This window comes from Lissotriton vulgaris, chromosome 1_1 (genome assembly GCF_964263255.1).
Source record: "Lissotriton vulgaris chromosome 1_1, aLisVul1.2, whole genome shotgun sequence".
NCBI lineage: Eukaryota > Metazoa > Chordata > Amphibia > Caudata > Salamandridae > Lissotriton > Lissotriton vulgaris.
Window position 1 is genome coordinate 194,476,439 of NC_141685.1, and position 144,179 is coordinate 194,620,617.

The 144,179-nt window shown below is 42.4% G+C and overlaps 1 protein-coding gene across 1 annotated transcript; it reads right to left on the bottom strand.

The window, feature by feature from the left end:
- Nucleotides 1-9,214: 9,214 nt before the first annotated feature.
- Nucleotides 9,215-103,829, bottom strand: LOC147738159 (vomeronasal type-2 receptor 26-like). The gene is made up of 3 exons (XM_086935894.1): nt 103,614-103,829; nt 95,456-95,579; nt 9,215-10,122 (listed from the first exon to the last, which is right to left on the bottom strand). The coding sequence occupies exons 1-3, from the start codon at nt 103,827-103,829 to the stop codon at nt 9,215-9,217; spliced, it is 1,248 nt and encodes a 415-aa protein (XP_086792020.1).
- Nucleotides 103,830-144,179: the final 40,350 nt, after the last annotated feature.

The window sequence follows — 144,179 nt, forward strand, 5'->3', positions numbered from 1 at the left end:
TTCTGTTACTCACAAGAACGTATTGACCTTTTTAAATTCACTAGAAAACTAAGACTACACAAGTGGAATAAGCTTAAAGTAAAGAACACTGCCTCCACCCCACCCAGTACTAAACCAGCCAGTGAAAGTATAATTGAAGTAGAGGCATTGATCACCTTGAAAAGCTTAGAAATGGGTACACCCACTAGTGAATTGTCTGATGCCAAATCTTTGGGTTTTAAAACGAATTTAAACTGTCCCAACTCTTTTAGACCGAAATCTACATTTAATCCCTCCCTGCCAACATGTGGTATTGACACTTTTGAATCCCTTATGATTGCTGACTTTAAACAATTGGCAAAACAAAAACATTGGTCAGGAGACAATCTGACCAAATGTGAACGTATTGCCATAAAAGCATTGCGTGATGATTCTTCTATTGTGGTAAGACAATCCGATAAGGGGGGTAATGTGGTGGTTTTGGATGTTAATGATTATGTTGCTGAAGGTATGCGACAATTGAACTGTGCAGATTGCTATGAGGTCTCATCTTTGGAAAAGATTGAAGAAACTAACACTATATACTCTGCAATGTTGAAGGGTTGGAAAGATGAAGGGCTGATTGAATGGAATGAGTATTCATTTCTCCTGAATCGCAATCCCAAGATAGCAGTGTTATACCTGCTACCCAAACTGCACAAAGATACCAAACATCCTCCAGGGAGACCAATTGTCTCTTCAATTGGTTCCCTTTTGGAGAATACATCCAGGTATATCGACCACTTCCTGCGCCCCTTTGTGGAAGAAACCCCATCTTACCTCAAAGACAGCAGGGACTTTATAACTAAACTAAAAGATTTTGTCTGGAATGAGAACTATCTGTTCATTACATTAGACGTGTGTAGTTTATACACGTCTATAAAACACAGCAATGGTGTTGAGACCTGCCGTATGTTCCTTAAAAGAAGATCGATCTCTTATCTGGAACATACAAACATGATTATCACAATGATGGAGTTCTGTCTGGAACACAATTATTTTGTGTTCAATGACAGGTACTATCGTCAGTGCCAAGGGACGGCGATGGGAACTTGTTTTGCTCCCAGTTTTGCTAATCTTTTCATGGCGAACTGGGAGCAGCAAGTTGCCAGGACCAACCATCTGTATCGCAGCCATGTGAAACTATGGCTGCGATACATAGATGACCTATTTATCATCTGGGAAGGTCCAAAGAACATCGCCGAATCATTTATTGAGGAACTCAACAGAATTGATCTCAATCTGACCTTGGAGGGCAACATCAGCATATCTGGGGCAGTCTTTTTAGATCTTAATGTGGAGGTTGTTGCAGGGAAACTTGCTATGAAACTATTCCGCAAAAAGACCGCAGGAAACACCCTACTCCACGCAGAAAGCAGCCACCCAAGGGCCTTGATTGAAAGCATACCATATGGAGAATTCCTCCGGGCTCGGAGGAATTGCAGTAGGGACTCTGACTTTGAAATAGAAGGGGAGTGCATGAAAAAACGTTTCATGGAAAGAGGCTACAAACAAGACACCATAGAGTGTGCGTATGAAAAGGCTAGGAAAGTTAGTCATCTATCCCTCTTGACACCAGAACAGGATAGGAAGAACCGGGAAAATGAAACTATCAGGTTCATTTCCACGTTTCACTCCAAGTCATGGAGGGTACAAAAGAGCTTGCAAAAACATTGGAAAGTCCTTAGGACCGAACCCACCCTCAATGATATCCTCAAAGAGAGACCCAGTAGCACCTACCGCAGAGCAGATACACTCAGAAGCAAGGTGAGCTGTAATGAGGTGAGTATGATGAAACCTAATACCTCCAAGATCCAGGGTTTCTATACTTGCATGAAATGCAAAGCCTGCAAGTATAGTACAAATGTGAAGAAAGTATATTTCCCAGTAGAGGACAAAGAAAGATCGATTGAGAAACATCTAACCTGCATGTCAGAATATTGTGTCTATGTCCTCATGTGCCCCTGCCCGAAAAAGTACGTAGGCAGTACCATGTTTCCCGCAAAGACTCGGATCTTGCAACATATGAGGGCAATCCAAAACAAAGAACAGAATTCCCCGGTTGCTCTACATTTCGAGGAATTTCATGGAGGAAACCGTAACCTTCTAAAATTCTTTGTGGTGGACAAATTACCACAAATGAAAAGAGGGGGAGACAAGATTCGAAAGCTACGACAGCTGGAGAACAGGTACATCATTGACCTAGATAGCCTGATTCCGGGGGGTCTGAATTCGGAGGAAGAGATGGTCTGGCATTTGGGAGAATAATCAAATAGACTACAAGCATGTGGTTTCCCCCCAGGGGTTCCCCAGGCCTTGGTTCTCGTGTTCCTTTAGAAATACTGTAATCTGTAAATAACATGTAAATTTTCAAAATGTGTCCCTAGAATCCTGCCAAACAACAACATTTTAACTGTTTATCACTTTGACATCATTACAGCACTAGTATTTTATAAGAAAATTTTGAACATAACCTGAACAACAAGATGCATAACCTGAGATTTCCTATAAGCTGACAGGCTGTATATCTGTTCTTTTTCCCGCTATCATACAGGATCAAGAGGACTTGTCACCTGAACTGAATAGGTGGTGAATTTCCCACTGGGGATGAAGTGATGGGAACACTAAGATGAGCGTAGCCAGGTTCACCCTTACCCATCAGCAATTTTCTTTTCTTTTCTTTATTTGATTTACTTATGTGTGATTTGACCAGTTGAGGCAATATCTGGCCACTTGGCACTGTACCGAATAGCTATTTATTTCAACATTATGCAATGTATGTTATTATTACATCATATAGGTAGATTATTAATCTAAGGTCCACTTGGACCATGTATCAAGTTTCAGCCTCTCAATTTTCAATTTGTAGTGTACCGCACCAAGTTGGTTATGCAATAATCTGATCAAGGGGACAATGCGATCGGCACGTTTGCCATCTGAATTTAGCCACTGGGCATATATTTGATTTGTATATATTACGCATGAAGGTGCTCAGTTTACCATAGCAATGTACTGTAAGATATACAACGTTCAAAACTATGAACAAGTTTAGATATTGAGCATACTGTTACCAGCACCAGTTTAAGATGTCTGCCAAAGTGACCGCTACCTGTGTCCTTTGTTTATGTTCATTACCTTATCACTGACCACATGAGCACTTTTTTTGTAAAACTTTAACTTTATTTAATTGGTTGTTTTTCACAATTGAGCTACCCGTGAGCAAGGCTAGAGGCTTACTCGCCGAAACGCGTTGGGTTTTGTTCCGTTATTGCCGTGATTACATGCTGGAACGCTATGGATAAATAAATCGATTTGAAGCACACGCACTGTTTTTGTGGATTTCTAATAACGCTGGATGGGAGTGCATATACACAGCTGCCGCTGTGTTTTTGTGGAAAAAAATTAAGACAGGGCGACCTCCGCCCCTGGAATGCACCACAGTCGGAAGGTCCCGGTGTAAAGGGAGGAAGTGGACTGTTATTTGTGGAAATACAACATTAATGCCCACTGGGGCAAGGACCTTGAACTGTCACTGAAATGGCGCGATCTATGATCACTCACTGCGCATTTGGACTCTATATCGTAACATCATTGTATATATTATAAATGTTGCAATCTAATACTATTATTCATTTGCCCACTTGGGCAATGCTTGAATTGCTATTTAACTGCTACATGTCCTTTTCGTGACAAACTGTTGTTTCCCTCGTTACCTAGCGACGATATCCAATCACATGGGGTTTGTCTTCAGACATATTCATAGCAGCCAATGAGCGCGGGGATATTGTTTCCTAGTAAACCACGTGATCGCGACATCTCGCTATCACAAGATCTTTAGTATATCAGCTTATAATGATTGAAGGATACTCGATAACAATCTGTACTGGACTATGTGGTTTTACCAGCGCATGAGGGGATAGCAACCCAATATCTTATCTGTGGCTGAAATTTACTTAGCATACATTATGCAAGAATTATGTTTAACCCCCTACGCACACGATGCTTTGTTTTGTATGAATTACACTGTATGATAATTCTTTCAATGTATTTTATATATTATAAGATGGCGACTTTGTGTTAACGTCTGAGTACACTGTAGTACACTGGGGGTGTGTTTTTCAGCATTTAAAAATGGCTGACTATGTGTTGTTGACGAGCGTGAGCAAGCCTTATCGGCGAAACGCGTCGCACCGTATTCTACTGCCATTAAAATATTCTGCAACGAACTCTGAGCGTCCTGGCTTCCTTCAGAATTTGGAGGGGATTGGTATATATTTGAGGCCTGTCGGTGGCCTAACCAGGACCGCGCCGGGACAACCCCACGCATCTACCGGCACTGGAGGAGATATATATATATATATATATATATATATATATATACATATAAATATATGTATATTATCTACTCCCGGTCGCCAGTAGGTAGTTTTAGTTAGGAACTAGTTTTCCATAGGAAAATCATTTTTTGATTAGGTGATAACTTTGCCGCCGTTGGCCGCATCTTCACAAAATATTCAAAACAAGTTACCACTCACTTCAGCTGCTGTTTGTAAAGTTTCAGGGTGATTCATCAAGCAGGGGCCAAGAAAAAGTCAAAGTCACAAAACATGTTTTCCTCAAGAAATTTCCCAAATGGATTATAGACAAGACTACATTCCAAACCACTGGATTGAAATACACCAAATTTGCCAGAAAGCTAGATCTTGGTCAAGAAAGATCTCTTTTTTGTAATTTGGTATAAATCAGTTCAGTACATTTGGAGTTATTTAAGAAAAAATCTCATCACGCAGAGGGTCTCTGGATCTGACAGATCTAATGATGAGATCTGATTGAAGTGATGGTGGACATCTTGGGACTCGGACTCAGCTGAGTTCCAAGAAAACACATTTAAACAACGTAAGGGGGCAGGGTAGGAATACCCTCACCATCTAGGCCTGGTGGTGGCGTCTAACAGGGACCCCTCCTGGGGCTAAAACATTTTTTATGCTCCCTCTGGTGGGCCAGGTCTTGAGGTGAGGAAATGCACTTGCTTGGGGGGCAAGGAACACGTGTGGCCCTGCTCCCTGGGCTGATTTTGGCCCGCAGACCCTATCCTCCGGCCTTACAGGCTGAGTATGACTCTTTGAACCCCAACCCCAGGGCCCATTTCTGCCCACTTCCCAGGCTGATTTATGCCTGAGGACCCCATCCCCCAGCCCTACCTACTATTAGACTCACAGTCCCCCTCCTGGGATCATTAAATGTCCTGTGGACCCCATGCACCAGTGCAAGCTCATGCAAGCTCATGCTATGTACCGGGGTACCCACCTCCAGGACATAGAGATTTCCATTCCTGTACTAGTGCGGGAAGGGAAACCTGTGTATCACTAGGCAGGAGCAATTTTAAAGCTCCTGCCAAGTAACTGCAAAAACAAAGTCTGCTCCCAGCTGGTGTGAGCTTTAAAAATGCTCCTGCCAGTTGTGAGGTGACTTAAGATCTGTTTTACCTGCAGTTATGTGACAGGGAAACAGATCTGAATATTGCTACCTCCCGCAGGGAGCATCATTTTCAGCTGCTCCCTGCAGCGGGGGCAATACTGGCTCCCTCTGGACATGGGTAGCGAGCTGGGTCTGCAGGGGTCTTGGGGCTCCCTCTGCGGCCTTCATTGAAAATGCAGTGGGTGCCCTCGGTGAGCTCCACGGACCTACCCTTTCTTGGCCAGGCCCAGGGGGATGAGTACTCCAGGCCCTACATTGGCCCAGAAAGGGAGGCCACAAGGCCCCCCTCCCCCTTGAGTAAATGACCAGGGATGGGGTCCCGGGGACTAAACCCACCAGGGGAGAGGGTGGTGGCTGCACAGGATTTCCACATTTCTCGTACTTGGCCAGGCCCTAGTGGGTGCAGTACCCAAGGCTAAATTAGCCTGGGGAGGTGGGCTGTGTGCCCCTCTCCCCATGTAAAGTGGTGGAGGGCCCCAGAGAATGTACTTGATAGACAATGTTGTACCTGAGCACCCCACTCCCCAGAGCCTGGCATTTTTTTAATGGAAAAGAGTGCATACGGCCCCCCTCTTTGGACCTAATTCGGCCTCGGAGACCCCATCCCTAGGGCCACTTGCAATAAAAGGCTGGTGCCCTGGTACCCAACCAGGGCACCTACCATAGTGTCCTGGGGGTCAAGCCCCCAGTCAGCTCACTATATGCAGTGGAAGCTGGCATTGCTCCTGTCCATAGGGAGCAACTTCCAATGGATGCAGGCAGGATCAATATTTAGACCTGTTTCCCTGCCTGCATGACTGTGGGCAGAGAAAAAAATCTAAAGTTCGCTTCCAGGAGGGGGAAGCATTTTTAAACCTCCCACCCACTTGGAACGGACTTGGTGTTTGCTCCTGCATGGCATGAGATTTAAAAATGATCCCACCAAGCGAGATCAAACAAAGGCTTCCCTGCACATGCTTCTGCTGGCAGGGAAACCGATAAGTCCTAGGGGTGGGCCCCGGGAATTAACTTGCGAGTTGACACCAGGGGATGGGGTGCATTGGCCTTTTTAGGCTCGGGAGGAGGCTCGTTCTTCCCATTTTATTATACTTTGTGCCCAAGAGCGGGCTTCTCTGAGCCTCTGGAGGATCGGGGATGGGGACAGTATGGCTCCCATTTCCCATTTTGGTACGTTTTTGCTCCCCTGGGCCTCTCCAGGACACGCATCCCCTCTCCATATAAACAGCTTTTGGCCTCAGGAATGGGCTTCCCGGGGCCAATGGAGGCGTGGGAGTAGAGGGTCACACAGCACCCCCTCCCGCATATGAAATAAGCCTTGAGAGTAAGCTTCCCAGGGCATTAGGGATTTAAATCCGGCCTGGATGTAATTTTGTGTTTCTGATTTCCCGAGACTCTTGTTGAATTGAGGCATTTTTTGCCATTTCTTTTTTGTTTTTTTGTCATCCGTTCGGGTCCCTCTGGGTTTGCCCATGGGGCCTAGGAAGTAAGGGTAACCATACCCTGCCACCATATATCTTTATTTTTTTACAACTTCAGGTCAGGGGACTAAGGGGCATATTACCAAGGGCTTTATCTCTGCTTTTTTGGCTTAAAAAAAAAGAAGCGGAAATAAAAATATTGCCCTATCAACAACAAGGTGCTAACATGCAAACTCGCATGTTAGCACCCTTTTTCACTACGCTTCCCTTTGCATCTCTAATGAGATGCAAAGTAGGCGTTCCAGAGCAAATTAATAGGCAAAATGTCACAAAGCGACATTTCTCCTATTATCAAGCTTCATGCTAACCTTGTTAGAGACAAAAAAAGCAGCGCTAACCACGGTTAACGCTGCTTTTTTACGTCTGCTAATTTTCAGACTTAGCCATGTAATCCAATGGGAGGTGGATTACATGGCTAAGTCCACCATGGGCTATCAACAAGAATATCGCTATCCTTGTAGTTTTATCGCTGCATTACCAGCGATAACCTCCCAAATGCCGCTATCGCTGGATTTTTTTTATCGCCTAGGCGGTTAGCGTTGTTAATAACGCGATAACCAGGTGATATTATCCAGCTATACCAGGCATTAAAAAAATGAACTCTAAGCGCCATTAGCGTTAATTTTCCCTGTTCCTTGGTAATGTGCCTCTAAGTCCCTAAATCCTGTAATGGCTGCCAGCAAATTTTTTCTAATTTTGCTTGCAGCCAATCAGTGTGCTCGCTCTCGCTGGAGCCTGACACCTGCGGGAGCGAGGTGACCCAAGGGAAAGAAAGCTCCTTGGGTCAATTTGAACCCTCTATATTTAAATTGCTGCTTCAGCAAGAGTCTCTGAGGCTCTTGCAAGCCCAACCATCCAAATATCTATAATTTCTTGTCCATTAGTATCTCAAAATCTACTGAAGGTTTTTAAACCAAATCACATAAAGCACAGTCTATGGACTAAGGTCTAGTTTCCTGCCGAATTTGGTGTAATTTCATTTAGGAGGTTTTGCTATAGCCCGTTTTAAAGAAGTCTGTGATAAATGCATAGGAATTTTACGCTTTGGGTCCCCCCTTCTTCCTCGGGCTCTGCTTGATGACTCACCCTGAAGCTTGCCATTCACAAACTAGTCAAAAGTAGCACCTTTTTAGAACGCTTCTTGGAGATTTATCAAATGGCGCTAAAGTAATTAGCAACACAAAAATACTTTCCTATGGAAAAACAATCCTAACTATAACTATATATATATATATATATATATATATATATATATATATATATATATATATATATATATATGTATCTATCTATTGCTCTCTCTCTATATATGTATATTACATAAATACGGTCCAATAATCCTGTTGACAGGTTCTGGTGACATCATAAGCCTCTGGGCTGAAGGCTGATTGGTTTGTAAATGTCACTAAAACCCAGAACCTGCATTTCAAAGCCGAATGCTACATTTTCAAAGTCATACTAATAAAAGCGTTATACTATTTCTAGTTGGACAGTTTGAATACCTGTGAGAAATATGAAAATGGGACAGTGATTTAACATGAAAAGACATTTATATAATTCTCATTGATATTTTTGTACTTCCGGTTAGAGAACACATCCCATCACATACAGAAACATGAGGAGCTTAACATGGATATATTTGTAGTTGAAGTATCCATTGAGGATTAGAGACAGTGGACCCGATTCACAAAAGTAAACGTAGACTAGAAGTCTAAAGTTAGACTTCAGATCTAAGCTTATACTTCCGATCTAAACTGAGGCCTAATTCACAAAGGTAAACATAGACCTTGGTGTCAGTTCACAATTGTTTGCTAGTCACAAAGGGATTTATGAGTAGTATTTTTAACGGTGCAGAGTCTCTGCACATAAAAAGACCTATCTTTTTATATGTGGACACTCCCACTTGTAAAGATACTACTCATAAATCCCTTTGTGAATAACAAACAGGCAACTTACTCAAACTTACTCAAAAGTGTAACTTTACTTTTGTAAATCAAGCCCTTCGACTTCAGATCTAAACTTAGAAATCAGTCTAAAGTTAGACTTCAGATCTAAATTTATCTTTGTGAATTCGTTCAATGAGATGAGCAGTTTGCCTTCTCTGAACACACGTTTTCACAGAAGTTTAGAATATTAAAATGGTCTAGTGAATTTGGTGTCTGTAAGAATGATGAATCATTTTGGTTAAGCTGGTTGATCATTTAATAGTCAGATCACATCAGGATTAGTTGGGGTAAGTTTCAGGTGGTGACGTGTTTACCCATTAGATACTCCCTATTGTTCCACTGAGGCCTACAGAGAATGATGTAGACTTTGGGGATGAAGATACAGCATAGTAATCCAGAGCTGGATGTCAGAATGGCAAAGATCTCGACGGCCACCATGTACCTGCCCTTGGTGCTCAGGTACGCTGGGATGAAGGAGACCCAGACACTGCAGAATACCAGCATGCTGAAGGTGATCAGCTTGGCTTCGTTGAAAGTATCTGGTAACTTCCTAGCCATGGAAGCAACAACAAAGCTCAAAAGAGCCAAAAATCCCATATATCCAACCACAGCATAAAATGCAAAGACAGAGCCCTCATTACACTGCAAGATCATCTTACCAGTTTCTGATCTGGTATCAATGTCTGGGAATGGAGCAGAAAGAATGAGCCAGACTGTACAGATCACCGCCTCTCCCAGTGAGCAGAGAAGCACCAGGCAGCTGGGTATTCGAGGGCCAACCCACTTTCTCAGCTTACTTTCCGGCTTTGTGCCGTAAAAAGCGATAATAACTGTAATGGTTTTTGCTAGTACAGAAGCGACAGCAGTTGTGAAAATTATCCCAAAGGCAGCTTGTTGAAAGAGGCAGGACACCTTTGAAGGACGTCCAATAAAGAGGAAGGAGCAGAGGAAGGACAGCAGGAGGGCGAGGAGGAGGGTGTAGCTGAGATTTTGGTTATTGGCTTTCACTAGTGGTGTGTTTCGGTACTTAATAAAGATTCCCAGCACTCCCAAACTGACAACGGAGAAGAAACTTGCAATGCAGGATAGGACCAAACCCAAAGCATCCTCAAAGGACAGAAACTCTACAGTGCGAGGAAGGCAGGCATCTCTCTGCTCATTGGACCACTGGTCTTCAGAGCACTTTATACAGCTTTCCATATCTGCATGAAAAGAAAATAATATAAAATCAGATGATGATTGTGATGTGCAGGTGCTTATTGTCTCATTCAAATCTCCATATCCACTGACTATCATCTTGGTATGTGTGGTTGAACCATCAAGTCAGTTCAGGTTCTTACAAAGTTCCTCTTACTACATCTACCATATTAATTTTAAGTGTACCTTAAATGCAAATATGAATATTGTGATTGAGTACCTGATTCTAATCAATTATTAATTGTGCCCAACACTTTCACATTTTAAATTTGCCTGACCCAATTTTAGTTGAAACTAGGAGAGTGCTAGCGTCCCCCTTTAGATGAGGCACCATCTCCACAATTCTGCCCTGTCTCTTACTTCTAGAGTGTGTGGAAGGCGCTGTGTCCCCAAAGCCTAATTTGTAAAACCAATAAGTGCCAGGGCCCTTGCCAGGAGGCCACTTCAGCTTGCACCACCCATTGGTCCAGACAGTGCTGCCAATGACAGCACAAACACTACTAACCATCACACTTCTACAAGTGCGACACTTCAGAATATTCCAGGCCCTCAAAGCCATGAGAATGGCTTGGGTGGAACGTATTAGTTATTTTTAACGTATATTATACTAATAAACAACTGCTATTATACTCATCTCTACATAAAACAAAGAGTGCAACCATGTGACAGAATGTCATAAGGGCCGCTGTTAGCAACTAAGTGCCGGTGCCAAGCACCAGAAACCACTGGCTCAATTGAAGCACTGAGTGTCCCTCTTTATTGCCACCACCATCTGACCCGGTCCCTCTTTTGTTCCTCCCCTAAAGAAGGTAAAAGTTTAGAATTCTTCACCTAACTGAGCATGATGGTTCAGTGTAAAAGAGAATTCCAGGCATTTACTGGCTGTTGGGAACATTCGCATGAGACCATCACAAGTGGTGGTTTACCTTTAGCTCTACTACTCAAGGGAGCCCCAGATTGTCCTAGCCAAGGAATTACTGCCAGGCAGATCTGTGTGTCTGGGTGAGTTTGGTTGGCCCACCATCTAAAGGAGGTGACCTTCATCAGGCTCTCAGTTAGCCCTTGTGTTTGGCACATGTCAAAAGAAAACATGGGTGATATTCCGTTATCTAAATATTAACTTACTGAGACATCAATATCGAGAAAAACACTACACATCTAAAAATAAAGTCCATAAAAAAAATATTGATTTTATTGTAACATATGATTAAATTAATAAATCTCATTCACAATAAAGTGCACCATCAAAGGCTGATATGATTGTTCAGTGACTTAGAGGTTTACTTTTGATTAACACAAGTTGGAATCTTTGCAGGGTCAGATTTCTGTCCTTCCAATGTTTATAAATTGAGTGTCATTAAATGCATTTTGTAAAAACAACGTTATTGATTTCTAATACACTACAGCAGATCAAAAGACATCAACTTGTTGTCAAAAACACTATTAGATACCTGTAGCAAAATAGGTTGCACAACAGTCAGACAGAGCCAACATTATTGGCAAATATTCAGTGCTGTGTAAGAGTTAATAAATCAGATCTCCTCCGGAATCTCCTCCCCATTTGTTCCATATCTTGCTGTATTTAGCGGGGAAGCTCCTGGCTTTGTATATCGGCTTCTCCTACTGGGCATAGTGCCACAGAGCGATGGTAGGAGGTCAGAAGATTCCCAGGAGATTTTGTATCTCTTTTTGCCACCATGGTGGCCGTGCCTAGCAGGGCCCAGTTTTCCCTCGTACCACCGCACCCTCCAGCCCTCCCATTATCATCAACAGCAGGATGAGGCCCGCCACCCAACCCAATACGGTTGAGAGTTCTGCACCCATGGCCTCCCAGTAACTTTGTATGATGGGACATGACCAGACCATGTGATAAAAATCTGCATTAGCCTAGGAGCTGTGGAAGTACTTGAACATGTAAGTAGACCAGCCTTGCACAGAGCATCTGGAGTAAGATATGCGCAAGGGAGATAGAATGTTTGTATTTATATAAGTTCAGAGGATATCATAATGAGTCTGGGAGCCATCATCGCATCTCTCCAGTCTTCTTCTACCAAGGGGCCTAGCCTGCCTTCCCATCGGCTTTGAGGTGAGTCAATGTAAAAGGGGAATTAATGATAAATGTACAGTAGATCTGGGAGACGCTGCCCTTCCCAAGTTCATCTATGAAGAGCTTTGCTATAAAGGACTGAATTACAAGAGGGAACTGCCTTGTGTGATGTGTGTATGTAGAGTGTGGCACAATTGTAGGTACTTATGGAATTGAATCGTGGACAGTGCATATGTGGGCTGGAGCACTTGGAAGGAATACTTATGTGTACTGGACCAAACATCTCCTAGTCGTGTAAGCCTACTTGCGTCCCAGCGTCTAAATCCCCCTAATTCAGCCACCTCTCCCAACCACATGCCCTGCCACAGCAGAGTGTGCTGGGTGAGTGTGGCACTCCTGCCCGTATGATGCAGTGCCACTCGCCATTCAAGAAACACCATTCGGGTCACCACAGATAGTGTAGTTTAGACCGGATCACCATAGAGCATCGCCATTAATCTGAGAAAGGTAATCGAGTTAAGTTCGACTCTATAGGCCGGGTCGGACCGTCCTCCAATGAGCCAACCATTTATCAATAGGAGCTGCAATGCCAGATAGCAAATACATAAGTTGGCCATGCCAATACCACCTTCATATGGGGCACATTGACACTTGGTGTAGGCCAAGCGTGGTCTTGAATTTTGCCACAAAAGGTTTATGGCCAAGGAATCAATCTCTCAAAACCAGTGGCAGGGTAGCATCTGTGGGAAGTTCTGAAAATAAAGTAGAGAAACCTTGGCAGCATTGTCATTTTATAGAGGGCTATTCTGCCCGTTACATTCGATGGGAGAGACTGCTTAAGACCCGCTTTGATTTTGCGGACAAAAGGAGTGATATTTAGTGACCATGTCAATACGTGGTGAAGCTGTTTATGGCAAAGGTAGATACCCAGGTGTTGGAACTGGGGTCACCAGTTCCCTTAGGGTAGCATGGCACTAGCGGGTAGGCATCCGAAAGCTTATGTGTAAAGCGACCATACAGCACACGCAACCACTGAGTCAGAAACATGGGCACGCAATTAGGGACACCACTCCAGTGAGCTTGTGTAAAAACTCAAATCAACTTTATTAAGATAGAGCAGGATCAGGGTATTAGAAATTCATCATAAAATTAGCTTCTTAGCTCTCTTTTCAGATACCTGTGTGTCAACACTTGGCATTAGACTTCCGTTGAATAAATATTAGATATTCCATAAATATTAAATATTGGATAAATACATTTTTAGCAAAACACAGGCCTGACCTATGCCTTGCCCCTGGTCAGCACCTGCATCAATTACATTAAGGAGACAATCAAACTGATAGGTCATCTTATTAGCCCTGTGGGCTTTTTACCCACCTCTCACCAAGCAAGGGTGAGTGTTTTACAACAGAAACATGTAACTAAATCACTGTAGGCTTCTAATAAATATAGCACTACGTGGAAGTAAACATTTCATTAGGAATAAACAACCTCGTGGGTAGGTAAAACCATTTTAGGAATCACTCCTAGTAGGAATGAGCATTACGCAGGTAAACAGTTGAAGGAAAACCTCTCACTAGTTATGCATCAACCTTTCCAATCAATATGCATTTCACCATATTATGCATCAACACATTTCATTAGCGGCCAAGCATTTTCTTAGCAGTAACCTCTTTACCCTACAGATTAATTTATCATCTAAGAGGGCATCAGCAGACCCATAACTAGGGTAGAATAACCATCCTACTAGGTACGAACTAACATCTCACCACCCCCCTGACTAAACAGGCCATTAACACTCAGGCCGGAAGAACCATCCCCTAAGCGTAGGTAAAACATTTCCTTAGTCAGGAATAAACATTTCAGGGAATAGGAGTAACCCTTCCTCTGGAACAAAAATTGAGCTTTCGTTGACATTCAACAACTTCCCTATTTCATTAGGTATACTCTTATTTGCAGGTGAGAATCAACATTCCATAAAGCCCACCTCTGCAAGAATTTCATGGGATTCATTTAGGCATGTTTCATGTAGAGCTACACCTAATTACCTGTAGGCATTCTGGGTGTGTAACATTGAACAGGAGCCACCCTATTTCATTAAAGGTAGAACATTCAATGCTCTCTTATGCACATTTCATTAGTGTATTACGCACATTTCTTTTAAATACAAAGCATTTCATTAAGCTACAAATACACTATGCGAAAGGGCCTACCTTTCAATCATCCCAAACAAGCCATGCATAAGGTTTCAGTAATTGGCATTTAACAGTACCCCAGGCAGGGGTTAATTCTCACCAAATAATGCCCTCACGGTGTTTAGGGGTCCTGGCCCAGGTCAGGAGACTCTCCTGGGCTAATTAGGGCCAACATGGACCAGTCACCAGTTTTCCCCAGGGAGAGGCGAACTCGGGGCCTCCCGGGGCGTTCCGCCCTCCTCCCCGGGGGTTTGCTGACTCTTCGCCGTTAATCGGGGCCAACGGGGCCCAACAACAATCTTCCCCAGGGGAGGGGCGAACTCGAGGTCTCATGCGACCTTCCGCCCTCCTCGCCGGGGGTTACCTGCCTTCTTCGGCCCTTCCCTGGCCCTTGCGTAGGCTTCTGGTGGGTTTGAGGGCTCTGGCTTCTCTTGGAGCCCTGGCGGCGCTGTCCGGGAAAGCGGGGTAGGGGGGGGCTCTCACTCCTCCGTGAGCCCCTCCGATATGCCCCGCGCTTCAATGGAACCGGTCCCGGCTCCTCAGGCCTCGGGACCGATCAGGGACACCGCAATCAACAGCGGAAGCAGGATGGCCCCGGCCTCTCTCTCGGCCTTACTCGGGCCTCAGAACGCACCACTGGAGGCGGGGCGCGGCCTCTGATGCGGCGCTCCCCCCTCGTCACGTGAGTAGGGTGGGCGGTGGCTTCAGGGCCTATGCGGCCTTCGGATGGGATGCGGCGGCCCTCTCCTGGCTCCGAGGGCCGCCGAGGACACTCCTCACTCTTCGGCTGGGCTGCGGCGGTGAGAGCGGCTCCAGGGTGAGCCGGGGAAAGACATCTTCTCCGCCCACTCCTCCGGACGTGGCACGGCCCACATCACATGGCGGCGGCCCTCTCCTCACACCGGGGGCCACCGAGGGGGTCAGATGACAGCACAAAGGCTCCCGCGATGTAGCGGTAGGTCAAGCAGCGCTTTTGGTCCCAGCGCTGAGGGGAGCAAGTACAGCACTCGGGGGCACAGCGCGCAGAGGCTTCGGCGCTTGGCAATCACGGCGCTAGGAAGGCCACCTCAATTCATAGCACCTGAGGGATGTAGCGCTCCTCAGGGCTCAGCCATTCTGGTAGTTCACAGCGCTGGGCAGTTTCAGCAATAGCGCTTAGGGCAGTGAGCTGGATACAGCGCTTCACAGCAGGTTCCACAGCAGGCATTCACCACAGCGCTGAGCAGGCACAAAAGTCTCCAGGACCACAGCGCTTCGCAAGGAGGCTAATCACAGCAGTCCAGGCACAGGTCACAGTGCTTTATAGGCACAGGCAGTCTTTAGCGCTTTGTAAGGGTTCTGGCTAGGAATGCAGCAGGACAGCAGTCCCAATAATAATTCAGTTCAGCGCCTGGCAGTGCAGGTAGTTTAGTCAGGGAGAGCTAAACACAGCTCAGGCAGAACATGTAGTTCAGTAGAACCAACAGGACATACCACACGTCCGTGGCAGACCAGACAGAGGAATCCCAGATGGCGTCAGGGGGCACAGGGAGCAACACCGCGCCAATACCTGGGTGGTTCTTCAAATGTCCTGTGGTGATTCAGTCTTCTCTTGGCGCTTTATGTTCCTTGCGCCTGGTTTCTTCTTAGCGCTTTATGTTTCTTGCGCCCATGTAAGTTTCAGTTGGTTTCTTGTTTCCTTGAAGGGGGTTAAGTTGGTGGCTGGTGTTAGATCTCCTCAGCCAGTTCCCTTCAAGCAGACTGGGGGTTCCCCTTCCGCCGGGCCAGGTCAGAGGGGCAAATCCAGGATACCTCAACACTTGATAGGCAGCACCTAGGCCCTGTCTCTACCAGTGTCATAGGCCCCTGTCTAGGCCCCACTGCCTAAACTCCTGCGTAGGTTCTCCCCCAGGTCTGCGCTCCCTCAGTCTCCTCAGAAAGGTTCCCTCCCTTTCCTTTTATAGTGCCAGTTGACAGTTGGTAATGGCAGTTGGTGTCACCTCACCTGTTCCAGAAGGTTCCAGGAGGTTCTAGGTGGATCTACCATTCTACCTATGGGCAGGCTGGCAGGCTAAGATGGATACATTGCCTGAGGGTTCCAGCCAGCCCCTGGCTACTAGAATGCGCCAACGTAGACCACGCTGCAGCAGCAGAGGTCAGTGGCGGCCATGTTAGGGGTAGGAAGTACCTGTACTTTAACACTAGTTTTACACTACACAGGCCCTTCTCCACTACACAAGGCCTACACACTGTTTTTTCAATAGGGGCATTCTAAATTAACAGGGGATAAAAAGCGAAAAATTTCTGGGGAAAGGGCCAAGTCTCACACCAGGCAAAAACAACACGGTAACCCTGAAAATCTACAAGATTGACTAACTAACGTAGAATGTACGACTTGCCCCCTTAAGAGAGGGTGTTGGAATTTTTGCTCACCAATTAGAAAACCGTTTATATAAAGAGGTTGGGTTTACCTTTTCAAACCTTTCCATTTCGGACGCTACTCCAGACGCCATTCACAACGCCCGTTGAGAGCTGCGAAAAAAGGTATGCGAACTACGCTAATACCCTTTAAACCTTCCGCCCTCCTTTTTTTCGTAAAAATATTAGACTTAGCCCTTCTTTATTCCCTTTTGGGATGTTTGATAACAAATGTGGGCGTAATGTTCCGGGAGTCCGTAAGACATCGCTACTTCGTAAAACTTTATCTTAGAAAGCCGCTACATTGTAAAGCCGTTTTCTTTGGTTAAATCTCCTATTAGGTGCGCATATTAGAAAAAGACTAATGTCTATCCATGACAGTATAAAGGCAGAACAGTTTACTTAAACAATTCCATCAGGAAATAATTAGTAATATCCATGCACTATTTTTTGGCAGCTTCCGCTCACCGGGAACAAACATTAGCTAATTCAAGTGGAATGTCTGTGCCGCTGTGATCCAATTGAACAGCTACACGCAATTTGAAAACGCGTCCAGATATTTTTGCCTTGATTACCAGGTAAAAGATCACAGGGATATGTGTCAAAAACTAGAATATCGTAATGTAATACCACGTTACTAAATAATCGTTTTTACTATTGTCAGCGGAATCGGAAATCAATGAACATTACCGCCTGCTCTGCTCTGCGCCCACGTGATTGGTTTAACCGAAATTGTTCCAACCTTAACTGGATCATATCGTCCTTTGATTAGTTTATTTCTTTTAAAGATAAGATCACTGAGTCCGAGGGTGGTTATGTTTGAATCGTTATTTACTTTTATGGATACCTACACACAATATCCCTCTATATATATCTTATCCTAGATTGTTTTTAACAAAATGGATGTCCGCCACTCATAAAGCTCCGTGTACCCGAAATCTAGACACACGGCGACAAAAAATTAAAGGTATTTTTCAAATTTGTTACTCTTGGTAGGAATAAAATGAAATGATGAATCAGTAACTCAATCACTACTACTACCCTCATAACAGGTGTCAAAATAGGAAACCTGCCCATATTTAAGAACACCGCGTTTGACCTTTTTACAGTCTGAAAAACGAATGATATGTGAAGCACTCTAAAGGTGAGAGTTAATATACACCCATGTTAAAGATCCTATAGGGATTTGTTTCAATTAAGGAGCTCTATAGGAAATAGAAGCTTTTAAATCTAAGACTTCCCAGAAGACTTCCCCGATGTTTAGCATAATTCTACAAAAATGAGCAGATGTTTGCTGAATGTAATAGATGCAATCGAAGTTGAATCTTAGCATATAAATAGGTCTTTTTTATAAAAAGGTTTAGGTTAACTACAATTTCAGAATAAGATTCAAACTAAAAAATCCTTATATTGAATCTTAACTAATGGGTGTAGAGACATATAAATTACTCCTGTCTCCCCTCCCAATAAACCCCCCCCCCTTTTAATTCTAAAATGTATTAGGGTATTGGCACCAGGATTTACCTGTCTCTATTATCTTTGTTTGTGATAAAATGTTAAGTATGGGTTTCCTTATTTCATATTCCTTATCTGATTTGTAATATCCTTAATATACTTTTCTACTGCACCTAATATGTTTCCTTTTGTATAAATTATTGTCAATATTGTTGTGGTTTGTAAATCTTTGTTAGATGTCCTTATTCAGCGGTATATCATACTGTTGTATTATTTATCTGGTAAGAAGCCATGTAGAATGATTATAATCTATTACAAATGATTGAAACACAAGTATCATTATAACACAAGAATGAGTAACCTTATAGAATATATTCTTGAATTTTAGAATCATGCTGAAATTGTCCTGATGAAGACACAGTGTATGTGTCGAAACACGTCGACAGACAACAGCCCCCTGAATAAGTTCTGGGAATCATCAATGTTTTGAGAAAACTCTTTTTCTTCCCGGACATCATATACTGTTATTATCGAATAATTGTTTCACTTTTATCTCATTTTAAACATAATTCTTTGTATGATTGAACATGTCCATATCAATTTGTATCATTATAATTACATTTTCTATGTTATCATAGTATGTGGTTGCTCTAATTTTTTCTTGTGTATGCTTTATTGTATGATATCACGCTTTTTTGCCAGATATTTATGTTGTTTTTGCCTGGGTATCTACCTTTGCTATAAACTGCTTTGCCCTGATCCAGGAAATTTATTCTATTCAGGGGGTCCCTGTTCAACTGCATAAAATACGCGGTGAAGCGCCACTTGGATTCCCATATACTCAGGTGGAGGAAACGTAAGCAGCGTATTCGGATAGTGATCTGCCATGATACGCAGCTCTGTGATGGTGAAAGCGGACTAAGATTGGTTTACTGTTAAATATCCAAACCGCAAAGATCATGGGACATAAATAGTGAGTCAAAAATCTCAATCACAAAAATGTTGTTATCCTATACTTCTTAAGTAAATAACAAAAATATCTAAAAAAACATTGCTATATACTAATATCGAAAAAAAATACAGTTTTCTATTAACATAGTTAAACATAGTAAATATTAAATATATTATCATTAAACAGAAATATAATATAAATTAAATATATTTAAATGATTTAAAATTATATTAATACATTTTAACCTTATTTTTTTAATAAAACCTCATATAAATGTGCAGGTTTATTTACATAATTGAAAACTATTATTAAATTAAGTAACACAAATGTATGTAATAATTAAATAAAAATGTAAACTTTATAAAAAATATGTATAGCCAATGTACATATAATATTGACATCCAAGAATGTTTGTATGGGTTGTTTTATATTTATATATTTATATTAACAACAAATTGTAAAAGGCGGTTAGATTGAAGGTACCCTAGAACAATAATGCTTTTATGCTGTAACATGAGGGTAGTTAACTCAAAACAGACTCAATATGGTAGGATTTCATACAGGCAAATGATGCTGATTATCAGAATACCACCTTTTAAATTCTTGCATTTGTAATTTTTTTTACAATAACCGGAATTTAATTTAAAGACATTCTTTAGCAAGGAATAATCAATGAAAGATACAACTATTGCCCTTGCATATCAAATGAAAATCTTTCACTTGCGTTTATTGTACATATAATATAGACGTCCAGGAATTTTTGTATGGGTTGTTTTATGTTTATATTAACAACAGATTGTATTAAGATGGTGAGTTTAAAGGTAGCCTGAAAGAACAATGTATTTCTGCTATAATATGAGGATAGTAAACCCAAAATAAAATGAATTTATTACGACTTTATACATACAAATGCTGCTGATGATTAGGACACCACCTTTTAAATTCTTGTGCTTGTCATTTTATTTACAATAACCTGAATTTAATTTAAGGAGAGCGAGGTATTGGTGGTTCAGTGTGTAGTAAATTTTCTAAGAAATAATATTAGGATGTTGCTAAATTTCCCTTTATCAGCACTTTTTGCAGATTTTGTGCACTTAGTTGAGCACACTGCACTTTACGGAGGCTGGCAACATTAGACATGTGCAACTTTTAAGGTTTGAAGATTGAGATGTATTGCCTATTTGTTTTGTATATAACATGTAAATACAAGTTGATAATGATATAGTCGTTTAAAGGGAATTCCATGCATCTTGGAAGAATGTTAATTTCATACAAGAAGAAGTACATGGTTGCAATGTCAGCATTTATTATTGAAGTATGTTGTCTATTTTTACTATTGAGGAGCACACGTGATACAAGAGATTAAAATAATGTAAGTATCTGCAGTGCGATCATGTGATCAAGACCTTATGGTTACGGTCGAAATACGTCATGGACAAAGCATTTAGCTTGTATTTATGGAATAATTTAATAAAAGCACTTTGAAGGAGTCGGTGCCTACTTCGTTGGAGAAGTGTTTGGAATTAAGGATCCGAGTTTGAATATATATTACCTACTGGCGGTCGCCAGTCGGTAGTTATAGTTAGGACCTATTTTCCATAGGAAATTCGCAACATTCTATTTGGAATAACTTTGACACCGGTCGACGAATCTTCGCAAAATTTTGAAAACTGGTGGGGCGCTCGAGTCCGCTCCTATCCTGAAAGTCTCGGGGTGATTCGTCAAGTGGGGGCCGAGAAAAAGGTGGGGTCCCAAAACATGTTTTCCCCATGCAATTTCCCATAGGTACATTTAATCGCAGCTACAGCCCGAACTGCTGAATGGAATTACACCAAATTTGGCAAAGAGGTAGTCCTTGGTTCACACTCGTGCCTTTTGGTTAAATGGTGTAAATCTGTTCAGTAGATTTTTAGATATTAACGGAAAAAAATACATATATATCTGGGCGGAGTCTAACGACACATCTCATCGTGAGATCTGATTGGCTGTCAGCACTTCATCTAAGAAGTGTTGGCAGCCATCTTGGGACCAATATACATGATAACACCCCATTAAAACACATTGCAGTTAATAGAAGGTTTTAAGACTTTAATTACATTATAAATCATTTGTTGATGGTACCATACTCATTTTAGGAATTGTGGTGTGTTCTAAGGTGATTTTACCATGTGAAAAAGCCTTCTGCTGGGATATAATGAATCATGTTTGAGAGAAACCTATTTTCTCATGCTTTGCCCACAGAAGTTTGGAAGGTGATCTATAAGCTAAACTGAGGAGCATATTTTCAGTAAATTCACATTATCTTTCTCAGTCATGTGAGAATGAAGTCTGATATTCTCAGTAAAACATGTACATCCAACAAGGGGAAAACCTTTGAAATTCACGGAAAAAAAACATAAGTTTCAGAGAAGTTATAGTTAGGAATTAGCATTTAAAAAAAACTTTGAAATTCAGTAAAACAAAATAGGTTTTATGAGTGTTATAGTTAGCTGGACATTCCTCTCATACAAAACCATAGAAATTCCTCTGTTATAATTAGTTGTGCTAACTATTACTAGCGCGCCCGCAATGCACTGCTGATGATGTCACATATTACATCATTCCTGACATGGTCAGTTACATCACTGATGACATCTCTGATGACATCTCTGATGACATCTTAAATGACATCACTGATGACATCATCCATGTGACAATCTGATGCACCTCATCACACATTAGTATAACCTTTGATCACTCACTGTAAAATACAGAGTACCATATTTGAAAGCATTGACACACATACCAGTTACTACATATGCACTCACTGATTTCTAAGTCTACACACACAACTGTCCATTCACCCACAGAATCACTTATACATGCAGTACCTGATCAATGGTAACACTATCAAATGTACTCCTACACCTATATAGACATGGACACATCAGCAGTCATCCTAGTCGGTTATGCAGTGATGCTACTCACTCATGAAAAGAATCAATCACATTTACATTTACTCACCTACACATTTATACACACAACACCTAATTTATAAATACACATAGTAAATCATAGTTACTATGTTAAAAAACCACTATTACAATTATACACTCATTAATACAGTTACTCTCACAATCACTTACTCTTACGTATACTTATTTATATACACCAACTCTCACATACAATGCCTTTTATTTTCCTACTTTATCAGATATGTACCACTGACACATATATTCACTTACCAACACACAAATAAACGCACTCAGACACCCAACCAACTGTTTCCGTAATCACTCCTAAACCCATATGCCTAGACAATCAATCACTCACACATCTATGCATAGAGTTACAACTTCCCCCCAACCACAGATACACTCAGTCTCCCTTACAAATACTCAGCCAACTAATCAATAACTAATATAGACACTCATGTAGTTAGTGACCAATTGATGCAGCAGGTTATACAACAACACACATTTACATAGTTTGGTTACTAACCCATACATTTAGTGAGACACATTTAATTACTCACTTAAACCAATAGTCAGCCAACTACTAAATCCTCCATCCAGACAGTTATATATCCACTCAATCTTCAATGCAGATTGGTATATATATAATAGATATTTAAATTTCAAACAAAAACACAGTCACTGGATGATGTCATCAGTGATGTCATCAGTGATTTCACTGACCATGTCATGAGTGATGTAATATGTGACATCATCAGCAGTGCATTGCGGGCGCGCAAGTTATAGTTAGCACAACTAACTATAAAGGAGGAATTTCATGGTATTGTACGAGTGAAATGTCCAGCTAACTATAACACTCAAGGTCAAAGTCAAAGTCAAAGATGCTTTATTCGGTATGTAAAAATACAACCATATAGCAACAGACATAATAAACAAAACAACATACATATATATCAGGTTTTTGGAGCATGTTTCCGCTAAAATATGTACAAAATGTATGAAGGTAAAACGCAGAGTATTATAAAATCATTTCTGTGTACAATATAATATAGCAGCATTCGTCCGATATTAATATATGTGCAAATTAGCCTGATAAAGTGCAAAGTATCAATTCCATCCTTCCTAAAGTGCAATATGCATTTAGCAGCACAAAACCGAATACTTAAAAAGTCTAAGCTACGTCAAAGTAAAGTGCAAGCGCTATACCATTCTTTCAGTGCACAATATAAAATAGCAGCAATTATACAACGTTCATATGTGCAAATTAGCATGATAAAGGGCAAAATGTCAGTATCATCCTACCAAAGGCACAGAATGCATTTAGCAGCACAAATCCGAATACTTGAAAAAGAAAAAGCATCATTGAATGAATTCATATAATAATTGATTTTCTTACAGAAATACATTTTAAAATATAAGTGGCCACATGAAAACATACATGTGGGGTCTCTAAATTAAACATCAGTTGCATCGCTGTTTGTATACCACACGTGTTATATTTTAAAAAGATGGGTTTCAAATAAAATTTTCTAAAAAAGGTATAAAAGTTACAGGATAGCATAAAATGACAGATGTTCTGTTTGGATTTACCATCACAGGGACACAAACAGGTGGCGGGTTTCTTAACCACGGGAAAGGCCACTAAGTGATGCACAATTCCCAAACGGAGACGGGTCAATACAAAAGGATGGGAATTGATACTAACAACAGTAAGATAAGTTTGGAAGCCTTCATTAATGTTATATTCCAGGTAGAGATTGAACGTACTTTGTTTTACATATTTTCCCGTTCTAATCTGTATATTTAAGGAGTGAAATTTTAAGCTCCCGCTTCGATGGTGTAAAACCTATTGCTAGATCTTTAAAAATGTTTAGACCATACAGTGTCTTATACCAATGTTGTATATGGATATAACTATAACACTCATGAAACCTATGGCTTTTTCAGTGAATATATATATATAAAGATAATTTGTTACCTTCGCTATATTGACGATACATTTATCTTGTGGCAGGGTGACAAATCGGAGGCCCTCATGTGTGTAGATGAAATAAAACAGAACCATCTGAATCTCCACTTCACATCACATATTGATAAAAGTAGGGTGGAATTCCTAGATGTAAATGTCTATATAAAGGACTCACATACTGAAACTAGATTAAATAGAAAGTTGACGGCTGGAAATGCCACTCTCTACGCCACTAGCCACCATACTCAACATTTGATAGCCAGTATTCCTTATGGGGAGATTTTGAGGCTAAAACGTATATGCAGCACCAACAGTGACTTTGATTTTTGCCTAAAAAAAATGATTGCCAGATTAAAAGCACGTGGTTATTCAGACAGATTACTACAACAGGCTGTGGAAAAGGCTAAAATAAGAACACGAGAAAGCCTTTTTAAACCTATTGAAATGTGCAATATGGATTTAGGATTGCCCATAGACACAACACTGAAAACATCAATCCCAGGCTAATCACTGCATTTTGTAAAGAGGAGAAAAAGATTAGAGCCATAGTCAAGAAAAATTGGCCAATCTTGTTAACCGACAATGTCCTTAGTCTCAGGTTACCTAATAACCCCATCATTACATTTGGAAGAGGTAGAAATGTGGGTGGGGTGCTTGATAAAACTAGTCCTGAGTCAATTACTAATTCTATGTGGCTTAAACCAGAACCTGGCTTTCGAAAATGTAGTAGCTGTCGCGCATGCAAATTCGGGGTTAATATGACTCATTATCAGACGACCTTTAACACTCAGGCGGTAGCTATTTCTGGTAGCTACAACTGTAAGAAAATATGCCATATATGTCCTTGCATGCACTTGCGGTTTGAAATACATCGGCAGCACCAAACTGCATGTGCATGTAAGGATTTTGCAACACTTACGGGCTATTCTACACAGTGATCCCGCGTATTCTGTGTCACGTCATTTTAAGCACAGTCACAACAATGATGTGGCTTGCTTACAATACTACGTAATTGGTGCAATTCCAAATTTACGTAGAGGAGGCAACCGTGAAGGTCAGCTGCATCGACTAGAATCAAAAATGATATTAGAGTTCGACAGCAAATGGCCTAATGGACTTAATAACACTGAGGAAATGCACAACTTCTTATAGTCCTCTTCATGTATCTCCCCTTTATACAATCTGTTGTGACAAGATAAAATGACTTTCTCTCCCCATATGATTCATATGATTCTGTGTAGGAGAGATAGTGACTTCAGTGCCAATATTCTGATATATAGGTTCCCTAATATCAAGAATCTTTGTAAATGTATGGCACCTTTGTAAATAACTCTGTTCTTACGTTTTTATGTAAAATTATATATATAAATAGGTATTGTTTTTTAGCACCTCCTTTTTTTACACTGGTTTTACCGATAGGAGTATTAAATATGTCTTTTAACAAATTGCTATTTATATGCTTTTAACAATTATATCCAGATTGATGGTTTATTCTTGTTAACAATATCAATAGATGCATTTATCCTTGTTGGTTTTGCACTTTCCTAGCTTATTTGTACATATTTTGCACAGTTTTGCACAGTGGAGTTGGTACCTCCATGTATTTTGCACAGTGTTTCGGTATACCTCTTGCATTGGCCATGGGCATGATTTGAGTAGAAAAATCTATTCGATAGTTGAATTCCTGTATTCAAACAGTAAAAAATCCAGTTAGATCAAGAATCTCCCAGAAATGAATAATGGTTCAGTATTTATACAGTTATAGGTTTTCTTATTCATAGAATACTCATCTATGCATTTGTAAATAATTGAATTTTAATTATGTCTTTTATTAACACAGTGATAATGTGGCCTTGTTTCATAATGCAAATAATCAATGTATATCGCATCCCAAATATTTCTTTTATTTTCATGGCCATGTGACCTAATCACGTGGTGTTTGTAGGTGTGCACCAAGCAAACATTTAAAAAGGTACATTTTCGCTGTAACAGATGTGTGATCAAGGGCTGCCTAGCCCGAAACGTGACACTGCTGGAAACTTGGTAAAATAAACAAGAACTTGCCTCATTGGAGTGGTCCGTTCTCCTTCTTCGCCGGCGTGTGTGCTGGAAGTAGTTTGGAGTGTTGCTTTGGATATATATATATATATATATATATTCACTGAAAAAACCATAGGTTATAGACCATATATAGTTAGGAATTCGCATTTACAAAACCTTATTTTACTCACACAAAACCATTGAAATTCCATATATAGTTAGTTGCACTAACTATATATCGCGCACCCGCAATCCACTGCTGATGATGTCACATATTACATCATTCATGACATGGTCAGTGACATCACTGATGACATCACTGATGACATCTCAAATGACATCACTGATGACATCTCAAATGACATCACTGATGACATCACTGATGACATCTCATTTGACATTACTGATCACATTACTGATGATATCATTCATGTGATAGTACGATGAACCTCTTCAGACTCTAATATAACCTTAGATACACTCAGTGTAAACAGACACTCACAGACTGTCACTCATCCATGGAGTTACTCACACACCTAGTCAGTCATGCAAAGAATCAATCACACCTCCATTTCCTCAACTATACAGTTATACAAACTTTACTTATTCAAACATATACTAACACATATTTACTCTCTTATACAATCCCTGATACAAGTTCACAATGATCCATACAGCCACTCACACATTCACTGGCTCTTATGCACAGTTCAGTTCAGTTCAAAAGCTTTTATTCGATTTGTACATACAAATCATACAAGCAAGAACACAATTGAAACATTAAAATCACAAAATAATCTTTCCTAAAAAAGGGAAAAAGCTAAAGTGCAGCAGGTGGAAGGTTTACATGCCTCTAAAGGTCAAACATGTTCTTATAAAATATACGACGTTCTTACATAGACTAACTAGGAATCAATAGAAATTACTTACTAGGCCTTTACTGGGAACTGTATTAAAATTATTAAATAATCATTCAATACTGTGTGGCACTACATAAATACCTTAATACAGACATTGATATAAAACTCAAAGAAGAATAAACATATGCATACAGACAGGGATAATAACATTAATTTCATCATGAATAAACCCTGGCAGCTGTATAGCACAAGTACAGACAGGTCAGTAAACAACATTAAAGTACAATACTTTTCCTGGCAGCTGTACATTTTAAGATAAAAGTAGCCAAGAAGAAACAAATCTCCTCGTTCTCTAGTAAAGATAAAAATATCAGTGCTGTTTGTGCGGTACAGATGTTATATTTGATAAAAATTGGTTTAAGGTATTTAAGCCTAAAATACTGATAAAATTTACAAAAAAGTAAAAAATGGCAACTACTCTGACGAGAAGTACCGTCACACGGACAAGGTGTGTTTGAACTAGTCTTTGTGTTTGGAAAAGCAACCAAGTGATGTACAATACCCAATCTGACCCGTGTTAAAACATACTGATGGGAAGAGCGGGTCACAAATACAAGATAGGGTTGCAAACCAGAATCTAAATTTAAATCTTTGTAAAATTTCAAAGTAGCAAGATTTCCAACAACTTTGTCTCGCTCAGCTTTACGAAAATTAAGGAATGTTATCTTAATCTCTTTTTTTGAAATAGATACAACCTTTTCCGGCTCACGAAACACATTAATGTTAAACAAAAGTAGATACCAATGATGGATGTATCTTAACCATAATACCCGTGAGGAATAATCCAAACCTATACAGTCAAGGATAATATCCTGAGTAAATCGGGTCTCCGGTTTTGCCCAAATGGATCGCCACAATAAAAGTGGCCGAACTGCTGCTAAGTCGGAGATGTACTCGATCCCAACTTCGTCATGGATCAACTGTATGGAGGCGGAGGGGGGAACACATAATAGCCTCCTTAAGAACTTATTTTCCTCCTTCTGCAAAAGAATACCCCCACAGTGACCCCACACCCCTGCCCCATACAGAGCAGAGGAAACACAGCATACATTATATATGTACATCATATCATAGATACTTCGTGAGCCAAGTTTAGAGGCAAAACGAAAAATGCTACTAGTGGACCGTAACATTTTTATTTTTACGGCATCAAATTCCGCATGCCAGGACCCACTATTACTATATGTTATTCCCAAATAACAAAAAGATATGACAGAGGTCAGCTTTTCCTTATCTAGGAAAAAAGTATGTTTTACCTGCTTGGCTGCTTGACCACATGACATTACATATGTCTTAGCTTTATTCACACGAAGCTGCCTAGCTTGTATAAACTGCGTGAAATTATCAATAAGGCGCTGTAAGCCCAACTGTGTTCGAGATAAAAGAACAGCGTCATCCGCATAAAGTAACAGCGGAACAGGTTTACCACCGATCAGGGGGGCATCTGCTAAAATATTGGTCAGGGATTGGTCAACACCATTAATAAAAAGGGAAAATAAAAGCGGGGCTAAAACACAACCCTGACGAATGCCCCGAGACACTTTAAAAAATGGGGTACATTCGCCAAGGGTACCATAGCGGACTTTACATGAAAGTTTTTCATATAGTCTAGCTAAAAAATACACTATTTCCCTTGGTGCCCCTGCTTCGAGCAGAACCTCCCAAAGGATACTATGGTTAACCAAATCAAAAGCGCTGCTCAAATCAGCAAAACATAAAAAGAGGTTGCCACTTTTGGCCACAGTATATTTACTGATTAAAAGGTCCAGATTTACGCATTGGTCCAGTGTACCCAGACCTTTGCGGAAACCGTATTGGACTTTAGTTATGATATTAAAATCAGTTGCCCAGTCTTCTAGCCTCTTCAGTAAAATCCTGCTCATCACCTTTACAGAAGCATCCAGTAATGAAATTGGGCGATAGTTAGAAGCCTCTGACTTATCGCCCTTCTTATGTAAAGGGATGATGATCGATTGACCCCAGGTAGAAGGAAATTCCTTTTCAGCCGCACAATTAAAAATCCTTGTCAAAATGGGGGCCCATAACGCCATTTCATCTTTATATAAATCCAGCGGAACCCCATCGGGACCAGGTGCCTTGCCTCCTTTACTCAAAGAAATTGCTTCCTGACATTCTTCCAATGTTATAGCCAACGAAAGGGGCAACCATGGGTTTATATCTGGTGGTGGTAACTCAGAAGTTGGCCCTTCAGGGTTAAATATTTTGGAAAAATGATTAACCCAGTCGCTACATGCCACGTATGAGGTCAGTTCTGGGACATTTTCTCTACTGAGAAATGAACTATTAATCGTTTCCCAGTAGAGTTTACTATTTTTAGTCTCAGCTGCCTCCCTCAGCTTGTCCCACGCCTCAGATTGTAATACCCTTTTCCTTTTATAGATGGCTAATTTATAACTAGCCCTGAGGTGTTGTATCACAGTCTTAACACGTGGTTTAGTGCCTAGCGCATTCTTTAGGTTACGGAGGGCGACGATGCATGTCTTGTCAAACCATCCTTGCTTTTGACCACTGTTGGCTGATGGGGTCTTAGTGAAAATACCCTCAATAATGATGTTCAAAGATACAAAACATTCTATTAAACAGCCAGAATCACTGTCATCATCCAAACAATAACAAATTTGATTCTTGCATTGGGTGACAACCTCCTTCTGCTTAACTTTGGAATTTGCACCGGTCCATTTAATCCTAAGGCCCTTTGGTCTAGTAGGCACTATATTGGTTGTACATTTACCACCTGATACTGTTGAGGTGCCATGCCCCAAGAGGGTAACACGTAGGCTATTATGGTCACTGAGACTTTCTTCATTCACATGTAAATCAATGTAGTCTCCACTGCTAGACAACAAGATATGATCAATAAATGAACATGCGTCTCTGCCCGTGAATGTAGGGCATGTTATTGCCCGTTTGTTAACATTACAATTTAACAGGGTCATATCTAACATGGCTAGCATATTATTTAGCGTGGAACCATAGCTACAGTGTTGGAAATGAGGGGAATCCTCCTTCCCCCCCTGTTCTCTCCCATGGCTATCAAAGCCACAGATATTCCCATTAGATAGATGGCAGGGTTGCAGGTTAAAATCCCCCGCCCATACCACCTCAGCCTTTCTTTTCGAAACGTCTAAAGCTTTAATAATTTCCTTTTCTAGAGGCAGTAAAATATCCCCCCTGGTGGCGTCAAAAATGTTATTATAGAAATTAACAATAACTAAATCAATGTTCTTTCTACATTCCACCCTTATAACTTGGCTATGTGTCCCCACAGTTGTACTATACTTAACCGTACAATCACACAGCTTAGTTGACACTAACAATAAAAGGCCTCCCTTAGCCCTGCCCGAGCTGGATTTGGTTGCTCTGAGACAAAAGGATGCATACCCTTCAATATTAACAAGATCTGGACACCAAGTTTCCTGTAATAAAATTAAATCAAAACCCTCGTTCAAAAAGCTGGTCCAAAAGGGTGTACCCAGTTTGCTAGTAAGACCAGCAATATTCCAGGAGATAAGAGAGATTCCTGCAGGTTTCCCAGCATTACCAGCAACAGGTAGCTCCTGCTGGTTAACTGGTGATATTAAAGCAGGACCCTCTTCCTGAAAGATGGTAACCGGACTTAGTCTGGGGCTAGCAGTAATTGTGCATATATCCAGGCTCCCCTTATTGCCTATGTGCTGAAAAGGTCTTAATAATGACAAATCAATAGATTCGTGTGGTACGACTGGGGGCTTGGCAGAGGAAGAAGAAGAATACTCTATCTCAGGATTAGGGTTGTTTAGATCCGATGTTTCTAATGAGCTGAGTCAGTCTACCTCATCTAGCATGGCATATCTATTTGGGTGGGCGAATTGTGAGGACATGGGATTTTGAGAGTGGGGCGGGTCCTGCCACGTTTGTTGCCAAGAATATTTATCCAATTGAGGTGGCTGGAAAGATTGCGGCCATTGATAAACTGACTGAGGCATAGGTGGCGGAAAATGAAAAGGGTGTTGCCAGTGTGCTTTTACTTGATGCATAGGAAAGGGTGAGGCAATTGGGGGCTGCTGCTGTAAATTAACAAGATGTGGAAAAAAAGGGGGCGGATAAGGTGGTTGCAACCAAGATTTAGCAGGTTGCTGTGGAAAATATCCAGGTCCACTATTGCTTTGAAAATTGGGACAGGGAGTGTTAGGTCGTACGGGCTTTGATAGAAAATAAGACAGGGGAAGTGGATTAATTTGGGTCACAGGACCACTATTGGGTGCATTACACACGTAGCTTGCTGCCCCTACATCCCTAAAATTAACAGTTATTACGTCCCCTACTATTGATTTCTTGCTTCTGCCCACCCAATCCCCTCTACGCACAGTAAGGATTTCACCGTTCACGTTATTAGGTAGGGGTTTATGTAAATGAAGCCATTGGGCACATTTATTTCTGAGCTCAGTAAACGATTCTTTTACTCCCTCCTTCAATGGGGGAACCGCCGTCAACACGACTACAAAAGGGGAAACCTCTGGTGGTAAGTTTATGGACCTAAAACGTGTCTGCTTTGGTTTGGGCCCTTCAGGCTTGTTTATACTGGGAGGTGCAGAAGTTGAGTTAGGTTTCCCTGTTACTTCTTTAGCTTGAACAATGGGGGTCGCTGTATTATTATCAACAACAAGATGTTGGTTCGCTTGGACAGGAGTATTCCCCTTTGTAATCTGAGCAGATATTGATTGAACGGGAATATTCCCAGTTTGCGGTTTAGGGGGTATAACTGGGTTCCCATGAACTGCAGTACCTTGAGCCTTATTTAATATACCATTGGGGGCCTGGGTGCTCGTTGGACATTCAGGGGTTGATTCTATGGTCCCTTGTGACTGGACAGACACTTGTACCTGCTTTTTTTGTGGCCATTTGGAGTGTATTAGAGAAGTTAGCCTATCCACTTTAGAAATTAAAGGCTTAATTTGTGCTGCTAAAGTGGCTTCTAGGTCTAGTTTTAAGTCTGTTACCATATTTTGTACCCAGCACGGGATACCTGATGTCAATTGTGGGGTAGGGGAGATTAAATTATGATTCCTAACTGGGGCTTTTGCTTTACTTTTGCCCTTCAATATAACCTTAGGAGCCCTCCCCCGTGGAACAGTGGGTACGGAAACTGTTTCTGCATCCTTATGCCCACTCAGACTCGGCTCCACTTTGTCAGGTGACTGACAAATTTCGAGATCTGGTGTAACCTCCAGATCTTCAACAGACGGGTCCGAGTCTGATGGAGCAACCGATAGATCTACAGTATTAGGTACAGTCGAAACATAATTAGTGGGCAAAGTTATAGATAAAGGACAATTATTCTCAGTCTGTGGAACAGGAGATTTGGCCTTTGCCAAAGGGCCCAGGGATGAACGCCTAGCGTTAGCAAGGTCCATAGAGACTCTTTTTTCCAATATAACAATACTTTGATCGATAGTCTCATGTACGCGTGAGATAAAGAGATCAATTGGACCAGTCACCTGAGCTACCGCCGTAGCTTTCTTCGCGCAACTTCGAGTTCTGTTGCGTATGGTTGACATCTTGGGTATTGATTACAGGGGTGAAGACACAAAAGTTCTGGGCCGGGGCCGTCCTCTGCCGTCCTTGAACGGCCTTAAACGGCCCGCTCTTTGCCCGGTCTTCGCCCCGGCCTTAGCCCCGCGCGCGTCCCGCGTGCGCGTTACCCACGCCGGCAATAAGGACTAGGCAGGAGGAGGGGGCGGGAAGAGGACCAGCTGCGGCCGATCTCCGCCGCTCGGAACGCTGGTCCTCGCAGTCCCGCCTCTACCCTGTCAGCTGGCTGTGTAGGTCCACAAGGCGCGTTGGTGCACAGAGCACAAGCAGTGGCTTCAGAGGGATATTTCCCCACAGGTGAGACTCGCCTACAAGCGGCACCCGCGGAGCGGGGGCCGCGAGGCGTTGATAACGGAATCAGGAATCAGGCAGCAATTAGGGACAATGCTTCCTTCGGCAAAAGCTCCCAGGGCAAGACTCACTCCCCAAAGGTTTTGAAGAGAGGAGGAGGGGGCGGGAAGAGGACCAGCTGCGGCCGATCTCCGCCGCTCGGAACGCTGGTCCTCGCAGTCCCGCCTCTACCCTGTCAGCTGGCTGTGTAGGTCCACAAGGCGCGTTGGTGCACAGAGCACAAGCAGTGGCTTCAGAGGGATATTTCCCCACAGGTGAGACTCGCCTACGAGCGGCACCCGCGGAGCGGGGGCCGCGAGGCGTTGATAACGGAATCAGGAATCAGGCAGCAATTAGGGACAATGCTTCCTTCGGCAAAAGCTTATGCACAGTTATTTATATATGTCAACTCTCACATGTACTGTGTTTTACATATGTACTTACTTTGACATGTAGCACTGAGATATCCATTCACTCACCAATACACTCATGCACACAGTCAACCGCCCATACAGCTGTTTCCACATGCACTTTTGAAACCATACATCTAGTGAATCAACTGCTCACACATCTATGCACAGAGTCATACACCTCCCAGCCACCCACACACACACTCAGTCTCCCATACAAATACTTGGGCAACCAATCAATAACCCATATAGTTACTCATATAGCTACTTATCAACACATACAACAGTTTACAGAAGAACAGACATAATGATGCACAAATTAAGACAGTTTAGTCACTAACCCATGCACTCAGTGAGACACATTTAATCACTCACTCATACAGTCAGTCATGCACCTACTAAATCCTTCATCCAGACACTTATACATCCACTCATTCTTCAATATGTAAGACATATTTTAACTTTACAGAAACATACAGTCACTGGATGTTGTCATCAGTGATGTCATCAGTGATGTCATTTGAGATGTCATCAGTGATGTCATCAGTGATGTCACTGACCATGTCATGAATGATGTAATATGTGACATCATCAGCAGTGGATTGCGGGTGCGCAATATATAGTTAGTGCAACTAACTATATATGGAATTTCAATGGTTTTGTGTGAGTAAAATAAGGTTTTGTAAATGCGAATTCCTAACTATATATGGTCTATAACCTATGGTTTTTTCAGTGAATTTTCAAGGTTTTGTAAATGCTAATTCCTAACTATATATGGTCTATAGCCTATGGTTTTTTCAGTGAATATATATATATACATACATATATAAACATATATCATCTGTATATCTATATAAATACAAACATAAATGCATGCATACATATACTTATATGCATACAGATGCATGTTATTTACATGAAAGTTGAAAAAACACTAATAAAAGCAAAGCTAAAAAGCCACCTCATTACAAACAGAATGGCTTTAACTTAAACGAGGGCGAGATCTATTGCATTTTCAATGCTTTTTTACTTTGGTTCCATCAAGAAGGCATTCAGATGTGTCACACATTTGCCATAAATTCTGAATGTTAGCACTCTAGTTGCACATTAGATCACTGTAGTAAAGCTACTGCTCACCAGGGACGTCTGCTGCTGGTATTCAAAGTGCATGTTTCAGTCTGCATGTCAGAATTTTTTTAATGAAATAGAAGAGGATTTGAGAAGTCACTCAAAATGATCCCTAATTTTTCTTTCTGAAGCACTAATCATACTTTCTATGGCAAAATTAACCCCCTCATGTTGTTCCTTTTTAAATTGAGTGTTTTCAGACTTACCACTTCATTCCAATCAAGATGGCTTCTGGTGTGCCATACTTTTGTCATAAGTAAGACTGTTAGCGCTCTAGATGTTCTTTAGAACACTCTGGGACATTCTGTCATTGGGCTATACTTGGGGTACATCTGGGTGATATTTGGGCTACATTTAGGCTCTTTTGTCTCTGGTGGCCATCTTGGGAGACTGTATGTCAGAATTTTTTAATGAAATTGAAGAGGGTTTGAGAAGTCACTCAAAATGTGCCCTAATTTTTCTTTCCGCAGCACTAATCATAATTCATATGGCAAAATATACCCCCTCATTTTGTTCCTTTTTAAATTAAATGTTTTAAGAGTTACCACTTTATTCCCATCACGATGGCTCCAGGTGTGCTATACCTTTGTAATAAGTAGGACTGTTAGCGCTCTAGTTGTTCTTTAGAACACTCTGGGACATTCTGTCATTGGGCTATACTTGGGCTACATCTGGGTGATATTCGGGCTACATTTGGGCTCTTTTGTCTCTGGTGGCCATTTTGGGAGACTGCATGTCAGAATGTTTTATTGAAATAGAAAAGGATTTGAGAAGTCACTCAAAATGTGCCCTAATTTTTCATTCTGCAGCACTAATCATACTTTCTATGGCATGTTGTATCTTTTTAAATTAAATGTTTTAAGAGTTACCACTTTATTCCAATCAAGATGGCTTCAGGTGTGCCATACCTTTGTAATAAGTAGGACTGTTAGCGCTCTAGTTGTTCTTTAGAACACTCTGGGACATTCTGTCATTGGGCTATACTTGGGCTACATCTGGGTGATATTTGGGCTACATTTGGGCTCTTTTGTCTCTGGTGGCCATTTTGGGAGACTGCATGTCAGAATGTTTTAATGAAATAGAAAAGGATTTGAGAAGTCACTCAAAATGTGCCCTAATTTTTCATTCTGCAGCACTAATCATACTTTCTATGGCAAAATATACCCCCTCATGTTGTTGCTTTTTAAATTAAATGTTTTAAGAGTTACCACTTTATTCCAATCAAGATGGCTTCAGGTGTGCCATACCTTTGTAATAAGTAGGACTGTTAGCGCTCTAGTTGTTCTTTAGAACACTCTAGGAGGCTGCAGTAGAACACAAAGGAATCAACTGACAGTCTCTGTCCTTGTTGGATGTACATGTTTTACTGAGAATGTCAGACTTCATTTTCACATGACTGAGAAAGATAATGTGAATTTACAGAAAATATGCTTTCAGTTTAGCTTATAGATCCCCTTTCAAACCACTGTGGGAAAATCATGAGATATTAGTTTTCTTTCAAACAATATTCATGATATCACAGCAGAAGGTTTTTTCACATGGTAAAATCACCTTAGAACCCACCACAATTCCTAAAACGAGTATGGTACCATCAACAAATGATTTATAATGTAACTAAAGTCCTAAAACCCTCTATTAACTACAATGCTTTTTAATGAGGTGCTATCATGTATATTGGTCCCAAGATGGCTGCCAACACTTCTTGGATGAAGTGCTGACAGCCAATCAGATCAGATGTGTGGTTAGGCTCCGCCCAGATATATATCTTTTTTTGAACCTAAATTACTCAAAATCCACTGGAGCACATATATTGAGACCTAGCAAAGGCACATCGGGCTAACAGTCCCTACAATTTTGCCAAGTTTCGTGCAAATCCATTCAGCCGTTCGTGCTAAAAGTGAGGCCAACCGCCCTATGGAAATTAACATGGGAAAAACGCGTTTTGAGACCCCCCTTTTTTCTCGGCCCCCCCTTGATGAAACCTCCCCAAATTGTCAGGGGCTGCTCAGAAACAAAATGTTCCATTTTCCTGAAACTTTCAGCCAATTCCCTCCACAAACGCCAAAGTTATTAGACATAGAATTTTCAAAAATCCCATAGAGAAAAAATCCTAACTATATATACCTACTGGCGACCGCCAGTAGGTCATATATATATATATATATATATATATATATATATATATATATATATATATATATATATATATATATATATATATATATATATATATATATATATATATATATATATATATATATATATCCAAAGCAACACCGATTCCCAAACCAGCGCAAGAGTTAACTTATTTTCGTTTACAGCGCCTAGCAACACTCAGACCGCAAACGCAACGTCAAGCATGGTTCAGGGGCAAAACGAAACAAAATATAAAACAAAAAGCCGACGGAGAAAAAACAGGCGCTGGGGCAAACACGGTGGGAAACAAGCCCAATTACAGAAAGAACAAGAAACAACAATAATGGCAGACAAACGTTTGGATAATATGGACAACACTGTGGTAAACCTAACAGACTTAAGTTTGACTACTGAAGAAACTAAAATTTTATCGTTGGGATTAACTTACTGTACTATCACGAACTTCGATTATGCCCAGACCCGGATTGACCTTTTCCAATTCATAAGAAAATTGAAACTACAGAAATATTTCTGGAACAGTGCTAAAAAAGATTCTGACAAAGATTTGGGCGTTGAATCAGAAAGAACGCTAGCCATTGCAGACATGGGGGTTCTAAGCGATATGATAGCATTAGAATTTGATGAACCAACGAGTCAACTCTCATGTGGCGAAGTAGCAGCCCAATCTAATTTGAACACTAACTTGTCTGCACGAACAAAATTCAGACCAAAATCTGTGTTCATGCCGTTGTTAATGAAAGATGGATTAGATCTGTTCTCAGAATATGTCATCAAAGAACTTAAGTACCTTTCAATCATAAGTACAAAGAACTTCTATATGATGGACCACGCAAGGAGGTTTAAATACAACAACCTCATACAGAAAATTAAAGACAGACCAGATATAGTGGTAAGATGGTCTGATAAAGGCGGTAACATTGTACTGTGGCCACTAAAAATGTACAATGATGAAGCATTATCACAGTTGCAAGATCGAGAATGTTACTGTAGAATCAGCCCGACAGTAACAGTAGGAATACAAGAACACTACCATGCAGAATTGTACAAATGGAAAGGATCCAATTTGTTAAGTAAACCAGAATTTGAATTTCTGAAGAATGACTATCCTACAACCCCCCAATTGTACCTTATACGGAAAATACACAAAGATGCTTTGAGACCCCCTGGGAGACCTATTATCTCAGCTATAGGTAGTTTGTTTGAAAACACGAGTATTTATGTGGATAGTTTTCTGCAGAGGTTTGTTAAAGACTTGCCTGCTTATGTACAGGATAGCGGGGATTTTCTCCGCATAATATATGACTTTGACTGGAATGATGAATATGTTTTCATGACCCTTGATGTACAATCATTATATACCAGTATAAGACACACGGATGGACTTAAAGCACTCCAACATTACCTCAATCTGAGACCGATTACTATGTATGATCACACAGCCATGCTTTTGCAAATGGTAGAATGGTGTCTTACCAACAATACGTTTATCTTTGATCGGTTACACTATAAACAACTCCAGGGTTCAGCCATGGGTACTTGCTTCTCCCCCAGTTATGCTAATTTGCATATGGGCTGGTGGGAGGAGCAAGTACTAGCAGTCACCCAGGCGCCTATAATGAAGGAGAATGTTATAATATACAAACGCTATATAGACAACATCTTCATCCTCTGGAAAGGGTCAGAAGAGAGTGCAGTAAATTTTGCTTCGGCTATTAATGAGAACACTCTAAACTTAAAATTCACATGTTCCACCAGTAAAAAGTCAATACAATTTCTTGATATAGAACTGTACATAGAAAATAACAAAATTCAAACTAAAACTTATAGGAAACCTACTGCAGGAAACGCTGTGCTACATGCACAAAGTTTCCATCCAGTTAAACAGAAGGAATCAATTCCGTATGCAGAATGCCTACGTATGACCAGAAATTGTAGTACTGAGGCAGGAGCCCAAGAGGCTAAATCCAATCTCTTTGAAAGACTGAGCAAAAGAGGTTATAAATCACAAACCCTTGCCCAGGCAGAACTCAAATGCCGCAAAGTGAATAGAAGGGACCTTCTATTCTCAGACAAAAACAACAAAAAAGAGCAACAAGCCAAATCAGTCCCAGATATCCAAAGATTGATAACGGGGTACAATGCCTATCACAGCCATGTGAGAAAAATCTTACAGAGACACTGGCCGCTGATACACAATGATCCTGTAATAGGACAATGGTGTGGCAGAAGCCCACGTATCACCTTTAGAAGGGCTAAATCAATGCGTAATCAGTTGGTTGTCAGTGCACCCACTGTAACCAAGCCACCGAATTGGCTTAGTAACCAGAGAGGTTTCACTAAGTGCTCCACATGTAAAGCCTGCAAACAAGGTATTAACAACAAGGAAGTGATTGTTCCATTTAGAAATAAACCCTATGTCATCAGAGGTCTGTACAACTGTAAGACAGAGTACGCAGTGTACGTTCTTGTTTGCAAATGTAGTAAGAGGTATGTCGGAAGTACCATCCATCCGGGTCATGTCCGAATCCGGCAGCACTTGCGAGCCATAAGTAATAACGATGAAACCTATCCAGTGGCCAGGCACATAAACAAGGCGCACGCTGGCAATAGCAATGACATTAAATATTTTGTCATTGATAGCATTGCCAAAAGTATCAGAGGAGGTGATCGCAGACTTGCCTTAAGGCGCTTGGAATCTAGATATATCATCTTACTAGATTCCAAGATCCCTAATGGGCTCAATGCAGATGAAGCATTGGCCGTTCATTTATAATCAGCATTAAAGTACTCCCGTTTTCCCTTATCCCCACTCCTTTATCATCTACATCACCATGTGTTTATTTTATTTTATTTTAAGGCCTGGTTGTGCAGTACCCCCGGAAATCACTGTGTCTCATTCACATATGGTCCCTAGGTAGCCAACCCCGGGTATGGGCAAACAATAGGTGAGATTTAAGACAGACAACTCTATAAGCATTGGAGAGGATATTTTCATTTAGTATGTTGTATGACTTAAACTGTATAACCTTAGCCATATACACCGCCATTTCATTGTACTATACGGTAATTACTCCACTTGGAGAAGAGGCTCGCACGCTCAAGTTGTGTTGGTTTTGTGTTCACAATTATTTGACATCTGTGATTCTGACATATATTTCACATGTATATATGGAACGTTTAATATGGCTCTAATCAGTTTACATACTATTGTGCATATACGGTAATCAACCGTTAGATGTAAGATTGTATCCATGTCCTCACCACGCTACGCATACCTTAGCCACTGACATACAACTAATTTTGTTAGACAATGGAATTGCAATTGTCCCCAGCATGCGCACCCTCCTCACGGTTGAATGTGATTTTTTGTGTTGCTTAGATTCGGCCATGCCGCTTTATGAAGCCTGTTTGCCATACCTATTATCCGAAGGCTACATAAATCATTGTTTACCACGTAATACATTTAGGGTCTGAATCGTTCATGTGTGATTTTGATTTTAATTTTCAACTTATATTACGTTCAGTGATATGTATCTTATTTTACTTTATGTTCAGTGATGTTGATAATGTTGATGCGTCAATTACCATGTGTTATCTACAGAGGAACTCTTCTATGTCACTGGTAGTTCGAACATGAGTACACGAGGGTAACCGTAACAACCAGTAACCTATCACAGTGATTTAACTGTTTTCTCCTATTGAGGAGTACGTGGGTGTGTGCATATATACCAGCACTTTCTTTGTTGTAGATGAAGTGAACAAGGCGGAGGCTTCCGCCGAAACGCGTCTGTAAGCAGCTTTTGGAAATAAATGTAACTTGAGTTGAACTCACGGTGTCAGTGCCATCCTTGAATGGAAGGAACGCGGCTTGGTAACCAATATATATATATATATATATATATATATATATATATATATATATATATATATATATATATATATATATATATATATATATATATTACCTACTGGCGATAGCCAGGAGGTATATATAGTTAGGACCTAGTTACCATAGGAAATGCGAACATTCTATTGGGAATAACTTTGGTGCCGATTGAGGGAATTGCCTGTAATTTTCCTCAGATTTGCCTCGCTGCGGTCCGCTCCTTTCCTGAAAGTTTTGGGAAAATCAGAAAATTCTGATTGGCTGTTGGACGTCTGTCAACATTCCAGTCAGTCGAAATGAGGAAGTGTTGTCCGCCATCTTGTTTTTGTGGCAGATGAGAGTGGTTGTAAACAGAAGTGTAATAGTTGACAAGGAGGCAGGGTAGAGATTCCTGAGCCCCCTAGGTTTTGTCATGGGGTCTGTAAAGGACCCCGAATGTTGAAAAAAATGTTTTTTTTAAATCGCGGGGTCCGCGCACCGTGCGCGGACAGTGGTTCAAAAAGACAAAAAAGAAATACATTAAAATAACAAGTTTCAGTGTTTAGATGTTGGTTGAATGCAACATTGAGTGATGACTCTTTCACCTTTGGGTTTTGGTAGGTTTTTTGTGGAGAATTAGTATGGTAATTGGTAGAGAGCATTGGGGGTAGGTTGAAGATTATGTGAGTTTGAATGTGTTGATAATTTGAACCAATTAAAATTTTACTTTGGTTTTGATTTTGTGTTTGATGATATGTGATTGGCTGGGTATTTGAATATGTATGAAAAATGAGAGGGAAACACAACCATTTTGAGATTTTAGTGTTTGAGGTATTCTTCTGAGGTGTGAGATTGAGACAGATTTTACTGTACAACAGTTTTCTCGAAGGTGAGTTGTTAATTTGAAAGGAGAACTCTGTTGTTCACTTTAAGTTAATAGGAAAAAATGTTTCTGTTAGTTATTTAATGTTTTTCAGTTATACTTATGGATTGAGTAGGGCAACATCAGATGCAGTGCTTTATATTTCTAATTCTTGCTTGATACTATACACTGTCCAGGGACATATAGCCATTTTGTGACTATAGTGTCTGAGGTACTTTTGTGTGGAATTTTAGGTGTTCAGTTTCTGGTGTGTGTTTTACACAGTAGTAACTCTTCTGATAGAATTTAATAGTTTTTCTCTGCCCTATGTCACTCTTACCCTGCAACATCTCACTGTCTTTCTCTTTCTTTTAATAGTACACTAACTTCAATAATGGCTGTAAATTAAATGTCATTTGACATCGAAATCACAGCAACGTTTATTGATTGTATAGATGAACCAAATCATGAAGAACATGAGGGAGAATTTTTGGATGAAACACTGGACATGGAATTAATGGAGTGTGTAGACATTGTTGAGTTGAAAGAATAATTTCAAGACACTTTGATGGATGAAATTTCTGATGAAGAAATGCTCCAAGTTCTTTTAGATTTTGAAAATTCTGAAAAATAAATTGTAATTTATTAATGAAACATTTGTTTTAATGTTTATACTTATTTAAATGTAATTTATGAGGTAGTAGTAAAGTGATACAATTTTGTGTTCTTCATGTCCTGCATCCTTTCTTTTACTGACTGTCTCTGATTCACTAGTTTACAACATAAGTAGGTATATAGAATAGCAAGTGTGTTTCACCAGAGTAGGAACTCATGACCTCCTACGCCAATTCTGACCACACATTGAGAAAGGAAGGAATCATGTGAACAAATCTGTTTCTGCTTTCCTGAAAGACTACAGTATAGATTCAATATACCATAATAACTTGTATTACAACCTTCAAGGTATCTACAGAGGAAACAATGTCCATTTTTATTTAGTTTTTTTTTTAAAATTCCAATAGGTCCGCTCACCGTGAGTGCTCGGTGCATGTACGGTGCACGGACCCTTTCACCGCCATTTTGTGGTTTCAGAAGAGAGTGAAAAATATAACTTAAAAACGTGGGAAGGGGGAAGGGTAGACTGTCCCTGACCTCTTAGGTCTTCTCAGGGGGTTCTCCAAGGACTCCTAAGGTTAAAAATAATGTTTATTTTTTAAAAAATACCAGAAAACACGAAAGGTCCGCGCTCGGGGAGAGCTCGGTGAGTGCTCGGTGCGCGGACTTCGGTAAAAATTAATTAAAAAAATTAAGTTAAAAATCATATTTGAGTGTTTACATGTTAGTTGGCTCTAAAAAGAGCCGTTGTGTTCATTGTGTTTTTTTTGGTACCTACAAGTAAGTACCAATGCAGAGTCTGATGTTACAGAGAAAGACTTTGACCCTTCATCGGTGAAATGTACACCATCTGTCCTATAGATGCCTTGCATGTTGTAATGCAAGTTGTTGTGGTATATACAACCCATTCCATAGTCTCTCATGTATGCAGAAACAGATTTATTTACATGTTTCCTTGCTTTCTTAATCTGCGGACAAAATTGATTGGACCAATTCCATTTTTGCCTTTGGCATATATTGGAATAGACAAAGGCAGATTGAGGAAAAAGTCACATCAATTGTCCAAAAATGTCCTTCAATAGCATTTCCAGACCAACCCCAGTCAAAGGGCATAAGTCATTTCCACCACAGTGCACAATTATGAGGTCAGGATTTGGGAGATGCATGAAGGATTTCACCAATGGTATCAATTGGTGACATCTCAATCCTCTCTGGCCAATCCATAAAATATCCACATTTGGTAAATCAACGTTTAAAATTCCTCAGTTTATTGCATACCTTTTAGACCAGAATACAAAGCTGTGTCCTAAAAACCATACTGAAAGCATGTTCAAGGCAGATCTGGTTGTACTCAGATGAGGGCTGTAAATGAAATGGAGGTTGGAAAGCTTGCAGTTTAGAAAAAAAGAGGAGGACATTCACTGCACTTGAATCCACAAACCAGAACCTACTCTCTATACCCCATTTCAAACTGACCACTAAAGGTGGCAAATCCATCTTCGTTTTGGGAACTAAGGCCTGGAATAAACTCCCCCTCTCCCTGCGGTCTTTCTCTCAAGAAGCCCCCTTCAGGAAGGCATTGAAAACCTGGATCTTCTCTCTGCCTGATGCCGTGTGCCGGACCCTGGTGTAATGTGTGTGAAGAGATTAGGACATCTTTTTCCTTTCCAACTCTCCATTCTGAGTTGTGTAATGCGCCAAGATACTCCTTGGAGTGGAAGTAGCGCGGTAGAAATGCCCATTACATTACATTACATTACATGAAGTGATTGGTGCTTTCTGAAAATGCAAAAGAGCATATTAGGGTGCATAGTTTTGTTTTTTAAGGGAAGCAATTCTAATGGTTCAGAAAAGGTCATTGAAAGGAACATTGCTCATGATTAGCTGTTATATTGAAAGCTCTAACAACCTTGATGGATTCATTTGCAACATAGTATGATGAACTTTTAAACTCTGTTCTTCCTTAGGTGGGAGTTACCATGGTAAGAAGTTGAATGAGCAGTAGGGGGATGGGTGAATATTATGTGAGTTTGAAAGTGTGGAAATGTAGAACCAATTGAAATGTTAGTTTAGTTTTGAAATAGTGTGGGAAGACATTTCATTGGTTATGAGCTGAAATAAGTCAGAAGAATGAGTGGGAAACTGCCATTTTTGTTTCCAGTGTCTGAGGTGCAGTTCAGGGATTGTGCTTAAGAAAATTTGGTGTGTGTTTCACACTGTTCTACATTTTCAAAAGCGAGAGAGTGCTGTTTGCAGTATTTGGAAGCATAACAAGCATATTGGGCTTCATTACTGTTGTATTTTGAAAATGAGTCAGGTTTCTGCATTGTAGGGAAGAGCTCATTTAAATGGGTTGTGCTCTGTGCGTAAAATGATTTACCATGCTAAATGTTTTTTGATAAAATGTGTGGCTTAAAGATTTTTGACGAGGATCACAGTGAGTGTCTGTGTGAATTAAGGAATTATGGGGCATATTATCAAGGGGGTATATCTCTGCTTTTTTAGCTTTAAAAGCCAAGAAAGCGGACATAAAATTATCTCCCTATTACCTATCTGTCGCTAACACCAGTTAGCGACAGCTAGTAGGAGATAGCGACCATCTTGGGCCCCGCTTTGCATGTCAGTGATATTTATCACTAATCACATGCAAAGTGGGCAGGCCAAGATGTTAGCGACTGGAAACAGTCGCTAACATCGCTATCTCCTATTACCAACTTTTGGAGATATTCGCGCTAAGCGCGAATATCTCCAAAAGCTAACACCTGCTCTGAGCAGTTCTTAGCCATGTTATCCAATGGTAGGTGGATAACATGGCTAAGAGCATTAGCTCGGTAATGCATGAATATCGCTGACTTTTCAGAGATATTCATGCATTTCGGCCGATTTTTATCGCTTAGGAGATAAACCTTGATAATAGCAAGGTTCCTAAGCGATAAAAATCGCCGGAGCTCGGCAATAAAAATATCGTCGCTAAACCAACATAGCGATAATTATCGCTAGTTGTTGGTAATATGCCCCCCAATTTTCACCTTTTTCCATAATGTTAACTGAATGGTGCATATTAGAAATGACATTTTGAAATGAGTTAGGTTTCAGCAATGTAATGTAGTGCATATTGAAATGGGCTGTGTTCTGTGTCTAAATCGATTTACCATGTTAAATGATTTTTGCTGAAATGTGTGGCTATAATATTTTTCACAAGGGTCACACTGTGTGTGTATGTGAATTAAGGAATTATATTTTCATCTTTTTCTATAATGTTAGCTGTGTGTTCTAACAATTTGTATCTTTTAGCTTACAGGGTAGACTTCTTTTTAAAGTGTTTATTATGCTTGAATTCAATGCTGGTATAGAGATAGTGTAATGGTTTCATTGGACTTGTAAATATGCTCCTTTTTTACAAGTGCCTTGCGCAACCTTTAACATGGGTGGAAGCAGTGAATGTATGGAGAGGGATAGGAATAGCAGATAGAAAACCTTATGAAATGGTGTGGGAGATGCATAAAGGATTTCACTAATGGCATCAATTGAGATGGAATATAAGATTAAGAGGGGCATATTTACAAGCCCCTTGCGCAATGTTTGACATGGGTGCAAGCAGAAAATGCATGCAGAGTAATAAAATTGCCACACAGACAAGAATATGAAATGTCTTGAGAGATGCTTAAAGGGTTTTTCTAATGGCATAAATTGAGATAGAATATACAAAAAAGAGAGGCATATGCACAATGTTTGACATTAATGCTGGTATACAGATAGTGTAATGGTTTCATTGGCATATTTACAAGCCCCTTGCGCAATGTTTGACATTAATGCTGGTATACAGATAGTGTAATGGTTTCATTGGCATATTTACATGCCCCTTGCGCAGTGTTTGACATTAATGCTGGTATAGAGATAGTGTAATGGTTTCATTGGCATATTTACAAGCTCCTTGCGCAATGTTTGACATTAATGCTGGTATAGAGATAGTGTAATGGTTTCATTGGCATATTTACAAGCCCCTTGCACAATGTTTGACATTAATGCTGGTATAGAGATAGTGTAATGGTTTCATTGGCATATTTACAAGCCCCTTGCGCAATGTGTGAAATGAATGCTGGTATAGAGATAGTGTAATGGTTTATTGCCATATTTACAAGCCCCTTGCACAATGTTTGACATTAATGCTGGTATAGAGATAGTGTAATGGTTTCATTGGCATATTTACAAGCTCCTTGCGCAAAGAGTTTATAAGAAATGTTTATCGACCAAGAGGACTCAATTAGAAGATTCATGCAAAGGACAATCACATACACACTCAGTGTGTTCCTTCTGAAAAAACTCAAAGCCAGACATTAAAAAAAAACATTTAGTATGGTAAATCGTTTTAGACACAGAAAGTGAGATGAGAGACACACACAAACAGACAGATGGTGCAGGCAGAGATTGAGATAACACACACATACAAACAGAGAGATGGTGGAAGGAGAGAGTGAGATTAGGCATGGAAAGACGGAGATGGTGCAGGCAGAGAGTGATATGAGACACAGAAAGAGAGATGTGAACTAGTGTTTATATTGTTTAGTTAATGTAATTACTATGTGCTATGTTGGTAGTGGTCTATAATATGTCATATTTTTCTTTACAACAGATTGTAAATATCTACAGAGTCATAATAGAGTATGCCTACCAAGATCCGCAAAGAAAGAATTTATAAGCAAGTTTTATCAATCAAGAGGACTCAATTAGAAGATTCATCCAGAAGACAATCTTCAGAGAAAAGAAAAAATGCTCCTGGTAATGCACCTGTGCTTCCTGTTTTTTTGCAGGATAACTTGAATGGACTCTTGTGCAAAGGTGATTAGTTTCTGGCTCCAAATGCATTGCATCATCACATTTTTAAGTTCAGGTGGGATATTTGCAACCATTGATGCTTGCATTGGTGGTGCTGTTGCTTCAGAAGAAGTGCTGGGAGTAGAGCCCTGCTCCTCTGATGATATTTTTATTACAGCTTTACTCCAATTGTTGGGTGTATATTCTGGACATGGCATTCCATGCTATAAGTTCCAAAGCTGTACTGTTTCTGAGGATTCCCTCTTGAAAGAACTGTCTGACAGATTTTACATGTGACAAAAGGCGCATTTACCTTTTTCTCTCTTTCTGGTTTTTTTTTTAATTTCCGTACTATGGACTCTCTCTGTGTTCTAGGGGTTTCAGGAACAAACTCTTCTGAAGATGAAGTAGAAGAATGAACTTTTTACACAAAATAATTATTGCATCTGTGGTTCCTGTTCTTCTGCAAAATTACAATGGACTGTTGTCTGAAGACTACCAATTTATTGCAATGTATGCATTGCATCATTAAATTTTTCAGTTCTGGCTGAATGTTCGCCACCATTGAAGATGGCATTGGTGTTACTCTGGTTCTTGCTGTAGATGTACTAGTAGAAGAGTCCTGCTCCTGACATCTTTGCACCACAGCTCTACTCCAATTGTTGGGGTGTATATTTTTTACATGGCGTTCCATGCTGAGGGTTCTGAATGAATATTTCTTATTAGGATTTCCTCTAGATAACACTGTGTCACAGATCTGGCAGGTGACCAGTGGTGCATTTACTTTCTTCTGATGTTCTGGAAAGCTGAAAAACTTCCAGACTAGAAAAAAGGTGTTGCTTCTCTAAAAGCCATAGAAGAATGATCAACATGGGAGGGGTCTTTCAAAAATTTAGCGTTGGAAGTATTATAAACCAATAAAATCTTTTGTTATAAAGTTATATATGTTGTTTAAAAGTTTAAAATAAACATGTTCTTTATTATCCCAGTTAATATGTTCCTTTATATTGTACAATGAATATGTAGATATAATGATTTGCCACCCTCATGAGATTCATAATTGTTTTAATAAAGTTATATATGTTGTTTTAAAGTTTAAAATAAACATGTTTTTGACATTCAGTATGACAAACTTTTACCTACAAACATAAAAATGTAGTTCTTTTTTTAACCAGCAGAGGTAGTTGTAAAAAGAACAGTTTGGTACGCACCCTTACAAGATTTGTAATTGCTTAAATAAAGTTATATATGTTTTTTAAAAGTTGCTTAAATAAAGTTATATATGTTGTTTAAAAGTTGCTTAAATAAAGTTATATATGTTGTTTAAAAATTAAAATAAACATGTTTTTTATTATCCCAGATAATGTGTACTTTTATATTGTAGAATGAATATGGAGATATAACGATAAAACTTTCGGGTGTATAAAATGAATTGCTGTGTACATGCACATCTGTGCATGTACATTTGTGCCATGTGGCAGACATACATGTCGTAAGACCATGTATGTGTGTGACATGGCACACAAGTCAGAATTAGGGGTGCAACAGGCTGTCAAAGTGATAACTTGTCCCCTTTGACAATTCGGTTATTTTACCAAATCGGTATTTACTGATTCAGTAATTGCCATTGATTCCTATTGGCCTCAAGGCCCATAGGAATCAATTGCAATTACTGAATTGGTAAATACCGATTCGGTAAAATGACTGAATTAAACAGATTCAATAATTTTAAAAGACAAATTACCTATATCCCATTTACTTGCTTCTAAATATTGAAGTGGTATGATTTGGGACGCGATGGTGGTAGGCATTTACCGGTCGGTAACGGCTGAATTTGGCCATTGCTGACCAGTAAATGCCTTTTCCTATGTAGGAGGCATTTAATTACAGATTTGGTATTTTTACCCATTCTGTATTTACCGAATCGGTAAAATTACCGAATCGGTAAATACAGACTCGGTAAAAATACCAAATCTGTCACTTCTAATGTAGTTAGCACTGTTGACAGTGCTAGAGGTGTCTAAGAACTAGTTATTTACCACCCAATACAATTGGGTGGTAAATAGAGAATTCCTGTGTACATGCACATCTGTGCATGTACACCTGTGCCATGTGGCACACATACATGCCCTAAGGGCATGTATGTGTATCACATTGAACACACGCCAAAAACAGGGGTGCTACAGGGTGTCAAAGTGACACCCTGTTCCCCCTGGCAGGATTCAGTATTTACTGATTCGGTAATTACCGAATTGGTATTTGCCATTGATTCCTATGGGCTTCAAGGCCGATAGGAATCAATGGCAAATACAGATTCTGTAATCGGTAATTACCGAAATTTACCGAATTAGTAATTAATTTAGTAAAAATACCTATATCCCCATTGCCAGTTCTTAAATATTGAATCAGTATGATTCGGTATTTAAGAACTGAATCAGTATGATTCGGTATTTAAGAAGTGGTAATCTGGGATTACCTACATCGGGCCCTCGTTATTTATGAGTAGGTAAATCGAGATTATGTACATCTGACCCATTGAGTTGTAACATATTTATATACATATGTTACATTTCAGTGCTTTGGAAGTAGTACAGTATACTATAGGTAAACACCTAATAGGTTTATGCTGTACCACATCCTTATAGTTTTGCAGTTTGACATTCACTATGACAAACTTTTACATACAAACATAGAAATTTAGTTCTTTCTTTAACCAGTAGAGGTAGTTCTAAAAAGAACTGTTTTTTTTGTTTTGCTTGAAAAACGTAGACAAGTGAACTTTTTACACAAAATAATTGTTCAACAGGAACAAACTATGAAATTGAAAGAAAAAAATTATTTGCTGCATCTGTGGTTCCTGTTCTTCTGTAAAATGACTTCAATGGACTGTTGTCCGAAGGCTACTAATTTACTGCAATGTATGCATTGCATCATTAAATTTTTCAGTTCTGGCTGAATGTTCGCCACCATTGAAGATGGCATTGGTGGTACTCCGGTTGTTGCTGTAGATGTACTAGGAGAAGAGTCATCCTCCTGAGATCTTTGCACCACAGCTCTACTCCAATTGTTGGGGTGTATATTTTTTACATGGCATTCCATGCTGTGGGTTCCAAATGAATATTTCTTATTTGGATTTCCTCTTGATAACACTGTGTCACAGATCTTGCAGGTGACCAGTGGTGCAGTTACCTTCTTTTGATGTTCTGGAAAGCTGAAAAATTTCCAGACTATGGACTCCTTCTTCTTACTTGGGTGAGGGTCCTCATCAACAAATTCTTCATTAGAAGAATGATCAGAGTCTGGATGTTCAGCCATTTGGTAGTATTTTTCTGTAGCTAGGAGCTGTAGAAAAAAGGTGCTGCTTCTCTGAAAGCCAAAGAAGAATGATAAACATGGGAGGGGTCTTTAACAATTGGAGTAGGAAGTATTATAAACCAATTAAATCTTTTGTTTTGGGGTCACATGGTTGGACGTAAGCTTAAGGAGCGCTTACGTAGCGTTTACCGAGCGCTTACGTAAGCTTACGTTGCGTTTACGCTCTATTTACGGAGCGCTGACGTCATCTTACGATGCGTTTACGTATTACGCACCCTCGCAAGATTTATAATTGCCTAAAGTTATATATGGTCTTTAAAATTTTAAATTAAAAAGGTTCTTTATTATCCCAGATAATGTGTACCTTTATATTGTGTAATGAATACGTAAATATAACGATTTAAAGTTTATAAAACTTTCGGGGGTAAGAGTTTGAAGCTTTTACGGTCCGGGGACGGAGCTCTTACGTTGCGTGCACGTGTGACCTACCCTTGCGAGATTTGTTACTACTTTAAAAAGTAATATACTGTTGTTAAAAGTTTAAAAAAAACATTTTCTACATTAAAGCAGATATTGTCTACCTTTAAAATCTACGTTAAAAATGTAGATATTATGTTTTAGAAACTTTGTCGGGGTAAGAGCTCAGAGCGTTTACGGTTCATGACATGGTCAGTGACATCACTGATGACATCTCAAATGACATCACTGATGACATCACTGATGACATCTCAATTGACATCACTGATCACATCACTGATGATATCATTCATGTGATAATACAATGCACCTCTTCACACTCTAATATAACCTTTGAAACACCCAGTGTTAAACACAGACTACCATTCTTGAAACCATTGGCACAGCAATACCAGTTACTACATACGCACACACTGATTGCTAGGTCTACACACATCCAATCATTTACCCATAGAATCACTCATACATACAGTCACTCATCAATACAACACTATCATCTGCACTCAAACACCTATACAGACACTCACACTCTGCCACTCATCCATGGAGTTACTCACACATCTAGTCAGTCATGCAAAGAATCAATCACACTTTCATTTCCTCAACTATACAGTTATACACACAACACCTTACTTATTGAAACATATACTAACACATACTTACTTTGTTATACAATTACTGATACAAGTACACAATGATTCATAGAGCCACTCGCACAATCAGTGGCTCTTATGTATAGTTATTTATATATGCCAGCTACCCACACACACACTCAGTCTCCCATACAAGTACTCAGGCAACCAATCAATAACACATATAGCCACTCATATAGCTACTGATCAACACATGCAGTAGCTTACACAACAACAGACATACTGATGCACACATTCAGAGAGTTTAGTCACTAACCCATGCATTCAGTAAGACACATTTAATCACTCACTCATACATTCAGTCATGTACCTACTAAATCTTTCATCCAGACACTTATACATCCACTCATTCTTCAATATGTAAAACATATTTAAACTTTACAGAAACACACAGTCACTGGATGATGTCATCAGTGATGTCATTAAAATGTGAACAATGCTTAAATAAACATATTATTGGCGTACCAACAAGAGGAGTTTGTGCCCTTTCTCTGTGACCACTGTGAGGTGAAGCGGAAGGAGGGGCGCTGCAAACCTGTTCCGGATATATATATATGTATTTATATATATATACAAAACAGGTTTGCAGCAGATATATATATATATATATATATATATATATATATATATATATATATATATATATATATATGTATATATATATATATATATATATTCTGTCCACAAGGATGCTCTTTAAGGATTCGCCGCAAGGATTCGCCGAATCCTTAAAAGGCAACCTTGTGGACAGAATACTAAGCGGCCTGTCTGGTCGCAGATTAAGGACTTATTTTGCGTGTCTCATCATGTTCAGCCCGCCTTCCTCAGCCTCCATTAAAGAAATTCAAGCCTACTAACCTGTTTGTGGCTGGTCCATATCAGGCACCTTGTTGTTTGGATGTGTGCGGTTCCGCCTGGACCGCGGAAAAAGCCCATCTGCGAGCTCAGACCTGCCCATTGCCAAACCTGGCGGTGTGGTTACGTGAACAGGTGCTGCGAATTTCTCAAAGAAGATGGCCGCTCCGCTCCGCTCCTTCCCTGATAGTTTTGGGGGGGATTCGTCAAGTGGGGGTTGAGAAAAAAGGGGGGTCCCAAAACGTGTTTTCCCCATGTTATTTTCCATAGGATGATTAGACACGGCTACAGCCTGAACGGCTGAACGGAATTTCATCAAATTTGGCAGAAAGGTAGAGTTCGGTTTGCAGATTGTCCTTTTACCTAAATGGTGTAAATCCCTCCAGTAGTTCCTGAGAAAATCAAAAGGAAAAAATGTATATATCTATAAGCGCGCACCATCCGCGCACCGTCCGCATACCATGCGCGCATGGTACGTGTTCATGCGCGGACCTTCGCGTGCGCGAGCTGCATGCTGATTGGCTGCCAATGACTGTCAACACTCCAAAACAGAAATTGTTGGCAGCCATCTTGTGCCTCGGTAGACTGAGGCACAGGAAAGCAGAAAAACAAACGTGTAGAACTCAAAAAGAGGGCAGAGTAGAAGCACCCTGACCCCCTAGGCCTGCTCAGGGGGTCCCACAAGGATCCCCCAGGCCCAAAAAAAAAAGATTTTTTTTTAATTACGGGGTGCGTGCACCGTACGCGTACCTAAGCGGAGGTATGCGTACGGTGCGCGTACACCGTGATTTTTGAAAAAAACATTTTGTGGCCTTTGGGGTCCTTTTGAGACCCCCTGAGCAGCCCTAGGGGGTCAGGGTGATCATACCCTGCGCCCTTTGCGTGTTTTCCACCTTTGTTTCACTGCTTTCTTGTGCCCTGGTTCTACCGAGGTACAAGATGGCTGCCAACACTTCCTGGTTTGGAGTGTTGACAGACAGTGGCAGCCAAACAGCATGCCTTCCCAAGAAAGCAGCATGCTCATTGGCTGTCACCAATTCTAACCAGGAAGTGTTGGCATCCATCTTGTGCTAGGTAGACCGAGGCACAATAAGCAGAAAAACAAACGGGGACAGGGTAGAAGCACCCTGCTCAGGGGGGTCCCACAAGGACCCCCAAGGCCAAAAATGTTTTTTTTTTAAACCTGGTATGTTTATTTAAAAATTACCCCCCAGGGGGACCGAATCACAAGGGCATAGTGATAAAGAAATGTGGGGGTGCCCAATACCCCCCACACTGCCCCGGGGACCGCCGCCCTCCGGGTCAAAGCAAAGCAGCCCCCTGGCGCATACTGGAGGCTCCTGGTGGGCTAGTTGCCCCCCAGGGACCCCCAGTATGCAAGGGGAATTAGTTCCCCCTCTGCAAACACGCCCGGGGGCTGCGTTGCAGAGAGGTGTAAAAAAGGGTGTGGCCTCATTACACCTCTCTGCAATGCAGCCCACTGGCTTATACTGGAGGTACCAGGTGGGCTAGTTGGCCCACAGGGACCCCCAGTATGCAAGGGGAATTAGTTCCTCCTCTGCAAACACGCCAGGGGTTGCGCTGCAGAGTGTTGTAAAAAGGGGGCGTGCCCTCTGAACACCTGTCTGCAAAAATGTAGTAAATCTGTATAAAAAAATAACAATTAATGCATTTAAAAATTGTCATTTAAAAAACCTTCGAAATTAAATAAAAAACATAGGTTTCAGGCCTGATATAGTTTGGAATTAGCATTTAAAAAACCATTGAAATTCACTAAAAAACCCTAGGTTTCGGTCCTTATATAGTTAGGAATTAGCATTAAAAAAACCTTTGAAATTCACTGAAAAAACCATGGGTTTCAGGCCTTATATAGTTAGGAATTAGCATTTAAAAAACCTTTGAAATTCACTGAAAAAACCATAGGTTTCAGGCCTTATATAGTTAGTAATTAGCATTTAAAAAACCTTGCGAATTCACTGAAAAAACCATAGGTTTCAGGCCTTATATAGTTAGGAATTAGCATTTAAAAAACCTTTGAAATTCACTTAAAAAACCATAGGTTTCAGGCCTTATATAGTTAGGAATTAGCATTTAAAAAACCTTTGAAATTCACTCAAAAAACTATAAGTTTTAGGCCTTATATAGTTAGGAATTAGCATTTAAAAAACCTTGCAAATTCACTAAAAAAACTATAAGTTTTAGGGGTGTTATAGTTAGCTGGACATTTCACTCATACAAAACCATTGAAATGGCTCCTATATAGTTAGTTGTACTAACTATATTTCGCGCACCCGCAATCCACTGCTGATGATGTCACATATTAGATCATTCATGACATGGTCAGTGACATCACTGATGACATCTCAAATGACAAGAGAAGATATAAACATATAAATATATCTAGATCGAAACATATAAATATATATATATCATGTGATCAAGTCCGGGTTCCCCGGACGAAACGCGTCATGCTGCCATCCCCATTGATGGAATAAAGCACATTATCTTTTGCTAAAAATCCTTGGTTTGTGTTCTGTACCAGGCTGTGTCCGTTTGGTGTCTTCGGCGCTACAGGATTGTGGATCTTATATATATATATATATATATATATATATATATATATATAGTCTATGCTTCTAGGAGACACACTTGAATTAGGAGACCCAACACTTGGGATTGAGATAGAGAGAACAGAAATGTTTACACGTCATGTGATAAGCAATACAGAACCTCTCTAGAGGGAAGAGTCAACACCTCCCCCCAATGACGGAACATCTCTAATGAACAGAACACCCATTGAAAACCTAGAAAGTTCTGATATGGAAAAGGCTACCCCTTACACACCGCAAAGTAATTCTTCACAAAAGCCTCTAAGAACCACTCGTACTGTACTTACTACTAGCATGAAACTAGGACCACAAAGCATAGATAGCACATCCACTAAGTCAATGAACAATATAATAGACAACCGATCTCATGGCAAAAAAAAGAATACCCTGACGAAGAATTCAAAACGTAAATACGGGAACAATAAATTTGAATCACGAAATAAACAGATGAACATTCATAAGATGTCACCCCAGGCCCTGAGAAAAATGATAGAGCTCCAAACACAAATGGGCGACATGTCCCGTGACATACTAAGCACCCTTTAAACGATAGAAAAACTTCGCGACATTTCATAGAACACTCAGTCCAAAGTTGAGCACATCCAAGACCTACTATATCAATCCCAAAGAAAAAGCAATAACAGGGCGGTGCCGTTAGCGTACAGACAAATAGACCCGATAGGAATCACAAATATCTACTGAAGGAAGAAATCCTATCCTTACTCCGGGATTATGAATCTAATGTCAGCAGTGGAGGGGAGGAAATTAAAACAGTCCTGATTGATGCAAACAGAACATCGAGAAGGAATAAGAGGAAACCTAACCTTAACAATCTTCAACAAGTCCAGCTAACCACCGACTGGCTAAATCTGAACCCAAGCATAACAGGGAAAACACTAAAATGCCTACTGATTAACTGTCGGTCAGCAACCAAACATGCTTCTGACATAGCTGATCTCATCATTAATCAGGACATAGACATAACAATCTTTACAGAATCCTAGTCCCCAGTCATGGATCTACTGGTGCCCCCTCATTATAATATTGTGAGACTTGATAGGCTAAAAAAGCCAGGGGGTGGTATAGCCTGCATTCACCGATCAAATCTTGAAGTTGTTGTTAAATTCAATAAAATAAAGATGAAGGGTCCTTGTTGTAATGTTCATGTAGTATATGTATTCTTGAGATTAGATAGAAGGTACAGCATTCAGGTAGGAATGTAATATGGTAAGAAACCCCACCAGGAGCAGATAACTTCCTGCTCAGCCTCCAGGTAACTGATAAATCCCTTGAATAGCAACAGGTAGAATCATGGATGACATCACAGAGACATGACATAGACAAGCAGACACTAACACTAAGGAGGGACAAAGATAGAGGAAGAGCAGGATATAACAGTTGTCCAAATTCATTCCAACCCACTAGAATCCTGCGAATATCTAGGTCTCAATTTAAGATCGGCTAACAATCAGGAATGCAACTTGCACGCCCTTTATCACCCACCAGGTAATAATATGACCTTCATAGAGCAGCTAATGGAGATCATCACGTCTAACTCCAACTCTGAAGCAAATAACATATATCTTGGGGATTTTAATCCACGCTGGAATGACAACAATGACAAACAGGTCAACACTCTTAAAGACTTTTTATCAGAACTAAACCTATCCCAAGCATGCACACAACCAACTCATACGAAAGGAGCTACATTGGATTGGATAATTTCCAAAAAAGATTATACTTCAGTCCTCTTAATAGAGCCATGCGACTGGTCAGATCACCATGACATAACCTTCCTGATACCCACATGGAAGAAGACAAAGAGCACACAACCTATGAAAACCAAAAGATGGATGCGAGACACCAGAGATGTAAATATGGAATTATTAATAGAATGCTGCAAGAAAGACCTAAATATACCTCACAACTTACAGAATGTGAATGATTTAACTAATCACTACACTACTACAGTAAAAAAAAGAGTCAACGCCACCATACCACTAAAACTGGAAAGAGTTACAGATAAGGTAAAAAACCCATGGTTCAATGGGACATTGAATGAAGACTGGAGGAAATTGAGACTGGCAGAAAGAAAATGGAGACAACACCCATCATCTCCTGAACTGAAATCCCTCAGAAAAATCAGAAATGATTAAAACAAAAAGATCCTCAAATCCAAGAAGGAATTTATAAGATCTGAACTGGATAAAGCCAAAAACAAACCACGGAAACTTTTTGAGATTAGCAAACAACAATCAAATAAACTGGCCAAATCGGCTCAAGAAGTCACAAATACACAACTAAGCTGCAAAGAATTTGCAACCTTTTTCTCAGACAAAGCTGACACGCTGGAAAGAGAACTCAGAAACGCAGCGAACAACCTTGAACTCCACACACCTTCATTGATCAGTACCACAGAGAAAAGTGTGGATAATTTGAAGAAAAACAAGGCACAATGGGACACGTTCAAACTACTAGATCAGAATAGCATTGCCAAAACGCTATCTGACATCAAACCCAACAATCACTACAATGACCCTCTACCAACAAAATGTCTGAAAGAAATCAGCTATTCAGTGATCCCAATCTAGACAGAAATCATAAACGCCTCCTTATCCCAGGGGAACCTTCCAGATTGCCTAAAAACAGGTCAAGTAGTCCAGATTATCAAAAAACCTACAGTGAACCCTGCAGATCTGAATAATTATCGCCCAGTTACCAACATCCCTCTTCTTGCCAAACTAATAGAGAAGTGTGTGCAAATCCAATTGAGCCAACACATCGACAATTTCTCACTATTGGGTGACTGCCAATCAGGATTCAGAACAGGACACAGTACGGAAACGGCGATATTACACATTGTCGATGATGCTCTTCAGGCACTAGATAACAATCGAACTTATCTGCTTGTACTCCTCGACCTCTCATCTGCATTTGACACGGTTAATCATGAAAAACTTTTGAACAGACTACATGAAAGGATGGGAATATCTGGCATTGTGCTTAAATGGTTTGAATCCTTCCTACAGAATAGAACCCAAAGATTCCTGGTAAACCAAGCTCTATCTCCTTTATGCCCTAACATATTGGAGTCCCGCAAGGATCTACATTATCTCCGTCACTGTTTAACCTGTATATCGAACCCCTTACGAAAATTCTCCGAAATGCCAAAATATCCTACCACATTTACGTGGATGACACGCAGATATACTTCAAGATCACATCCTTGGAAGACATCAATGTAATGAACGAGGCCCTAAAAATGACACTAAAATAGTTATCTATCAATCATCTGAAGCTAAATGCTCATAAAACTGAATTTTTACTAATTTCACCTCATAAGAAACAGTCGGTAGTGAAGGAATGGTCTAAACTGATCACAGCGTTAAACTGCACCGCCACCCTAGTTGACTCAGCGAAATCACTAGGAATCGCACTGGACGAGAACCTCGACATGAAAGCCCACATCAAGCAATGGCAAAAAGCGCCCATTTTCATCTGAATTACTTAAGAAAAATGAAACCATTTTTATCTGAAGCGGATCTAAAACTAGCAGTGCAATCATTGGTCATTTCGAGGATTGAATATGGGAGTACAACATTGGCTGGGCTACCAAAAATTTCCACGGCTCCATTAAAAGCATGCCTCAATGCAGCGGCAAGACTTATCACAGGAACGAGGAAATTTGATCATATCTCCCCTCACCTGAAAGCATTGAACTGGCTACCTTGCGAAGCCAGAATTCAGCTAAAGATGGCATGTGTCACCCACAAAGCGCTTCATTTCAATACTCTGAGATACCTTGCACAAAAAATTGAAATATCTGGAGGAAACAGACCAGCCAGGAGTGTCAAGGAGCTGGTGCTGAGACCACTCATCTTCAGGGAGAAAAAAACTTTATGATAGAGCGTTCTCTGGAGCGGCCCCTAGAATTTGGAACTAACTTCCCCCAAATATCAGAAAAATTCAAAACTCAGCAATTTTTAAGAGGGAAACCAAGATCTTTCTTATGAGTATATTCCTTCCATAGAAATGATAGCTCGGCACTAACTACTTGAACTAGAGTCGTCCAAGATATACCCTGGTATAGAGAACATAGATGGCACAGGAAAAGTCTCATTGAAACAATCATATACAGGAAGACCTATTACACCACCTATATTAACTATCTAACCTACTTCAGGTCATTGTTTATTTTTGGTAAACTTGTAATCCTTGTTAACCTAGTGTGATATCATTTCCAAACCAAAATTGCCTAATAGAATCTTGTTATACAAGATGGACTCTATTATCCCTCTTGTAATGTTAAGCGCTCTGATACCTAAGGGTCTTGTTCGCGCTATAGAAAAATGTTTAATAAATAAATAAATAAAATAAATAATATACATATATACACATACATACAGTCGCCAGTAAGTAGTTGTAGTTAAGACCTAGGTTGCATAGGAAAAGCGTTTTTTGATTTGCCAATAACTTTGGCCCTGTTTGACAATTCTTCGCGAAATTTTCAAAACTAATGGGGCGGTCACGTCAGCTGCTGTCTGTGATACCTCAAGTGGGGGCCAATTAAAAAGGAGGGACTCAAAACAGTTTTTCTCCATGTTTATTTGCATTGGAAACTATTGACGCAGCTATAGCCTGAACTTCTGAATGGATTTACACCAAATTTGGCGGAAAGGTAGCTCTTGGTCCAGAGAGCCTTTTTGTTGAAAATTGTTCAGTAGTTCCTGAGAAATTTGAAGCTTCTGTGATATAAAACTGTGGCTGCGATGGATCTGCAAACCCTCCGGATCTCATGCTTGAGATCTGATTGGTTGTCAACATTTCAAACCATGAAGTGTTGACAGCCAACAAGAAAATAGGGCAGGGTAGAAACCCCCTGACCTCCTAGGCCTGTTCAGGGAGTCCCAGAGGGATGCTAGTGCAAAAAGAATCATTTATGTAAAAATAATTTTGTTGGGATTCGCAGTAGATCGACAAATCCGGCAGAAAATAAAAAACAAAACAAAGCGCAGGGTCCCAAACTTTGTTTACTTTAGGCCCCTGCATGGGCAAGGTCCTGGTAGCAATAACAAATAAAGAAGCATGGGCATCTGCAGCCCTGGGCACCACCACCTTCCCAGGGGCTTTATTATTATCAAAATGCGTGAGGGGCCTCTAGCTCCCCCGCAGCCCCGGGGACCGCCACCTCCCTGGGGCTATTCTGAAATAAGATGGGTTGGGGAGCTCTGCCCCCCCCACGCAGTCCTGGGGGCTGCCTCCTCCCAGGGGCTACTATACAAAAATGCAGGGGTTCATCTGCCCGGCGGTGCCTCAGGGCCCAGGGATGCTGAGTTCTGATAGTTTTGATAGCAGGCCACGCCCCCTTTCTCAACCACTCTGCAACCATGACTGCTAGTTAAAAAATCCTAGAAATTCACTAAAAAACATAGGTTATGAGTTCTGTCATTTGAGATATCATTAGTGATGTCACTGATTATGTCATGAGTGATGTAATATATGAGGTCATAAGCAGTGCATTACGGGGGCACAAGTTATAGTTAACTCAGGTAACTATAACAGCTGTTTTCTCTGGTTAGGTCAAGCCTAGACAGTGCATGCACTGTCTGGAAGACCTCTTGTAGTAGATAAAACTGGAAAGGACTCATGGCCCACCTGCTTCTTTCCTATTGGTTTAATGCATTGTCGCTCCTCTTTGCTGCCTCTTTAATGGTTAAACAGAGCGATACCTCACTTCCGTTTAAGGAAGAGCAGCACCAACCATCATGGACCGCTAAGAGCATACCTTTAATGCAAACAGGGGCTGCGCTGCATGCTTTAGCACGCCGCCCATACACAGGCTGCTGATGGGTGCCACTCCTCTACCATGCTTCCATTATCCGTTGTCTCAACTTCACAGCTGTGTGTTACTACTAGTGCAAAATTGTAAAAGTGTCGGGAGTGGACATTGCAAGAAAACAAAGGTTGTGATGAACACATGAAACAAAAGGCTGAATCATAATAAATGCCATGTTGAATAGGGAAGTTCTCATAAAGTGAAACTGCTGTTTTTGGTTTGTATTGTAATTCCATTTCTATAGCGCACACTTCCCCTGGTGAGGGGTTGAAGCGCTTAAACCAAAGTTCTTAAGTGAAAATAAAAGCATGCTACCATGAACGTGAGCTCTTCTTTGATCCGTCACTGTGTGGAGGGAGATGCTAAGATTTTAAATACAACGAGGGCTACAGAAATCGAAAACACGTGGCTGACGAATAAGGCATATAGGCTGGTACTTCGTCCAAATGAAGGGAAACGTTGGCTCTTCAAGTGCACAGTTTCATTGTAAGTAGCGAGGTGCCTTTGACCACATCTCACATTCAGACCAAAGATTTCATATTGAAAGACAGCACATCTAAGAAAACTGTGTTTGCTGCAGAGTGAAAAGATGGAATGGCACGCCAAGAGAAACTCAGACTCACTTATTAAATTAAATTAAATGTTCTAGCACAAACAAGCACAAAGATATGTTTTCTCAAAATGCTCTGTTGGTGAAAGTGGAGGACTAAACCGAGAACGCTGGTTGCATACAGCACCATGCAACGTTAAGTATTCACTACAACCGATAATCTTAATTTTATTATTTGCATTGCTCAAACATCACTTGGTTAATTAAACAAAAGGCAGAATCATAATAAATGTAATGCTGAATAGTAAAGTTTTCATAAAGTGAAACTGATTTTTTTGGTTTGTATTGTAATTGCATTTATATAGCGCACACTTCCCCTGGCGAGGAGTTGAAGCACTTAAACCAAGGTTCATGTGTGAAAATAAAAGCATGCTGCCATGAACGTGAGCTCTTCTTTTGATCGGCAACTGTGTGGAGGGAGGTGCTAAGATTTTAAATATAGCGAGTGCTCCAGAAAAAGAAAACACGTGACTGAAGAATAGGGCATATTGGCTGGTAGTGTGTACGAATAAAGCCCGAGTGGCAGCCCGTGCACGCCTGTCAGGGGAGCTCAGTTAACCAGTGGGAGGCTGAAAAAAGCAGAGCAGTGAGACATTTCAAACGTGGAAAGTTTGTGCAACTTCAGAAACTATCCAGGAAGCAGTTCGGCATACCTTGTCCGGTTATGCAAACACCGACAGAACATCAGGCACAAGATAAAACGTGCAAAGCGCTGTGAAGCCGCGAGCAGTGACATAAAGCACCCGCAGACAGAGGGAGCGGCGGGGGCTTTACCTTACCTTACTGTCTGTTTCTTAAGTAGATTAACAACTCCAATTGCTCTAACTTTTGACAATGCGTGAATAGTATAGTATTAGCTCTCCGCTGAGCCCAAGAGCCTGCCCCTTGAGGAGTGTTTTGATATTGGATACTATAATATTCACTGCACCTTAGAATATTGTCCCATAATGCTTTGTAGGGCCTTTGGTTGGCATTGTATTTTTTTGCCCAAAACTGTGCTTGGGGTAGTCCTAAGAGGATGGGACCACCACCAATAGTTCTTCATGATGTGCTCTTTGTGTTCAGGCATCTGCTTGTTCGCTCCCTAGGTTAGAGAGGACATCAAAATCATCACCTCTCTCACTGCTTGCTGTATTTTCTTTTTCACTTTGTTTAATGATTATATGCATTTTAGCATATAATAATTGTTACTGGTCATTTTACCATGGGTATGCGTTACAGAGCAGAATTCAGAGTTTTTAATCAATTCCGCAGATTTCCGTGTAGTGGTATTCCACCAACTACGCCCACCCTTACATAGAATGCTCATTAACGCACGGTCCCTAATAAAACACAAAGTAGAATTTGCAGAGATGGTGGGCACATATAAGCTTGACATGGCATTTGTCACCAAAACCTGGGCGGACGAAACGTCAACCCAGATTTGGTTCTAGCTATTCCAGCAGACTATTCGATTCTCAGAGCAGATTGAGCAGATAAGCAGGCGGGGTCTAGCAATCATCTTCAGGGACAACCTGTAAGTTGCTGGTACCGCAGCTGGAAGCAGCCTAGACTGCGAAGTTTTATTGTTCCGGATTACATTAAGCAAAAACTATACTTTTAAAGGCCTGTTGTTATAAAGGCCTCCAGGTCCAAGAAATTCCTTTGTGAATTCTATTAGTCCTTTTATTAAATCCAGAATCGACGCCTCTAATTTTTCAGTGTTGTGGGATTTCAATTATCATTTGGAAATGAGGACTGTGATACAGCCTCACTAGTCAATACTATGGCTAGTTTTTCCTTGATACAGGTAGTCCAGAACTCTACAGCACATTTCTTAGACAGATATTTACATCAAATCCATATATGAAGGTCTCAATAGTGCTGTCTACCCTATGATCAGACCATAAAGCCATAATGTTTACAGTGACTACTTCTTAGCTTTCCTGAGACATCTTAACCCCCGCATAGTATCTAAAGGTCGTGAGTGGAGGATCATTGACCCCCCCCTTGCACTACAAGTGTCCCTAACCAGTTCAAAGCAAAACCTGATTACAGATGTGAATACTGCAGCTCATAGGTTTTCCTCCTGGATTAATGCTGCAGTTGATCTTCTAGCTCCTGAAAAGACCTTTTCCACTAGGCTGACAAATCCCTCAGAACCCTGGTTCTCCAATAAATTGAGAGTCCAGAAACAAATCTGCAGAAGCAAGGAGAGGCAGTGGGGAGCAAATTATGACCTAGCAGAACAAACAAAATATGCACAATCACTCTCTGACTATAAGAAACTAATAATAGAAGGGAAAAGTAAGAATTTCTCAGCAAATATTCTGCAGGCAAAGAATTCTAATAAAGACCTCTTCATGACAGTTAAAAGCCTAGTCAAACTATCAAAGCCCCTCAGTATGTCAGTAGTGCTGAATTTTGTAACTAACTAGCACAGTTTTTCAAGGCCAAAATGGAGACAGTCCTTTAGTGACAATAACCTAACTGTATATGGAAATTATACGGCATCCACTACTCCCTCCCGATCTAATCTGTTTGTTTCATTTTCCACACCCCTCACAGAACAGATCACTGAGGTGTTAAAGACATCTAAATATGGGGCTCCATCTGATCCATGCCCCCCAAAAATACAGCACCTTGCGCCTGAAATTATCAGTTAACAACTGGGGGCTGTATGTAAAGAGATCATTAGTGCAGGTATATTCCCTGATGTTTGGAAAAAAGCCTAAATTCTCCCAAATTTGAAAAAAAATACATTTAGATCCAGCTGATCCCAGCATCTATAGACCAATTTCTAAAGTAGCCTTCCTGGCAAAGGAATTGGAATAGTGTTACATTTTCAACTCACGTCATGCATCTCTTCCAAAGAACTTTTAGATCCATATGAATATGGATTCCGGGAGGGGCATAGCACTGAGACGGCCTTAGTCATGGATTCCGAAGAGTTCAGATCGATTATGAAGGCTGGTTGTAAGGCCGCCCTGATTCTGTTAGATCTATCGGCGGCCTTCTACACAGTGAATCATCAATTTTTGACCAACAGGTTTGCAGATTTAGGCATAAGAGGCATAATCCTTAAACTGGTTAAATCATTTCTAGCTAATGGGGTCCAATCAGTAGAGAGAGGAGCTTTTTCATCTGAGCAATTAATGTTTCCATGTGGGGTGCCACAGGGCTCTTTTTAAGCCCTACACTGTTCAATCTCTATGTTACCCCCCCTGGATAAAACTATTACAGAGTTTCTCTGTCATCTCTTATGCTGATGATACTCAGTTAGTGGTGTCAGTCTCCAGTAACGTGGAAGAGACTGTAGATCGACTCAATAGATGTATAACCCAGTCAAACCAGTGGATGAGTTCCAAATACTTAAAATTGAATGTTGGGAAGACGGAGGTTTTCCTGTTGGGTGCAGATACCTCCTTTTGAATACTGAGATGGTGGCCTTCAAGTCTGGTAGTCCTTACAGTCCCAGCAACAAAGGTAAAAATTGTAGAGTTTATTTTTGACAACAATATGATCATCAAAAATCAGAGTAGTGCCCTCACCTCTACAAACTTTTTCATGTTGAAGATAATCGGAAAAGTTTGTCCTTCCATACCTCTAGACAACCTAAAACGCAGTACTTACAAAAGTTACAGCATCTCCAAAATACGGCATCTAGACTGCTGCTGGATATCCCTGGATCTCCGCCAGTCTCCAACGATTTGAGAACTCTGCACTGGCTTCCAGTCAAAAGAAGGATTACATTGAAATCTCGAACCTTAGCATTTAAGTCATTGGACGGGCCGGCCCTCAATATTTGAAGAATCATTTGACCTGGTACATGCCCTCTAGAAACCTAAGGTCTTCACAAAACAAATTTCTACAGACCCCTAGATTTTAGAAAGCTCATTGGGGTGGAAAAAGTTGTACTCTGTGGAGTAGCAGTGCGCTTTATAAGTACCTATTTTCATTTCATCTTGGGGACGGTTAAAATATAGAACTCGCTTCCAGCTGACATAAAGAACAATCCAACGCTGTATTCCTTTAGACAATTTCTAAAAACCTGGCTCTCTGCCAATTAAAAATTTTATATTACATTTTTCACTGGCACTGGCAACCTTTTCGGTCTTTATGAAACCAGCGCCTAGACACCCTCAGGTATACGTGCTCTATATAAATGTTCAAATCAAATGAAATCATTTATATAAAATAAGTTATATATTATTTCCAGGGACACCAGACTTGGAAGTTTTATCTCCTCCCAATAGGAAATTATATTTTAAGAGCTAATAACGTAATCCCAATGTTATCCCATGAGAGAGTTAGGCCTTAGAGTAGTTAAAAATGACTTTGGGAATTTTTCACTACCAAGACATGTAAAACGTAAAAGTACATTCCCTGCCTTTTAAGTACATTGCACCCTGTCCTATGGATTACACAGGGCCTATATTATGGGTGACATATATGTACAAAAAGAGAAGGTATGGGCCAGGCAAGAGGTGTAAAGTGCCAAATCGACATGGCAGTTTAAATTGCATACTCAAATGCTGCATTCTGTCCATCACCTATTGTTTTTGCATTAGTCACCCCGAGTGGGATGGGTATGCTCAGACGTGAGTCCCATGCTCTCCACACCACTGGAGTCAAGCTATCCTGGCTGAAGACAGCTGATAGCCAGAAACCGGTCTTAGGATGCTTGATTTCGGTCCAGGAAAGACATGGCTTGGCAGTTTGGGCTGGACTGTTCCCATGAGGAAGAGGGTCAAGGCTGATCTGCATATGGCCATGTCTGAACTGGGGTGGTGTGGAGTGCAAAAAAAGATGGATTTAGGCCCAGATCTCTGTACTGGGGTGAATGTATGACATTGTTCTGCATTCTGTACACCAACTGTTGTTTTTGCATTTGCCACCCGGAGTGGGATCTGTATGCTCAGACGTGAGTCTCATGCTCTCCACACCACTTGAGTCAAGCTATCCTGGCTAAAGATGGCTGATAGCCAGAAACCGGTCCTAGGATGCTTGATTCCGGTCCAGGAAAGACATGGCTTGGCAGTTCGGGCTGGACTGTTCCCATGAGGCACAAGGTCAAGGCTGATTTGCATATGGCCTGTCTGAACTGGGGTGATGTGGAGTGCAAAAAAATGATGCATTTAGGGACAGATCTCTGTACTGGGGTGAATGTATGACATTGTTCTGCATTCTGTCCATCAACTGATGTTTTTGCATTTGTCATCCTGAGTGAGATGGGAATGCTCAGACGTGAGTCCCATGCTCTCCACACCACTGGAGTCAAGATATCCTGGCTGAAGACGGCTGATAGCAAGAAACCGGTCCTAGGATGCTTGATTCCAGTCCACGAAAGACATGGCTTGACAGTTCGGGCTGGACTGTTCCCATGAGGCACAGGGTCAAGGCTTATTTGCATATGGCCATGTCTGAACTGGGGTGGTGTGGAGTGCTAAAAAAGGATGGATTTAGGCCCAGATATCTGTACTGGGGTCAATGTATGACATTGTTCTGCATTCTGTCCATCAACTGTTGGTTTTGCATTTGTCATCCCGAGTGAGATGGGAATGCTCAGACGGGAGTCCCATGCTCTCCACACCACTGGAGTCAAGATATCCTGGCTGAAGACGGCTGATAGCAAGAAACCGGTCCTAGGATGCTTGATTCTAGTCCAGGAAAGACATGGCTTGACAGTTCGGGCTGGACTGTTCCCATGAGGCACAGGGTCAAGGCTAATTTGCATATGGCCATGTCTGAACTGGGGTGGTGTGGAGTGCAAAAAAACAATGGATTTAGGCCCAGATCTCTGTACTGGGGTGAATGTATGACATTGTTATACATTTTGTCCAACAACTGTTGTTTTTGCATTTGTCACCCTGAGTGGGATGGGTATGCTCAGACGTGAGTCCCATGCTCTCCACACCACTGGAGTCAAGCTATCCTGGCTGAAGACGGCTGATAGCCAGAAACCGGTCCTAGGATGCTTGATTCCGGTCCAGTAAAGACATGGCTTGGCAGTTCGGGCTGGACTGTTCCCATGAGGCACAGGGTCAAGGCTGATTTGCATATGGCCATGTCTGAACTGAGGTGACACCACTGGAGTCAAGCTAGCCTGGCTGAAGGCGGCTGATAGCCAGAAACCGGTCCTAGGATGCTTGATTCCGGTCCAGGAAAGACATGGCTTGTCAGTTCGGGCTGGACAGTTCCCACGAGGCACATGGTCAAGGCTGATTTGTATATGGCCATGTCTGAACTGGAATGGTGTGGAGTGCAAAAAAAACGATGGATTGAGGCCCAGATCTCTGTACTGGGGTAAATGTATGACATTGTTCTGCATTCTGTCCATCATCTGTTGTTTTTGCATTTGTCACCCTGAGTTGGATGGGTATGCTCAGACATGTGTCCCATGCTCTCCACACCACTGGAGTCAAGCTATCCTGGCTGAAGACGGCTGATAGCCAGAAACCAGTCCTAGGATGCTTGATTCCGGTCCAGGAAAGACATGGCTAGGCAGTTCGGGCTGGACTGTTCCCATGAGGCACATGGTCAAGACTAATTTGCATATGGCCATGTCTGAACTGGGGTGTTGTCGAGTGCAAAAAAACAATGGATTTAGGCCCATATCTCTGTACTGGGGTGAATGTATGACATTGTTCTACATTTTGTCCATTAACTGATGTTTTTGCATTTGTCACCCCGAGTGGGATGGGTATGCTCAGACGTGAGTCCCACGATCTCCACACCACTGGAGTCAAGCTAACTTGACTGAAGACGGCTGATAGCCAGAAACCGGTCCTAGGATGCTTGATTCCGGTCCAGGAAAGACATGGCTTGCCAGTTCGGGCTGGACTGTTCCCGTGGGGCACATGGTCAAGGCTGATTCGCATATGGTCATGTCTGAACTGGGGTGGTGTGGATTGCAAAAAAAACGATGGATTGAGGCCCAGTTCTCTGTACAGGGGTGAATGTATGACATTGTTCTGCATTCTGTCCATCAAGTGTTGTTTTTGCATTTGTCACCCCGAGTGGGATGGGTATGCTCAGACATGGGTTCCATGCTTTATACACCACTGGAGTCAAGCTAGCCTGGCTGAAGACTGCTGATAGCCAGAAACCGGTCCTAGGATGCTTGATTCCGGTCCAGGAAAGACATGGCTGGGCAGTTCGGGCTGGACTGTTACCATGAGGCACAGGGTCAAGACTAATTTGCACATGGCCATGTCTGAACTGGGGTGATGTGGAGTGCAAAAAAATGATGCATTTAGGCACAGATCTCTGTACTGGGGTGAATGTATGATATTGTTCTGCATTCTGTCCATCAACTGATGTTTTTGCATTTGTCATCCCGAGTGAGATGGGAATGCTCAGACGTGAGTCCCATGCTCTCCACACCACTGAAGTCAAGATATCCTGGCTGAAGACGGCTGATAGCAAGAAACCGGTCCTAGGATGCTTGATTCCAGTCCAGGAAAAGACATGGCTTGACAGTTCGGGCTGGACTGTTCCCATGAGGCACAGGGTCAAGGCTAATTTCCATATGGCCATGTCTGAACTGGGGTGGTGTGGAGTGCAAAAAAACAATGGATTTAGGCCCAGATCTCTGTACTGGGGTGAATGTATGACATTGCTATACATTTTGTTCATCAACTGTTGTTTTTGCATTTGTCACCCCAAGTGGGAAGGTATGCTCAGACGTGAGTCCCACTCTCTCCACACCACTGGAGTCAAGCTATCTTGGCTGAAGACGGCTGATACCCAGAAACCGGTCCTAGGATGCTTGATTCCGGTCCAGGAAAGACATGGCTTGGCAGTTCGGGCTGGACTGTTCCCATGAGGCACAGGGTCATGGCTGATTTGCATATGGCCATGTCTGAATTGGAGTGGTGTGGAGTGCAAAAAAACAATGGATTTAGGCCCAGATCTCTGTACTGGGGTGAATGTATGACATTGTTCTGCATTCTGTCCATCACCTGTTGTTTTTGCATTTGTCACCCTGAGTGGGATGGGTATGCTCAGACGTGAGTCCCATGGTCTCCACACCACTGGAGTCAAGCTATCCTGGCTGAAGATGGCTGATAGCCAGAAACCAGTCCTAGGATGCTTGATTCCGGTCCAGTAAAGACATGGCTTGGCAGTTCGGGCTGGACTGTTCCCATGAGGCACAGGGTCAAGGCTGATTTGCATATGGCCATGTCTGAACTGAGGTGACACTACTGGAGTCAAGCTAGCCTGGCTGAAGATGGCTGATAGCAAGAAACCGGTCCTAGGATGCTTGATTCCGGTCCAGGAAAGACATGGCTTGGCAGTTTGGGCTGGACTGTTCCCATGAGGCACATTGTCAAGGCTGATTTGCATATGGCCATATCTGAACTTGGGTGGTGTGGAGTGCAAAAAACAATGGATTTAGGCACAGATCTCTGTACTGGGGTGAATGTATGACATTGTTCTACATTTTGTCCATCAACTGATGTTTTTGCATTCGTCGTCCCGAGTGGGATGGGTATGCTCAGACGTGAGTCCCATGCTCTCCACACCACTGGAGTTAAGCTATCCTGGCTGAAGACGGCTGATAGCCCGAAACTGGTCCTAGGATGCTTGATTCCGGTCCAGGAAAGACATGGCTTGGCAGTTCGGGCTGGACTGTTCCCATGAAGCACTGGGTCAAGACTAATTTGCATATGGCCATGTCTGAACTGGGGTGTTGTCGAGTGCAAAAAAACAATGGATTTAGGCCCATATCTCTGTACTGGGGTGAATGTATGACATTGTTCTACATTTTGTCCATCAACTGATGTTTTTGCATTTGTCACCCCGAGTGGGATGGGTATGCTCAGACGTGAGTCCCACGCTCTCCACACCACTGGAGTCAAGCTAACTTGGCTGAAGACGTCTGATAGCCAGAAACCGGTCCTAGGATGCTTGATTCCGGTCCAGGAAAGACATGGCTTGCCAGTTCGGGTTGGACTGTTCCCAGGAGGCACATGGTCAAGGCTGATTCGCATATGGCCATGTCTGAACTGGGGTGGTGTGGAGTGCAAAAAAAACGATGGATTGAGGCCCAGTTCTCTGTACTGGGGTGAATGTATGACATTGTTCTGCATTCTGTCCATCAAGTGTTGTTTTTGCATTTGTCACCCCGAGTGGGATGGGTATGCTCAGACATGGGTCCCATGCTTTCTACACCACTGGAGTTAAGCTAGCCTGGCTGAAGACTGCTGATAGCCAGAAACCGGTCCTAGGATGCTTGATTCCGGTCCAGGAAAGACATGGCTTGGCAGTTGGGGCTGGACTGTTCCCATGATGCACAGGGTCAAGGCTGAATTGCATATGGCCATGTCTGAACTAGGGTGGTGTGGAGTGCAAAAAACAATAGATTTGGGCCCAGATCTCGGTACTGGGGTGAATGTATGACATTGTTCTGCATTCTGTCCATCAACTGGTGTTTTTGCATTTGTCACCCCGCGTGGGATGGGTATGCTCAGACGTGAGTCCGATGCTCTCCACACCACTGGAGTCAAGCTATCCTGGCTGAAGATGATCCGCCCACTTGAGGCCACGCCCCCTTCCTCGCCCTAGTTAAACCGCTGATTCCTAGCCGTCGGTAGCAAACCTTGACCCAGTCCTGAGGCGGAAGCCGGGGCTGGAGGTACTCTATTGTTTTAAAACCTTGTACTTCTCACTGCACTTTGTTTCTTGTGTGGTGTCACCCTTTCATTTGTATTTTTAAAAAAACGAAGCATAATTCAGCGCTCGCTCGCTCTTACCTTTAGCGCTCAGCTGATACCAAAAGCTGTTCGCTGTCCCTAGCTCCTTGCTTGCAGCCGCCATCACCTGCGGCGTGCGCGCTGACTCCGCCCACTTGAGGCCACGCCCCCTTCCTCGCCCTATAAATGTGCATGCACAGGACGCGCAGCGGACGAGCGCAGCGGGAGTGCCGTTTGCGCGCCGAAGGCGCGTCTAAGGCAATCCCGTCTGCGCCCGTCCACGCCAAGACCGCGCCAGGCGCAGGAACCCCTGCCCAAATCCCCCTCATCATCAGGTATGTTCCCAACGACCTTCGCCAACTCCGAGGCGGGTCCGGCTGCCCCTGTAAGTTTGATCTGTCAAAAGTACTCGGCTCCACCAGCTGCAATAAATGTCGCTGGACACTCAACTTCGACTCCGAGCAGACAACCTCCCCCAAAACCCAGCGACCATTCTTCACAGGTGGCCTGATAAACGCCAGGTCGATGTGCAAACATAGTCAGGACATCCACGACCTTATCATTGACCATGACCTTGATTGTCTCATGATCACTGAAACCTGGCTCACTGATGACAGTAACCCCGACATAGCCGTTGCCCTCCCCCTGGGTTACTCCTTCCATAGACAGGATAGACAGAAAGGTAGAGGAGGAGGTGTTGCAATTATTCTGAGGAACACCTTTAGCTGCCACACCTCCTGCCTTGACCCTCTCACTGACGCAGAGGGACTAGGCTTTTCCATCAAACTCAGTCATTCTCTCTCCCTCTCCGGTGGCCTGATCTACCGCCCTCCCGGCAATGCTACTAAATTCCTCGACTCCCTGAACGACGCTCTTGGACACTTCCTACTCCGCTACCCACACTTTACCCTCCTGGGAGATTTCAACCTGCACCTCGAGACCTCAACCGACTCTCACACTAGAAACTTCCTGCAGACACTGGAAATCTTTAATTTAAAACAAAACGTCAAGCTGCCCACCCACTCCCTTGGCCACACTTTGGACGGTGTTTGCTCCAATTTCCCGTCCATCACCACCCTGCCCCCCATACCTCAGATTTGGACTGATCATTGTCTGATCCCCTTCCACATTTCCAGCTACCCCCCTCCTCCCAGTAAAAAACGCACTCTTCACCACGCCCACTCTATAAATTGGAAAACTGTTCAGAAAAATCTGATCCTCCATCCCTTCTCCCCAACCAATGCCCCCTCTCTCTCCGGTAACATCGATAGAGATGCAGTTCGCCTCAACAACTGGCTCTCACAAAAAATTACTAAACGATGCCCACCTAATCAACAGGACAGTACTTCGAAGAAAACTAAAATCAAAGCTCCCTGGTACACGCCTGACCTAGCAGCCGCACATCTACTCTGCAGGAAAGCGGAACGCAAATGGCGCAGAACCTATGATAATGGCGACCGCAGCAATTACACTCTACAGAGGAAAAACTATCTTTCCTCCATCAAATCAGCTAAGAGAATTTATTACGTAAACGCCATTAAAGAAGCCAGCCAAAAGCAAAAAACACTTTTCTCAATTGTAAAAACCTTCACCAACCCCAAAGCTCTCCAACCTGAAATCCCCCCATCTCAGGAGCTATGTGACAAGATCTCCGACTACTTTGATGATAAAATCACTTCCATTCAAAAAAACTCCCCCCCCCCCTCCAGCACACTTAATTCCGGACCTGGACCAACCGTGCCTGACCACTAACAGTCTCAAAAACTTCACCCCGGTGACTCTGACTCAGACCAGAGAAGCGATCCTTTCCTGCAAATCGGGCTCCCCCTCCGATCCCTGTCCCCCCAAGATTCTCCACCTTATCATTGATGAAGTCAACCCCATCATCAATGAAATAATCAACCTATCCCTCAACTCCGGCTCTGTTCCCCTCTCTTGGAAAAAAGGCGTGGTTAAGCCACTTATGAAAAAGGCGAACAAACCCCCAACGGACTTGACCAATCTCCGTCCCATCACCCTGCTACCCGCTCTGGGTAAAATAACGGAACAGCTAGTTCATAAAGAGCTTAAGACCTTTCTGGATTCCCATAACCTACTCCATCCCCAGCAATCCGGATTCCGGTCCAAACATTCAACCGAAACCGCCCTAATCGAACTGACCGATACCATCAAAATCCTTCAAGACCAAAGGAAGAAGGCTATCCTGATCCTTCTTGACCTCACGGCAGCATTCGATACCATTTCCCACTCCATCCTGATCAATAGACTTATGGACATCGGCATCACCAACTCAGCCCTGTCATGGATTAGATCTTTTCTCAGCGATAGGTACCAAACCGTCACCCTTGGCTCCTTCCAATCCAATGAGAAAAAGGTATCCTCCGGAGTTCCTCAAGGTTCCATCCTAAGCCCCCTCCTCTTCAACATTTATCTCATCTGTCTTCTCACCCTTACAGAATCGTTCGGCATAACCGTTACCTCCTATGCCGACGATACTCAGCTTATCATCCCCCTAGACGACAATTCCAACAAGGCAGAGCTCAATCTTAAACACTGCCTAACAGCTGTCTTTCAATGGATGGACGCTAACCACCTCCGCTGCAACTCAAATAAAACTGAGATCCTCCCCATTGGAAAGAATGCCTCATTCTGCCCTGCCCTGTGGTGGCCTGACAACTCCGCAGCTCCACCTCAGACGGTCTCGTCGGCCAGAAACCTCGGGGTCCTCTTCGATTCTGACCTCTCTTTCGATCTCCACGTCTCGACCGTAGCAGGAAGATGCTTCGGCATAATTAAGTCCCTGAGAAAGTTCTTCGACTTTCTCCCCCTCGACTCCAGAAAGACTGTTGCGGTAGCCCTCATACTCTCACGAGTAGACTACTGTAATGGCCTTCTGGCAGGGACCAAAAAGTGCACTCTCTCGAAACTTCAAAGTGTTCTGCACACCGCTGCCCGCCTTGTCTTAAAACTTCCACGCAAATCCTCAATCTCTGCAGCCCTTAAAACCCTGCATTGGCTCCCCTTGCACAAGAGAATACTCTTCAAGATTCTCACCGTAGCTTTCCGAGGCTTTAACAAATCCGGTCCCTCCTATCTGTCCAGACGCTTCCCTTTATATAATCCGAGTCGCTCCCTCCGATCTTCACATGAAAACTTCATGACCCCCACCAAGTTCAATCTGAAGTCTAAAGGCGGAAAAACCCTCACTACCCTGGCTATTAGAGCCTGGAACAGCATGCCCAGACATCTCAGACTTCAGACTCTCGAGAAGCCTTTTAGGAAGCTCCTCAAAACTTGGATTTTTAATCTTTCCGATGACTGGACAAAAGCGGCCATCTAGACCCCCCCTCCTATCACTCTGCGATCTGGTTCAAGGACTTACAGCGCCATGATGCTCCTTGCGGAGCGAACGCCGCGCTCTATAAATACCCCTCCAAATATCCAAAATATCCAAATATCCAAATAGCCAGAAACCGGTCCTAGGATGCTTGATTCCGGTCCAGGAAAGACGTGGCTTGGCAGTTCGGGCTGGACTGTTCCCATGAGGCACAGGGTCACGGCTGATTTGCATATGGCCATGTCTGAACTGTGGTGGTGTGGAGTGCAAGAAAACGATGGATTTAGGCCAGATCTCTGTACTGGCGTGAATGTATGATATTGTTCTGCATTCTGTCCATCAACTGTTGTTTTTGCATTTGTCACCCTGAGTGGGATGGGTATGCTCAGACTTGAGTCTCATACTTTCCGCACCACTGGAGTCAAGCTATCCTGGCTGAAGACGGCCCATAGCCAGGAACCGGTCCTAGGATGCTTGATTCCGGTCCAGGAAAGACATGGCTTTGCAGTTCGGGCTGGATAGTTCCCATGAGGCACAGGGTCACGGCTGATTTGCATATGGCCATATGTCTGAACTGTGGTGTGTGGAGTACAAAAAAATGATGGATTTAGGCCAGATCTCTGTATTGGCGTGAATGTATGATATTGTTCTGCATTCTGTCCATCAACTGTTGTTTTTGCATTTGTCACCCTGAGTGGGATGGGTATGCTCAGACGTGAGTCTCATACTTTCCACACCACTGGAGTCAAGCTATTCTGGCTGAAGACTAAGTATGGGCGAATTTTGCGAATCTCGCGTTCCCGAATTTTGCTGATTTGCGAACTCGCAATCCGCAAAATCCGCGAATTCCCGCAAATTTGCGGATTTTTTTTTTTCTATGTTCGCACGGGTTTCTGCAAGTTTGCGAGGGTTTTGTACAATTTCGCAAATTGCGAAATTGTACAAAACGCCTGCGAACTTGCAGAAACCCGTGCGAACACAATGTGCCCAGTAGGGTATGTGCCTCTTGTGTGAATAAAAGGTCTGAGAAAGATCAGTTCAGCAGATGAAGAGAAAGAAGCTCATGGTCACAGGAACTTGCAAACAAAACAGGTGATGGACAGAATGTGGATCAATGTCACACATTCACCCCAGTCCAAAGATATGGGCCCAAATCCATCGTTTTTTTGCACTCCACACCACCCTGGGTTAGACAATGGCGATATGCAAATCAGCTCTGACCCTGTGCCCAATGGGAACAGTCCAGTCCGAACTACAAAAGCCATGTCCTTCCCAGAACGGAATCAAGCATCCGAGGACCGGACCGGTTTCGAGGTAACACCCCTCATCAGCCCGGCTAGCTTGACTCCAGTGGTGTGGAGTGCCTGGGACCCACGTCTGAGCATCCCCAGCGCACTTATGGCGGTAATTGCAAACAAAACAGGTGATGGACAGAATGTGGATCAATGTCACACATTCACCCCAGTCCAAAGATCTGGGCCCAATTCCATCGTTTTTTTGCACTCCACACCACCCTGGGTTAGACAATGGCGATATGCAAATCAGCTCTGACCCTGTGCCCAATGGGAACAGTCCAGTCCGAACTACAAAAGCCATGTCCTTCCCAGAACGGAATCAAGCATCCGAGGACCGGACCGGTTTCGAGGTAACACCTCTCATCAGCCCGGCTAGCTTGACTCCAGTGGTGTGGAGTGCCTGGGACCCACGTCTGAGCATCCCCAGCGCACTTATGGCGGTAATTGCAAACAAAACAGGTGATGGACAGAATGTGGATCAATGTCACACATTCACCCCAGTCCAAAGATCTGGGCCCAAATCCATCGTTTTTTTGCACTCCACACCACCCTGGGTTAGACAATGGCGATATGCAAATCAGCTCTGACCCTGTGCCCAATGGGAACAGTCCAGTCCGAACTACAAAAGCCATGTCCTTCCCAGAACGGAATCAAGCATCCGAGGACCGGACCGGTTTCGAGGTAACACCTCTCATCAGCCCGGCTAGCTTGACTCTAGTGGTGTGGAGTGCCTGGGACCCACGTCTGAGCATCCCCAGCGCACTTATGGCGGTAATTGCAAACAAAACAGGTGATGGACAGAATGTGGATCAGGCTTTTGTAGTTCGGACTGGACTCTTCCCATGGGGCAACAGGGTCAGAGCTGACTTGCATATCGCCATTGTCTAACCCAGGGTGGTGTGGAGTGCAAAAAACGATGGATTTGGGCCCAGATCTTTTGACTGGGGGAGTGTGTGACATTGATCCACATTCAGTCCATCACTTGTTGTTTTTGCAATTGCCGCCCTAAGTGCGCTGGGGATGCCCAGACGTGGGTCCCAGGCACTCCACACCACTTGGAGTCAAGCTAGCCGGGCTGAGGAGAGGTGTTACCTCGAAACCGGTCCGGTCCTCGGATGCTTGATTCCGTTCTGGGAAGGACATGGCTTTTGTAGTTCGGACTGGACTGTTCCCATGGGGCAACAGGGTCAGAGCTGAATTGCATATCGCCATTATCTAACCCAGGGTGGTGTGGAGTGCAAAAAACGATGGATTTGGGCCCAGATCTTTTGACTGGGGGAGTGTGTGACATTGATCCACATTCAGTCCATCACTTGTTGTTTTTGCAATTGCCGCCCTAAGTGCGCTGGGGATGCCCAGACGTGGGTCCCAGGCACTCCACACCACTTGGAGTCAAGCTAGCCGGGCTGATGAGAGGTGTTACCTCGAAACCGGTCCGGTCCTCGGATGCTTGATTCCGTTCTGGGAAGGACATGGCTTTTGTAGTTCGGACTGGACTGTTCTCATGGGGCAACAGGGTCAGAGCTGATTTGCATATCGCCATTGTCTAACCCAGGGTGGTGTGGAGTGCAAAAAACGATGGATTTGGGCCCAGATCTTTTGACTGGGGGAGTGTGTGACATTGATTCACATTCAGTCCATCACTTGTTGTTTTTGCAATTGCCGCCCTAAGTGCGCTGGGGATGCCCAGACGTGGGTCCCAGGCCCTCCACACCACTTGGAGTCAAGCTAGCCGGGCTGATGAGAGGTGTTACCTCGAAACCGGTCCGGTCCTCGGATGCTTGATTCCGTTCTGGGAAGGACATGGCTTTTGTAGTTCGGACTGGACTGTTCCCATGGGGCAACAGGGTCAGAGCTGATTTGCATATCGCCATTGTCTAACCCAGGGTGGTGTGGAGTGCAAAAAACGATGGATTTGGGCCCAGATCTTTTGACTGGGGGAGTGTGTGACATTGATCCACATTCAGTCCATCACTTGTTGTTTTTGCAATTGCCGCCCTAAGTGCACTGGGGATGCCCAGACGTGGGTCCCAGGCACTCCACACCACTTGGAGTCAAGCTAGCCGGGCTGATGAGAGGTGTTACCTCGAAACCGGTCCGGTCCTCGGATGCTTGATTCCGTTCTGGGAAGGACATGGCTTTTGTAGTTCGGACTGGACTGTTCCCATGGGGCAACAGGGTCAGAGCTGATTTGCATATCGCCATTGTCTAACCCAGGGTGGTGTGGAGTGCAAAAAACGATGGATTTGGGCCCAGATCTTTTGACTGGGGGAGTGTGTGACATTGATCCACATTCAGTCCATCACTTGTTGTTTTTGCAATTGCCGCCCTAAGTGCGCTGGGGATGCCCAGACGTGGGTCCCAGGCACTCCACACCACTTGGAGTCAAGCTAGCCGGGCTGATGAGAGGTGTTACCTCGAAACCGGTCCGGTCCTCGGATGCTTGATTCCGTTCTGGGAAGGACATGGCTTTTGTAGTTCGGACTGGACTGTTCCCATGGGGCAACAGGGTCAGAGCTGATTTGCATATCGCCATTGTCTAACCCAGGGTGGTGTGGAGTGCAAAAAACGATGGATTTGGGCCCAGATCTTTTGACTGGGGGAGTGTGTGACATTGATCCACATTCAGTCCATCACTTGTTGTTTTTGCAATTGCCGCCCTAAGTGCGCTGGGGATGCCCAGACGTGGGTCCCAGGCACTCCACACCACTTGGAGTCAAGCTAGCCGGGCTGATGAGAGGTGTTACCTCGAAACCGGTCCGGTCCTCGGATGCTTGATTCCGTTCTGGGAAGGACATGGCTTTTGTAGTTCGGACTGGACTGTTCCCATGGGGCAACAGGGTCAGAGCTGAATTGCATATCGCCATTGTCTAACCCAGGGTGGTGTGGAGTGCAAAAAACGATGGATTTGGGCCCAGATCTTTTGACTGGGGGAGTGTGTGACATTGATCCACATTCAGTCCATCACTTGTTGTTTTTGCAATTGCCGCCCTAAGTGCGCTGGGGATGCCCAGACGTGGGTCCCAGGCACTCCACACCACTTGGAGTCAAGCTAGCCGGGCTGATGAGAGGTGTTACCTCGAAACCGGTCCGGTCCTCGGATGCTTGATTCCGTTCTGGGAAGGACATGGCTTTTGTAGTTCGGACTGGACTGTTCCCATGGGGCAACAGGGTCAGAGCTGAATTGCATATCGCCATTGTCTAACCCAGGGTGGTGTGGAGTGCAAAAAACGATGGATTTGGGCCCAGATCTTTTGACTGGGGGAGTGTGTGACATTGATCCACATTCAGTCCATCACTTGTTGTTTTTGCAATTGCCGCCCTAAGTGCGCTGGGGATGCCCAGACATGGGTCCCAGGCACTCCACACCACTTGGAGTCAAGCTAGCCGGGCTGATGAGAGGTGTTACCTCGAAACCGGTCCGGTCCTCGGATGCTTGATTCCGTTCTGGGAAGGACATGGCTTTTGTAGTTCGACTGGACTGTTCCCATGGGGCAACAGGGTCAGAGCTGATTTGCATATCGCCATTGTCTAACCCAGGGTGGTGTGGAGTGCAAAAAACGATGGATTTGGGCCCAGATCTTTTGACTGGGGGAGTGTGTGACATTGATCCACATTCAGTCCATCACTTGTTGTTTTTGCATGGTCACAGGAACAGCACGGGTATTGCGCTCGTGAAAGTCAAGGATGCAAAGCCTATCCAGCATCACAGCTGATTTTCCACGGTAGATTTGGAAAGAAGGCACACCTGTCCAGCCTCGACGACGCTCACAATTGTTTTTGGGCTAATGAATGAGTCACTGAATTTGAGTATCAACTAGTTCGAGCGACCATGTGTGTGTTACTATGCAATCGCCCCGAAGGGCGCAGGGGTCCCTTGAGTGAGCTGCAGACCTGTCCCCAGCCATGCAACTATTTTACAATGGCGCCAGCAAGCTGCCAGCGCCGTTGTAAAATAGTTCCAAAGTTAGCTTGCACAGGAAGTACTTAGATAAAATAAAGCAGCACCTGCTTCGTTTTATCTAGTGGTTCCTGCGCAAGCTAACTTTGTAACTATTTTACAACGGCGCTGGCAGCTTGCTGGCGCCATTGTAAAATAGTTGCAGAAGTGGGGGTTCAACTTTTGAACCCGTTACGTTCGCAGATTTTTTTTGCGGATTTTGCGGGAAATCCGCAAAATTCGCGGATTGCGGATTTCCCAAAAATCCGCAAAATCCGCGAGCGTAACGGATTTCTGGCTCACACTTAAAGACGGCTGATAGCCAGAAACCGGTCCTAGGATGCTTGATTCCGGTCCAGGAAAAGACATTGCTTGGCAGTTCGGGTTGGACTGTTCCCATGAGGCACATGGTCAAGGCTGATTTGCATATGGCAATATCTGAACTGGGGTGGTGTGGAGTGCAACAAACGGTGGATTTAGGCACAGATCTCTATACTGGGGTGTATGTATGACATTCTTTTGTATTCTGTCCATCAACTGTTGTTTTTGCATTTGTCACCCCGAGTGGGATGGGTATGCTCAGACGTGAGTCCCATGCTCTCCACACCACTGGAGTCAAGCTAACTTGGCTGAAGACGGCTGATAGCCAGAAACAGGTCCTAGGATGCTTGATTCCGGTCCAGGAAAGACATGGCTTGGCAGTTCGGGCTGGACTGTTCCCATGATGCACAGGGTCAAGGCTGAATTGCATATGGCCATGTCTGAACTAGGGTGGTGTGGAGTGCAAAAAACAATAGATTTGGGCCCAGATCTCGGTACTGGGGTGAATGTATGACATTGTTCTGCATTCTGTCCATCAACTGGTGTTTTTGCATTTGTCACCCCGCGTGGGATGGGTATGCTCAGACGTGAGTCCGATGCTCTCCACACCACTGGAGTCAAGCTATCCTGGCTGAAGATGGCTCCGCCCACTTGAGGCCACGCCCCCTTCCTCGCCCTACTTAAACCGCTGATTCCTAGCGGTCGGTAGCAAACCTTGACCCAGTCCTGAGGCGGAAGCCGGGGCTGGAGGTACTCTATTGTTTTAAAACCTTGTACTTCTCACTGCACTTTGTTTCTTGTGTGGTGTCACCCTTTCATTTGTATTTTTAAAAAAACGAAGCATAATTCAGCGCTCGCTCGCTCTTACCTTTAGCGCTCAGCTGATACCAAAAGCTGTTCGCTGTCCCTAGCTCCTTGCTTGCAGCCGCCATCACCTGCGGCGTGCGCGCTGACTCCGCCCACTTGAGGCCACGCCCCCTTCCTCGCCCTATAAATGTGCATGCACAGGACGCGCAGCGGACGAGCGCAGCGGGAGCGCAGCGGGAGCGCCTAAGGCAAGCCCGTCTGCGCCCGTCCGCGCCAAGACCGCACCAGGCGCAGGAACCCCTGCCCAAATCCCCCTCATCATCAGGTATGTTCCCAACGACCTTCGCCAACTCCGAGGCGGGTCCGGCTGCCCCTGTAAGTTTGATCTGTCAAAAGTACTCGGCTCCACCAGCTGCAATAAATGTCGCTGGACACTCAACTTCGACTCCGAGCAGACAACCTCCCCCAAAACCCAGCGACCATTCTTCACAGGTGGCCTGATAAACGCCAGGTCGATGTGCAAACATAGTCAGGACATCCACGACCTTATCATTGACCATGACCTTGATTGTCTCATGATCACTGAAACCTGGCTCACTGATGACAGTAACCCCGACATAGCCGTTGCCCTCCCCCTGGGTTACTCCTTCCATAGACAGGATAGACAGAAAGGTAGAGGAGGAGGTGTTGCAATTATTCTGAGGAACACCTTTAGCTGCCACACCTTCTGCCTTGACCCTCTCACTGACGCAGAGGGACTAGGCTTTTCCATCAAACTCAGTCAATCTCTCTCCCTCTCCGGTGGCCTGATCTACCGCCCTCCCGGCAATGCTACTAAATTCCTCGACTCCCTGAACGACGCTCTTGGACACTTCCTACTCCGCTACCCACACTTTACCCTCCTGGGAGATTTCAACCTGCACCTCGAGACCTCAACCGACTCTCACACTAGAAACTTCCTGCAGACACTGGAAATCTTTAATTTACAACAAAACGTCAAGCTGCCCACCCACTCCCTTGGCCACACTTTGGACGGTGTTTGCTCCAATTTCCCGTCCATCACCACCCTGCCCCCCATACCTCAGATTTGGACTGATCATTGTCTGATCCCCTTCCACATTTCCAGCTACCCCCCTCCTCCCAGTAAAAAACGCACTCTTCACCACGCCCACTCTATAAATTGGAAAACTGTTCAGAAAAATCTTATCCTCCATCCCTTCTCCCCAACCAATGCCCCCTCTCTCTCCGGTAACATCGATAGAGATGCAGTTCGCCTCAACAACTGGCTCTCACACGAAATTACTAAACGATGCCCACCTAATCAACAGGACAGTACTTCGAAGAAAACTAAAATCAAAGCTCCCTGGTACACGCCTGACCTAGCAGCCGCACATCTACTCTGCAGGAAAGCGGAACGCAAATGGCGCAGAACCTATGATACTGGCGACCGCAGCAATTACACTCTACAGAGGAAAAACTATCTTTCCTCCATCAAATCAGCTAAGAGAATTTATTACGTAAACGCCATTAAAGAAGCCAGCCAAAAGCAAAAAACACTTTTCTCAATTGTAAAAACCTTCACCAACCCCAAAGCTCTCCAACCTGAAATCCCCCCATCTCAGGAGCTATGTGACAAGATCTCCGACTACTTTGATGATAAAATCACTTTCATTCAAAAAAACTCCCCCCCCCCCCCCCCCCTCCAGCACACTTAATTCCGGACCCGGACCAACCGTGCCTGACCACTAACAGTCTCAAAAACTTCACCCCGGTGACTCTGACTCAGACCAGAGAAGCGATCCTTTCCTGCAAATCGGGCTCCCCCTCCGATCCCTGTCCCCCCCAAGATTCTCCACCTTATCATTGATGAAGTCAACCCCATCATCAATGAAATAATCAACCTATCCCACAACTCCGGCTCTGTTCCCCTCTCTTGGAAAAAAGGCGTGGTTAAGCCACTTATGAAAAAGGCGAACAAACCCCCAACGGACTTGACCAATCTCCGTCCCATCACCCTGCTACCCGCTCTGGGTAAAATAACGGAACAGCTAGTTCATAAAGAGCTTAAGACCTTTCTGGATTCCCATAACCTACTCCATCCCCAGCAATCCGGATTCCGGTCCAAACATTCAACCGAAACTGCCCTAATCGAACTGACCGATACCATCAAAATCCTTCAAGACCAAAGGAAGAAGGCTATCCTGATCCTTCTTGACCTCACGGCAGCATTCGATACCATTTCCCACTCCATCCTGATCAATAGACTTATGGACATCGGCATCACCAACTCAGCCCTGTCATGGATTAGATCTTTTCTCAGCGATAGGTACCAAACCGTCACCCTTGGCTCCTTCCAATCCAATGAGAAAAAGGTATCCTCCGGAGTTCCTCAAGGTTCCATCCTAAGCCCCCTCCTCTTCAACATTTATCTCATCCCTCTTCTCACCCTTATAGAATCGTTCGGCATAACCGCTACCTCCTATGCCGACGATACTCAGCTTATCATCCCCCTAGACGACAATTCCAACAAGGCAGAGCTCAATCTTAAACACTGCCTAACAGCTGTCTTTCAATGGATGGACGCTAACCACCTCCGCTGCAACTCAAATAAAACTGAGATCCTCCCCATTGGAAAGAATGCCTCATTCTGCCCTGCCCTGTGGTGGCCTGACAACTCCGCAGCTCCACCTCAGACGGTCTCGTCGGCCAGAAACCTCGGGGTCCTCTTCGATTCTGACCTCTCTTTCGATCTCCACGTCTCGACCGTAGCAGGAAGATGCTTCGGCATAATTAAGTCCCTGAGAAAGTTCTTCGACTTTCTCCCCCTCGACTCCAGAAAGACTGTTGCGGTAGCCCTCATACTCTCACGAGTAGACTACTGTAATGGCCTTCTGGCAGGGACCAAAAAATGCACTCTCTCGAAACTTCAAAGTGTTCTGCACACCGCTGCCCGCCTTGTCTTAAAACTTCCACGCAAATCCTCAATCTCTGCAGCCCTTAAAACCCTGCATTGGCTCCCCTTGCACAAGAGAATACTCTTCAAGATTCTCACCGTAGCTTTCCGAGGCTTTAACAAATCCGGTCCCTCCTATCTGTCCAGACGCTTCCCTCATTATAATCCGAGTCGCTCCCTCCGATCTTCACATGAAAACTTCATGACCCCCACCAAGTTCAATCTGAAGTCTAAAGGCGGAAAAACCCTCACTACCCTGGCTATTAGAGCCTGGAACAGCATGCCCAGACATCTCAGACTTCAGACTCTCGAGAAGCCTTTTAGGAAGCTCCTCAAAACTTGGATTTTTAATCTTTCCGACGACTGGACAAAAGCGGCCATCTAGACCCCCCCTCCTATCACTCTGCGATCTGGTTCAAGGACTTACAGCGCCATGATGCTCCTTCCGGAGCGAACGCCGCGCTCTATAAATACCCCTCCAAATATCCAAAATATCCAAATATCCAAATAGCCAGAAACCAGTCCTAGGATGCTTGATTCCAGTCCAGGAAAGACATGGCTTTGCAATTCGGGCTGAACTGTTCCCATGAGGCACAGGGTTAAGGCTGATTTGCATATGGCCATGTCTGAACTATGGTGGGGGGAGTGCAAAAAAACGATTGATTTAGGCCAGATCTCTGTACTGGCGTGAATCTATGACATTGTTCTGCATTCTGTCCATCAACTGTTGTTTTTGCATTTGTCACCCTGAGTGGGATGGGTATGCTCAGAGGTGAGTCTCATACTTTCCACACCACTGGAGTCAAGCTATCCTGGCTGAAGACGGCTGATAGCCAGAAAACGGTCCTAGGATGCTTGATTCTGGTCCAGGAAAGACATGGCTTGGCAGTTCGGGCTGGACTGTTCCCATGAGGCACTGTGTCAAGGCTGATTTGCATATTGCCATGTCTGAACTAGGGTGGTGTGGAGTGCAAAAAACGATGGATTTAAGCCCAGATCTCTGTACTGGGGTGAATGTATGACATTGTGTTGCATTCTGTCCATCAACTGTTGTTTTTGCATTTGTCACCCTGAGTGGGATGGGTATGCTCAGACTTGAGTCCCATGCTCTCCACACCACTGGAGTCAAGGTATCCTGGCTGAAGACTGCTGATAGCCAGAAACCGGTGCCAGGATGCTTGATTCCGGTCCAGGAAAGACATGGCTTGGCAGCTCGGGCTGGACTGTTCCCTCGAGGCACAGGGTCAAGGCTGATTTGCATATGGCCATGTCTGAACTTGGGTGGTGTGGAGTGCAAAACAATGATAGATTTAGGCCCAGATCTCTGTACTGGGGTAAATGTATGACATTGTTCTTCATTCTGTCCATCAACTGTTGTTTTGGCATTTGTCACCCCGAGTGGGATGTGTATGCTCAGACTTGAGTCCCATGCTCTCCACACCACTGGGGTCTAGCTATCCTGGCTGAAGACGGCTGATAGCCAGAAACCGGTCCTAGTATGCTTGATTCTGGTCCAGCAAAGACATGCCTTGGCAGTTTGGGCTGGACTGTTCCCATGATGCACAGGGTCAAGGCTGATTTGCATATGGCCATGTCTGAACTGGGGTGGTGTGGTGTGCGAAAAATTGATGGATTTAGGCCCAGATTTATGTACTGGTGTGAATGTTTGACATTGTTCTGCATTCTGTCCATCAACTTTTGTTTTTGCATCTGTCACCCCGAGTGGGATGGGTATACTCAGACGTGAGTCTCATGCTCTCCACACCACTGGAGTCAAGCTATCCTGGCTGAAGACGGCTGATAGCGAGAAAACGGTCTATGATGCTTGATTCTGGTCCAGGAAAGACATGGCTTGGCAGATTGGGCTGGACTGTTCCCATGAGGCACAGGTTCAGGGCAGATTTGCATATGGCCATGTCTGAACAGGGGTGGTGTGGAGTGCAAAAAAACAATGGATTTAGGCCCAGATCTCTGTACTGGGGTGAATGTGTGACATTGTTTTGCATTTTGTCCATCAACTGTTGTTTTTGCAATGGCAGGCCTGAGACATGATTAAGGGGTTACTTAAGTGGGATGAACAATTAGTGCTGACTGCCCACTACTGGCATTTAATTTACAGACCCTGGGCACATGTTCTGCACTTTACTAGGGACCTATAAGTAAATTAAATATGCCAATTTAGTATGAGCTAATGTTACCACATTTAGAGTAGAGAGCCCATGCCCTTTAGCACTGGTTAATAGTGGTAGAGTGCTCAGAGTCCAAAAGTCAACAATAATGAGGTTAGAGCAAGTGGAAGAGGAAAGCAAAAGGTTTGGGGTGACCATGTAGAGAGGGCCATTTTCCAACACACACCACATTGTATGCCTTGTTTTACTGCCCCAGAAATCGATACAGCTGGGATGGAAATGTCCCTTCATGCTGTGAAATAATTTCCCCAAACTCTGGAGTGCCTAAATGTCAGTATCTGGAATGCTAGTTTTTTATTTTGATCCCAGCCTTATAGTAATCTACTGTGTACACAAACGCCTAGCCCTTCCCTTGACATGAGTGGGGTTCTGGACCTGCAGGGTCACACCAAGCTTCACCTCATTTGTTTGACTGTGCACGATCATCCTTGTTTTGGGTTCAGCATGGAGAGAGGTGATAGCAGAGTGCCATGTTTTTTCAATCAGTAGTTGTGACCAGACCTTTTTATCTTTGTTACTTGAGGGAAGTTCTAATAGTCCACTTTTTTCAAGTTCCACTTCTTTGCGCTAACCTACCAGCAACATTTCAAGTGTATGTTATGATGTGTGTGTATGTATAAATGTGTATGGGTGTGTGTGTGTGTGTGTGATTGTGTGTGAGTGTGTGAGTGTGTGTGTACATGTGGCCTGTGTGGCATATGCATTGTGTGTGTGAGTGGACCAGAGTTATGGAGTTCTCCTTAGCCACAAATATTTGACGAAGCAGAGGCAAACTGGAAATGTCCTATCCCAGTGACATAGTGCCATCTGATATTTAGGGTGATCTTATCAAAATAGAAACACTTGCACAGTGTCCCTCATGAAGTTACAAATGTAGTTTCATTGAAAGTCTTCATTCCAATCGCATGACAGAAGGAAGAAAGACTATGGGGCACATGCATCAAAGTTTTTCTGGGCGCAAATGGTGCAATTAGCAAAAATCAGCCATTTGCACCCACATAAAGGCCATTTGGGCTGCATTAAAGTGTTAGGCAATTTTAGAAATCACAATTTATTGCAATTTCTTAAATTGCGATTGCTCTTAAGGAATCACAATTTGCGATTCCTTATATACAGTGCTAGAAGCACTTAGAAATAGCCAATTCACTATTTTGGGCCACAAAATAAAAAGAAATTACTCTGGTCTGTATTTTGCAAAAACCTTGAAAAATGCACTAACGTGCATTTTTCAAGGTTTCTGGTTACACACACACAAACATGCCCTTGGGGCATGTGTGTGCGCAAGATAGTTGCACATCACAATTTCAGGGGTGCAACAGGGTGTCATTTTGACACCTTTGCACCCTTGAAATTGCATGTGTAATTTGCAAGTACCTATTGGTACTCGCAAATTAACCATGCAATTTCCCATTCATGGAAAGCCATTCCTTAATTGCTTCATTAAAGAATGTTAAAGAATGTTTAGGAATCGCTGTTTTAATAGGTTTTTGAGAGTCCTAAATTGCGATTCCTTAATAATTGCAATTAAGGACTCGCAAAAGATTTTCTTGATGCACGTGCCTGTTTGTGCCTGATTTAGAGTTTGCGGGATGGTGTTAACTCCATTGGGATGGTGGAGGACAATATCTACTGCATCCCTTGGGGCCTCCACCCACCAAATGTAGAGTTGTCCATCAGCCCTGTGGACAACTCCCTACATTGACAAGTAAAGGTTTGAGAAAAGGTATCGTCAGACATGACGGCTAGCAGGCAAGCTTTTCAAAGCAAAAGTTTGCTATTGGAACGCAAAAAAACGAATGGCGCCACCTGCTGGGAATTTCTTCCGGGTGTGGGAGTGGGTTATTCCTTTTTTGTGTCCCTCTCATGCACGTTTTACACTAAGTAGGGTGGGTGGTGTATAGTGAGGAAAAACGAATCAGCGTTTGTTTGCTAATAAGGACCCTGTAGAATGTCTATTGATAGCCTTTACTACATACTCTATCACTTCTGTTCTGCCATAGAGATGCAGGCAATGCACTTTCACTGTCTAGGGAAGCTGTATCTACTCTCCTTCTCAAGCCATGCTAAACCAGGGGCTTTTCTTATGCATCCCACTGGCCTCAGCACTTAGACTTTCATCATATGTGCAGTCCTATTACTACACACTTGCTACACATCTACCACATATACACGCACATGGAATGCCAGCACAAAGGTCAGAGAGTCACACAGACTACTCTACCGGTTTTGTCAAAGTGGCTCTTTGCTGGCCTTCAAAAACACCTCTGCCAAATATTTGTTGCCACTTGCCATCATATAACCCTTTAAGCCTTGCAGACCACTCATCTGGTGCTGATCTTATCGCTGCTGCTCTTGAGTATCAGTTCTGTCACAGCGGGCAAGGATCCTTTGTCACTCATAATCCTGCAGTGGCCCATCTGAGGCGATCTATCCGGAGCCTCCCTCACCCTCTCTTCTGCCCATCAGAGCCTTCTTGTGCTCTTGATTGCCACAGCCCTTTCACCCTCTTTGTTAGCCATTAACTATGTTTGCCATCTTTCCCAGACCACACTCCTTTTCACCCATTCGCCTTTAGATCCCCCTTCCCTGTTTCACTCCCTCTGCCCTCTTTTCCACCCTCAGTCTACTGTGCCAGCATCAGAGAGCATCTGCTATTTGTTAGCAAATACTTATCATAAGAAGCATCAATAAGAACTATTCACAAAAAGGCAGTAATGCCACATCACTCACCTGCATGCAACTGGCCGGTGAGAGGAAAAAGTAAAGCAGAACTTAGGAACAGGAAAGGAAGATGAGTGTGATGAAGACAAGAGGGGGTAGAATGGGGAGGGGACCAAGGAGAGTAAGAGGAAAGGGTGTGTCCTAGAGTTCCAGTAATCCAGGGGGAATGAGGATGCAGAGCTAGAGTGACAGTTAGACCATGCCCAAGCTCAGCAATGCCAGACCCCTCCAGTCAAGCTATCCCCAGTGTGGTCTGCTGTTCCTGACCTCCTGTTATCCACAGTATTTGTAAGTAATCGGAGCTCTCAAAATTCTCAAGCCAAAACCTGAACACAGGGCCCCACATTTTGTCGAATTGCAGCAGTTAATGGTCTAGGAAGGCTGAGAGTTTTTCCATCCCAACAAGCCCCACAGTTTATGCAACCAATCTGCATGAGTTGGCACAATATCAGGGCCGCATTTGGTTGATCACCTGTTTTACCGCACACTTGGCCATTGTGATGGCCTGCCCTTTGTGGTACTGCAATGGGTAAGTTCAGGCATTTGGGAGCCCTAAGAGGTTATAACTGGGAAGGGTGAAATGTCAGTGTCGAAAATGTTGCCAATGCCTTTTAGAACTTCCCCCACTATAGTTTGAGCTTGGGACAGTGCCACAGTAGGTGGGTCAGAGTACCTGTGTGGCTGTTGCAATGCCGTCAGCCCTTCGAGGTGCTGTGTTCCATTGCACTAGCCTGGCTGGTGCGTAACATCTGTAGTTGGCATAGCCTCTTTCCCTGTGGCACTAAAGGAGGCTGTGCACACCCTGCAGAGGGTGTCTGACCATTCTTTTGTTGAGACTTGGCGGTCAAGTTCTGCCTTCCACCTTTTCTGCACTGGGAATTTCTCCGTAGAGGTAGCTTTATTAAGAAAGCTATAAATGTCTGAGAGAAGGCATTTGTCACCTTTCTTGGTGATAAGGCACTTTTCAAAGGGAGTGAGCTGCCAGCTGGCATGCAAATCCACCTGCATCCATATAAAACCTTATAAATGAATACATAAATACATTTGGCCACCATATCACTCTACGTTCAATTGGATGGGGCCTTTATTTCTGTTTCTTCCTAGGTGCATAGAGGAGGAATTGTGCCTCTCTGTAAGAATTTGGTCCGTGTGCATAACTGGGTGGTTACCTAAACAAGGAACACAAAGCTTGTTAGGAATCAACCCCTGGTAACTTTCCTCGGAGGCCCTTTGTCTAACATTTGCCTAGGTCAGGATGCTGAATATTCCCTCCTCCAGCTCTGTCCTCTCCCATCCTGCCTTCATTCACCTCTTTTAAGCTTAAAAAGATGCCCATGAAGAGATCATTTCCAAGTATTATAATCCGACAGAAAGTACTCACCCTGGTAATGGACATAAACCCCTGCCCTGAGTGACCAACTGTACTGATGTCTGGATCCCTAATGCTGATTTCTGTTGTCCTAGGCAAACACAGATCATGCATGTGCGCTATGGCATCAGCCTGCCTCACGGATTGTGGTCTTGCTGGACTGGAAGGGGCACCCAAAGCACTACCATCATAGTGGTGGGATGCTACTGCCATCACCAGGAGTTAGATAGCACAAGCGCAGTGGTGGCAGTATACTGTGAGTGAACAATAGGAGTGAACAGGTGCGTTTTGTACTTGTGACACTGGAGTGAGTTCCACAAACTCACTCATTTTAAAGTTCTGATACTTGGATTCATGGTGTATTGCATGATTGGAATGAGTGTGTAGGTGGGATGGAGGCAGGACCTTCAAGTCCTTAATTAGTTATGTTATGTTATATAGTCGCTTGTAAAGCGCACTGTTAGTCGAGACTGTCCTGACGCGAGAGAGGATTCAGGTGTCAGTTAAAATAAAAGCAGATGGTCTACTAGTTGATGGTGACAGAGCGACTCATTTGACAGTAAGGGATCCAGACAGACTTGCAGGGTTTGGACACCATGTGGTTAGCTAACAGGTCTCACAAAGGGCGAGCACAGCGTAGTTCTAAGCCAAAGTGGGAGAGGAACTCTCTACACACTGGTTCCAAACTGGCCATGGTGCAAGGGCGCCAGTATCGGTGGATGGCAGCCAATTGTGGACCAGCACAGGGGAGAGCACAGGGATCTGTCATATTTTTGTAAATATGACGCATCCCTGTGCTCTGAAAGTAACTCAGCACGATGCAGCAAAATGGCTTGCAGCACTGCACTGCGTTACTTTCTCATAAAGAAGGTGCTTTATATTTGCCACTGGAGAGATTATATAGTGAATGTCATTACTATGGCACAGGAAGTAGAGGAAAACAGTGAAGCTCTTACTGACTTAATGCATAATGACATGAAGGGTGGCATTGTAGAAATAGTTCAGTTAGTCCCTGACTTAACACCTCCCCTGACTGAACACCTAAGCAGCAGAGAGAATGTAAAGAGGTGTTAGGTACCAACCTGACTCCAGGGTTGACACTTGACTGTGTGATGGACAGGTGACAGTTTGCCAATGAAGGGTAGGATGGACAGATATTGTGATTGGGTTAAGGGATGCATTAAGGTGGAAGTTGGCAAAATGTTGGACCTGGGGATCATTGAGAGATCTCGTTGTCCTCGGTCTACTCCTGTGGCTCTAGCACCAAAGTAAGGGTTTACTAACTTGTGGTTCTGTGTGAACTTTGGAGCTCTCAATGAGATAACTAAAACCGATGTCCATCCAATCCCCAGAGAGGATGAGGTTGTGGATCGGTTAGGTGCTGCAAAGCACTTGAGCACCTTCTATCTGACAAGTGGACATTGGCAGATTGCGCTGGCACCAAATGTCAAGGAGAAGATTGGATTTTCCACACCAGAGAGGATGTATAAGTTCAAGGAAATGCCCTTTGGGTTGAAGAATGGTCCTGCCACTTTTCAGCACCTGGTGAACCACATTCTCGCAGGGATGGAAGAGTGCTGTGTGGCCTACCTGGATGATATTGTTGTCTTCAGCAATTCATGACAAGACCACCTGTGGCACCTAGGAGTAGTGTTGGCTAGGATACAGGAGGCAAAACTGACCATCAAGACAACCAAGTGTCAGGTGGGGCAATCCGCAGTACTCCACCATCAACATGAGTTGATAAACAAGAAGATTTCCCCCTTGGATGCCAAGATTCAGCCTTCGATAGAGAGGGAAGTGCCTACTACCCAGACTGGTGAGTGCCTTTTTAGGACTCACCGGGTATAACAGGAACCTTGTGACACATTATGGAAGTATAGTTGCCCCATTGACTGCTTTGACCTCTAAGAAGCAGTCCACAAAAGGGATATGGACTGCAGAAAACATTTAAGGAACTGAAGAAGGCACCATGCACTGCACCTGTACTGAAAGCACCTGACTACAGTCTGCCTTTCATTGTAGAAATGGATGTCTCGAAGCAGATGCAACAGTGTTAGCTCAATTGGATGAGAAAGGTAGAGAACGTCCGGTAGCATATATTAATAGGAGTTTAATACCCACAGAACAGAACGGGGGGCTATTGAGAAGGAGTGATTTCCCATAGCATAGACATTGCGCAAGTTCCCCCTTATTTATTTGGCACTACGTTTGTAGTGCATACCAATCATAGCCACTGAAATGCTCAATGATTATGAAGAGAGAGATTAACAAGTGGCTGAGATAGTCTATTTCTTTGCAATGGTTACACCTTGTGGTGGAGTACAGAGAGGGCCTGACTGGGAACCGTAACTGGCCCTGGCAAACTGCTCGCCTGGCCCCCTGGGTGGGTGGCTGAGCTGTTTACAAGGGTTGGTTTTGGCCGAAGTTGTTCCAGGGTTACGGTAACGAAAATGGCCCCACAGGGGCCCAAAACCAGGCCCCAGCCTCGTGGCCCACCTAGGAAACGCCTGGTGCCCGTTACGGCCGGTCCGGCCATGAGCACAGAGCCTTATTGAGCCATGAGAATGCTGAGCTACTTTCCTGCCAGTTTTACTGACCAGACCTCCTAACCACTCCAGGTTAGGAGTTGTTTCTGTATGTTCTAATCTGGGAGGTGTGTCTGTTGGGATACAAAAGTCCTCTGCATGGTAATAGTGCCCAACTGTCCTGATGACTGGATCCCAAATGCTGATTTTTTTTGTCATAGGCAAACAAGAATTATGAGCATTTAGCATGGCATAGTCCTGAAGTAACCAAAGAAGCTCTTGAATGAGTAATTTACAATGAATATTTTTAAGGTTTTAAATCAGTTCATGTGGTTGGTATCAAATGTATCCACCCACTAACAATCTTGAAATAACTCCAGCGAATGGATCAGTATAATGAGGTGTACTTTAAGTAGATTATAAAAATTACATTTATACAATATAGATATAGGTCAACATTCATTGAATGATCATGAAGGGTCGTAAAAGCATAACAGCAATGATTGGTGACGTATTAATCCACCCAACCAATACATGTCTCTTAAACAATAATTTATTCAGAGATGAATGTCCATTAAAATGATGGTTGTTTAAATACTGGTAAGAGTGGTGGATGCATCGCCAGCGTTTCGGTCTCTTAAGGCTAAAGAGTCCCCAAGACCACCTTCAGGATAAAGTGTCAACGTGTGCCAAGAGTGCTCTTGTGTTCCCGTGGCCCTCTGAAAGGGGTTCTTGCAACCTGTAAAGCAAGAGGCAGCCTCAGCAGTCGTGAAACTTACAGCTTGTATATAACTGATCATTTATTCACAGACCTCGTGGCAAAATACCCTGGGAGAACACAGGATTCATACAACAAACTCGCATTCAAAGAAGGTAAAATGTAGCTCAAGGATGCACACATTCAGCGATTGATCATACAAATGTCTTTTTTTTAAAGCAGACTTTGTTATCTGCAAAAGAGAAGAGGAGCTCTCTCTATGCACTACAGAGTGCATGCAATTGCAGTCTGATGTGCTATTTTGAACAAAAGTGCCACTAGGAATGGTCTTTTGGCATGCGACAGCTCTGGTGAAGAATGCAGCAATGGTTGTAGAGGGAAAGCAAGCAGGCTGCAATCCCAGAGCACCATTTCGAGAGTCAGAACATTGCATTTTATTTTCTTCTTCTTGCCAAGACCAGTGTGACCTGTGGGCACAGAGGAGAGCATTGGAACCTGTGAGATACTGTGGGGAACTATGTCAGGCACACTCCCTTTGCAAGGTGTGAGGAAGCGGTTGCAGCACTGATCGTGTGTCAATGTCACACTATCTTTTCCTGATTTCACTTGTGCTGCAGCTTGCAACCCCTGTGGCATTTCTACTGTCCTACATCCTTTAACAGATGCATCTTTTAGTGGTTTCAGCAACTTGTAGAGAAGATTTACAAACAAGTGTGTCATTGGTCACCGTACATTCTTCTACTAATATCTCCAGCTCAATATCTCTAAACTTGTGTTTTCTCTTCCACCCATCGTTCTCGCTCTTGAGATCCTATTTGAAAATGTATGAACTCCCTGGATAAACCGCAGCAACTCAGCACAGACCTCCTATTATGCTGCAGATGTGGTTCTTTTCCTGGTAATGATAGCATAACCATGAGATACTTCCTTTGTTTCAAATTTTAAAATAGGGAATCACAATTTGTGACTATTACCGGTTCGCAATTTTTGATTCGCTATTTGGAAATACAAAAAACAATGGGCCACATGCATCAAGCTTTTTTTTGGTCGCAGAATCAGCCCGTTTGCAACAGGAAAAAACCCTTCTCTGATGCATAAATCCATTTCCATTTGCAAATTAGATAATCTCAATTTTTTGTGATTACCTAAATTGCAAAAGCATTCGGAGAATCGCAGTTTTTTAAAGGCAAACTGTGCATTTAGGAAACGTTAATTACCATCAACTTTAATATGATGGTAATTTGCGCATTCTTTGAAAAATGCACAAAAGTGCATTGTTCAAAGTGACATGTGGTGCACCCACATGCCCTTAGGGCATGTGGGTGCACCACATGTGCACATTTATCTTTTTGGGGGGTGCATCATGGGGGCCTTAGGCCACCTGGCACCCTTGGATTTGCGTTCGCAATTGGCAAGTACCAATTTGGTAATCGCAATTTGCAACTGCAATTCCATTCATTCCTATGGGCCTATAGGCCCATAGGAATTTATGGAGTAACATTACTTATAGCGATTTGCAATTTTCAAATCGCTAATAAGTAATTTTAAGGAATCACAATTTATTTTGCAATTCTTAAATGCATAAGTATTTGCCATTCCGCAATAGTGATTTCTTAAAAATCGCTATTTAGGAATCGCAAATCCAAATGTTAATGCATGTGGCAGAATCAGAAAACACAAAATTGTGATTTCTAAATTTTGGTACAGGTAGTACATACAATTGTGCAATTCCCCATTTGTGAATCATTATTATTCGCAAATAGGGAATGGGAAAATCCTTTTTTCATACATCTAGCCCAAAATACTCCCTGTCATGTGTTAACATATTATTTCTACGTCACCTTAGAATCCCATGACCTAAGAATGGCAGTCATCCTGTAGCGTTGTTCCTCTATGAAACCACAGCACAGATACATATTGTGCACTACAGAGAATAGCATCTCATACAAAAAAGGCTTAGCAAGGCCTCCTTTGATTGTAGCACACATTACCCCTGTGTCAGAGCTTTGATATTTAGACTTTGAAGAGAGAATTAACTCTTGTTTCTATGTTGACTTTCAGACTTGGTTGGAAACAAAGGTGGGGGATAAGAAATGGGAACGGAAACAACTGTATGACAGAAATCACACTTGTCAAAGCAGTTATAAACTCATTATATATAATATGTGCCTGGTACCATACAAGAGAACATGAATATATTAAGATATTGAAAATAAACACTTTCCTGGGGCAAAGACCAACATGAGGTCAATGACTGAGAAGAATATAAAGTTCAGAAAACATCCGAGATCAGAATGGTGCAATCACTTTTCAGAACATACCATAATTTCTTCATTTTTTAGCAAAGTAACTGCTATCAAGCCTTATGAAGGTATATTTACCCATGATGTGCCCATTCTGAAGCATATGTTGGTTGATTACCTACCACTTGAGTTGGTGATTTCTCCCTCCGGGCAGTGGGCGCAGTCATAGCAGCAAATAGGCTCCCCCTTCCGAGGAACCTTCCTGTATCCAGCAGGACAGCTCTCAGTGCATACAGAGCGAGGGATCTGAGGAGCGAGAGACAAAGAGTTAATGCAATAAAACCATCAGCGTCCTCTGCTGCTTCACCTGGAAGGACCGTCCTCTGCTGCTGTACCTGGGAGGACTGCTTTGCTGCATGAAGCATGCCTTGAACACTCAGAGGCCAGTCAAAGAGTTAATGCAATAAAACCATCAGCGCCCCCTGCTGCTGTACCTGGAAGGACCGTCCTCTGCTGCTGTACCTGGGAGGACTGCCCTCTGCTGCTGTACCTGGAAGGACTGCTTTGCTGCATGAAGCCTGCCTTGAACCCTCAGAGGCCAGTCAAAGAGTTAATGCAATAAAACCATCATCGCACTCTGCTGCTGCACCTGGAAGGACTGCTTTGCTGCATGAAGCCTACCTTGAACCCTCAGAGGCCAGTCAAAGAGTTAATGCAATAAAACCATCAGCGCCCTCTGCTGCTGTACCTGGAAGGACTGATTTGCTGCATGGAGCCTGCCTTGAACCCTCAGAGGCCAGTCAAAGAGTTAATGCAATAAAACCATCAGCGCCCTCTGCTGCTGTACCTGGAAGGACTGATTTGCTGCATGGAGCCTGCCTTGAACCCTCAAAGGCCAGTCAAAAAGTTAATGCAATAAAACCATCAGCGCACTCTGCTGCGTTACCTGGAAGGACTGCTTTGCTGCATGAAGCATGCCTTGAACCCTCAGAGGCCAGTCAAAGAGTTAATGCAATAAAACCATCAGCGCCCTCTGCTGCTGTACCTGGAAGGACCGCCCTCTGCTGCATGAAGCCTGCCTTGAACCCTCAGAGGCCAGTCAAAGAGTTAATGCAATAAAACCATCAGCGCCCTCTGCTGCTGCACCTGGAAGGACTGCTTTGCTGCATTAAGCCTGCCTTGAACCTTCAGAGGCCAGTCAAACAGTTAATGCAATAAAACCATCAGCGCCCTCTGCTGCTGTACCTGGAAGGACTGCTTTGTTGCATGAAGCCTGCCTTGAACCCTCAGAGGGCAGTCAAAGAGTTAATGCAATAAAACCACCAGCGCCCTCTTCTGCTGCACCTGGAAGGACTGCTTTGCTGCATTAAGCCTGCCTTGAAGCCTCAGAGGCCAGTCAAACAGTTAATGCAATAAAACCATCAGCGCCCTCTGCTGCTGTACCTGAAAGGACTGCTTTGCTGCATGAAGCCTGCCTTGAACCCTCAGAGGCCAGTCAAACAGTTAATGCAATAAAACCATCAGCGCCCTCTGCTGCTGTACCTGGGAGGACTGCTTTACTGCATGAAGCCTGCCTTGAACCCTCAGAGGCCAGTCAAAGAGTTAATGCAATAAAACCATCAGCGCCCTCTGCTGCTGTACCTGGAAGGACCGCCCTCTGCTGCTGTACCTGGAAGGACTGCTTTGCTGCATGAAGCCTGCCTTGAACCCTCAGAGGACAGTCAAAGAGTTAATGCAATAAAACCATCAGCGCCCTCTGCTGCTGTACCTGAAAGGACTGCTTTGCTGCATGAAGCCTGCCTTGAACCCTCAGAGGCTATTCAAAGAGTTAATGCAATAAAACCATCAGCGCCCTCTGCTGCTGTACCTGAAAGGATTGCTTTGCTGCATGAAGCCTGTCTTGAACCCTCAGAAGCCAGTCAAAGAGTTAATGCAATAAAACCATCAGCGCCCTCTGCTGCTGTACCTGAAAGGACTGCTTTGCTGCATGAAGCCTGCCTTGAACCCTCAGAGGCTATTCAAAGAGTTAATGCAATAAAACCATCAGCGCCCTCTGCTGATGTACCTGGAAGGACTGCTTTGCTGCATGGAGCCTGCCTTGAACCCTCAGAGGCCAGTCAAAGAGTTAATGCAATAAAACCATCAGCGCCCTCTGCTGCTGTACCTGAAAGGACTGCTTTGCTGCATGAAGCCTGCCTTGAACCCTCAGAGGCTATTCAAAGAGTTAATGCAATAAAACCATCAGCGCCCTCTGCTGATGTACCTGGAAGGACTGCTTTGCTGCATGGAGCCTGCCTTGAACCCTCAGAGGCCAGTCAAAGAGTTAATGCAATAAAACCATCAATGCACTCTGCTGCTTTACCTGGAAGGACTGCTTTGCTGCATGGAGCCTGCCTTGAACCCTCAGAGGCCAGTCAAAGAGTTAATGCAATAAAACCATCAGCGCACTCTGCTGCTGTACCTGGAAGGACTGCTTTGCTGCATGAAGCCTGCCTTGAACCCTCAGAGGCCAGTTAAAGAGTTAATGCAATAAAACCATCAGCGCACTCTGCTGCTGTACCTGGAAGGACTGCTTTGCTGCATGGAGCCTGCCTTGAACCCTCAGAGGCCAGTCAAAGAGTTAATGCAATAAAACCATACGCGATCATTACAGGAAGACACAAAAGACGTATGGTGAGACCGATTGATATGAGGAGAAAGAGAGAAACAGGGGACAAGGGATCTGAGAAACAAGGGATCTGAGAAACAAGGGGCAAAATGCATGCCATGAGGAGAGGCAAAAGGCAATGGGGTACATTTATAATGCTCTTGCTAGTAAGTAGGTGCTTCATGTTTGGTAACCAAACTACCTCACAAATATGTTTGTCCCTTACCTGCTGATAAAAGCCTTAGGTCTTTATAAAGATGTCTCTTGACTGCTCAACCTACTAGGTGCTACAGAGCTTTCGTAGTTAGACATGCTCTGGGCAAATTCAGAAAATCTTAAACACTCACCTCTTCTCTCTGTCCTTCGGATAATCCAACCTTCATCAAGTCATTCCTGGTCCTTCTAGCCCTACCTGGTCATGAGCCTACGATCAGCATGCCTTCTCCAATATTGGCTTTCAGGACTCTGCTTTTTAAGGCCTTTTGTGCCATATATAAAAATTAAGTTTGAGGTCAGAAATGGCCTGTTTTGCGGAATCAGGCCATTTTCGAAACACGAAAATGATTTTACATATGTACAACTCACAAATTGCGATTTGATAATCTGTTACCGAATTGCAATCTGTCTTTAGCAACTCAGTATTGGAAGGGGCGTGTTTTAGGTTTCTCTTTCCATACTGAATTGCTGTGCTGTGTATGAATCTTCTGCAAACAAATTACCGTCACAAAACATACACTTTTTTTTACCAACACCTCAAAACTATGACTACTTCGCCTTTGTGAATGTTGAAACAAATATTTTTTAGGTGCAGGCAGGGATCCGTTGGACCACTGCCTGCTCTTAAAAAATGTAAATTTAAAAATTTCACTTCTTTAAGGAAAAAGGGCTGCCTTTCAAACAAACATGGCTTAAATAACAAACATTTAGAGACATGGTGGCCGGCTGACCCTAGCATGTCAAATGTAGACTTGCACATTTTTGTACATTGGGAATTGCGATTTGCTAATTGCGATTTGTTAAGAACTGCAATTAGAAAAGTCATAATCCCTATATTTCGAACATATGGCCCTTTACCTTTTGGGGTAAAATCAAAAGTGTGATCCCCTAGGGGGACTATCTGATTCTTTACCACCTGGTTCCTGCTTACATATGAATCTCACAATGCAGAGTGTATTGAGGCCACCAATGGGTCGTTGTTGGGATGAGAATGTTCACTGCATGATAGACAGTCATATCCCCTTCCCGTGTACCTAAAATGCTTACCTGTGATCATGTTTTATTTTTATTTTTGGTCATGTGATATATTATTGCCATGTGTGGGATAAAGGCCCCGTGTTGACAAGGATCGATCTGGAATCAGGGACCGATTACAATGGCGGTGAAACCTCCATTGTGAGGCCATTTTTCTCCTGCCATATTATAATGGCGGGCGGTACCGTGGCGGTGGGCTCCTTGAGCCCATCGTTGCTGCAGAGGCCCATATATTCCCATAAATGGCGGGGGTGCCTACCAGGCACCGCTTTTGGGATTACAATGGTTAACCCGCCATAGAAAGACCAGGCGGGGATGATCTTTGGGGTCACGTAGCGGGCCCTCCTTTATCCCAACCCCCTACATTTCCCTGCACCATGTTGTGCCTGCCATGTAGTACAGGGAAATGTAAACAGTGCCGTTTTTACTTTGCGGCGCGTGCTGCAGCCAGCAGCACCCGCTGCAATGCAAAGTATGGCAAGTGTGACTGCCACGGTGGTGGTTGCATCCTAATACCCCCTTGTGGGACAGCAGCCTTGTAGGTGGGTGGTATCTCTCCCCGAGACGAGCCATCACAATCAGCACCTTAGTTCTGACCCAGGAGGTGTGCACCAAGACATGATTGCACACTTACAGGCCCATTCTGTTATACTGCTCACTAGGGGTGGGCGCAACTTGCCTAATCATTTGGAACTACTTAAGAACTCCAAAAGATGGTATTACGTGAGATAAGTAACTCTGCATTTAGCATTATTTCTTAAAGTAAAAATGCCCCCTCACATCCAAAATTGATGCAATAATGCATTTTGTGCTATGAAATAACACTGAATGCAAGTGAACACTAATAGTGAGTAGCCACACGTGCTCGCTAAATATGACCTTGGGTTAGGATTTTTCCCAACGTACTCCCGGCATTTTGTGCTACTGTTTTAGTGCAACTGCTCTCCTGCATCCAAAAATGACACGAGGATGTATTTTGCACTAAGAAACAGCGTCAAGTCAAAGAGTAACGCAAAATTACAAAAATGTATCCTTTAACTCCAGCTTATTTGAAATTCCTCCCAGGTCTACCACATCTGATGAACCCGTAATCCTGAATGGGACATCCCATGATTTGTATGTGTGTGTGTGTGCACATGCCAGGAGTAACAGTGTTCTGTGCATGAATGATGCAGGCCTGCAGATTTTATTGTGGAAGCCTGGGCCAGTGTACAAGATGGAGGAGATATTGCTGTCTCCAGACAACATATGTGTATTGCTGGGGTCTGCTAGATGGGAGAGGGATACCTTAAGTTCTGGTTTGGGAAGAGGAGACATGCTTTCTTTAGAAATGTCAGGGCTCTTCCTGATTCACTGCCTCTGACTGCAGGCTTCACCGATGGGCCATCTGCACTGAGCTACTTATTGTGGCAGTACAGCCCCTGGCCATTCAAGAGACAGGATGCCAATTCAGCTATTTTGAAAATGCAAAAGAAGACCTGGAAGTTTTCAGTCCATGGCAAGCCTTAAACTGAGATTCATGGCTGGCCACAAGGACTCGCAGAAGGAATCCTCTCTCTTAAATAGTGATAAAAAAGAATCTTCCTGAATCAATGTGATCAATCTCTTTGAATTGTATAATATTGAGGCATACCTTGCACTGCAAAGAAATGACCGGGTTACATTGTAGTTCTATTTCTCTGCCTAACATTGACTTATTTACTACTTCCTTAGTGAAACTGACAGTTATGCTTCTGACAAATTACTGACCATCTTCCTTTGGATGGACAATGACATTAAAACAAGTGGTAGGTTTAGTATAGTCAGATTCATGGAGCACTCAAGGACAGCAGTGAAGGATCTTCCAGGGTGGGTCAGGCACTGCCTTACATCAGAACCTGGACTGGACTTTTCTCCAGAGCTCTGAGCTCAGTTACCAAGAGTAGCTTAGTTTGGCAACCTTCAGAGTCTTCGCCTGAATACACAAACATTTGGCCACTTACTGAAGTTGATGGGAGAGCAATACAGGTAAACTTGAGATGAAAGACCGACCATCCCCTAAGATAAGCAGCAGTGAGTGTTTGGAAAAGGAAGCAAGAAACACCCTTTTCAGGCCTGTCAGAGCGAAGACTTTCCTAAAGAGAAGAGAGCTTCAAAGAAGGGACATTTAGGTGCTTAGAGAGCAGAAGAACACAGTTGAAATTTCAATATCTGACAGCAAGGCAGAAATTAAAATAAAATATATTTTGTACACAGGAGTAGTTGAGATAGTAAACTAGATACCCCCCATCCTTGCCAATGCATGGGATTGATCCACCAACTAGCTTCTTGGAAGGCTCTGCCTGATTTCTGTCAGATGTGTTGCATCTATGCCATGGATTGTAACTCTAGGATGAGCTTGTGCTCTTGGTTCTGTTTTGGGATGTGGAGTGTTCATGCTGCATTGTTTCAGATACAGGACGAATGGACATGGTGCTGGCAGGACAGTGGTTGCCTCCCTCTCCTTTCCATAATTGTAATTACTTTGAATAAACCTGTTTTTAAACATCTCACCTGCTTTAATGTGCCTTGCCTCCTTACTACAGTTGCGACGAGTGAGGCATGGCCTGAACTTGTGTAGTCAGCCTGTTCTGGTGGCAAGTGTTAATCCTGACAGTGAGTGCACCTCACCAACTCCTCTGCACTGATTTTATTTCATGATTTCTTGAGAGAAGACTGTGGATTGTGGACATTGTGAACCTAAACATCATACTCCTGTGTTCAATCAATGTCCTGCGCTTGATGGGCTGTAACAAATGTGATGTTAATTTCACAAGAGTGTGTAAGAAAAACAGTGCATATGGTGTCTTATGAGTCAGATCAAAAGTGAACAGACAGTATGTGTGTCAGGGTTCATTAAGACAATGGTCTCAAATCCAAAGATCCTATTCAATATTTCTCTATAGGAGATGAATATGTTGCTATATTAACTGACTCAGGATCCAAGATCACTATATTTTCAAAGAACCCCTTTATTAACAGGTTTGAATAGGGTGGTATCTGAATGTATTAGGGGTGCAATGATTGAGGGTATGGATGGTGAAGATGTTATTCGAGTGATATTATGGTCGTATTACAATAATCCACATAGTGACTGATGTTTCCCTATTTGTGGCTTTAAAGGAAAGGAGAAGATGGACGGAGTGCTGAAACATTTCATACATTCACCCCCAGTCACAGATGTGGGTTGAATTCATCATTGTTTTTTAGCTCACTTCACCACCCCAGTTCAGACCCAGCCATATTCAAATCAATCTTGACCCTGTTCCTCATGGGAACAGTCCAGCCCGAACTGCCGAGCCAGGTCTACCCTAGAACGGGAGTAAGCATCCTGGGACCAGTTTCGGGGTAACACACTCATCAGCCAGGCTAGCTTGGATCCAGTGGCAAAGTGAGGAAGGGAACCATGTCTGGGTATACCCTGCCAACTTAGGGCGCACTAAGCAAACACAAGGAGATAATGGATGGAGCGCTGAAACTTTTCAGACACTTACCCCCAGTCAGAGAAGGACAGCACATGATCTTTTCAAGTCTTTGTGGTGAATTGCCAATAACCAGTGGCAAGGTGAATTGTGATGTGTAAGGAATTATGTCCAATATTCATGTAAGTCAACAGAAGAGTAAAATGAGGTTTGATGTGGTGAAAGTGTCTAAGTCTCTTCTTACTGTAAAGGGAGAGTGGGTCCATGTCATGTTACCTATTTCCAAAGTAGTGAAAGGCACTGTTAAATTTGGCATTCCTAACCAAGTTGAAGAAGTGAGGATGGTTGTGTTCGGAAATGAACTAATGGTTTTGGTGGAATGTTACACATGTGGGAAAAGTGCAGAAAGTTTCACAGGGTGATGAAGACATTGGTTTTCTCGAATATGATTAAGGACTTGAGCAAGATATGATCATAAACAAAAGTGTTCAGGAATATGACAAATTCAGGGTATATGCACAAAATGTATGGATAAAAGCGTATGTAGGATTCCAAGAAATTTTGAGACATTTGTTTTGGAGCATTGGGTAGGGTTTATTAGTTATATTGAGCAGTGTAACTAGATTCATTCTTTACTTACATGCTTACAGATATTAAGGATGGTCTTTTTAATTGTGTTATTTTTTACTGTTTATTTTTATTGTTGGAAAAAAGGAGGTATGTTGTATCTGTTCCATGGATTGTATTTCTAAGTTGAGCTTGTGCTTTTTCATTCGGTGTTGGAATGTGGAGTGTTTATGCTCTATTGTTGCAGAGTCAGGAAGAATGGTTGCAGTGCTTGGAGGAAGGTGGCCACCTCCCTCTCGGTTCCAAGATTAGAGTATTTGAAATAACTTGTGTTTTATCATCATACCTGCATCAGCGTGTCATGCCGCTTTACCACATGACTTTCATTGTCTTTAGAGCGGTCTGATGTGAACTTCTTTTTGAGTGTTGTCTTACCTGCTTAAAGTTAGGGTGCCACCAGATGGCGCTGTCATTGAGTATGAACCGTGCTTCCCCTGATGAGCTGGTACTGAAGCTTCCCACTTTGTTGGTGGTGACGTTTTCATGAGAATAGTAAATCCAGTTCAAAATATCAAACCGCGCAGGAGGGTCCCCTTGATCATTGAAGTGGATCTCATCACCAGAGGTGGTTTTAAAATGAAGATTGCGCATATAGTGGTGTAGCTGCCAAGGAGAAATGTGGCACATCAGTTAGATAAATCTAACAAAAGCATCAGTCACCAACTGTCTCTAAGGTAGAATAAGGCCTGGTTAATGCAACTATGCTCCTATTTAGTGGATGTGTTATTGTGGGGTGGCAATTGCATCATGTAGTGACGGTCAGCTACAGAAGTTGAAATTTGTTCTATTCAGATCACGCCCCTGTCCTTGTAGACATTGACCTTATCCCTTTTTCCCCTCACCGAGGCTGTTGGCGCTTTAACAATTCCCTTCTCCTTGATCCAAATTTTTGTCAAAAGTTTAACTCCTTCGCCTCTGAGTTTCTTGCTATTAACAATACTCCTGGTTCCCCTTTTGTCATGGTTTGGGATTCTTTTAAGGCTGCTGCCAAAGGTTTTATCATTAATTTTGTTTCACAAAAGAAATCCATAGAAGCCCAATCCACTCAATTACTCCTTAAAATTAAAAAATTATAATATTCATATTATCACTGAAATGATGAATCCTCCCTGAAAAATCTTATTGATGCAAAACTTACCTTTAACAGACTCTCTACTGATGCTGCCTCTAATTCTCTATTGAAAAGCAGTTCCCATTATTATGGGGGTCAGAATAAAATGGGGAAACTATTAGCAATTTATTTAAAAGTCAGAAAAGAAAGAACAAAAATAAAATCTTTATAAGGTCCTGCCGGTATTCCTATCTTCAAAGATAAGGATATTTTGAACACATTTGTCTCCTTTTACAAGAATGTATACACTCCTGAAAACCCGCCAGATCAGTCTGACCTTCTTTCTTACTTCCAATCGAATTCCTTCCCCTCCATCCAGCCGCATTGATTTTGAATCACTGGATGCTGATATTTCTTTAGTAGATATTTCCCATGCTGTATCGGTATTGCGATGAGGGAATGCTCCTGGCTCAGACGCTTTCACCATTGAATTTTAAAATAAGTTTGCTGGCATACTCTTGCCAAATCTTTTACTTTTATTTCAATCTTTCCTTGACAATGGTTCTTCTCAAAGTACTTTTAGAAGGGCTGGTTTGCTTGATTGCTAAAGAGGATAAAGATCATTCCCTTAGTAAGAATTACCGTCCGATTTGCTTGGTCAATATAGATTATAAAATCTTTGCAAAGATTCTGGGCCTCCGTATGGATCCTATTCTTCCTGATCTTATTTGCTCGGAACAATCAGGGTTCGTGAAAGGACGACTTGCCTCTGACAACTCACAAGTTCTCTTCAATGTTTTAAATAAAGCCTCTTCTTTGGATCACCCTCTTGCCACGATCTCCTTAGACGCTGAGAAGACATTCAATAGAATTGGCTGGGATTTATGTTCCACGTCTTAAAAGGGGACGGTTTTTCTTCTAAATTAATTACTTTCATTTCGTTATTGTACTCTGGTCCCCAAGCATAAATTTCCATCAACGGTATGACCTCTGATTATTTATCATTGCATAGAGGACTACGACAAGGATGCCCCCTATCCCCTCTACTATTCGTTATTGCTTTGGAACCCTTTTTAACTAAAATTAGAAAGGATGACCATATTATTGGATTTCATTTTGATCCCCATCAAGTTAAAATGTCGGTTTATGCAGATGACATTCTTTTATATTGTTCTAATCCTGAATCTTCACCTCCTCCTTTCTTCAACAGATGTTATCTTTCCCTAGCATTTCATGTTATTGCCTTAATGTAGACAAATATGAAGTTTTACCTTTAAAAGCTCTATGCCAAAAACATATTTTTGATCAGTAAGGGTTTTCTTGGAAACATCTCAAAATCAAATATCTCGGTTTATGGTTTGCTCCTTTATTATCTGAGACATTGAAATACAATTTGTATTATATTATTAAAACATTGAATAATTCCATCACGCGTTGTCACCCTCTTTTTCTATCCTGGTGGGGTTATTTAGATTCAATTAAGATGATGCTATCTTTTCTGATCTTATATACCCTCTCCATGATCCCAATTCACATCCCGGAGTATTATTCTAAAAACATTTATTAAGTATTAGTAAAATTCTTGGGGAAAGGTAAGCGCTCTCGTATAGCTTTGTCCTTCTTGAAAAAAGACAGACTTAGTGGGGGTCCTAGGTTTCCCAACTTTAAACCGTATCACTCTGCTTTTTCATTAAAACAAACGGCTAGATGGTTATCTACAGATCTTCCTTTATATCCTCCCCTTTGGTTAAAAATAGAAAACTTTTTTATTGCTCCTTTCAATTTTCAAGAAATGTTTACTTTCACTTCCAACACTGCCTCTCTGCGTTCTCCTATCATTTCCCATTCCAGCAAACTTTTGATCCCTGCACTCTCCTCGTCTTATCCCTCCTATAACTACCTACATCAGCAACCTATTTGGCACATTAAATTATTGCGAATTCACAATTGTTCTATAGTGGATATCTTGGCATTCTAGAGGTTTAAGCTGGATATCCCGGCTTTTATCTAATGATCAACCTCTTACTTTCTATGATCTCCAAGTTCAATTTTCTCTACCTTCCTCCTCTAGATCACAATATAACCTTCTTCATTCTTCATTCATCCAATATCCTACAAATCTTCCTAAATCTCATGATGTTCCTAGTTTGTATAAAAACGTATTCCAAGTCTTAGACAATTCTCCCTCAGCATCCAATATATATAAATCAATGCAATCTCCTCCAGACAGATACAAAACAAAAGTTGAATTAGCTTGGGAAAAAGATTTTTCACAAGAATAGGCAATTTTTATTTGGGATAAAATATGGTCTAAAATTCATCCAGAGCTGCAAACACCATACAAACCATTTTTTTCATCTATTATCAAGCATTATTTTCCCTGTTGCTTTTGACCTCTATTTCATCAAACATACCCTCCACTTGTTGGCCCTGCCCTTGTCCTACTGCTGATTTAATACACATGTTGTTCGAATGTCCCCAATTCATCAATATTGGGAACTTGCTTGGTCAAATCAATAAAATATTTAGAGTTTTGTTCCCTTTTCCTTATACATATATCTTTTTAGGTACTCTAACCCCCAATGGCCTCAGTCTCCTCTGAGTTTTAAGCTTTTAGACTTACTCTTATCTATCACTTTCCTCTTAATAACCTCTAATTGGAAGGAAGCTGACAAAGTCAATTTCAAATCTTGGTGGAATGCAGTCTGTTTTCATCACCGGCTAGATACTAACTATGTCTCCACTAAATCCCTTGCAAATAAAAGGGATCTTTTATGGCTCCCCTTAACAACTTATTTATCCATATCTGCCTCTTTTAGCGCTCCTTCTAAAAATAGTTCAAACAATGTACAAAACCACCTTCATTTTCCCCTTTGCCTCTTAATCTAGATGATTGTTCCGTTACTCGGTTTGTTTTATAATCTCATTTATTGTTATGCTTACTTGGTTAAATATTTTTGTATAGTGTGTTTCTGACCTTCAATTGCATTCCTTTTTTACTGTATCTCCCCCCATGTTTTCTTATTATTTTATATGATGCATTTCAACTTTGTATATCATGTGATACAAATATTCTTATCTTTTTTATCTTTATGTTAAATATCGCTTCATTATATGGTTATATTGTTATATCTCTTTTTCTTTGCTCCTCTTTAATAAACTCAAGCTTTAAAAAAAAAAGAAGTTTAAAGTCAGTGTGTTTGCCTTTAGCTATCAGTACTGGTGCTGTTTAAATTATTTTAGTTGCATCAGTGGCTCTTCTATAGGTTATTGCCTAAAGGAGACTTAAGTGCAGGTGTGTGTGTGTGTGTGTAAGCACGTGTATGTGCTCATTGACTTCCATACATCTGTGCATGTTTGCATGCCTATATTTGTGAGCGATTGTCCTTGGTTGCACCCATTTCCCATGTGTGTTTGTGCATGCCTGTCTATGAAAACATGTATATTTGTGTTTACACGTGCCTGATAGAAATAGTTCATTAATTTGTCTTGCGCATGAGGTTTCCACCGGTGTAATAAGAACAGTCAGACTGATCTGAACCTCTCCCACGAATGAGCACATGTAACCAACAGGTAAACAATACTGCAAAGACAGAAAACGTCTTACCACAGCATGGCCCGGTGAGTGAGCATGGGGCGTTTCATGACAAAGGTGCAGCTATTGTGGAGGGTGCCTCATTTATAAACTAACAATTGAATGACTGCTTCATTGTGCATTATTCCACTACATTTGGCTGACTTGTATTTTTGATTCGGGCAACAATAGATTTCCAACAGAGGCATTTCCACATGCAAATTCCACCTGATAATATATCTGGAGGGATTACGTAAGCAAGACATTTTGGAAATGGGGAAAATATGCATTTTTTAACAACAAAATGTTATTGCTTTTAATACATCAGTGCAATGACAATATCACAAATTCAAGTAAAAGAACAATACTATACATAGCATTGTATTATAAGGAGATCAAATTATAGTGGCTCCACCACAACACCCATATCTTGTGATAGATAGATGAGCATTCTCTGGGTTTGAGAATGGACTCCAACACTTGTATGCACTTTTGCTGCCCACCATTTAGTGGTAGGAGGAGAGATATTAGGGAACTTCCAAGATTGACCAATGATTTGCTGTTGGCTATCGCTGGCTCAATACTCACTGAGGTCAGGTCACCTCTACACCCACCACATCTCCTGGAATACACAGGATTGCAATAAAGGGTGAATGGTCAACTGGGACTGTGTTATTTGTAACACGGCACACTTTTCCTCCTTTGTGCCATGGGGCACCTTTCAAAAGGTGTGCTTGGCGCAAGCAGGGACAGCGCACCAGGTGCAAGCAGGTACAGTGCGCTGTATTACAAAGAATGCACTGCCCCCCAGTGTAGCCACAAACTAGTAATGCGCTGGGTGCAAGTAAAATATGGAGCTGCTGTTGCGAATCTGATCCATGATTGACAGTGCAGGCATCATGCTGCCTGCACTTTCAAGAGGAGAGAGTGAAGTTGGCCTGGTATATGCTGCCCACTAATTAAAGTGGGCACTGTACACCAGTACAAACACCCCATATTGATGATTAGGTCAAAGATAACTTTTTTGAAAGCTATCCTAGTGGTAGCTATGGAGAGCAGCCTTCAGGCTAAGTCTTGAAGGAATGTTAAGCAGCATGTTTTACCAGCCTATAACCTCCCGAATAACCAAATGAAAGGAGAACAACACAAGAGATATATAAAATATCCGTATGTATTACTAAACACTCTCTACTAACCTCTATAAGATATTGGACCATTTGGCACACGATTATTAATCAATAGAACAACAGTAAATAGCACATTACACAGCGGGCTCCAGGGGCGGACCAAACCATATACTAAGAAAGTGGTAATACAACCACAACTTAACTAGACACAGTGCCTGGAGCACGTAGAATCGCCGGGACCCCAAGGAACCACCCAAGGGAGGGACACAGGGGATCAACGGAGGTTGGGTGCAGAGTGTGAACACAGGTGCGAGCTCCGTACAACTCTATGTGAAAGTCGCAGTGAGAAATTTACAGTTTAAGGACACTTCGGAGAGGACTTCAAGCAAACCCTTTGGAACATAGAAGGTTCTAAGGCCAGCACACTTGTGAGTACTGAGGTACCCATGTTACCTATCCCAGGGGAGCTGGGTGCATAGGTGTCAAGTGATGTCGGAAACCTTCGTCGTTTTCAATGGCGTGACTTCAAGAAGTACTGCTGCCGTGGATATTAAAAGTGTCCAGTGGAATCCAAGCCTGGATTCGAGGTGAGAAAAACCTGAAAGCAGAGTCTGGGTCACTTCAGGGTGACAAGGGGCTCGGTAGACGAATGCCCGCCGATGTCAGGCACTTCAGGGAAGATGATGGGGTAATTGACTCTGCAGCCACGGGGACCAGGAGCCATCAACAACAACCAAAGTCTGGAGGTGAGCTGTCACACAAAGGATGTTGAGTGCTGAGGGGTGAGTGTCCGGTTTGAACATCAACAAGCCTTGGCAAATGCAACCCACGCGGGCAAAGGAAAGCAGGCCCGGTGTGGACCAGCAAGGTCCTGGAGACTCTCCAAGCTATGGGGAGTCAGGGCACATTTAAAGGAACAAGGAAAGCCCAACAGAAGTGAAAATTACCTCCACAGGGACCGACAGGCGAACGGACCAGGGATCACAAAGTGACCTCAAGCTGAATCACAAAATACCAGCCCACGGAACACTCGTGGAGTGTAGGCCGGAAATCTTCAGTGGAAACACTGCTCAGGGTCAGGACTACAGGAGCCCAAAGCACAGCCTCAGGGATCGCCAAAAACCATATGCTGCTGCAAAAGTACACACTGCACAGGGGTTCAGGTTGCATGGTCTCCATGAGGGACACTGGTCTCAGAATTACTGAGAGGTCATATTAACCTTAGGGATGCTCAGGAACCCACCTCCTGTGTTGCAGAAATCTTCGGTGTCCTCAGGATCTTGGGAGATGCAAACCGGTCAGATGTGTTAAAGGTGCCTGCCTTGCAGGGGAGTGACTCCTTTATTCGAAGGGAGATTCTTCAGTCATCCAGCGTAGTGTAGATCTTCAAAGTACTTGGTTTCTGCTAACAGAATTTAGTGCAGGTAAAATATAAAGTCCTGTAGTCAGGTTTCCTACTTTATACCCAAGGAAGGGGTTGGACAAACTCTGAGGACCCTCCTAGGGGAGGGGCAGGACAGAGGGGTGGTTACACTTATGCCCTTTGTCTAGTTTTTTGCCAGAGCAGGAGCCAATAGCTCCTGCAACAGGTTTGAACTGGACTACGCGCAGGGACACCAAATGTGCCCCCAGTGCAGAGCTTCAAACACTCTCAAAGTGCAGCCACCTAGCCACAATATACTAAATCCTGTCTGGGAGGTGGTCACACCTCCCTGCGACAAGAAACCTATTGTGAAGCCTCCCCCTGCTCGAGCACCACTTAGCAACAGTAGGGCAGACTCATGTCTGTGGCTGGCAGCATCCATTTTGTGATGCCCAGGTCGAGAAAGCAGATACCTGGTAGACAGGTGCCCCACATTAGTGGTTCCACAAGGAAGGAATCATACCTCCCACACCAGTTACTGCTGTGGAGGTATGATTGCAAGGTGTTTGACACCAAACACAACATGTTTCTATGTAGCCGTTTTAAAGTTAGCATATACCACGATGTTATAATGCACTTAAGTATATATGGTACGGCTGCATCACAGACAACCCCAGATATTAGATTCTGAAGGCTGCAGAGTGGCTCTGCTCATGTATGGGCACCCTCTCACATAAAACCCAGCATCCTGCCTTCAAGATTGATAAGGTCTGCCATAGGGCTGACTGATAGGTTTATATGTGCAGTGATTAGAATAGATATAGGGAACCTATCTCTAAGTAAGGGGTGCATACACCACCTTACACGGGCTGCATTAGCAGACCTGTGGTGTCAATTTTAATGGTCTCTCAGGGGTGGCATGATACATGCTGCAGCCCCTGAGAGACCGCTGGGATACCTATGCCATGGGAACAATGTGTACCATATACTAGGGACTGATAAGGGTACCCCAGTATCTAATTCGGAGTGTACCTCAAATACATGCAATCATTTTAGAGGAGAAAGCAGCTAAGCTGGAGTCATGGATAGCAGGATCCCAGCCCGACTAAGTCGAAAACAGTGAGCCATCAGCAAAAGATGGGTGTAAACATAAGAAGCAGATCCTACTCTCCTAAAATCCCCTTCCAGGCAGCTGCAGTGAGTGACAGCACCAGCCTGCAAGAGGATATCAGGGTGGGGGGCTCCAGGTGAACCACTTTCTCTCCTCCAGAGGGCTGCCTTTAACGGACTCCTTCGAGGCATGTTTGCCTCTGTGTCCATGTCGATAATAGGGTGCAGATGCAGAGGCAAAGAAATTCCCGCATTTGCATGGGGCCACGCCCCCATGCAAATGATGGAATACCCTTTCATGATAGCGCTTGCACTACAAGTGTTTGCGCCCCCTTCTGTAATACCAAATTGGGTGCACACACCAGTTACTGCCCTGGGTCACAATGTATAATATGGCCCCTGGTCGTTCTAATATTTTAGAGAGAGTGGAAAGTATTTCCGAATAGTATTTTACCATGATTGGGCAATTCTAAACCATATGGAAGAAATGACACTCACTAGCATTACATCAAAAGCATAAGGGTGAGAACATTTTACCTGCTCTCTATAGCGCCTTAGGGATAAAATATGTAGTATGCAATCAATTCAACAGAGTGAGGTAGAACTGCAAGGAAATTCGCAGTCCTGAGGAGGGGCATTTTGGCATCTCTCTGCTCACATTTATTCAAGGGTTCCACCCAACCCTTCTATCATTCCTTAGGCATCCAAATAAGTCTTGGGCATTTATACTTAGTGATTTATTGATATGTGATTTACCTTCCTTCCATGGTGGGCCAAGGGAGACATTAGCCTCTAACAAGCTGTATTCTTGATGCTCACTCATAGCAGATTGTTGAGAGGCTAATGTGTGATGTTTCTGTAAGTCTTTATAAAAGTGGGTTCTGTGGAGATTACATTTGGCTTGGAGAATCTGGAACAGCTTCATTGGCCTAACAAATTTAAGGACTACACCGATCTTTATACGATCATTAAGGCCTTTACATTCCCATGAATGTGGTAACATAGGTCATAGTGGCTGAATAAACGGCTGTCTACTGCCGACAGGCTCCAGAGCCAAGTGTTGTGCATGCAACCCGGGATCCCTCATGCAGGAGTTGTATCTTGTGAATTGGGACAAACCAGGGACAAACCAGGGTGAAACTTGCCTCATGGCAGCCAGAAGATGATCCAGTTTTCAGTGACTTTTTCCGGGGAGGATCAATTCACTCTGTCTGATAGGCAATAAATAGCAAGCTGTTTCTTCATGCCCTTTTCCTAGCAACTTCAGCTAGTTCCTACTTCCTCCATCCTTGATGCAGCAATGAGATGGGAAACAGTGAATTGCAGTTCGAAACTGCGTCTTCCAGTTCATTAATGCGCCCCCCTATTTCACTATACACTATGTTGCCTAAGTATTGCCGTAGTAGAGTTACAAGCAGACGGGGCTGTTTATCTGGGCAATATGCCAGGCTGCATGCCCCAAAGCTCTTATGCTTCATGATCTAGCATCTGCATTATGAAAAGGCCCATGTTTATAATGAACCAGCAAAGCCATCAGGTCCAACCATTAAGTCATATTTCCACGTAAAGTTCAAGAAACCTGATCATGATTCAAGAAGTACCCTAGAGCATCCCCAGTAACACCACAGAGCCCCCTGCAATGACACTGTACTGGTCACTCTGACTGACTGACTGACTGACTGAAATATTTATAGAGCGCACCATTGCCGAGGTGTCTTGGCGCTGGGGGAATGCGAAAGGCGGAACAGCAGAGAAAATTAGAGTTGCGTGAAGAGCCAGGTTTTAATGTTTTTCCTAAAAAGCGTACGGCAGGACTGAAGTCAAAGTTGGACGGGGAGGGAATTCCATAACTTAGCAGCTTGGATTGAAAAACGTTTTCCTGCCCATCTTACTGTTTTTGTTCTCGGAAGCTGTACCAGTCCAGTGTTAGTAGATCTTAGACAACGCGATGGAACATACCGAGGGAATAGAGATTGTAGGTCCATTGCGCCTCCTCCATAGAGGGCTTAATGAACTAGGCAGAGGGCTTTAAACTCCACCCACTGTCTCACTGGAAGCCAGGGAATTGGTTTCTACTGGTAGAGGTGGGGTGGTGTTTACTTTACCTAAGCAGTACTCATGCTGCTGCATTTTACACTGATTGGAGTTTAGAGAGCTGCTGTGCTCTGGCGCCAAGGTAGAGGGTGTTGCAATAGTCTATTCTAGGTAGCACTAAAGCTCCTATCAACGTCCCTGGGACCACTGCCTGCCCTTAAAAAATATTGTTAGAGCCCTGGGCACCCCTTCCCGTTTGTGAGGGGTTCACCACCCTTCTGTGAAGAGTGGTAAAATGCTGGCCGACTGGGCGAGGTGCCCAGCCCACCTGCATCAATGGGAGACTCTCTGGCTCCTGGAAAACAATTGGAGCACCCTTCTAGGCTTAGAGGGGGGCTAACAGCATTATCAGACCGGACCAGAACAGAGAGTGAGGCCTTAACTGACTGGGGGCTGCCCCGGGGGACCTCTGGATTGCCCAATAGGCATCCTGAGTCCCCTCTCCATGCAGCAAACTTACACTGACAGCCTTTGCCTCTTCTCCACACAAGGGTGTGTCTTCATGTCCTGAGCCATGGGTGGGGGGGTGGAGATTAAAAGTGTCTGGTGGAATCCAAGCCTGGATTCGAGGTGAGAAGAACTTGAAAGCAGAGGGGACAGAGTCTGAGTCACTTTAGGGTGACCAGGAGCTCTGTAGACGAATGCCCAGCGATGTCGGGCGCTTCAGGGGAGATGATAGGGTCGTGCACTCCCTAAGCCCATGTGCCTATAGTACAACCAATCACCTTCCAGTGTGACAGAGCTCACCGTGCCAGTGGCACCCCACCTGTTAATTTGACAGTGGTTACTCCCGTACCTGTCCCTTTAGCTGCCCCAGAACATTTCAGTGCAGACCGCAATAAATATGGAATTTTTATGAATTAGTGTCATCCTCATTTTCTTTGTAAACCTACAGCTTTTTCCAATAACGCTACCAAGGTGGCTTTTGTAATATCCTACCTGGCTGGCACTCCAGCCACTTGGTCAATCCCATTGGTCAATAACGACAATCCGATTTTGAAAAACATTGCTGCCTTTAAAGATCAGATGCATTGTCTATTTGCCAAACATACCTCCTTACAGAATAGTGACACCAAATTACTTAACTTACGGCACGTAAAACAGTACTTGCTGACCTATATCTCTACTTGCAATCATTTTCTATCTGAGACTCATTGGCCACAGGAAAAAAGAACTAACTTGTTTTATTGGGGTCTCTATGATTACCTCAAAGACATCTTGTCTCAGGTGGTAGATACTTCTGAAGACTACAATGGATTTTTTGATCTAGTGGTAAAGGTAAATCACCAAATGAATGAATGGAGGGGAGAGAAAATCAGAGCTAATACCCCTCATGTTTATATGTTCCGTGGAGAAAAATGAACAAGTTTAGGTCCTCTTCTCTTCCAGAGCCCATGCAAATAGGGTCATAGGGGCCCTCTGATTAAAGAAGAGAAAGACAGTCTTTAAATATTTGCTTGTATTGTGGCAAAGGTGGGCATTATGCTTGTGAATGTCCCACAAAACCCAAATCCCTCCTGGCTAAGAGGACTATGACATTTATTGAGTGGACTACCTTTCTTGATGGAACAAGAACGTTAAAAGGATTGCAGTCCTTAGGAATTAGCAGACTCAGTCATGTAAACACTATTAAGGTAACCATGATTATTACCAGTACTAATAGAACCATTCTTCTTAATTTGTTGGCCTCCAGTGCAACAGGTAACTTTATGGATATGCAATAGGCCAAAAAATACACTATTCCCTATTTACAGAAGGGAGAACCTGAACCGGTCAGGCAAATAGATGGTACGGAATTGTCGTCAAGGTTAATTGTCATGCAACATCTAATATTGATTTGCGACAATTGATATTTTGAATAAATCAACTTTGATCTGATTGATACCCCTACAGTTGAAGTCATACTTGGTGTACCATTGTTACAGTTACATAATCCTTGAATAGACTGAGTCAAGCGCAAGATCACTCAAGTACTGTTTAGAACTTTATTACCAAGAAGCAATAGACTTTTGGCATTCCACTTCTTTGTGCCTCATGTGTTACTACAGATATCACACGCATTCCTCCTCTGTATCTATAGTATGCTGAAGTGTTTGATAAAACCAAAGCTACCACTTTACCTCCACACCGTATTTTCAATTCTCAAATTGATCTAGTTCCAGGGACCATATTGCCATGTAGCAGGATTTATGCCCTTTCAGAACCTGAAACACAACATCTAAGGGAATGCTTGGATGAGATGTTATCTTATGGATTCATTAGGCATTCCTCATCGCCAGTTTCCTCTCCTCTTTTCTTGGTGCCAAAAAAGGAAGGAGATCAACTCGTCAGCATTGATTATAGAGCTCTGAATAAAGTGACTGTTATGAACAAATGCCCATTGCCTTTAACACCTGTATTGCTGGATCAGTTATGGCATGCCGCAGTGTTCACCAAATTGGATCTTTGTAAGGCTTATCATCTTGTCCAGGTTCATGAAGTTGATGAGTTGAAAACTGCTTTCTACATGAAGTTTGGTTTGTTTGAATTCTGTGTCATGCCATTAGGTCTCTTTATTTATTTATCACTGTCAATACCCAATCGACAGTGATAAATAGACTGTGACCTCATATGTTATATGGCAAATATGTATATAGTATGTGGACTTTGACTATCCGGTATATGACCAATATATACCAGAACTGTTTGGGATATTTTGTCACTACCACAACACTTTCTTTCCCATCACTTACCATCTTACACTCCCTCCCCCCTCCTCTCTGGGCTCCACTCATGGAATATGATACCTTGTTAGGTTTTCCCACGATGTTTTATCTACATAAAATGCATATCCCCAATGTGATTAAATAACATTGGTTGAAAATTACTGTTTTCATTCGATACTGTTGAATTTCAAGTTTCTTTATTTGTGTACTTCTTTCCCTTCCATGTGAAAGCCATTAATATACTGGGACCACTTTGATACATACCATCTAGTACCCAGGTCCCAGGGACTCCGGGTTTACCCTCTCCCTGTAACTGGGACTATTTAGAGGCTGCCTTCTCTGACCTCAGCGCTTGGTTTCTTTGTTTCCGGTTCCTGTTCTCGGACGAATTCCTGCCACCAGCTGTCTTGCTGGTTTCTTCAATTCCCATTTCTTTGTCTCATCTAGTTGGTCTGTCTTTTCCCGATATCCCTACTACAGGCTCTGGTTGTGAAGAACCCTCTATTAAATCCTGCACGCCTTCCTGCAGCCGCTTTGGTTTAAGCGTCTCCTCCACTAGGGGAATAACATTCCTATTTTTTTTCTGGATGCCAAGGCCAGTACCACTGTAATGATTTGTTCATTTTTTTTTCTTTCCAAAAAGTGATTCAAAGTATATTTTTCCCTTTCCTTTTTTTCCGGTCAGTACACTATGTCCCCTATACTCCTGGTGCTGAAGGAATTTCTTATGCCCAGCATCATTATGGCTCCTCTGTTTTTCAAGTTATGTTGTTTTTGGACATTCTTCCATTGATTCTAAGAACAACTTTCTTCCTGAGAAAATTATCTATATGATTATATTTTTGTATATATGAGGAACATATCAGACAATTGATTCAATTGGATGTTTTATTTTGGATTCATATGACTTTTGCTTACTGATGCATTGACCGCCATCACAGATAGAATACTGCCAGAGCTTTGGTGAGGAAGGGACAGATATATTAGTTGTATGGGCTAGAATTATTTTTCTGAATAAATGTACGTGTTCTGGTTTTGTCTATTTTTTTATCATAATTTCTTTTCATCTTTCTTTTCAAGACCTTCAATGTTGATTACAGTCATCCTTGATGCATAGAGTTCTTTAACTGAGATATCATCTATCCACAACACCTTCCTTGAAGTAGCTGCTTCTGGACATCCAGAATCCTTCCCTTGTTTACCTCCTTTCCCCCAGTGTTTTTCTGCTCACAGCTGTTGTACAGCCAGCTTGGAGGGTAAGAAAATACTTGGAGATAGGTTGGGCATTCTCCATTTCCCCAGTACCTGGTTTTCAGGTGAGTGGGATCAGAACAGCAAGGGGTATGAACCCCAGAGGCAGTCCATCATAGACCTCCTGCATCCCAAGGGTCCACAGAGCGTACAGTCAGCAATGGGGGGAGCTGCAATGATGAGGCCGATCCCCAGGTGCCCACCAGGATGCAAGACAGACCTTGATTCCCCAGTGATGCAAGGGGATATAAAGACCCTGCTAGTCAAATTAAAAACCGAACTATCCTAGCAGAGGCAGGACATTGTGAAGTCTATTGCAGACAAGATGTCCAAAGCCTAAACACAGGATGATCCATCTGGAAGTAGTGATAGCTGATGGGGACCAAGAGCAGGACAAGCTATGCGTAAGGGTCGACGATCTTGAGAAGAGATTCCAATGGTTCATGAAAGGGTGGAGGATGGAGAAAATCGATTCTGCTGAAATAATATTCACATTAGAAGGATTCCAGAGTAGGTGTCCAAAAAGGATCTTCCCCAATATGTCCAGGAGCTCTTCTGGCATTTTCTTCAAGGGCATCAACCTTGACCGCACACACAGGATGCTCAGTCCCTACTAAAAATATCAACCTAACATGTGATGTTCCAACTCTAATCCAATTATTTACGCAGCAAGAAGAAATAATGCTGGTGACCAGAAGGACAGACACTATTGTGTTCAGAGGATCAACCCTGTCTCTCTTTCAGGTCATTTCTGCCTTGACATTGGTCAAAAGAAGGTCTCTTAAAATAGCTACAGATTATCTGCATGATCACTAGACTCTCTATCGATGGGGCTTCCCGAACCATCTCCTGTTTTGTTACAAGGACAAGCAAGCCTCAGTGTCCATCTGCTGGGAGGGGGTCTAACTGGGGATTGTGAGGAAGACAGTGCACAGCTAAGCATTCATCGCTCTAAATGGTGATGACAACAGTGTAAGAGGTCCAACCGATGTAGGTTGTACAGGATGTTGCGGGGTCCATGGGCATCCTGGGGGGTTGACCCTCGCCCACTTAAACAAGAAACTGATGAGGGCTAAATTACAGAGCCTCTCCCTAAGGGACTGAGGTCCCAAACCTGGGTGTGCCCTCTTCACTGGTATCCTTTGGTGCTGTTGCATGTGTGGACTGGCAGTCCTGTCTAGCATTGGGTGTTCCTCAATTTTGTTACTTGATGTTTCTAAGTTCTCTAGTTTGGGGTGGGTTGCTCGGTGGGCGGGGTTCAAACTGCTCACAAGAACGCTAGGGAGCTTGCCCAAAAATAGACTCTTGATATCATCTCTTTCTCAACATAGCAGACTTTGCCCACCCATGCCTATGGCAGTGATTGAGGACTGCATGTGATAGAGTCTGGTGGGGTAACTCACTAATGAGAGTCCCTCTGCTTTATGATTTTGATGTTTCACTTCTGTATTTTTTTTGTTTTATATTGTTGCTCACTTCAGGTCAAAACCATGGCTGTATCACAACAGAAGACTGGACCCCCCTATCTGGGGCATCTCTAGTCAATCGTAGATGTTTCATGCACTCATGCCACATGACACAGAAACTAAGTTGACCATATTTACCCTTAATGTTCATGGTCAAGAGGAAGTCCCTTCCAAATTAAGCGTGCTGAAATGTTCCTTCCACAGGAGACCCATGTTACAGCTTGAAATTCTTTCCACACCAATTCCATTATACTGCTAAGACTGAAACAAAGGGAGTAGCAATCTTAATCAGTGGTTCCACACCCTTTAAATTTCAATCTGTGTAAAAGGATTGGGAGGGCCGGTGGTTCTGCTCATTGTAACTTTGGGTAAGAAGAGTATTTCAATAGCCTCTGTTTATGGCCCTAACAACAAAAAAGCCCAGTTCTACACCTTGCTAGTCCTCCTTATAGCCCAACTCTCATGATAACCTGAAAGTTGGGGGTACTTCAATGTTGCCATGGACCCCACAATTCATAGATCATACCAGTAGAGGCATTCGTTGAACCCTCCTACTTCTTTGCATATGGGGCTAGACGTCTTACAAATAACTGGCGCACACATCACAGGGGAGAGGTACAACACGTATTAATTTCAGTGTCCAAAAATCTCATTCATGAGTAGATTACATATTTGTCTCCCATCCAAGTTGGCCTTTAACTGAGGCCATTGAGATAGCCGCCAGAATGTTTTCAGGCCATACTCGAGTGACAATGGCAATCGAGATTACCCTACCAGAACCACCCCTGGTAGACTCAGGAAGATGAATGAGATTGCATTCTGGGACCTGGCCCTTAAAAACACTCTTAAAGAAATGGCTTTGCACTATTTTAACGAGAACGATGTGGGTGGAATGTCATAAGCGACGGTATGGGATGCTGCTAAGGCAGTGATCATGGGGGAACTCATCAAACCGTACCTCCACCTTCCTTTGGCTGGCTAGGAATAGAGGTTTTGTCCTTAAAACTGAGATTTTCAAGTTGGAACAACAGTTCAAAGCTTCAGCTTAAAATAAAACACAGGGAGGATTACTCCGTTCCAGGGGGAACTAGAGATGGTACTGACTAAAGATGCAGCCCATAGACATCTTGAAATTAAGCAGCTCTTTCATGAGAGGGGAGATAAGGCCTAATGCCTCCTCGCCTACAAGATCAGACAGTATAGAGCTAGGAATTATATTCACTCTATTACAGATGAGGAAGGACATACAGTTACCTCAGACCAGGAGGTTATAGAAATGTTTGTGCAGTATGTTACAGCTCTCTGTTGGTAGACCATTGGAAACTGGAGCTATAAGGTGTCTGTTTAGCAGGAGCTATATGATGTCTACTTAGCTGCTGTCCACTTCCCAGATATTGACACAGACACTAGAGTTGACCTGGACTGACAGATAATGCTGGAAGAGGTCCAACAGGCTATAAAGGAACTTCCCAACTATAAAGTCCCGGGTCCCAATAGGTTCCCCAATACATTTTGCTATAATTTAAGCCCTTATCTGACGAAGGTCTAGAACTCTTTTTTTAGATGCAACACGTGTCATGGAATCCCTCCTAATTCTGACATTGAAGCTGGGCAAATACCTCCTGGAGTGTGAGCCCTTCCATCCTATAGCTCTTTGAATAGTGAAGTGAAGATTTATACTAAAATCCTTACAGTTCATTTGAATGAAGTTTGGTCAACTCTGATATCCCCTTACCATCCTGGTTTCATTAGACATAGGCATACAGGCATCTGGTGTAACCAGGCACTTTACAAACTCCCTTATCATTATTATTATTATTATTAATAATATCTGCCTGGCTCCTAGTGTAGTAGACAAAGCCATGGTGGCTAGCATGCAGCTTCTCCTGCTATCTCTGGATGTGGAGAAAGATTTTAACAGGAGAGACTGGACGTTCTTCAATAAAACAGTTGACTGGATGACACTGGGTTCCCATATGAAGACTTTCAACCTAACTATCCATAAGGCTCCAATGGCCAAGGTTTGTATCTACTCTTGTATCTCTGACCCCATACTGCAAGCCCGGGTCACACGTCAGGGCTGTCCCCTGTCCCCCTTCATATTTGCTCAGAAGATGGAACCATTGTTCCAAAATGAGATGGCCAGTCCCAATATTAAAATCTTATAAATGGCTGGGGTTCAAGACAAAATGGCCCATGGACCTGTTCACAGATTATGTTTCTCAGTAATCCCTCAATCTCTGTCCTGGCGCTGATGTTGAAGCTGGACTGTTTCAGGGAGGTAGCGGGATTCAAGATAATCTCCAAAAAAATGACAGGTAATGGTTGTGAGAGTTAAATTGGAAGGCAGCTGACATGTTGCAGTCAACTACAGCTTTTTTCTAGCCTCTGGAGAAGTGAACTATCTTGAAATGGTTTCCCCTGACCCAACACAGAAGTATTTGCTTGCAATGTGTCCCCACTTTTGACAACTCTTTTCAAAGACCTATACAGATGGGGTTGCCTTGAGTTCTCATGGGTGTGTAGGATTAATTGTCTCCAAATTACTCTCCTGCCGAGACTGCTCTACCCGTTCCGCTCTTTGCCAATGCAGATCCCTCCAGACACATTGACGTCCGTAACACGAAGCCTGTGGATATTGATAGGGAATGATAAACCCCAGCAGATTGCCAGATTCCTCCTGGTCAGGAGCTCAGGGGAGGGCGTGCCTTACATTGAATGCTACTTTTTAGCGGCCCATTTAACGTAAGCCATAGCATGGTTTTTCCCTGATGTGAGCAAACAGGAGTCCAGCAGGGTGCCACTTGACCAGCTGTAATGGCTGTATCCTAGGGCGTGGCACACTGGGGCCCACTTTGTTGGATTACTGAGATAACCCTACATCATTGGAATGTTGTAGTCCGGACATGGGGGTGACAACAAACTCTTCCCCTCTCACCCCAGAGATTGAAAACCCAGATTTCCCACCTGTCTTGATGGACGGAGGATATCTGGGTGTAGTGATTCTCTGACTAGGACTGCCGTATGATAATGGTGTCTCAAAATCTAGGGATCATTGTGCCAATGACTTTTTGCTTCATCCAAGAGACTTGTGCAAGGTGACACAGTTTCTACATTGGGCTAGTAGACCAGATGTTGGGGCATCTGGATGAGGGAAACCACAAAACCTAAAGATGTGTGCACTGACGGGACACAACTAAGATGCTATCAAGACTCTGAAAGAAACTCAACCAGCCCCCCCTCTCTCAGAGGCTGCGTACACCAAAAACTGGTCTGAAGACCTTGGGCTCATCCTAACTGAGTCGGATTGCACCCTAAGGTGGAGGGGAGATACCTTTATGGTCATGCTTAGGTGGTACATGACCCCGGTTTGCCTCAAGGCTATTACCACCGGCACAGACGATTGTTCAAGGTAATAAAGGGGGAAATGGCACTTACATGCACATGTGGTGGGATTGCCCCAGGATTCTTCCATTCTGGTCACAGGTACTAGAGGCTGTTGAGGACATAACTAATGGCACAGTAGCAAAGACAACCCAGGCAGTTCTTTGGGGTTTGATGTGTTGGTGTCGCCTCTCTCCCCCCTCTAGCAGACTACTGACTCATTTACTCTTGGTGGCCTGACTAGTGGTTGTGCAACAATGGAGGGGCCCGTACCCTCCAACCATTGAGCGTTGGTGGGATGAGGTGTAAACAATCCACGCAATGGAGAAACGTACTGTCACACTTAGGGAGACCCCTTTCACATGTATGTTGAGAGGGCCAAATATGCTCCTCATATTCCAACTGTGATGCACACATCAGAGATATTCAACTAACCACTTTTGGGCATCTCCTGTCTCCGGGAGGCTAGAGATGATCCTATCCCAGGGGAAGCACCGATGAAGACTGTGTAGACCCAGAGTGAAATTGGACAATTGGTCTATTACATCCCAGAAGATATGGAGCCTAGAATTCATATGTGAAAATGATCTATGTTGTATTATGCAGCTGCACCCACAACCAAATATATTTGTTCGAGATTTTTAAAGAAAAATGACCTAATTGCTCCATAAGGACCTCACACACAAAATGGCAATCAAAAGGAAGCTCACCAATCAAAATGCCACGCGATCACATTCTGTGACCCGATTTCTAAAGACCTTGCCACTAGAGAACCTGACAGAATCCCTTAGGAGGTAGACAACTCAAGAATATCCAATAAAATCATGACAATCACAAATAAAGACAATTTCCAGCAGACTCTTGCCCAGCACAATATTCAAAAACATGTTATTCACCTTTGTGTCAGCCACCACCTCAAGAAACAGACTCAAAATCTCCCTAAGGACAGGATCCTTTACCTTGTAAAACAAGACCTCACCAGAACGCTCATCGAAGAACAAAAACACATCAATCTTCAATAGCCCATTCCTTGGAAAACCAAATGAAAGAGCTATGTTCTCACAGATGCCTGACTCCCATAAGGGAACAACCTACCTTCTGACCACTGAACAGGGTTCTGCACAGACAGTGGCACTCTATCTATGTGACTGCTCCATGCTACCTGGATGTCTTCCCAAATACTCCTTTAATGACCATGAGCTATTTTAAAGGATATGTTTCCAGCTTGGGAATGTGAAAGCATGGAGGGTGTTCTGCTGTCTCTTGCAGGCTATTATCCCTGTGTTTGTAGCCAATTGAAGGGAATTGCAACTAGCAACCTGTCTGATTTATAATCATTAGGCAGTTTGTTCCCCGACCACATGCCTAGGCACATGTCATATCCCCAAATTACCAGCGGGCTGCGTTAAGTTCATGCACAATAAGCTAGTAATTCTCATCTGAAATTCACTGCTGGTGAAGTTGATAAGAAGAGGATGCAAAAGTCAATATTATGACATACAAAAATAGTATTACCCATGTTTGCCTGATATTTGATTAGAAATAAAAGTGACTCTCTTACCTCCCATGGCTTGAAGTCCTTCCTCAGACTCTCGCCCCTTGACGAGCGGTCAGACAGGGTTTGGGATGAGATCATGTTGTGTAAAGCATGAGCCGCTGCGTACACTGCTGTGTGGACACTGTATGTGGAGTAGAAGTTGTAAACATCATATACTGTTGAAGGAAGCTGTTCCAGGGATTGAGCCTCTCTGCAGTAAGGATAATCAGATCCATAGGGGAATGAAGCAGCCCAGTGTGTATCTAGACAGGTGTTTTTAAATGCCCAACGAAAAATAATTTTTTTATCCAATGTGCTATTTAAAGACTCTACATTGTACAAGAAATCTTTGAGTCCTGAAACTTCTCCCTTTGGAATGGATAATGCCAGGGTGCCATTGAAAATACCCGGGTCGTGAAAATAAACAGCTTCTTTGAAAAATGCAGAAGTGGCTGTGCTTATCCAAACCAGGGTATGCCATGTATACATATCCCAGTATGTAAGTCTAAATATAAGCTGTGCCAGGTGATCTTTTGAGCAATGTACTATCAGCACATTGGCAGAGGATTCATGGATCACATGAATCAGTTTCTTAATATATTGCCAATCCTTCTGCAGGGAATCCTTATTGATTCTTTCTAAAAAGGCCACACAGCCCCCAAGCAGGCTGATCTCTCTCTCCAGCTGCTCTCCGGCCCTTCTGCCGCTGTCATCATCTGTCGTCAGGATCCCCACCCAGGTCCAGCCAAAGTGCTTGAGCAGAAGGGCGATGCCGCGGGGCTCGTAGATCTCATTTGGGACAGTCCGGTAAAAGGAAGGGTAAAGAAGCCTGTCACTGAAGACTGGATCCATGGCACCATAGCTGATCTGAGAAATAAACATATGTGAACCTTTACACACTTTACAACACTGCACTAAGCAGGCAAGCCAAGGTTCTCTGCTAACCACTCCTCAAGCTCAGTCTTCCTCCATATGCAGTGTAAGTGACTCAAGAGAATGATCATGTTGCTGGTTTTATCTAACATCAACATGGAGATGCTGGGGCACCGGATGTGATATCATCAATAAGTAGAAATCACAAGAATTCCCTGTCACATGCTTCACTTATCCATCTGTCTATCCAACTTTGGCATTTATCTTTCTTATCTCTTTTCATAGTCTTTGCATTATATCCCACTGTGTGCTCAGGTAAATGCGTGATTTGATAACAAATGGATACCCAAAACGTCAGGAAATTGAATCAAGGCAGGTCAGGATTTTAATTGATGCTGCAAGAATCTTTTAAAACTTTTAATCTGTTTATTTTGTTTTATTTTGTGCTCACCTATGCTCTTTGTGCCCCCCTGGTCCGCCACGGCTCGTGCCGCTTGTGCGGAGGTTTAAGCACCAGCAATATTCACACTCACTTCCTCCCGATGCCACTCACTCTCCTCTGGCGCGGGTCAGCGCTTCAGACATGCTGTCATGGTCCCAACCAATTCCTGGCATAAAAGGGAGTGCGAAGGAGCGGACGCGCTGCAGCTTTCCGGCGGCGGGCCAAAGGCATGCCAAAGGAAAGCCCATCCGCGTCCGTCCGCGCCTCTCCGTCACCAGACACCAGACACCCTGCCCTTTTTTCACCAGCAAAACACCCTTCACTAGTACAGGATGGCCATCCTTAAATACACCAGCCAGGAACGTAACCTTTTTAATAAAGTACCCCCCTCCACCCTGCCAATGATGTCGGGTCACATAACGCACAAGTACCCTCTGCTCAGTAGGCAACCCGAAATAGCATACACCAGCAACAAATGCCCCCTAACCAATTCCACAACATTAAAGCCCAAGCACCTGACCAGTCTATACTGCAACGCGTGCTCCCTCCCAAAACACGCACTAGAAATCTAGTCCTTCTTGGACTCAGAAAAACTTGATCTATTCTTCATCGCAGAAACCTGGCTCCAAGATCCATTTTTACTTGACCTAGCTGTAGCCTTTCCCCTTGACTATCAGCTGATAAGACTAGACAGGAAAGACAAAAGAGGCAGCGGAATAGCAATTGCCTTCAGGGAAAGCATTAAAATAAATACTGTAGAATCCCATCTGGCAGAATGAGGTGAAATATCTTCAAAACAGAGCATGCCAACAAGGAATCCTGGAAAGGCGCCCTCCTCTACAGACCACCGGTAACAAGGCCCACTTTACTAATAATCTAACAGAAATGATCGCGCCTCATGTTCTGGCTACAGATAATTTCCTCCTACTAGGGGATTTTAACTGCCACGCTGAACTCCCATCGGATCCCTACACATACAAAAGTGGAACGTAAATGGTGACACACTAAAAATGAAATAGACAGACAGCATTATAAGACAGTGCATTGGCTCTATATGGACCATATAGCCACGGCCAACAAAATATACTTAGGAAATAGAATAAATCAGGCCTCCAATTCCCATAAAGAACTGTACAAAATAGTAAAAGAATTTACCAATCCCTCCTCGTGCCAACAACTGATCATTGCTTCCCAAGAGTGGGTCGACTCCCTTTCATCTTTTTTTGTAGATAAAATAAACAACATCTACAAACAATTTCCAGCCGACACACCATCCAAACAGGCATGCAATAAAGTTCCTCCCTCACCTACTACCTCCCTCAGATAATGTTGCACTGTTACAGAGGAAGAAGAAGCCCTCACCCTAAACAAAATCAAATCAGGATCTCCAGCCAACCCGGCATCCTCCCAGATCTTATACAAAGTCGCACCAGCTCTCATCCCAAACCTAACTAGAATTTTCAACTCAGGGATCCATATTGAGCCCCACACTCTTTAACTTGTATGTGCTACCACTGGCAAAGATAATCCAAGCACATGGGTTTGAAACAATGTCATACCCCGATGACACACAGTTACTAATCACCCTTGTATCAGATCCCACTGACACCAAATCCAGATTTAAATAGTGCATGTTGTCCATTAATGACTGGATGGCGAGCAACCACCTATCACTCAACACAAGCAAAACTGAAATCATGCTCTTTGGCGATGCTCAGAACATGTGGACAGATGACTGGTGGCCGTCGTCTATGGGACCCTGCCCTCCACCCAAATCTATAGCTCGAAATCTGTGCAAGATAATAGATGAGGAACTCTACATGGCTGACCACATTGTGGAAATTTGGCAGAGATCGCTGTTAGCATTTAGCTGAAGCCATCTTGTTTTCTGAAGCTATCTTGTCTAGCCATGTGCTCTTTCCTTCTTTGCTGTCGCTTGCCCTTGTGCTTTGCTCTAGAACTGGCTATACTTAGCCCTTGCTACTTTGCACATCGTCAGAAGAGTCCGTAGCTGCCTATGCACCTGTTTACGTTTGTTACTGTCAGGATGTCGTTACTAAAGTCAACAACTGTTGGCTCCTCCTTCTTTGTTGACTTTGCATTCTCTGTATGACCTTCTATGTATGTAACTCTTCCTATGTGTGCTTGTACCGCCTTCTTTTGAGCTATTGTGTGGGTATAAAAGACGCATGGTTCTTCTACTCCTTGTGCTACTTCATATACTGCTGAAGGGTGTTGTGTGAATGTAGTTCCTCCTCATGAGGTTTAATACATTGTTTTCTTGACATTTCAGTTTCCATGCCAACATCTATTTACTGGTCTGAGGACCTTTGTGCAGAGAAGGGCGAACCCCTACCACTGGTAGGCCGTGCTGAGGTCTACTTCTACAACATAAACAATGTGGTATGTACCAGCTACGGTCTAATGCAAACCCTCAGAAACATCTTTAAGTGGATTCCCCTTTTATCTTGCATGCCCCTAGTACAGGGACTAATCATTAGCCATCTAGATTACTGAAATGCGCTGCTGGCTTCCATTAATGAAGAGCAGTTGTCAAAACTTCAGGTCCTAAAAAACACTGCGGCCAGATTGGTCCTAAACCTCTCTCCCCGCTCCCCTTCTGTGCCCAGTCTGAAGACCCTCTCCATAAAAAAGAGGATCAACTTCAAACTATGCTGCTTGGTCCGCAAGACCCTGAATGGAGAGGGGCCAAAATATCTAGCCAAAAAACAAATAAAATACCAACCAACTAGAATCCTGCACTCCACCAGTAAACAATACCTAGCAGTACCAAAAGTGCATACAGTAAGGAACAAAGGCAGAGCTTTATCCAAAATTGGACCTGAAACTTGGAATGCCCTACCTCTTTTTCTCCGACTGGAACATGATCATAAGAGGTTCCGCAAAACTTTTAAAACCTGGCTTTTCCAGCTCTGATTAGACATCTCCCCTGGTTCTTTGACTATGTGCCGGTGCTGCAAGATCTACACGCACCTACCAAATACTAAATACAAATACATATAAACACTGAACATCTCTTCTCTAAGCCTATAGCAGAGGCATCCACAACCATGCATTATGCTGCATTATGTTCTCTATGGTCATTAAAACAATTACCAATTATATATTTTATAACCCAGCCAAATGATGTGAATTTCATGAAAGGGTTGAAGGTCATTACTTTGCAGATAACTTCATCAGTAGTCATGTAGTGTAGTTCCTATATTCCCAATAGGCTCTGCGCATTGGAATAATATATACTATAGATATGACGTAGGACTTAGGTCAACTAGGTCTCTATCAAATATATTAGAATTAATAGTGAGTGACAGCTAGCTCAGAGGCCACTAGAAACTTTCTCGAATAAACAAGAAGGGATTAGTTTCTGACAACAGCATAAACATGACAACTTTAGAGTCGTGGAAACAATCAATAGATATTTCACTCAGTCAATCGTGCATGCTTCGTTTCACCAGAGGTGCAGAGAAATAGAGAGACAGGCGTTTTCAATAAAAGTATTTATTGAACAGTCTTCTTTCTCATGCAGAAGAAATGAACTGCTACAATCATAATACTGGTTGCAAAGTACAATGCGTACAGTACAGGGAGTATTATAAAATAATACTATAAAAGAATTGTATGGTTTCTAAGCCATATAAAATAACATACGTAAATAACAAAGACTAAAAGTACTCAACTGGTGCTTCTAAAATACGCCTACCCCGGTGTACCTAACCTAGGTCTAGTACAAGGGAAGAAGTAAGTGAGGGGTAGCTTAGTTTTAGTATTCTTTGCCAAGAATCTATCCAAGAATTCTCTAAGGGTCTAATCAGCTCCGTATCTTGGTTTAGAAAGAAGGAGGTCTGGTATCTCTCGGTCTCAGGCCTAGACTTCCCAATAACCTGCAAGGGTAGCTTTGAAACACTGGAGCTGGATTTCTCTGCAAGAGAAAAGACAGCGTCTCTCCTAGTGCGTCTGCTGGAGGGTCGGCTTCCTTCTGCACTTGCTGCAGGGAGCTGTGTCGTGTAGGTAGATAGTCGAACTGCTCCAAACCACTGTGTGTTTGCTAAGGCAAGTGTGGGCATATTTATACCTTGAAGGTGCCGAGTTTCGTAAGGTTGGACATAATAACATCTTTAAAGACTTGCAGTTCTTTGAAAACTCCATGAGTTCTTGGATAAATTAATATTTAAGCAAGGGGAAGTCCCTGACTGCTGAAGGCTAGTTTTCCAAGAAATCGTTGTGAATTTTTGTAACTAGTGGAAGTAGCCATGCCGTATTTGGACTGCATGGGCTAAGCCTAAATATGGTTATGATTTCTATGCCTATATAAGGACATGTTGATTTATACCTATATATGGGCATGAATCAGGAAAATTACACTAGGGTCCTAAAATGCTCTACAACAGTCATTACAACATAGACACTTCACCAGAGTTCACTACACAGCTTTTCAGCTAAATGGATAAATGTATATATATATATATTCACTGAAAAAACCATTGGTTATAGACCATATATAGTTAGGGATTAGCATTTACAAAACCTTAATTTACTCGCACAAAACCATAGAAATTCCATATATAGTTAGAAGCGCTAACTATATATCGCGCACACGCAATCCACTGCTGATGATGTCACATATTACATCATTCATGACATGGTCAGTGACATCACTGATGACATCACTGATGACATCTCAAATGACATCACTGATGACATCACTGATGCCATCTCAAATGACATCACTGTTGACATCTCATTTGACATTACTGATCACATCACTGATGAAATCATTCATGTGATAATACGATGAACCTCTTCAGACTCTAATATAACCTTAGATACAATCAGTGTAAACAGACACTCACAGACTGTCACTCATCCATGGAGTTACTCACACACCTAGTCAGTCATGCAAAGAATCAATCACACCTCCATTTCCTCAACTATACAGTTATACAAACTTTACTTATTCAAACATATACTAACACATATTTACTCTCTTATACAATCCCTGATACAAGTTCACAATGATCCATACAGCCACTCACACATTCACTGGCTCTTATGCACAGTTATTTATATATGTCAACTCTCACATGTACTGTGTTTTACATATGTACTTACTTTGACATGTAGCACTGAGATATCCATTCACTCACCAATACACTCATGCACACAGTCAACCGCCCATACAGCTGTTTCCACATGCACTTTTGAAACCATACATCTAGTGAATAAACTGCTCACACATCTATGCACAGAGTCATACACCTCCCAGCCACCCACACACACACTCAGTCTCCCATACAAATACTTGGGCAACCAATCAATAACCCATATAGTTACTCATATAGCTACTTATCAACACATGCAACAGTTTACAGAACAACAGACATAATGATGCACAAATTAAGACAGTTTAGTCACTAACCCATGCACTCAGTGAGACACATTTAATCACTCACTCATACAGTCAGTCATGCACCTACTAAATCCTTCATCCAGACACTTACACATCCACTCATTCTTCAATATATAAGACATATTTTAACTTTACAGAAACATACAGTCACTGGATGTTGTCATCAGTGATGTCATCAGTGATGTCATTTGAGATGTCATCAGTGATGTCATCAGTGATGTCACTGACCATGTCATGAATGATGTAATATGTGACATCATCAGCAGTGGATTGAGTGTGCGCGATATATAGTTAGCGCTTCTAACTATATATGGAATTTCTATGGTTTTGTGCGAGTAAATTAAGGTTTTGTAAATGCTAATCCCTAACTATATATGGTCTATAACCAATGGTTTTTTCAGTGAATTTTCAAGGTTTTGTAAATGCAAATTCCTAACTATATATGGACTATAACCTATGGTTTTTTCATTGAATTTCAATGGTTTTTTAAAAGCTAATATCTGTAGCTGTACAATGTATTGTTCTTTAAATCTTGAAATATATTTTTCATGTTCTTTAGACAATTTTTTTAAAACATTTTTTTTTGTTCCGCTCCCAGTCCGCGAACCGGTCTGCTTCCCGTTAGCTCAATTTAAAGCCGCGGCTTGGTACGCGAACCGGTCAACGTTCCTTTAGCGTAACTGTTACGTTTGCATGACGTTTTGCGTTATCGCGTAATACGTCATTGGACGCGCCAAGTTAGTGTACCCGGAAGTGGACCGGAAAGCGGAGCAAAGCGCGAAACGTAAACACAGCAGGTCATGTGACTCGAAAATAACACTTTTCATTGGTTCATTTCACTTTTGGTTTCCTAATGATGTAATACTTGGTCATGTGATATAAAATTAACACTTTTCATTGGTTTAGAATTTTTCCTTCTCCCAAATGATGAAAACCCCTCCTTCTTTCCTCACTCTGACTTTCATCTTGGTGAGAGAAAGACCCTTTTTGATTCATCAGCAATGGCTTCAATGGTTGCTTCAGCCAGTGTGCCCCCACCACCTCCTCCACCTCCTCATGGGAAGAAAGGACCACCTGCTTCACTAATTATAGAAGAGGAGGAAAATCAAGAAGAGGAAGAAGAGGAAGAAAATCAAGAGTTTTTGCCAGAGGAGCCCAGAAGATATAATAGGAAAGAAAATTATATCTGGCAATTTTTTAAATTTCCTGCTGACCAAAAGAAAGTTAATGCTAGATACGTATTTTGTCGTATTTGTGGCTATCGTCTTTCAAGGGGCACAGACAAAAAGTACAGCTATGGGAATCATACAATGCACAGGCACATGAGTCGGTGGCACCCTAACAACTACAGTAATGCCCAGCTTCGAGACCAACAACAAAATCCCCCACAAATGGCAAGAAGATCTGTTGTTCAGGAGGTATCGGGACCGGAGGCGAGGGAGGTGATCCCGAACATCCAGATCAACATGGGAGAAGTGAAGCAAGTCTGTGTGTGGTGCAACCAGACACTTTGCTACCGCGAAAGTAGCATTACCCTTATAATGAGAGCCATCACCAATCATGTGTGCCCAAAACGCCCCAAAAAGTAAATTCTTTTTTTTTTGTTGCTCCTGTTGAGCCGTCTTCGATGAATCATTTTTGTTTCCCCCCTCCCCCCAAAAAATAAAAAAAAATACAAAATGTTCAGAAAAAAACAAAAAAATATAAAAAATGTTCAGAAAACTAATAAAAAAAATTTAAAACAACAAAAACAAAAAAAAACAGTTCTTTTCAGAACTACCTCCCCATTATTAAAAAAAATTGGTAGAATTCTTTGAACTCTGCCAAGCTCTATTTCTATTAGTTCGCTCCCAGTTCGCACTCCGGTACGCGTACTTTGAGCGTACCAAAAAATTTTTTTTTTAAAAAAAGGAATAGTAAGTATAAGGAAAGGAAACAGACAGTTATGTTACAAAAAAGACAGCTATAGGGAGTAAAGAAAAGATACTGTTACCCGCAATTCACTTCTGATCATGTCATATATTACATAATTTTTGACATGGTCAGTGAGATCATCAGCAGTGGATTGCGAGTAACAGTTTTTTCTGTTTACTTCCTATAGTTGTCTTTCTTGTAACATAAATGTCTTTTCCTATCCTTATACTTACTGTTCTTGTTTTAAAAAATTTTGGAGATCATTCAGAAACAGTAACATTAATAGAGACAGAATTAGTGAATAATAATGAAGAAGGATGAGAAGAGAGGGACTGAGAAAAATACTGGAAGGAGTAGAAAAATTAAGTAATAGAGAAAGGAAGGAGAGAAGTAGCAAACACAGGAAAGTAAAGATTAAAGAAATGAAGCAGTAGAACTAATAGATGTTAAATGTGATAGATTAAATGAATGATTGAGGGTGACGATAAGGTATGTCCTCTCTAAAAGTTTGTTTAAGGTGAACCGTACTCTGGGTTGCATATCAAATTTATGCTTGTTGAAGAATACAGACGAGATAATAGATGTGAAGACCTACCATTGCAGTAAAACATGCCCACTTATTACATCAATCATAACATAGTCAGTGACATCATCAGCAGTGGAATGCAGGTTAAAAAAGTAGAAAACATTTACCTTATAATTCATGTTAACTTTTCAAGCAAATTTTTCATACATTCAATCTGTATAAGAGAGAACAAACATTTCCAAAAATATTAAAACATGTATTTAAAAATTAGAAAAAAGAAGGGAAAAGGTTCAAGAAGAAACAGTTTTTAAACAACTTTGACACTTACAGAAACCTCTACTTCTCTACGACCCCTACACAATCCTAAAGATATTTATTTTAAAAAAACAGTATCTTCATGCTGATGAAATGAGGCCTATTTTGAAACATGATGCTTCTTTTGCATTGCTTATGTCTCACAATAGTGATGCAATAACAGCGCAAAAAAGATGTAAAGCCATCATAAAATTGTGTCAAACATTTTAAATGATTGTTTTAGGATGCAAATAAGATGTGTGCTTTCAAGAGCTTTCTTTGAGGTGAGGCCTATTTCTTTTTTTTTAAAAAAAAACAGTACCTAGAAGTACAGCACTGTAAGCATTAAAATTGACACTTACAGAAGACTCAGCTTCTCCATATCTACCTCACATTTCTAAATATATATCATAATTTCAAAAAGCATAACATTAATTATACATGTTAAATGGTTTATTTTTGCTGTTCTCAGAATGTATCAAATTTCACTTAAATCAGTGACTTGAAGGTATTCATCATGTAACAGCGGGGAAAAAAAAACACAATCAAAATGACTGTGTTTAAAAAACCCATACAAACTAAGAAAACTGATTTCAAAACTCCTTAAAATTAACTTACTTTCAATGACGTCGAAGGATGTCCTATAAACAGCATCCACTCTGTTGTGCTATAAATATTTTCAGCCCGCCACTTTCTGAAAGAAAACCTCCATCGATACGAAAAATATGTTACATAGAAAAAAAGACTTCTCTCATTCTATCACATGTTTCCACTAGGCCAAATCATGTTGCCGCGATTTGCAAGTCTTGTAATTCTTCCAATCAAATCCCGACATTTTCTATTTTCGCAACTTTCAAAAAGAAAACATTTGAGATTATTTTCACAATCCTGGACTACTAATATCTTACTCTTCTTTGTCACTCATGTTCTCCTTTTCCTATGACACTGTTACTGTTTACTATGATGCAGACTTACTTGCATCAGGTTTATATAGTTGGATTTTTAATCTAGACAGCATTGCAGACTTACATTCCCTCTACTTAAAATTTTGGTTTTAAAAACACCAGATAAGAATTTTTAAGGTCAAACGGCAATTTTTTTTTGAAAGTTACAATGGAATCATTGCAGAATGACCAGCCGTTTTTAGACTTTAAGTAAGCTGTATAATGTCCTGATGTTGTTGATAGACCATCGTGATAGATAATTGCTACAGTTACAAAAGTCCTCCCTGATATTGACAGCTGAGAAGCCACAAATTTTTTTATTAAAGTTGACAATTTTGAACCATCAGGCCTACATCGTTGGATCATTAAAATGACATACTGGCCATATCTACGTATAAATAATGTTGACATCATATCACATTTACATTGGGTACACTCCATGTTGTGATCCGCAGCATTTATTAGCTTATTAAAGGACACTGATTTACTGTCTGGCAAAGTTAAATATATAAATCTTTCTGAGTCTACACTAGTAGTACTTGATACCATACAGTTCTCGCAGTCATGCTGCCATTGATAACAAAGCCCAAACAGGTGATCTACATCTACACCCTCATCTTGCAATACATCAAGCATATACATTAAAAACTCCTGACAATCTTGCAGATTATTTTCAGAGAAGTCTGTTTGCCCTGAACATTCATCTAACAGATAACGAACTTCAGACACACTTTCTACTTTTGTTCGATCAGTGCTACATTTCTCGAAAACAGAATTCAACAAAGAGCATAAAATTTGTTCTGAATTCAACAGAATCTGTTCTTTTAAACTCTCTAGTGAAAAGAGAACATTAACCACTACATTTGCATAGCAGTTGACACCAGAACTGTTTTCAAATTGAAAACCGACAACATCTTCAACAGAATCCACTTTCTTTCTGCTAACAATTTTCGGTTCATTGACTTTTAGTCTTTTTGCAACAACCTCCCTACTATTATTGATATTTCTACGTTTCCGGCCTACCACACGTTTCTCAAACAAAGGATATTGAGGCAAATGTGGCGCATACTCTCTTCTTAACCTATTGTATTCCTTAACACAATCTAGATCCGCACAAATGTTTGTGACATCACAGTCAATCAAGTACAATCCCGATAAAGTTCTAACTCGTGACAATGCCACATATGCCATACCCTCCTTGAACACAGAACTGCCAATATTCACCAATGCACTGTCTACACTTAAACCTTGCGATTTATGGATTGTTACCGCATATGCCAAGCAAACAGGAAACTGTTTACGGCGAACATATAAGTCTTTAACAAGCAAAAACCGAGCAGAACAACGACCAATTAGCTGTACTTCCTCAATGCCATCAAATTTAATTTTTAAAAATTCTATTCCATCTCTATTTCTATATTTCTCAAAATCAACAACATTACCCATTGATCCATTCACCAGACCTCTTTCTACATGTAAATTCCTTCTCAAAATGATTCGGCAATTTAAACACACATTCAAAGTCTTTTCAAAACCCGCTGTTTTAGATATAGTCTTCTCTAATGAATCCAATTTTGATTTCAAATTGTCTGACAAAATAATTGTTGATCCCATGTGCTCTATTTTGTCGATAGCTTCAAGTTTCACAATTTCTTGCTTTTCTAAATTCAACATTTTGTTGTTGAAGATGGCACATTCTGCAAGAGTTGGCATCAAACATATCCCGGATTTCTTCTCAGTAATTTTCTGAAAAATATTCTCAGGCACAATCTCTTGTTTGGGATATAAATTTGACAGTAATCGTGCATTTAAAGCTTCTTTCCCATGCTCGGTCACTTTTCCAATTCTAATATCTTGTAGAATATTCTTGTAATCTTCATCCTTTGCCTGACGCATATTTTCATGCAGTTCAGCATAATTGAAGTTTAACCATATATTGACGTTGCCAATGCTCCCTAGACACTTCCTGGTATCTTCATGCGTGAGTATTTTGAACACAGGTTGACCTTTTACTGGTGTCAGCTGCAGAAGATCTCCAAAAACAATGATGTGTTTGCCACCAAATAACACATCATATTCAGTTTTAAGTACTTCTTGCATTCTCAAATGCACAAAGGCAAGCATGACATTGGAAACCATGCTTACTTCGTCAATGATAAGTAGTTTCATTTTCCTCAAGACTCTTGAAACTTCACAGCAAGCATCCCCAGATAACTTGTGGTATTGTAATTTGTTGTCATGCTCCACCGGCAGCATCAGTAGACGATGCAAAGTAATACCTTTAATGTTATGTGCTGCCAGTCCAGTAGGAGCGGTGACAACACAAGACAGCGATGACTCAGTCCTTTCCTGCAAATAACAAGAAATTGCTTTAATGAGGAAACTTTTTCCAGTTCCCGCTTCTCCACTCACGTACAGTCGGACAGGCTTCAACGATGTACATGAGCACTCTTTCTTCTCATGACTTAATCCGTGCTCAATTTCCTTGGTAACTTCATCATATATTTTCCTCTGCTCAACGTTGAGTTGTTTTTCCAAGTCTTCTAAGTTAACTGAATCCTCCTGAGCATGTGCCATGGCTCTTTCCACTTCATTCATAGCAGTGGCAGCTTCATTTTCGATAATAGGTTCTCCAAGTGGATCTTGACTCAATGAAACAGAACTCTGACTGTCCTGAGAACTGTCTCTGGCAATCTCGGCTGCAATCGTTGCTTCCTGCTCAATTTCCAAAGTTAGCATTTCTTGATATTTAGGAAAAGCAGTACATTCTATGGACTCCTTGGCTGCATTGAAAGAGTCTTCGTAACAAAGGAAATCTCCAAGCAGTTCCTCTTCTGCACGCCAAGGCTTGAAAAGTTGCAAAAGTGCTAAATAGAAAAACTCCTTTTTTTCTGGAGATTCACCACTCAATTTTCGATGGTTTACTAATTGGCATTTTCTTTGCTTGACCAGGCATCCCTCACTTCCAATTACAGCATACACTCCTTTCTCAATATCTTCTTTGATGTTCCTCTTGAATATATAATTTTGGAGAACCTCATATAGACAAGCATTCTCAAGGAGACTGCTTCGATTTGGATAATATGTATCCAACATGTTGGTCTTCAAAATGTCGGTACTGTTTGGTTCCTTTTCTGCCAAATACTCAATTTCCCGGACAGGTTTTAGAACTCGATTTCGCGTTGCAGCAAGACCAAGACTCGCCCAAACGATACTCCTGGATTTGGCATAGAGACTTGCTGAAGACAATCGATCAGAACATTCGTAAGCTCCGATTTCTCGATGCGACAACATCTTCAGACTGAAACTGTACAACTTCTTGCTGAGGCTCTTTTCATGGGAAATGTCCTCCCACATATCCTTCAGTTCTGTCTTTTCTTTTTTGGTGATGTAAGATGTGACATACCGAGCCACAGCCATACAGTTGTCAGCCACAAACTGTATATCCATGTTAGCATTCCACATGGACAAAATAACTGGGTTGTAGTCATTGATGTACTTGGACTCTTCGTTCCTTTTCAAATTGTATGTATTCTTGGGTGATTTCCTCGTCACATTATGTCGCAGCGAAGACATCAAACTGTTCACTCTTCCTTTAGAAATCACCGGTCGTGGAAAGTTGAAACGACATTTGGTGTAGAACTTGTCCTTGTTTCTGAATTTACGACGACAGTACTTTCCACAACGATGGCTTTGGAAACGTAGAACTTGTTCTCTTAGGCTTTTCTTCTCCGTTGCGTTTGGAACAGCACACGTAGAATACTGTTCTATGAAATTCATCACTAAGTCATCCGGATCTGTTCCAAATTTAGGTGCATCCTTGATCCACAATAACATATGTATATGAGGGGCACCTCTTGCTTGGTACTCCTTTCTCCAGAAGAAATCCAACACCTCTCCAAGAGGTGGATTCTTTTTATTTGTGATGAAAGACATCATAGCTTCAAATCTATGATTGAAGTACCTGCATACATTCACAGGATCCAAAGAACACAGTTCTCCAGGTGTCTTGAATTCAATGTTTTCAATATTTCCATTTGCCTCTCGTAGAAATTCAAGTAAGTCTTCCCAGCCATACTCGGCACAGCTCAGAGTGAGGAACCATGTTGGAGTTCCTAAGTTCCTCAGCATACATTTTAAATCACCATGACGACGGTACCAGTACTCATTAGTACCAAGCTGACACGCCATGAGATTAATTAAGTGAGAATCCAAAATACTGTCTTGGACATTGACTTTATGCATAAAGTCACTTGCCGAGATGTTTCGCATCTGTATACCACTTTTTAAAATGTGGTTCACTGCATATGACAGTCCTGACAGATCGCTTTCAAACAGGAGATGAAACAAATAGGGAATGCATTGACGAAACCTAGGATCTTCTGCATACAATCGTAAAGTCCGGTATTCAGACGCTGGAATTTGATGAGGTCGCTCATCATATCTTCCTCCTTGACCTGTGGGAAATAGCTGTGGGAAACACCGAGCTTCCAAACTTTCCTCCCAAACACTAATGGGACTCCCTTTGGCTTGTTTCATTTGAAACAACTCAATAGCATTCCCCATGACTTCCTTGGAATGCAAAGGATGAACACTATAATGTTCATATATTTCTTCACTATTAGACACCTCTACTTTCTCAATTTGGCCAGCACACAAAATGCTATCCTCTTCATCACTTACTTCCTCTTCTGCTACATATACATTCTTATAGTACTTATTATTTTTCTTCAAATACAAAGTAGCATTTTTCACTTTCCTAACATCCACTAAATCTTGCCATATTTTCTTATTCTTTGTCGGAACCCCATTAACCAAGATAACCAGAGGTTCCTCTTCCACTTTCTCAACTCCAATTGTGTTAATGTTTTTGTTTAAATCTAGAGGCAAATAAACAACTCTTCCCTTTAATCCTCTCTGTAAATCTGTTGGAGGCAAATTACCTGTCTTTGGCTCCATTCTTACAATAGCCTGAAAGGGATGGATACTTTGAATCAAAATAGATTCATAAGTATTTAAATCCTTCAATTCTGAAGGAATCTCAACCAATTCCAGATTATTATGAACTGCCCTAGCAGGCATCTGGTTTTGATTTAATTTATTACAACAATAAGTACACACACGTTGGTCCACTCCCAAATCAAAACAATTTTCTACCATCAAGTATGTGGCAAAATCCTTCCATTCACTATTATTTTCCCTTTCAGTTTTTGCATATAAATCCACTAACTTAGTCTGATTCTTATAATAAGTGCGTCGACAACATACACACGTGAAATTAGGCCTCTCACTTGATTTCATCTGAAACGTGGCAATTTCCTTCTGAAAATTATTTGAACTAGAAACCTGTATATTATCTTCAACATAACCCTCTACTTCTGGGTCAATTTGAACATTCTCATCTCTACTACCAAAGTAACAAAACTCAATTTCTTCACAAATATTCTTCACATCTATTTCAGAACCATGCAAAAGAGCAGCACATAATTGTTTAAGCATAATTGCTGGACTCTTAGCATAATACAACATTCTCACTAATTTTCTCACTTTATTATGATGCACTGCTAGCATCCTGAAATGATGAAAAACACTCTGACATACTCTCCTGGAAAGACAAGCCAGTGAATGACCACGCAAACCTGTCATTTGTCTCACTCTGCAAGGATCTAAATCTTGCAACAACTTTATTTTCTGCTTCAAACTTTTCTTATTAAATGTCTGTATAAAATCACAAAGCAAATTGATGGAAACCTGTCGCACACTGCAAATAGAACTACACTTCCAAATGTACACAGGACCCTTAGGACGTCTTCCTAAAACCTCATCACTTAGCGCCTCTTCTGTCTCTGTTGTCACAAGTTGTTCTTTTTCAACTGGACAACCATCCTTCACTTCATAAGCTCGACCACTGGTGTCAACTGCAAACACCAAATCATTATCCTGAAAATAACTCTCCTCATTAAAAAATGCCTCACAACTTGAACTATGCATCCATTCTCCGGAAAAAACTTCACAAAAGTTAGTACGATTTACTACTCTCTTCCATCTACTTTTTGTTTTGAAATCAGAAATTACCTTGCTTAGTTTCCTAATTCTATTGATTACCAAAATAAATAACTTTCGCTTAATTTCAAAAGCATGATCAATAATTTTCTCTACATTTTTCTTCTTCTTATAAAATGCCGCTTTCTGTTGGCCTTTTTTTTAAATATTTTTCAATAAATTAACTATTATTCTGTTACGGAACATTCGATTTCGAATGTCCCTAAACTGTTGTTTCCTTCTACTATCATGCACAGAGTTATCTCTTCCTCTACCAGTAACATTTTTGATGGGTCTCTCCTTTCCATTTAAATTGCTTTTCTTTTTGTGGACTGAAACATTTTTTGGAGAAATACTTTTTTTACTACAAATATTTCTTAAGAATGATTTCGTGCTCTTACCCGGACCTTTCTTGGTGTTTTGACAAGTATTTGGGGAAGAGGACTGCTGCAATAAAACATCATCCTGCTGTCTTTGACGTTTTCTAGCCTTTTTAATTCTATCTTTTGTAGGCATTTTCCAAACTATGAAAGAATCTGCAGTTGAATCTGTGGAAAAATATAATAAAAAATGTTATTAACCACTATTACCAAACAGTAAATGAATAACAGTCATCTAAAACTTAATGCCCTACTAATTATTTAACATAGCAAATCTTTTGCACCAGCACTGCATCACAAAAATGACACTCAATGGTACAAAACAGGCATAGAACAATCATAAATCACTCCCTAATATTTTAAATGATTAATTCAGGATGACGATAAGATGTAGCCTATCTAAAGGTTTGTTTAGGCCCAGATCTTTGGACTGGGGTGAATGTGTGTCATTGATCCACATTCGGTCCATCACCTGTTTTGTTTATGTGAGGTGAGGCCAACACATGGTTGCAGATAAGATTTTCAATGAAAAAAACCAAAGAGAAAATACATGTAAAGACCTACCAATGAAGTAAGTCATTATTTGAAAACCATTACATTTCTGGAAATATGCACTGCTAGTGCTTCATAAGTTGTTTTGGGTCATATTTATAAGGCATTTGAGTGTCTATTATGCTATTTTACGTTCTTCATGGTGCACCTGCGGTTGGCAAATTTAGATTTTGATTATGGGAGTTACATAGGCATGTTAATAATTTCCCAAAAATGGTGTATGACCCCAAACAACCTATGAAGCTCTAGTAGTACATATTCAGAAATTTAATTGATTTCAAAATTCGTTTTTAAACACAGCATATAAATCAATTGTATACCTGCATTCAAGTGGAAATGACTGAAAATGTCCTTGAGACACATGAAAGCGTTTTCTGGAATGCCCTAGCACCATTTTTTGGACATTATTAACATGGCTATGTAACTCCCATAATCAAAATCTAAATTCGCCAAGCGCAGGTGAGAGCATATTTACAAGACACTTGCCCCATGAGGAATGCTTGCCATTTAAAAAGGAAAAATAACATCAAAGACACTCAAATGCCTTATAAATATGTCCCAAAACAACCTATGAAGCTCTAGCAGTACATATCCAGAAATGTAATTGATTTCAAAAATGGTTTTGAAAAACAACATATCTGTTTCAGCTTACATAAGAGACCATGGAATGAGCTTCATATACAACAATAACTTGTGTTACTGCATGCCAGAATGGTACACCGAATATGCAATTACAATTTCTCAAAGAAACAAAATCTATTTCTATATCACTACAGACAAAGCCACAGTTTAAAAACACAGCTTTCTTCATCATTTTCTCCTTAGCAAGATTTATCGCAAATGCGATAATAAACGGGCGCAATGCATGAATATCGCTGAAAAGTCAGCGATATTCATGCATTATCCAGCAAATGCTCTTAGCCATGTTATCCACCTCCCATTGGATAACATGGCTAAGAACTGCTCGCAAATGCGAAAAAAAACGGCTGCAATGCATGAATATTGCTGAAAAGTCAGCGATATTCATGCATTTTCCAGCAAATGCTCTTAGCCATGTTATCCACTTCCCATTAAATAACATGGCTAAGAACTGCTCGCAAATGCGAAAAAAAACGGCTGCAATGCATGAATATCGCTGAAAAGTCAGCGATATTCATGCATTATCCAGCAAATGCTCTTAGCCATGTTATCCACCTCCCATTGGATAACATGGCTAAGAACTGCTCGCTAATGCGAAAAAAAACGGCTGCAATGCATGAATATCGCTGAAAAGTCAGCGATATTCATGCATTTTCCAGCAAATGCTCTTAGCCATGTTATCCACTTCCCATTAAATAACATGGCTAAGAACTGCTCAGGGCCCATGAGGAAGGCTTTCCATTTAAAAAGGTAAACATAACATCAAAGACACTAAAATGCCTTCTAAATATGACCCCAAACAACCTATGAAGCTCTAACAGTACATATCCAGAAATGTAATTGAATTCAAAATTCGTTTTTAAACACCGCATATAAATCAATTGTATACCTGCATTCATGAAGAAATGACTGAAAATGTCCTTGAGACACATGAAAGTGTTTCTGGAATGCCCTAGCACCATTTTTGGGACACTATTAACATGGCTAGGTAACTCCCATAATCAAAATCTAAATTTGCCAAGCGCAAGTGGGAGCGTATTTACAAGACACTTGCCCCATGAGGAACACTTTCCATTTTAAAAGGAAAACATAACATCAAAGACACTCAAATGCCTTATAAATATGGCCCAAAACAACCTATGAAGCTTTAGCAGTACATATCCAGAAATGTAATTGATTTCTAAAATCGTTTTTAAAAACAGCATATCTGTTTCAGCTTACATAACAGACCATAGAATGGGCTCCATGTATCACAATAACTTGTGTTACTGCATGCCAGAATGCTACACCGAATATGCAATTACAATTTCTCAAAGAATCTAATTCTATTTGTATATCACTAGAGACAAAACCACATTTTAAAAACACAGCTTTCTTCATTATTTTCTCCTTAAATCATACTATTCTCTATCTAAATTAAATAAATCTTTTCTCACCTTAGCAAATATTTTTTGAGTTTTGATAACAGTCTCAGAAATACACCAAATTGTCTCCAGCAGAAGAAAAAGGATGCACTCCAGAGGCTGCAGCTATTGAAAGCACAGAAATACAGATATTCATTTCACATATCTCTCATATTAGCCAATCATAACTCTTCCCTCACTTTTTTCAAATCAAAACCCTTCCCCCCTCTGCCCTCTCTGCCTTTTTTCCATAGCAACCACCTCCTGGAAGAGCTCTCATGTTTGCAAATTCACACAACAATGTTTCAATTGAACTCTGAACTCTCAGTGCACCTGCGTATCCAGTGCAATCTTTCATAAAATGTTTCTTCCTTGACCATTCAAATTACATCTTTCAAAGAACACATCCATGCACCCTAACTTTCTCTTTTCAGAAATGGAAATGCACCAATCACTGCTAATGATTCATTAGCATTGGAAATCCACAGTTTTTTTTTCTTTACAAACTCCCACTGTTTCAACTGCCCTTTCATTACCACACTTCATCTGACTGCAGCACAACCTTCACCCACCATGTTTAACGTCTGGATTGTTGGACATAGTTACATCCACTGGGGCAAAGGTATGCTGAGAACAGAAATTTACCTAACCTCAATTTACAAGATGTGGAAATTAAGTGGTTGGGCCAAAGAGGATTAAAATGTCACCAATTGATACCATTGGTGAAAACCTTTATGCATTTGCCAAAACCTGACCTGTTAATAGTGCACTGTGGAGGTAATGATTTGGGCACTTTGACAGGGGTAGGTCTGGAAATGCTTTTAAAGGACACCTTTGAGCAA

Coding starts and splice junctions, on each gene's coding strand:
- LOC147738159 (XM_086935894.1), bottom strand. CDS start 103,829: ATGCGCAATCTTCATTTTAAAACCACCTCTGGTGATGAGATCCACTTC. Junction 95,580..103,613: donor GGCACCCTAACTTTAAGCAG/GTAAGACAACAC, acceptor CTCGCTCCTCAG/ATCCCTCGCTCTGTATGCAC. Junction 10,123..95,455: donor AGAAATCACCAACTCAAGTG/GTAGGTAATCAA, acceptor CTTTTCATGCAG/ATATGGAAAGCTGTATAAAG.